At 41.0% G+C, this 144179-nt stretch overlaps 4 protein-coding genes across 7 annotated transcripts; all 4 read right to left on the bottom strand.

The window, feature by feature from the left end:
• Nucleotides 1–45866: 45866 nt before the first annotated feature.
• tcap (titin-cap (telethonin)) lies at nt 45867–48783 on the bottom strand. The gene is made up of 2 exons (XM_079564598.1): nt 48541–48783; nt 45867–47285 (listed from the first exon to the last, which is right to left on the bottom strand). Exons 1-2 carry the CDS (start codon nt 48687–48689, stop codon nt 46907–46909), a joined length of 528 nt encoding a protein of 175 aa, XP_079420724.1. The 5' UTR covers nt 48690–48783; the 3' UTR covers nt 45867–46906.
• An 11337-nt stretch (nt 48784–60120) lies between these two features.
• LOC306968989 (melanoregulin) lies at nt 60121–64334 on the bottom strand. Of its 2 annotated transcripts, none has more exons than XM_079564595.1 (6): nt 64205–64334; nt 62910–63007; nt 62593–62755; nt 62311–62401; nt 62076–62242; nt 60121–60396 (listed from the first exon to the last, which is right to left on the bottom strand). In XM_079564595.1, exons 2-6 carry the CDS (start codon nt 63005–63007, stop codon nt 60190–60192), a joined length of 726 nt encoding a protein of 241 aa, XP_079420721.1. In that variant the 5' UTR covers nt 64205–64334; the 3' UTR covers nt 60121–60189. The 2 variants fall into 2 exon arrangements, with proteins under 2 accessions (XP_079420721.1, XP_079420720.1); XM_079564594.1 differs by having other exon boundaries at nt 64221–64334.
• A 6535-nt stretch (nt 64335–70869) lies between these two features.
• stard3 (StAR related lipid transfer domain containing 3) lies at nt 70870–83705 on the bottom strand. The gene is made up of 15 exons (XM_079564505.1): nt 83541–83705; nt 80899–81130; nt 80583–80663; nt 79370–79447; nt 79211–79267; nt 76511–76628; nt 76315–76416; nt 75104–75159; nt 74921–75013; nt 74653–74715; nt 73232–73327; nt 73062–73141; nt 72250–72354; nt 72067–72160; nt 70870–71152 (listed from the first exon to the last, which is right to left on the bottom strand). The coding sequence occupies exons 2-15, from the start codon at nt 81106–81108 to the stop codon at nt 71024–71026; spliced, it is 1362 nt and encodes a 453-aa protein (XP_079420631.1). The 5' UTR covers nt 81109–81130; nt 83541–83705; the 3' UTR covers nt 70870–71023.
• A 3501-nt stretch (nt 83706–87206) lies between these two features.
• ppp1r1b (protein phosphatase 1, regulatory (inhibitor) subunit 1B) lies at nt 87207–142116 on the bottom strand. Of its 3 annotated transcripts, none has more exons than XM_079564618.1 (5): nt 141841–142116; nt 101824–101907; nt 98278–98353; nt 96462–96569; nt 87207–87438 (listed from the first exon to the last, which is right to left on the bottom strand). In XM_079564618.1, exons 1-5 carry the CDS (start codon nt 141943–141945, stop codon nt 87281–87283), a joined length of 531 nt encoding a protein of 176 aa, XP_079420744.1. In that variant the 5' UTR covers nt 141946–142116; the 3' UTR covers nt 87207–87280. The 3 variants fall into 3 exon arrangements, with proteins under 3 accessions (XP_079420744.1, XP_079420743.1, XP_079420745.1); XM_079564617.1 differs by having other exon boundaries at nt 101818–101907; nt 141841–142115; XM_079564619.1 differs by lacking the exon at nt 96462–96569 and having other exon boundaries at nt 101818–101907.
• Nucleotides 142117–144179: the final 2063 nt, after the last annotated feature.

Below are 144179 nucleotides of genomic sequence, written 5' to 3'. Positions count from 1 at the left end.
AGGCCACCGTTTTTCCATACGGAGATATGGTCTTCAAACTTCACCCACGTCTGGCCCCATAGAGGAGAGAAGGAGAGGCTAAATGCTAGCAACATCTATGGTCGTTTTGCGTGACTGAGCGCACACGTAGACCAGATAGGTACACATCAACTCGTCTAAGCTCAGGTAAGAACATATCTCAGTATGGAAAATCCGTGGCCTGTTCCTTTAACAACCGCCAACTGAACCAAGTGCATTTTCTCCAGTTCAGCTTTACCCAAATGCAAAAGCTTGTAGAATGGAGCTTACAGCCTATAGGCCAGTGTAATGCCTTATTAGAAAGCCAAGACCTACAAAACTGATTGTGACTTTTTTGTTGTGTTGTCGCTGCGTTTTTTTGTCTTTTTTTTGGTCATTTTTTCTTGCTTTCTTCATTGCTGTTTTTCTTTGCTTTTTAGTACTTTTGTGTTGCATTGTCACCACATTTTTGTTGTGTTTTCGTCTCTTTTTTGTTGCTTTCTTCATCGCCTTTTTTGCTTGCTTTTTAATGAGTTTTTCTCTAATTTTTGTCACATTTTAGTCACTTTTTAGTCGTGTTTTTGTTGTTTTTTAATTGTGTTATTGTTGCTCTTCTGCCACATTTTCTGCCACGTTGGTCTTTTGTTGTTTCTTTGTCGCTTTATTGTTACGTTTTGGGTTTTTTGTCACTTATTTGTGGCTTTTTTGCTTTTTCATCACTTTATAATCGTGTTTTTGTCACTTGTGCATTGTGTTTTTGTTTCTCTTTTGTTGCTTTTTGGGCAGTTTTTGGTTGCGTTTTCAGCCTCGTTTTCGTTGCTATTCATTTGCTTTTTTCAAGAAGCTTTTAGATTTAGGTAAAGTCAAACTGGAGAAAATGTGCTCGGTGGGGGTTAAGTGCGTAATTAAAGTGTCAAACACAAGGCCCGCGGGCCACATGCGGTCCACAAGATGATTTAATGCGTCCCCTTGTTAAGCATTCATTTCTGAATATGTAAAAAAAAAGTCTTTAGCCCATTCCTGTGGGCAGAATGCTCACTCCAGCCACTAGGGGGCAGCTCAAATTTATAAAAGGAAGGAATAACACACGTGGCCAGCAGAGGGCACTTACATAATAAGAGATCAGGATTTAAACAGCATATTATAGCCACGTGGTAGATGATCAGTCTACCCCGCCATCGAGTGTGGAGTGAATAAATTATGACTTTGTGTAGCACTTTGAGAAACGTGTGACCCTGTGGCCTAATAACAGTCCTGTATATGATATGCGGGCTGCGACCCAACATGGGGCCTGAATTTTGCCCCACGACCAAAAACGAGTTCGACACCCCTGGCCTAAGGTAACTGACTTACACAAAGCAAGTTCAACAGAGAAAGGCCCAACCGACTGAACCCAGCGTTTAAAATGATAAAACTCAAGAGATTTCAGGGCAGATCTCGTTGGACAATATAAAAAAAAAAAAGCTTTTCAAATGTAACTTGTATATCGTAGTCCATTCATGATAAAAGGGCAAGACACAAGTGCAGTTTTGTGAGCAGCTTTCTCAAACCGTGTTGACATTTCCCAGCCCCATTCAGTCAGTCTCTAATGTGACGCGTCGTATTCAAAGGACGAGGCAATAACTAAACACAGTACACCGAAGGGGGGGGGGGTGAAGGAGATATCGCATCTCTCAGACAGACTGAACGTACACAGTGGCTCAGCTGTCGCCTCGAAATATGAGTCTGCCGTGGATCTTTTTCCTCTCGCTTCATATTAAAACGTCAGGTTCAATCTACGTCTGCACTTGTCTAAAACGCCTTGTTCTGCACAGCTATGCAAAGGGAGGTAAATATTGAACAGCGGAGAGCATTTTTGGATGCCCGACGCTGTCAGTGTTGGACAGTCAACAGTGAAGGATGGGTCAAATTCAGAGAGCAAATAAAGTAGTAGTAGCTGTATTGCGAACTCATCTATTGTGACCCATTCACTCCCACACACTTCCCCCTTAACAAATTTTAACTACTTTGTTTTGGTCAATGGTCTCTCTGTTTCCAAACTCATAAAAATGTAAATCTATCTTATAAAATCTGAAAATGCTGCAGAGTTGCAAACACGTTTATGAGGAGCAGAATGTCTCTCCAATTTGCCCGTTGTTGATATTGTAATAATGCGCCTGTTCTGGCAGTTGTTGGCCCCGGGCAGTTTTGTGGTGATTTGAGTTTTTTTTCCCTATTCAGCTGTCACAGTCTTCCCTGCAAACCTCCATCCGCTCCTCCAGCAATTTACTCAGGGAGAATTGTAGCAGTGCTCACAAATGCCTCAATGACTTAAGAATATTCCTGTTGTTTAAGTCTTGAATACGTCTCATGTATACCTGGCTTACATACAGTACAAGCAAATGACTCTCCCTTACTGCGGTGATGACACAATTTCGGAATTGTATGTAAACCCAGGACTCCAATTATGCGTTTGTTAGTTAAATTTGTCGAGAATGAAGCTTGCACCAGTGGGATTTTATGTCTAAAATAGTTTCTTGATGGCAAAATCCACCAAGTTTGTTGTAAGCAGGTACTTCCCATGAAGCTACATTTGCCAAAACAAAATCAGGTAAAGGAAGAAGGGAAAGCACAGCATAACTACTCTTTACTAAACTTCTGATACACTGTTACAGAGAAGAGTATTTGATTGAATGTCATAGGGAAGGGTATCTTATTTGTATAGCGCTTTTCATTTGACAGAAGTCACACCCATAGCGCATGTGAAAGGGAAGGGGTTCATTCACTCCATACTGATGGTGGTAAGCTCCATTTGTAGCCACAGTTTCCCTTGGGGAACAGACAGAATCGAGGCTACACACATCTCTCCGAACACCACCAACCACTCACACAAAGGTATTGGGTGAGGTGTCCATAACTATCACCAAACTTGCCCAAGGACACAACAACGGTCTGCATCTGCAGGAGCCGGGATTCGAACCCCCGACATTCTGATCATGAGACGACCCTCTCTACCATCTGCGCCACTGTCGACCCTCATAAATTTAATCAGGGCACCTAAATGTCCAATCTAGTCTGATCTCAGAGATTAAGCAGGCTGGGTCTGGTTACTATACATTGATATGTTGTTATTAAAGCGTTTTTCATACACAGGTGCATCATAAAGTGCTTTACAGATTAAAATAAGTATATAAAATAACATTCTCCTCTAGGGCCAAGAACAAGAGACACAGCAACAGCTTTGTGTGGGATTTGAACAAGCTTGCCTCTGGTGAAAGTGTGATCGCTTATACCGATGACTCCACACCACCCTGAGAATGCCGGCTCGAAGGCCCAATCTCGTCTGAGGTATGCTACGAAAACTGGATTAGAAGGTGAGCAGGGTAAGGTTTTGGATTTTCAGATGAACCGTGTCTCTGCTGTGATTGGCTGCTCGGCGCTGACTCTTCCTGTTTCACATGAACACGCACACAAATTCAGAGAGAAACCCAGTTAATCGACTGATAGCGCGCTTTGTAGCACCACTGATCCGAAAGCTGTGTCAGGGTTTGTCAACCTGGATTAGAGGAACTCCAGGTTCAGTTCAACCAGCTTCGTAGCATAGCCCTCAGATCTCAGAGCTCAGCAGGATTGTGCCCGGAGCTCGAGTCAGTGGTTGGTGCTGGTTGGAAGTGCGGATGCTGCAGATTGGCAGCTTCACTTCTTCTGTCATTCCACCGCCTACAAGTGTGAGAAAAGCAAGAATAATGCAGGAAATTGTAAAGCAACTCTAAGCATCTGGAAACGTGCTTCATGAGGCCAGTGTTAATTTTGACAACATATCTTATTTTAGTTTTAGTCTTAGTCTTTTGACTAAAATGTAATTTAATTGTAGTCAAGATTTAGTCCAAAAAAAGTTTCATTTTTAGTCTAGTTTTTGTCGACTAAAATTGCATGTCAATTTAGTCTACTAAAATTAAGACTAATTTAGTCGATATTTATTTAGTCATATTTATAATATTCATTATAATCATATTAAATCGTGATCCTCGACTTCATGGAGCTGCTTCCACATGAATAAAGCTCAAACCTGTTCATTTGGTAGTGAATTTAAATGATCTGAGGCTCTTTCAGATGGTCAATAGAAGTTTGGATGATTTTAGTCTCTCCTTTTCATTTTTATTTAGTCTTATTTTAGTCGACTAAAATATCTGGACATTTTAGTCATAGTTTTAGTCTCATGAGAAAGTTTCAATTTAGTTTTAGTCCAATTTTAGTCAGCAAAAATATCACTTTGACTAAATTTAAGACTAAATATTTTAGTCAACGAAATTAACACTGCATGAGGCTAATTTATTGTTAATATACACTGAACATTATAGGCAAAATCCGCTGTTTTGTTTGTAGCCACAGCCGCCCACCACCAGCCACTAATCTGTTGTGTCATCTGCACAACCTCTATACTTGCTGCAAGCGTGAATTTTGCATTTCACAATTGGTTTATCATTGCATTTACAGGGAGTTAGATGCAATATGACGATCTCTCCAACACACTATTTTAGACACAGATTAGAGTCCTTCCGTCAGAAGAGATAAAAACAATAATATAAAGGTTAATTTCCAGAAGACTGACAGACAAAGGAGCTACAGTTATAACATTTTCAGCTTTTGTTGCGACCTTACGAAAAAATCCTGAGAACATGTCACGCTGCAGGTCTGTGTTCTCACCCCTGAAGATAAGTGGACACATCTCACCAGACTTCACAACAAAACTTTTTTCTACCGCCAAACACAATGGCTCCTGCTCCTTAGCAACAACACAATACGGTGACGTTAAAAAAACAAATCTTTTCCATTTCTAGAAATAACCTGTTGCTTTGGTAACAGCATTGTCTTATCACGTTTTTGACTCAGACGTGACATTATTCCTGTGACTTTACACAGTAAACATTTTAGAACTTGAAATGAATGGAGATTTTTCTCTTTTTAACCATGTGAGCGCACAATTAAACCGGTTAAGTGGAACAGTGGGATAAAGACGACTGTACCAAATGTTCTTTATATGCATTTTATACTGGGATGTTCAAACATTTGGAACATTCCTATCTGCTCTTTTTCCCTTGTGTCTGGGACATCTCCCTCCTGCTAGTCATATAGTGCAATAAAGTGTAATTAAATTAATTTAAACTAGTAATAAACTACTATTATAACATTTCTTAAATACTGTCTTAAAGGCCCTATGACATGATTTATTCTGGCTTTTAGAAACTTTAGACACCTTAAGGCTGGTTCACACGGCAGGATAATTAAGCCGATTTTAGCCCCGATTCTCCCATTCCAACACTCTTAACCCTTTATAGGGCACTCATTGAAAGTACTTTCAGGTCTCGGGGGTGCTGGTATTCAGGAGACGTTTTTGTGATATTGATGCTTGAATGATCACACCTGTCATATAAAGAGCTTTTGTAATGTGATTGTGCTTTACGTGCAGTGGGAGGGGTCAGTCACCACCAATATTGTTTGCCTAAAAACTTTACTAAAAATAACCTTTGGCAACATAAAAACATAGTCCTAGGGTTTATTGGTTCTTTTGTCAAGAAAATACTGTAAGTATGAATAGGTGCTACTAGGGGTGTAACGGTACGCTAAAATTGTATTCGGTTCGGTTCACGGTTTTGGAGGGCTCGGTTCGGTTAATTTTCGGTACAAATAAATAAGAACTAACAAAATTTTTCTTTTGAAAAGCTGCCAATACACAATAGAATTCTTGCATAAAATAAATAAAAGTGACCCATTTGGGTGATATTTTAAATAAATTGCACTCTTATAATGAGAGTTACTGTAACTCATGAGAACCATGTGGATTCAACTCAACAAAAAGGCCACAGTGAACGGCTTTACTCTCGTCTACTCGCCAAACTACTGTCCTGATACTCCAGACTCACCAGACACAATAAGAAGAGGGTTTAAATGAGAGTGAGGCCCAGAGTCTGCGCAGAGAAAACCTGAGAGCAGCGCCCGGGACACAGGTGTCATGATGCAACCGCGGAGGAGCCGCGCATGAGGCGAAGCACCGGGAGACAGACGGCCGAGCGGGACACGAGCGGAGAAGCACTCGCGCTTTGGAAGAGACAGGGGGAAGGCGGTCGGTCTCTCCTGCTCATTCACTTCACCAGACTACTCCGTTTTGGTGTTATATGTGGCGAAGTAGGCGGAGAGTGAATGCGCGCTGGAAGAGCCTGTCCCCGTAACAACAACGCGTTGGTTAATCAGTGAAACAACACTACGTAGTTTGCGTATAGGAAGAACCGGCTCTGAGCGCTGGTGTAACTTTTTGGCTGAAGTGCGGACGTGACGGGATATTGTAGCGAGGCTCAAGACTTTTAATCAAATACTTAAAGCCAGCGCCTGTAGTTTCTCTCGGCTACTCATGCAGCTTCAATGTACGTCACTCAATAGCGTCCGTGCGGAAACTCGCGTAGGAACTTTGTTCCGCGGCACTTAATATGACGCTAATAATAAATTTACATTATTTAATGAAAATAATACACCGAAACGGTACGCAAGTGGACCGAACCGAACAGGCCGAACCGAACGGTTCAATACATCCCCGTGAACCGTTACACCCCTAGGTGCTACAGACATTAATTAACTTTGGGTCTAAGTGATCAAATATGGTGCCTGCCTTTTTCATGCTGTAATTTCACTTATTTCACTACGTCCTCCAAAACCAACACACATATCATCACTTAGCACAATTATTCACCAAAAAAATGTCTGAGTTTCATCAACGTAAACCATGGTTAGATTTCAAGTTACATAACGAAATGTACCATGAATGTAGCCAGACTTGGGTCCTTTTCAGACCCTGACCGGTCTCTGCTGATTGGTCAAATGCCACAGTAGTGGGATCTGTGAGGTAGGGTGATCTCTTCTAATTGGCTGAGTGGGGACTACATGCTTCTTTGCCTTAATAATGTGCAGCAGGGAGGCCATATGGAAAATGCGTGGAAATAACCAAAAATAGTCACTTGAAGGGTTGAGGGTCTCTCTGGTTTGGATAATCTGCCGTCAGTTTTTAAATCTTCCCATGTGAACCAGGCTTCAGTCTCTGTATTTTGTGTTATAGCATACATTTTAATGCCTCTACATTTGTTGTTTTGGAATTTGCCCAGAATTCTTAAACTTTTCACATAAATCAAAACACTTTCGAAAGCACATTGAATACTTACTCTGGTCGTCTCTGCTTTCTCTTCTGGACAAAGGAGCTATCTCTGAGGAAAGGAAACAAGGATGGTCTACTCTCTGCCTTCTTGGTTTTTGTGCCTAAACAAAAAGCAGGAGGAACAAAAGACAGTGTGGAGAGGCGCCACAGACAGTTAGACAACAGGATTAGTCACACCTGTCCAGGTCTGTGACTGAGGTAATCCAGAGTCCATTTTGTGGGACAGGTTCATGGACGAAACATCATTAATTATTAGCGAGGTGTGTTATGCAATGAATAATGTTCATAGCACACCTAAAGCCGCAGCAAAGAGCTGACCGACTGCAAATTGGCTTAGGAATTTGATGCCACCACCGTGCATTCATGATATTTTTTCCTCTCTCAAGTTACAAATGCAAAGCTAAGAGGGAAATTGTTTTAGAAAGGGTTGGTGAGAGAGTTTCATTGAAGAATATAAGCTTTGATCATGAGTGTCGGAGAGAATACTTTAAAAAGAATACTCAATACTTGCCTCAAGTGTATTTTGTAATGTATTCCATTACTCCGGCCAATCAGAGTACTGTATTCTACTGTATTGTATATTTACCATGAATTAGACAAGACACAAGTACTTAATGCTCACCGGGAGAACAGGTTGTGTATCTGCTGTCACAAATGTGCGGCGCTCCAGTCTGCAGTTTATAACACTGGAAAACCATGGCACGCACAGGGAGCGTGTTTGAAAGCTTCATGGATAAGTTTTCATCTTTATTTTTATATTGAGAGCACAGTCTTTTTATGAACCATTGGAAAATTGCTGCATTACTTTGCATCCCACTCCACTCTGCATTATGTAGCGGCTAACCCGGTAACTTAGCTTACTGCTAATGCTAACAACAACAACAACAACAACAACCAACTTTCATTCTAAATGAGTGGAAACCCAGCAAAAAGGTTAGTAATTTATCATCCATAAATCATCATATTTTGATATAAATAAATGTCTAGATCCAAAAAATAAAGGTTGTAGTAAGTTGCTAGAATTATTTGGTAACAAGTGTAAATTTGGTGCCACTATAGTATTTCTGCATACATTTTCAAATAAAGGTCCAGACCTAAAAACGGTTGTACTAAGTTGCAAGTATAATAATTGATAACTGGTGCCAATCTAGTGCCAATACAGTAATAATTGTTACTTTTGTATTGTTTTTTTGTTTTTTTCACACAGTTTACTTTGGTGCTCCATTGGCCTGTAATAGTTTAGGGTGATGCATTCACAAGCAAAACAGTGACAACTTTTCCTGTAAGTGCACCAGGGTTTTCTTCAAGTGTGAATTATTTATTATTCCACCTTATAGTACTAAATAACTTGTTTACCTTAATAAATCCTTTTTGTTGTCCCTCTGGGGGAAATACATGTGTTGATGGGATGAGTGGGGGTCTTTCATCTCCCCCTGGTGTCTCTGGCCAGAAAACCACAATTGCATCTACGCTGCCACCGGGTAGGCGTCACCAATACACACTAATGGAGTCACGAAGAAGAAGCAAACGGGCAAAGCTAACTGCGGGCTGGCACCACCTTAAACAGTATTTACAGTCCACTTTGGGTGAAAAAAAATATTTCCATTGTGTAATTGGATGTATAATATCCCTCTCTCCCTTTATATTTTCAGTCAGCGTAGTATTTACTCTCACGGAAAATTAATGAGTAAAAAACCGGAACATGCTACGACACCTGCAGGGGCGCTTATGGCCTCTAGGGGCAAGAGTTGCTTAGTTTTGCTTTAACCAGGAAAGTCACACTGAGATTAAGAATCTCTTTTACAGGGCGGTTCTGGGATGCATGTACTGTACACAGTAGTTCACACCTGTTGCCATAGACAAACAAACATCCATTTATTCACTAACCTCAGTTCAACATAACATGCAAGTCACCAGATTGTGAGGCAGCCACGATGCTCAAATAGGACAGAATTTCACAAAACCGTGGGCAGAAGGATTGTTATCTTGTCTTTTACAATTGCTGTTGCTCACAAGTACAAACATTTATGACAACTGTTAACAGAACAGATGTTTAGACCTGTGTTTAATGAAACAACCAATGAGATCAATAGCTGCACAGATGGTTCTATAATCTGTGTACCCAAAACACATTCAGCATTACGCACAAAGCCTCTCTGTCTTTCTGACAACGGAAATCATAAAGTATCGGCAATTAGGTTATCCCTACAGCCGCCCACTGAAGGAAGCCAGATCCGGACCGAGGTTTTCAGCCGCGCTCGGAGTTAGATCTAATTCTCGTGAAGAATGGGGAGAATTACATTTCACTAAGACATTTTTTATAGATGTTTCTTTTTGTGGCAACCAGATCAATATCGTATCTGGCTAAAGGTGGTGACAGATGACACTGGGTAAGTCCAAGACAGAAACAATAAACTCAACCCTTTCTTAATTTAACCCATTAATGGTTTGTGGAGCACACTTTATGGAATCGTGTTTCTAATTCTGCCTATCTCAACCATTCTCTACCAAGTGTGTAATGCTCAAAATATCCAGTTTAGATAAGGGTTGAACTAGTTTGGACTGGTTATGCTGGTTTGGATTGGGTTAGACCTGGCTTGGATTGGTTTGGACTGGATTATGCTGGTTTGGACTGGTTTAGACCTGCCTTGGATTGGTTTGGACTGGATTATGCTGGTTTGGACTGGTTTAGACCTGCCTTGGATTGGTTTGAACTGGTTTAGATCAAGTATAGACTGTTTTAGATCAAGTTTGGACTGGTTTAGATCAAGTTTAGACTGGTTTAGATCAAGTATAGACTGGTTTAGATCAAGTATAGACTGGTTTAGATCAAGTATAGACTGGTTTAGATCAAGTATAGACTGGTTTAGATCAAGTATAGACTGGTTTATTTCAAGATTAGACTGGTTTAGATTACGTTTAGACTGGTTTAGATCAAGTTTGGACTGGTTTAGATCAAGTTTGGACTGGTTTAGATCATGTTTAGACTGGTTTAGATCACATTTAGACTTGTTTAGATCAAGTTTGGACTGGTTTAGATTACGTTTAGACTGGTTTAGATCACGTTTGGACTGGTTTATTTCAAGATTAAACTGGTTTAGATTACGTTTAGACTGGTTTAGATCAAGTTTGGACTGGTTTAGATCAAGTTTGGACTGGTTTAGATCATGTTTAGACTGGTTTAAATCACATTTAGACTTGTTTAGATCAAGTTTGGACTGGTTTAGATCAAGTTTGGACTGGTTTAGATTACGTTTAGACTGGTTTAGATCAAGTTTGGACTGGTTTAGATCAAGTTTGGACTGGTTTAGATCATGTTTAGACTGGTTTAGATCACATTTAGACTTGTTTAGATCACGTTTGGACTGGTTTAGATCACATTTAGACTTGTTTAGATCAAGTGTGGACTGGTTTAGATTACGTTTAGACTGGTTTAGATCACGTTTGGACTGGTTTAGATCAAGTTTGGACTGGTTTAGATCATGTTTAGACTGGTTTAAATCACATTTAGACTTGTTTAGATCAAGTTTGGACTGGTTTAGATCAAGTTTGGACTGGTTTAGATCATGTTTAGACTGGTTTAGATCACATTTAGACTTGTTTAGATCAAGTTTGGACTGGTTTAGATCAAGTTTGGACTGGTTTAGATCACGTTTAGACTGGTTTAGATCACATTTAGACTGGTTTAGATCATGTTTAGACTGGTTTAGATCACATTTAGACTGGTTTAGATCTAGTTTGGACTGGTTTAGATCAAGTTTGGACTGGTTTAGATCAAGTTTAGACTGTTTTATATCATGTTTAGACTGGTTTAGATCAAGTTTGGACTGGTTTAGATCAAGTTTAGACTGTTTTATATCATGTTTAGACTGGTTTAGATCAAGTTTAGACTGTTTTAGATCAAGTTTAGACTGGTTTAGATCAAGTGTAGACTTGTTTAGATCAAGTTTAGACTGGTTTAGATTACGTTTAGGCTGATTTAGATCATGTTTAGTCTGGTTTAGATCACGTTTTGACTGGTTTATTTCAAGATTAGACTGGTTTAGATCAGGTTTGGACTGGTTTGGATCAAGCTTAGACTGGTTTATGCTTCTTCTGACAACTTTTAGACTAGTTTTGAGCAGGTATAGACTGGTTTATACTGGTTTAGACCAGGTTTACACTGATTTAGATGAGGTTTGGACCTGTATAAAAAAATTAAATGTTGATTGACTCCCAAATGGTTAGAAAATGTTTTTTTTTGTCCTTTAATGGTTGTGGGAATAACATTAAAGGGTTAAAAAAAACTATGTCTATACATATGTCTCCGAGCTGGCCTGGTGTCGCCTCGGGGTCACCCCAGAACAGCTGGAGGAAGTGTGTGTGGATCGGGAAGTTTGGGCATCTCTGCTGAGACTGCTGCCCCCGCGACCCGGCCCCGGATAAAGCGGAAGAAAATGGATGGATGGATGGATGGGTTAAAAAAACAGGTGGTATGGTCGCCTAGCGCCCACAGCCACTGTGACAAATACTTCAATTCATTTAAATGTTTACCATCCCTGTGGGGCCAATCAGCTCAGGCTTTGAGCTTAACATGGCTCTACAGGTCCATTTAATAGTTTCTCACGAGAGTCGCCCTTTCAACGTCTTATTCTATTGATTTCCGATGAAAAACCCACTTGTATTGACTGTAAACTACACTGAGCAATTCGCACCCACACGTTTCGCCGCCCACTTCCAGTTAAACGGCTCGCAATCGGAGTCTATTATAGCCACTTCATGATATATTAATACACTCAGCGTGCATTGGGATGTGCTAATTGGCTCGTGTCGGTGGGTTGAACTCGGCCAAGGAAGCGAGACGGAAGAGGAAAGAGCAGTAAGGTGAATGGAAGGAGGAGGAAGGAGCCAGTGTGTGTCTCTGTGTGGATTTGATTGATAAATCAATCATCAATTGAGAAATGATTGAGAAATCACAGCCCCTGGGTGAAAACAAAATGCCTCCTTTAGCACATTTATTATAGGCCCAAGCCAGTTCAGTAAGTTATTGCCAATTCTACCATATAAAGTACACACAATATCGCTTTGCTCCATTTGTTTTCAAAAACAACATCAACAAAGCAACAATATCAAAAACGATGTATTCAATAGGGGGCAGTAGATGGAGGGAAGGGGAGAGTTCAGCTTACTGGCAGCCTGGTGGATGAAGTTGTCTTTGAGTCAGTCTGACAGGGCATAATCCCTGTTCACTCTCTCACTGGAAAGTCACTGCCCAGATCCTTGTTGTTGGGCCAAGACACAACAGTTCACACGAGGGCTGGGTACCGTTCCTTTTTTTTCCTTCTTTTTAACAATTCAATTCAAGATTTTTTTTTACCTTGATGGAACTTCATTTGTGAAAAGTTGGTCATTTTATACTCACTACTGCCACCTCAGGTCACACGTGTAACTGCAGCTTCTATATTAAGCTTTTTCGTTACTTGCTTTCAATACCAGTAGTACCTACATGTTTTTTCCTTTATACTGGTATCGTTTAACAGTACTCAGCCCTAGTCCACCCGAGAGGAGCAATGTCCAGCTTGATCTAGAGAGCTTCTACCTGTGAGAATACATATCTGAAAATACAAAAAGGAATTACAAACTTCAAATTAGCAGTTTTGCCAACTCAAGTGTTGCAAAACCAAGTGTTGTCCGGACACATTACGTGGTGAGGCACCACAAAACCAGCACAAAAATATCCAATAAAAACAATCTATGCTGCAATTTATGACATATCAATTATTACCTTTAACCTTTTACGTATGCATTCCTGTGAATCTTGACCACCAATCATCACTTCATGGGCCCTGAAACAGCACTGCCCTTAAGGCTTGGATTGTTACGCACAGCCTTGTTATCGCACAATTCCTTTTGCCTATCCAGTTCTTGCGGTTCATTTGTAGATGCCAGACAGAGAACTGAAGCAGCAGTCTTCACCCACCTCAGCGAACGGTCCGTGCTATTTCGGTTTGGTGTCAGTCTTGACTCAGGATATCGCCTCTCTTCATCTCACTTTGTTTCCTTTGGGATCACTTTGTAAAGCCAGAGATTTGGAGGAAACTTTTCCGAGAGGGTCACATTGACACTAGAAAGAAGAACTAAGAAATACCAAGGCAATGTTCAGTTAATACCTGGTGAAGCGAAGAAAGAAACAGGAAAGAACTTAGCGTCCAACATTTCATTACAAACTCTGCATAAAAATGTCTTTTGAGAAGAACCTTTAGATTGGAAAAATAGTTCTTATTTGTTTTACGAGAGACAAAAAAGGGTACTTGTGCTAAAGACACTGCACAAGTCAATTTTGACAACGTACAATGATTTTCTGGTAAAATTAATAGATTTTGGCAGATGAAAAACTCGACAATACAGTTATATTCGTACATTTACACTTACACTTCTACATACACTTTGTGAACTCTCAGAATAACATCATCAACACCCTCCTGTTCAGAGACCATTGGAGCATTCGGGAGCAAAGCCATTCATCAGATGAATATAAAGGCAATTTTCACATTTGAACAGCTTTTGAGTTTCACCACCTGGTGCTCTGGTGCCCCTCTCATCGAAAACATACACGTCAGGTTGGTCCACAGCAACTCAAGGCTAATGCTCCAACTAAAATAAGTAAAACAATAAATAAAGACTTGACAATTGTAATGTTCTGTAATTTATTGCTCTCAACATACAGAGCCAGTTTTTCCTATAGGCAAACTATGCAAGTTATATAGGGCCCCTGCAGCCACAAGGGCCCTGCATCTCAGAGTTGTTTCCCTGATTAATCAACGTGTTGTTACAGGCCTACACGGCTCTCATGCATGCAGTTACTTCCATTAACTCTGGTTCTCTGAATGTGCACAGTCTAAAAGGAGTTGGGCTACTCACAGGCTAATTCTTAGTGGTCAGACAGAAATAACCGTCAGGTGCAGGTTTTTAGTTAGTTTTACATCAGCGGTTCCCAAACTGTGGGTCACGGACCAGAGGTCAGTATGTGGTCATACCGCCTTTGCGATGCCCAATCCCGTCAGACCTTGGAAGCTAAGCAGGGAAGGGCCTGGTCGGTACTTGGATGGGAGACCATTTGGTAACACCAGCGAGCCAAGCGAATGTAGTGAGTGAGTGAGTGGTTGGTAGTGGTTGGAGGGGCCGATGGCGCAGACTGGTTGCCTCGCTTCCGTCAGTCTACCCCAGGGCAGCTGTGGCTACAATAGTAGCTTACCACCACCGGGTATGGAGTGAATGAATAATGCAATGTAAAGCGTCTTTGAGTGTCCAGAAAAGCGCTATATAAAACCGATGCATTATTATTATTAGAGGTGAGAGAATGAGACTATTTGCCATTTACCATTTTAAAAAGTTGGGAAATAGACTAGTAGTAGTCCTAAATCCCAGTCTCACAGTGGCTTAGTGGTTTGTGGTTCTCACACAGAGGGACGGGGCCTGAATTGAGGTTATTATGTTCCACTTCTGCCCTGCACTACTGCACAGTGGAACCGTCTTTGACCGTAAATGGATTCGATCTTCGTTGAATAACCATGGGATGTGTACTGTAGGACCCCGTGTGGATTTTTGGCCAGTACCGGCTCTGTCAACATAACTACGTGATCTATAGTTTAAACAGTCATAGGGATCTTGTGTTTCTAAATACAGACTATAGTGCAGACTTGGTGGATGACGAGGGGCAGCTCCAGCTCCAGACCTGGCACATCAAGTGGGCTGTACGTGGGCTGGACAGACACCCATGGCCAATGGTGATGTTATGTAAAACAACCTTTTTCTCTTTCCACGACCGGGAAGGGAAGAGTGGACCGGCAGTGCATCTCTTTCTCTTGGGACGCTGGACAGTGTTTAACTCACAGTGGGATAAATTAAGTTTTTAGTTTGACCGGATAGAGCTTATAAAAGTATATAGTGCTAAAGGCGGGACATGTGGCTGCAGCAATATAAATGAGGAAAAGATGTGAGGCGCATAGGTGCTGCTTGTAATAAACCACGCCTCGGTCGACCTATAAGCAACATCTCTTGACAATGGCGCAGCAGCTGCACACATGCAAGATGACCGTCGTGTTTGGAACGCTGTCCTTGTGCCAAGCGGAAGATTGAGTCTCTACATTATGGCCTCTTGTCAGGTCTCAAGGCTAAGCAGGTTTGGGCCTGGCTAGTACCGGGGAGACTGACTGAATACCAGGCGGCCTGCATGGTATGGACACACAACGCAGATTGTTGCAGCTGCGCGTCCTTCACAAAGCAGCTGTTACATACTGTGGCTTATCACCACCAAGTATGGAGTGACTGAGAAAGTCTGTTATGAAGCGCTTTGGGGGACTTGTGTCACGTGAAAGCCTCTGTTCAGATAACATTCCCTTTTTTAGCCACAGCACACCACACATTAAGACTGAACAGAGTAAATCTCTGTGCCATGTGTCTGGCTCATGTTCTTGGTGTAAAAGTTTAAACACAACACAATGGCACAAATCCTTGGCACCAGAATCAAGACAAAAAGGAATAAATCCTCTGACTCTGTCTTCAATGTAAATGTCATCACGCTGAGCGGAAGATTGAGCTGCCACAGACTCACACATATTAAATTAAACAATCACCGCACTTAGTTCTGTAAAGTTCCCTGTAGCACTCAGGAATCACAGTTGCATTTATCATTATCATATCGGTGTACACTGCAGAAAGAGCGATTACAAGAGCTGAGGGCAGTTTCCATAGGAACGAGGAAAGGTATTGGCCAGGATCTTGATCTGCCACAGAGGTGAAAAAGAGAGAGAGAGAGAGAAGGGAGAAAAGGAGGAGGGGGGGTTCTTATTAAATCCATTCACAAAGTCAGTGCATGGACGGTGTCGAAACTTGAATGCAGGACAGAGGCCGACTTTATGAACAGAAATATACATTTAATCCCCCTCCCAAAAAACATTGCTTTTGTGGCATAATCACCCTGAAAATGAGAATTCAGACGATCATGAAATAATTGGATCACTCGCTCTGTAGCCATTGTTTTAAAAGCAGCAAAGCGCGTGAGATGCCAGATGTTGAACGCATCCATTTATAGTAGGCTACGCGTCTTCCCACAATTATTCTAAACCTAGTCCATAATTAAACGTGTGATTCGCGTGTTGCGTAATCTGTTACTGCCGTTCCGTGTTCTGGAAAGTAAAAATGTCACGCTCAAGAGTGAGAACGACGAGTCTACAAAACAGCTTTACTTACGGTTCCTTCCATATATATATTTATAGGTTTAATCCATTTAGATGTCCGCGTGAGTCCTCCCTATGAAATATGGATAAACAATTTAGAGCGCAATAATCTCAGCCTCATATCAACCCTATTAACCACTGTGTGTGTATGTGCGTGTGTGTATGTGTGTGCGTGTGTGTGTGTGGGTGTGTATTCTTGATGAAATATTACTGAGGGGAGCTAATCATTTAATCAGACCTCAGTATCCCTGTGACGGCAGAAAACCTCCAGCGGGTTCAATTATAGCTGACATATATCAGCTATGCATTAATGCCACCAGCTTTTCCCCATAATAACTGCCTCATGCTGGCAGCTTGGCCTCCATTATTACCCCACTGAATTTCAGAAAATATAGTTATCGACGTTTACCTTTGTGAAGCGACCGACCGTTGTAACCGCAGACATGAAGAGGGGCGGGGGGGGCAGGTTAGCCAAAAGTTTAGTCAAGTAAGGAGACACTGCAGGGAAAACTTTTCTCTTGCCAAGTGCTTTCTTAACAGATACACCATCAGTCACCTGGAGTCGCTCTCTCTAAAACCAAAATATCAGATAGGAAATCTAGTAGTAATCATGGACTCAGACCTGAACTTAAACAGCCACATCAGATAAATAACATCAAGATCAGACTTATCCATGCATTTGTCTTCAGCAGGTTAGACTATTAAAACAGCTGCTCACTGGCCTCTCGCAACGAGCTCTTAGTCCAGAACGCTGCTGCTGGAGTTCTGACAAGAGCCAGGAAATACGACCATATTAGTCCAGTGCTCTGGTCTCTGCACTTGCTTCCTGTCACTCAGAGAACAGACTTAAAAACAGCTCTTCACGGCCTTGCATCAAAGTACAACTTAGAACGATATGAACCATCTCGGGCTCTGAGAACTTCAGGGAGGGGTTTCCTGGTGGTCCCAGAGTCAGGACAAAACATGGCGAGTCTACGTTGCAGTTTTATGCAGCTAAAAATCCAGAAGCTGTGACACTGGCCTCGACTCTGAAAACCGTTCTTTTTAGAAGAAAAACAAAAAACCAAGGCACTCCTCCCACATCAAAATTCATTATTTACATTTAAAAAGCCTTTATTGTGCTGGGCTGATGAATCTTAAAATCTTTAAAACAAATTGCTGGTTTCTTCCATGCGTATCGGCTCCAAACAAGCCTTTAAAGGAACAGGCCACCGTTTTTCCATACTGTGATTTGTTCTTACTTGAGCTTAGACGAGTTGATGCGTACCTGTCTGGTCTTTGTGCCCATGGAGGAGCGTGGTAGCTTCCAACTTCACCCCCGTTTGGAGCTATAGGAATATACTGGGAGAGGCCAAATGCTAACAACATCTTTGGTCGTCTTGCATAGCTGAGTGCACGCACAAAGACCAGACAGGTACGCATCAACTCATCTAAGCTCAGTTAAGAACATATCTCAGTATGGAAAAACGGTGGCCTGTTCCTTTAACACCATCTGATAAACATTGCTAAGATCAGACTTAGGGGCAACTTACTGTATCATGCATTTGTCTCCAGCAGGTTAGACTATTGAAACAGCTGCTCAACGGCCTCTCTCAATGAGCTTTTTGTCCAGAACGCTGCTGCTCGAGTCCTGACAAGAACCAAGAAATACAACCATATTAGTCCAGTGCTCCGGTCTCTTCACTGGCTTCCTGTCGATCAGAGAACAGAAGTCTCTTCACAGCCGTGCATCAAAGTACAACTTAAAACGATATGAACCATCTCGGGCTCTGAGAACTTCAGGGAGGGGTCTCCTGGTGGTCCCAGAGTCAGGACTACAAATGGTGAGTCTACGTTGCAGTTTTTTGCAGCTAAAATCTGGAACAGATTTAGATGTGACACTGGCCTCAACTCTGTTCAGATCCAAGCTGAAAACAGTTCATTTTTAGCTTTGCACATTTCACTGAAAGTATTTTAGTTGCACTCTTTGCTTTGAATGTTTTACTGATTGATTTTGTCTGTCTTCTTGTAATTGTATGTAACTGTGAAGCACTTTGAATTGCCTTGTGTATGAACTGTGATCTACAAGACAACTTGCCTTGCCTAATTCCTTGCCTAAACATCCAAAAACAAAGTGAAATTTTAAAATTCTACAGATTTATTCAGCAATACATTTATTTGAAGACTAAATAAGATATGCAAAATCCCTTCTGGAACAAAACCAACCAACAAACCAACAAACAAAGAGCTTTGCAAACATGTCAACAAAATAAACCTATAACATTTAGACCTGGCTTCAATCTATTTGTCTTTTTAATGGCAGTGAAAGTTAAATTCGAGTGACTTGTTTATTCCATGCCTTTGGTGATGTTTGCTTCTTTGTTCCTATTTAAAAAACTGTTAGATAAAGTTGTTGCGTGGGCCGCGCTGGATACCGAGATGAGAATGATATCTTTAGTGCCCGCTGCCAATTAAGCGCAGTTTATCAGCTCGCCTCATGTTCCCGCGGAGTCGGCCGTCACCTGCTGCCGCTGCTGCATGTTATTCCTGTACACAGCTCCTCCCTCCGCCTCCTGATGCTGCCTCTCCCTTTGTGTTCTTCTTGCCCACCACCATGACAGGGAGCCTTTAAAAATAGTGCGCCTAGATTATAGAGTTTTAATTACAGAGCTGGCGACGCGAGGGGTGTGTGGTGTGACAGCAGTGGGAGAACAGTGAACGCTGTGGCTGGATGTAAAGAAAAGCGATAATTAGCGTCGGCCGCTGATGAAAGAGACTCTCGTAACTGCGCATTATGGGGCAGTAGTTTGCAGAAGCGACGCTCCAACTTGCTCTTGATGCACACCTGTTGTTATATTTGAACTGTAGAAAAGGGACAAAAAGTGATCAAGTAGCATAAAAGAACATTGCTAAAATGCAGACAAAAGTTATCAAACATTGACTGAGGTAAAGGAATCAGAGAGAACTTTGGCAGAAGGTCCCGGGTTCAATCTCCGAGCCGCACGGGGCCTTTCTGTGTGGAGTTTGCATGTTCTCCTCGTGTCCAGGTGCTCCGGTTTCCCCTACCACTAAAATCACGTACAATAGGCCAGGCTGAGTGAGAGATAGGGCTGGACAATTACCGTATTACTATAAGTCGCTCCGGAGTATAAGCCGCACCAGCCAAAAAATGCATAATGAAGTAGATAAAAACATATAAGTGACTCTATTGCTGGGTTGCAGGTGACGTCACAGCATTCTAAAGGCCTACACTGTTAAAAATGGTCTTGTTTTTGAGGAAATGTTTGTCTTGTACAGAGAGATCATGGACCCACTGACTGATATTAATGATCATTTTTCGAATTCATACATTTTCTTTTCAGCTACGACTTTTGGAAGTGTAATGCTGTTAATAGGAAAAACTGGCTCCCGTTGGGTCCGGTGGTATCATCATATTCTAGAACCTGCAACCCACCAATAAGTCGCACAAGCTGTGGCTATAACCTGGGCATGGATGTGTAACTGCACCATTGCCAAGCCTCTCCCGGCAGCACATTGTTCAAGCTCTCACTTCCAAACCCGTTCCTCTAGCTGTGGCCATCTAGCTTTTAGCTCGCAATTAGCTTTTTTGTTTTCTTCATTGCAGTAAGAGTAACCTCCGCCTTTCGCCACTCCCTCACCAATTCCTCACTCACTCCAAACTTTCTTTCTGCTGCTCGATTATCGGGTTTTAAATCTTCAGTTTTACAGAAGTAGCAGATACTGGTACACAAACCTAGAGCGCCCTCTAGCAGCATATGAAATTATATATTTTGCTACATAAGTCGCACCCCCAGCCAAACTATGAAAAAAAGTGCGACTTATAGTCTGGAAGTTACGGTAATCAAAATTTAACGTTTGGTCGAGTCAGTGGGAGATTTTTGTGTTGAATGATACTGGAGAAAAGTATTTCATTTGGGCTGAGGTTTGTATAAAAGGTAAGTTCATGAATCAGCTACATGTACTGTATTATACATTATACATAATATGTTTGCCTGCATGAGTCCATGTGTGGTCATTAACACAAAATACACCAATAACAAACACTGCAAACTGGGAAAATCTGCAAAATGACTTGTAGTGAAGCATTTTTTTATATCAATGTGTTTCTACGGCAACACATGCATCTATTTTGGTACTTATAAAGGCGTGATACAAACAACAGTTGCCATATTCTGCTGTTTTTGATGATGTGATCGGAAATACCAGCAACATGACATAGCCTACATGCTGTTTTTACTTTCAAATTTAATGATGTTCTGCTTTCTGGTAATTTTATGCAACTGTGAAGCACTTTGAATTGCCTTCTGTATGAATACAAATAAACTTGCCTTGCCTTTATCTAATTCAGAATGCACAGCGCGTTACTCCTGTGGTCCAATAACTCCATAACATGTATTTTAAGAGTTCAATTACAAAAGTTCATTTCGGCCACTTGTATTCGTGATCTTGTCCTTTCGGTCAATACCCAAATCTCATGAGCAAAGGTGAGGGTGGGAATGTAGATCGATCGGTAAATCGAGAGCTTTGCCCCCAGACTCAGCTCCCTCTTCACCACGACAGACCGATACATCGACCGCATCACTGCTGATGCAATGAAATGAGTTTCCTTCGCAGGGTGGCTGGGCGCACCCTCCGAGATCGGGTGAGGAGCTCAGTTACCTGGGAGGAGCTAGGAGTACAGTCGCTGCTCCTTCACATCGAAAGGAGCCAGCTGCGGTGGCTAGGGCATCTGTTTCTTGAATTTTTTTTCTTCTAGAATAGCTTTGGATATTTGTTGCTGTACTCTACAGATGACACAAGTGAAACTAAAGTTGTGTAAACATGATTAAGATTAAGCATATGTGTTTTTTAATGTCACCTATGTTTTGCAAAGGAATTCCTCATTTGACGATCAAATGAAATGTCCACAATCTGGTCGCAAGGTTTTGACTGATTGAGAAGGTGTTCTGTAGCTATAAAGGCTTTTAGCATTAATACAGGGAAGTCTATCAGCACACCTGCCAGTGTCTGCGTCAGTGTGCTCCAACCTTTTCCCCCACTTTCACTAAATAAAGTTGCCAGCTGAAGTGTATCAAGCAACGTGTTGGTCTGACAACAGTTTCAAAGTGGTTCAGTGCTTCACGGCTTCTCAAATTCACCATCTGCCAGAGCGCTCTTCATGCTTTTGGGGATATTTCAGTAAAAATGGGACAGCTCGAACAATAATATTTCAGCACAAAGAGAGGAAATTAATTCTATTTTCAGCGTTTAGGGCACAAACACAAAATGCGTCTGCAAATGTGACTTGATAGCCATGAATTGTTTATCCAATTGCCCCTAATCAGATCCTCTACAGCGCATGCCAGAAGTGCTGAAGCGCCGGTGCCATTGTCGGCGCATGTGGTCAGGCCTGTCTGTTGTTGATTACTGCCCTGCTCAATGGTGTCTCATAGTGCCATGAATATTTAATCACTGACTGGGTCCAAAGGTAACGCGAGACACTTGTAAACAGCGCAGTGTTTAAGCGTCCTGGTATTGTTTCGATCAGATGTGAGCGATGAACCAGTGTCAGTTATGGGACTAACATCTGGAGGAAAGTCGAGAAATATTAACTTTTGTGTGTTTGTATGTTTGAAGACCTTATTGTCCCCTGTGGAAAAATGTGCCCTAAACGCTTGACCAGTTTAACCTGTCACGGATCGCTCTCCAGATTATGAGCGAGTATCTTGGTCAGGACCGAAGTCAGGGGTCTGCAACCTTATGGACACAAAGAGCTGAAAATACTGAATTCTTATCTAAGTTGTAATTAGTATGAAAGAAAAGGAACACCAAGGCACTCTTCCTGCACCAATGTTCCCTCTCTATATATAAAAAAAAAAAAAAGTCTTCATTTATTTTAAGGCACTAATTAATCTAAAATACTCCTGAATCTGAACTGCTTTGATCTGGGGTTGCTGCAGTTGGTCTGGTCAAGGTTCAGCAACACTATGAGCCCAAAGAATGAGCTCACCTGACGATCTGAACATCCTGAATGACCAGGTTATTCCATCAGTGGATTTCTTCCTCCCTGATGATTACAGGCATTTTTCAAGATGACAATGACAGGAGTCATTGGGCTCAGATCGTAAAAGACAGTCCAGATCTTGACCCCAATGAGAATCTTTGGTATGTGCTGGACCATGTTTTGCACAGTGGTCACAGTCTCCCATCATCAATACAAGATCTTGGTAAAAAAAATAAAAATAAATGTATGTAACACTGGATCTTTGGACATTGCAGAAGCTATGGAACCAATGTCACTGCGAATGTGTGCTTTCCAACAAAAATAATAGAGCGTGTGACCTTTCCTTAGTGGTTGCTTTTTCTTCTTTTTTTTCAACATTGCATGCTGGGGTAAACAGAACAGTAGAAGGGTCTGGATGAATGGGCGAGGAACGTGCTTCTCTATGGTCCTCAGGGCGGGGGGCTGATATTGCTGTAACACCAACCCCTTGTGGCCAGGGGCGACTGCAAGAGAAACTTTGGAAACTGGATTCTAATGGGACTTCAGACCTTCCTAGGAAGAAGCAGAAGACTATTTTTGAGTTTAGGCCTGGTCTCTATTCCCACTATGCTTGAAGAAAAATCTTACGCTCGTACTGTGCCTATGTGAAGCATGATCGTCTCATTGACTGTTATTTCTGGCGCACACATGTTCTTGTCCTCGTTTCACTTCGCGGCTCGGCATTTCTGCTTGTGGAACATTCGAAAATCTAATTACATTGACTTTGTTGTAGGAGTAATTGCTTTCTATAGTTGTGGATAATGCGGGCGTTTCAAATTGACTTTTTTTTCTTTTACAAATTAGAACTTTAGATTGAAACAAAGGGAAGAATTGCTTTGTGTGGGCGTAGGTGGTTCACACTTGTGTTTTTCGTGCCTTGGCAATCTGCTTTTTCTGCGCGCCTCTGCTTTCTCGCACCGGTTTAGCGTGAACTAAGCCACTTTGTCAATTAAGGATACAGTACTTACTTCAAAATGTACAACCCACATGATTTTGCATTATTTAGCATCCCAAATTCTCTGCCTTTAGCCCAACTACCAGCATATTCAACAAAGCAGCTTTTATGTGTTCATTTGTATGTTTTTAGTTTGAAACTTCAGCTAGGAATTCAGAGCAAATGTATTCTTTTGATGACAATTTCACTGCAAACTTTCTGAAGTGTTTTTTGTAAGTATAAAGAACTGACTCCAGCCAAAAGTCTTCAAGTAAAAAATAGTTTCGAAAGATAATTTTGTTTTGCCTGTTGGAGTATTTTTTGGTTGGATAGCAATGGAGAATTTACCCTTGAGACATCTAAACACCAAATGCACAGACAATACCTGTTTTTAGCATTCCAATTATTGATAGAGCAATATTGTAGCCATATAATAGATGCTTTATCTGTGTTATTCTCCATCTTTGGCTCAAGAAGATGTATGGAGCAGTCATTGGTATCAGTATTATAAAGGAATTGAGGCAATTTTAGCATTGATTGAGATGACCAGATCACGCTACAGACATCACAAGCACCACAACTTACCTGTGCGGGGTCATTTAACAAGCTTTTGCTCATGTGCTGAGTGGATCGATTAGCAGCACATTTGCACATTTTTGACTCACATTGCTTTCTCTGATTTACAGTTTGGGGCTCTAATACTGCGATACAGGCTATTTTGAACAGTGAATTTGCATCGTCTCGCTGTTTAGCTATTCGATAAATGATCCCCCTGGAGCAGTCATTTGCCTCATTCAGGAAGTTTTCTGCAGCTTAATCCAGTCAAGTCTGATAATTTCTGAACTTCTGCTTCTGAAGTTCCAAGATTTTGTTTTGCAGGATTGCCAGAATCCAGAAGTGTCCTCTGCATCATTAAAGTCCATAAATCATCACATGGGTTGTGTATTTTGTGTATCCGCACTAAGGCTCAAACAAGTGAGAACGCCCCGAAGTTCGGACATGTTTGGGACAGGTGTAAATGAGCCAGACTGTGGAAGTATTTGCGAGACAGGGGAATCACAGTCTAAAGCATCTCAAATTATCATATTGGGTCATGCTGTATGGTTATACCATCTCTTTTGCACAGTCATGATTCCATAATAAATAAATAAATAAAACTCAACACATTCAACAATAATAAAACTCAACACATTCGCTACTGCTAACGCAGCTAATGCTAACATCCACTAAATAAACTCACTGAGGCGGATCTGCACCTACTAAAACAACATTATTGTTAGGAAAGACTTACCTTTGCAGTGCTTCCATGTCTTTAGAGAAGAAAAATAGTCAGAACTTTGGCAGAATCGAGTCAAGCAGCCCCATGAACTGCTACCTTAACGTGGTGGGGTTGTTTGAGTGCCCGAATGATCCGAGGAGCTATGTTGTCTGGGGCTTTATGCCCCTGGTAGGGTCTCCCATGGCAAACAGGTCCGAGGTGACGGGTCAGACGAAGAGCAGTTCAAAAGACCCCCATGGACGTACACTATACAAGGACCGTGACGTCGCCCGGCATGGCGCAGCCGGGGCCCCACCCTGGAGCCAGACCTGGGGTTGGGGCCCGAACGCGAGCGTCTGGTGGCCGGGTCTCTGCCCACGGGGCCCGGCCGGGCCCAGCCCGAAGGGACGACGTGGGCCCGCCCTCCTGTGGACCCACCACCCGCAGAGGGATCCGTAGGGGTCGGGTGCGGAGAGGACTGGGTGGCAGTCGAGGCCGGGTGCCTCGACGACCTGGTCCGCATGCACAGCTTCTGGCGTTCGGGACATGGAACGTCACCTCGCTGGGGGGGAAGGAGCCTGAGCTTGTGCGGGAGGTGGAGAGATACCGACTAGATATAGTCGGGCTCACCTCCACGCACAGCTTGGGTTCCGGATCCCAACTCCTGGAGAGAGGCTGGACTCTCCATTTTTCTGGAGTTGCCCGCGGGGAGAGGCGGCGGGCTGGGGTGGGTTTGCTCATATCCCCCCAGCTCAGCCGCCACGTGTTGGAGTTCACCCCGGTGGACGAGAGGGTCGCGTCCCTACGCCTTCGGGTCGGGGACAGGTCTCTCACCGTTGTTTCGGCCTACGGGCCCAACATCGGTGCAGAGTACCCGGCCTTCTTGGAGTCCCTGGGAGGGGTACTAGATAGTGCTCCGACTGGGGACTCCATTGTTCTGCTGGGGGACTTCAACGCCCATGTGGGTAACGACAGTGAGACCTGGGAGGGGGTGATTGGGAAGAACGGCCTCCCCGATCTGAACCCGAGTGGTGTTCTGTTATTGGACTTCTGTGCTAGTCACAGTTTGTCCATAACGAACACCATGTTCGAGCACAAGGGTGTCCATAAGTGCACGTGGCACCAGGACACCCTAGGCAGGAGGTCGATGATCGACTTTGTAGTTGTGTCATCTGACCTCCGGCCGCGTGTCTCGGACACTCGGGTGAAGAGAGGGGCTGAGCTGTCAACCGATCACCACCTGGTGGTGAGCTGGATCCGCTGGCAGGGGAGGAAGCCGGTCAGACCTGGCAGGCCCAAGCGTGTTGTGAGGGTCTGCTGGGAACGTCTGGTGGATCCCTCTGTCAGTGGGGTCTTCAACTCCCACCTCCGGAAGAGCTTCACCCAGATTCCGGGGGAGGCGGGGGACATGGAGTCAGAGTGGACTCTGTTCTCCTCCTCCATTGTCGATGCGGCTGCTCGTAGTTGTGGCCGTAAGGTCTCTGGTGCCTGTCGCGGCGGCAATCCCCGAACCCGGTGGTGGCGCCCGGAAGTAAGGGATGCCGTCAAGCTGAAGAAGGAGTCCTACCTGGCCTTGTTGGCTTGTGGGACTCCTGAGGCAGCTGAGAGGTACCGGCAGGCCAAGCGTGCTGCGGCTCGTGCGGTTGCGGAGGCAAAAACTCGGGTCTGGGGGGAGTTCGGGGAGGCCATGGAGGAAGACTATCGGTCGGCCTCGAAGAGATTCTGGCAAACCATCCGGCGCCTCAGGAGGGGGAAGCAGTGCTTCACCAACACTGTTTACAGTGCGGGTGGGGGGCTGCTGACCTCGACTGGGGATGTCGTCGGGCGGTGGAAGGAGTACTTCGAGGACCTCCTCAATCCCGTCGTCACGTCTTCCAATGAGGAAGCAGAGGCTGGGGACTCGGAGGTGGGCTCGCCCATCACCGGGGCTGAAGTCACCAAGGTGGTGAGAAAGCTCCTTGGTGGCAAGGCTCCGGGGGTGGATGAGATTCGCCCTGAGTACCTTAAGTCTCTGGATGTTGTAGGACTGTCTTGGCTGACACGTCTCTGCAACATCGCGTGGCGGTCGGGGACAGTGCCTCTGGATTGGCAGACCGGGGTGGTGGTCCCTCTCTTTAAAAAGGGGGATCGGAGGGTGTGTTCCAATTACAGAGGAATCACCCTCCTTAGCCTCCCCGGTAAGGTCTATTCCGGGGTGCTGGAGAGGAGGATCCGGCCGATAGTTGAACCTCGGATCCAGGAGGAACAATGCGGTTTTCGTCCTGGTCGTGGCACACTGGACCAACTCTATACCCTTCATCGGGTACTCGAGGGTTCGTGGGAGTTCGCCCAACCAGTCCACATGTGTTTTGTGGATCTGGAGAAAGCGTTCGACCGCGTCCCTCGTGGTGCCCTGTGGGGGGCTCCTCCCGGGAGTATGGGGTCCGGGGCCCTCTGCTAAGGGCTGTCCGTTCCCTGTATGACCGCAGCAGGAGCTTGGTTCGCATTGCCGGCAGTAAGTCAGACCTGTTCCCGGTGCGTGTTGGTCTCCGCCAGGGCTGCCCTTTGTCACCGGTTCTGTTCATTACTTTTATGGACAGAATTTCTAGGCGCAGCCAGGGGCCGGAGGGTGTCCGGTTTGGGAGCCTCAGAGTCTCATCTCTGCTGTTTGCGGACGATGTTGTTCTGATGGCTTCAACGAACCAGGACCTTCAGCACGCACTGGGGCGGTTTGCAGCCGAGTGTGTAGCGGCCGGGATGAGGATCACCACCTCCAAATCCGAGGCCATGGTTCTCCACCGGAAAAAGGTGGCTTCCCCTCTGCAGGTCGGTGGGGAGTCCTTGCCTCAAGTGGAGGAGTTCAAGTATCTCGGGGTCTTGTTCACGAGTGAGGGACGGATGGAGCGTGAGATCGATAGACGGATCGGTGCGGCGTCAGCAGTGATGCGGTCGCTGTATCGGTCTGTCGTGGTGAAGAGGGAGCTGAGTCGGGGGGCAAAGCTCTCGATTTACCGATCGATCTACGTTCCCACCCTCACCTATGGTCATGAGATTTGGGTAATGACCGAAAGGACAAGATCGCGAATACAAGCGGCCGAAATGAGTTTCCTTCGCAGGGTGGCTGGGCGCACCCTCCGAGATCGGGTGAGGAGCTCAGTTACCCGGGAGGAGCTCAGAGTAGAGTCGCTGCTCCTTCACGTCGAAAGGAGCCAGCTGAGGTGGCTCGGGCATCTGTTTCGGATGCCTCCTGGTCGCCTCCCGCGGGAGGTGTTCCAGGCATGTCCTAGTGGGACAAGGCCTCGTGGAAGGCCCAGGACACGGTGGTGGGACTATGTCTCCGAGCTGGCCTGGTGTCGCCTCGGGGTCCCCCCAGAACACCTGGAGGAGGTGTGTGTGGATCGGGAAGTTTGGGCATCTCTGTTGAGACTGCTGCCCCCGCGACCCGGCCCCGGATAAAGCGGAAGAAAAAAATGGATGGAGTCAAGCAGCTGTAATCGGTAGCTCACATGGCTATACTTATTAATATGCGTACACAACAGGATGTAGTTCAGCCATAGACTGTAAAAAATAAAAGACTCCGTCTCCTCACTCCTCCCTGTTTGCCATAATGACCACGTTTGAAAGGGAATTCATGGCCGATTTACAGACTCCCCCTTCCTTGCTCTGTCGTAGCATGTTCCTAAAAAGGGTATAAGGGCAGGATCTTCACTGTAGACTCGGCCCTCACGCAGCGTTAGCTCTAATGCTAATCACTGTCAATCAAAGTCCGGGCCCTCATTACTATCCTATAATGTTCCTTACGAAAAAAAAAACACCTGGTCCCTTTAATTTGTATCTAACCCAGTGTTATCACATGAGCAATATCGAGCACAAGGAAGTTCACAGTTGCTAAGTGCTTGTGTAAAGTGCAGTGTCTTTTAATGGTAAACTAGCTCTTTTGCCGCCCATATATGGAGGCACTACAGCGGCCATTGAATACAGCTCTCAATTACAGCTGTTTGTCACAATTTTGCAAGAGTCTGACAATTCTGCTGCGGACGTTAGCACTAGCCACATTAGCATTAGCAAATGTGTTTTGCGATTTACCTATTTATTTATTTATTTATTATGGAATGATAACTGTACTACGACTATGGTATGGCCTTAAAGCTTGACCCAATATGAGGCTTTTAGATTCTGATTCCCCGTCACAAAAATATTTCTACAGTTCTGGCTCATTTACACCTGTCCCAAACATGTCCCAACTTCACACTTGTTTGAGGCTTACTGCATATGTGCAAAGTGACCTAACACGTATTTCAGAAATGATATAAATAAAGCATAAAGCAGTCAAGAAGTGTCTTTTCCAAACCCAGGCGTTAATACGGTGTAAATAATAAAATGTTTAATATCAATGCTTAGGGACACACAAAAATAGATTTATAAGCCACAATTGCGCATGACATATCGACTTTACTGTAGCATCACACTCCCTCTGAATTGTCCCAAAACATATCTTTAAATAGAATATGTTAAGCCACAGAGACTTCCCTCAGAGCTTTGAGCAGGCACTGCGGTACATTGTGATCCGTTGTGCCTCTGGCTGCACCTCATTACACTCTTGCTCTGTCCTCTCCCCCCACAACCCACCACCGCATGCTACACCTTCGTACCTATAACATCCCAGCTCCCAGCTTGCTTTGCACCTGCCTCTGCCTCCATTAGGCCCGATGGTCACGTCAAGTTAATGTGGCACTGCTGTCACAACAAACCAGACCTAAACCTCAGCATTTTCAGCTCCTCTCCGCTACCTGTCAGACTCCGGCAGCTCATGAGTGGACCCGTATATTATTTATGGACTTTTCAGCCTTCCTTCCCCAAAGCAGTGATATGTAAAGCCGGTGCAATGGTTCCCAAAGTGTGGTGCAGGTGCAGGGTGTTGGGCTCCTTCTGGCGGAATCTTTTTGGGATTGAGCTCAAATTGGCTCATTTAGGTTTGACAAGCTTGACAGACTTCTCAAAGCACTTTTTTACAGCAGTCTATTATTCATTCACTCCTCAATAACACTTGGAGGTATAGGATACAGGCTCCAATAGCCACTCCTGAGATGTGGCTGCCATCCTAAACCAATGTCCTCAACGACCACCTTCAATCGTGCAGTCTCATATATCCACACATGCAGGCAAGGGCGATAAAGTATTGCTCCGATAAACACAACATTTTGAGCTGCATAACCAAAATCCACACGGGGCCCTACAGTACGCATCCCATTTGACAAAGAGCGAACCCATTTACGGTTAGAACGGTTCCACTGTGCAGTAGTGCAGGGCAGAAGTAGAAAATAATGACCTCAATTCAGGCCCCGTCCCTCTGTGTGAGAATCACTAACCACCAGGCCACCGTGAGACTGGGATTTAGGACTAACACTAGTCTATTTCAAACTTTTTTAAATGGTATATAGCAAATGGTCACATTCTCTCACCTCTGGTCCCTGACCCACAGTTTGGGAACCGCTGATTTAAAACTAACAGAAACCTGTACCTGACGGTTATTTCTGTCTGACCACTGAGAATTATCCTGTGAGTTGCCCAATTCGTTTTAGACTGTGCACATTCGGAAACCCAGAGTTACTGTAAGTAACTCATTGAGACAATATAGGCCCCTAACAACGCCTTGATCAATTAGTGTAACAACACCGTAGTTTGACTGAGCTGCGGGGCCCTTGCGGCTGCGGGGGCCCTATGCAACTATAGGAAAAACCGGCTCTGTGCATAACTCCTTTTTTTAATGCTTTTTCTTAAATACCGTAGTTTTTGGACTGTTGAGGTCACCAGAATATAAGCCACATCAAAGAAAAAAGTACATTTAGAGGCCCCGCTTGTCTATAAGTCATAAGTAGGTCCACACACTGCACAGGGGATGCCCGAGAGGTGTGCGCGGTGCGGGACGTTCATTCTCGATCTCGCTGCATTATCAATACTTGTATGCACTAAATGGACACCAAACCTCTTAGCCCTCCAAGAGTTCAAAACTGATCTGAGAGAAAGAGCATGGTGAAAGAGCAAGTGATGGTCTTGGTGTAGCGCTGGTATCAAAGCACTGGCCTCTCTATGCTTCAGAAACATGACCAATGCACTCAGCACGTGCCCCGCAGCAACCCCTCAACAACGCTGCAGTCTGGACGTGGTCGAAGTAGGAAAAAGGCTGGACTACGGGACAACTCCTTTATAGGATAACTTGACCCAACCGGGGCTCTGGCATAAGATCGAAACTCTAGAGGCTGTTAGCGTGGGAAAATGTGAATTAGCCACATCACTGTAGGCTGCAAAGAGTGTGAAAAAAGGCAGTAAGGTGTATTATGCTTTCTGCAGGTAATAATCTCAAACTGATCTTTAACTTTATCTCTGTCTTACACTGTGTTGCAATATTGATCTAAAGCAACATCTAAAACAACAAATGCAGTAGTTTCACTTCCTGATTCTTACACAATCTTCCTATAAGCCCCTCCCACCACCCTCCTCTTGCCCCATGTCGCTGCGCAGCTGTTTCAATAAAGAGAAAATTTAAATTTGTTTGGCGACTGTTTTCACTTTATACTTAGCAACATATCGAGAGGTGCTGGAGATGCTCAGACTAGCCACTGGACAAGATTAAAAAATTACTCCAAGATGCGCTGTGGGCTCAAAACACAGCTCATGGAGTGTTCATGATGAGAGACAATCATTGTAACATGATAATAACAATATGGGATTTGCATGTTCTCCCGTGTCTGGTTGGGTTTCCTTCGGGTGCTCCGGTTTCCCCCATCTACCCAAAACATGCGCAATAGGATTATCCTCCTGCAAGGTGTGCCTGACCAAGAACTTTACCTTTAAGATCTGGAGATGGTTCAGTCGCCCATTACTGACAGATTGGCTCCAGGGGCAATGAAGAATGGGTTAAATGCAGAAAAACAGAGTCAACCAAGAGAGCATCCTGTCATCAGAGAGAGTAGGTACAGTATATTTTTAACCACACTGTTACAAGTGTTTTATTGTAAGAAATAGGCATGAAATGATCCCCTATGGCCAACATAGCACTCACACTGCAGTCCCCAAAATGTCACTGCAGAACTAAAACAGGGCTAATTTGGTTTGGCTTTGACACTCTACATGATGTGAGAAAACACTGCTAGACAGAAATATGCACAAAATAGTGTTAAAAGTTTAAAAATAACCCACAACACAAAGCACTTAATAACGGCGCGGTGCCAGACGAAGTCACTGTAATGAGACGTGTTCATTTATGCGGTATGTTTTCTTATACTTTTTTTAATTTATACAGAGCAGAGTGTAATAATAAAGTTAAGTGACAATGATGCAAATAAGTGTAAATTATTCATACATTTTAGGAGGGAGTCTGTTGCCATCTGTTGCATCAGTGTGTGAGAAAACAATTATTTATAAGAGGAATGCACCCTAAACTTTCACAATTATATACATATATATTTAGATAAGATTCTGGAAGAGTAAACTTGTCAGCTTATACGGTCAAAAATGGTGACAAAAATAATAAATTACGGAAAACTGATTTTAATGTGATTACTCTGCTTGCGGCCAAAGGATGCAGTTGCCAAAAGAAAAAATTGTAACCCAGCAGACGGCTTTCGAGACAGCCGCCTTGTTTGCCTATGCCCTTGCTTGTGGTAAGTGAGTGATTAGTGGTGGTCATTGCGCCCCAGGGCAGCTCGGGGAATTGAAATAATCCTTGTCTGTATAGTGCTTTGAGAAACAATGAATTAGAGATTAAATAACTGACACACACTGTGTTTGGTATAATATGATTATTGTTAACCTCTTAACCCCCATCTGAACCAAGCACATTTTCTCCAGTTCGACTTTACTCAAATCTAAAAGCTTCTTGAAAAAGAATCGAAACAGCAACAAAAACAAGGATGAAAATGCAACAAAAGTGTACAAAAAATGTGAGAAAAACGCCGTCCAAAAAGTGACAACAATGCGGCAACAACACGAGGAAAATTATCCGTTCAGATGAGTTTTGTAGGTCTTTCAAATGAGGCATTTACTCTAGATGCTATAGATTTGGGTAAAACTGAACTGGGGAAAATTCCCTTCCGAAACGAGCAGATTGGTGAGGTCTGACACCAAACCGGATGTGTGTCAGTGTCCGCCATGATAAGAAGCCTCTGAATTGGTCTGTCGGTTAGGAAGGGGTTAGGAAAAGGAGCCACAATGCTAACTATCATAGCCACTTTAGCATTGGGACCTCTGGTGCTAACTAACCGGTGATTAGGGGCTATGTGCCATCCCATAAACCACTGCGCCGCCAATCCCCCCAACCCTCGAGTGATTCATGCACAACCACTGTTGATTGACAGGTGCACATTCAATAAAAAATAATATGGAATAAGATTCTGCACAAGCCAAACTTTATAAAAGTGACAAAATACATGTTAGAGTCATGTAAGAGCCGCCTCAGGAAATGGTTTAAATGAAGGCAGTTTGCTTAATTTAGTAGAAACTTAAGCGACATGGCTAATTTGCTACTGTAGCTTTGTGAAACAGCTGTTGAGACAAAATAAGGCTAAAGGGAAATGTGATGGCTCATCTGGATTTTTCTTTTCTTTTACTCCTGTCTTAATTTGGACACTATGTTGTTGCATATGCAATACAGTAGGTGTCGGCATGCACTTTTGTTTGCCTGCAGTCTGCCAATAACCTTAAAGAAGAAGAACAACAGCTGTTGGTGATGTCACTTCCCCTTCTCCTGGGTACGGACGGTTGAATTGGGCAAATGCTGCTGAAGCAAAAGTTCACTAGCTGCGTAGCAATTTAACAGTTGAACCCATGAAAGGATAAGGATCAGGAGCTAGGGTTAGGACATACAGGCTCTTTATGTAGCTCATCATTCGTAGTTAGTACTATTCCTTTTGGGGGAACGTATGCAGTACATGAGTTTAAGTTATGTATTATCTATCTTCCTTAATGTAAAAGCCATCTTGAAAATTGACATTTCGACCGTGATCGGATGCTGTAAGTGTATATAATCCTTTTTTGCTGTTGCTTCTTTGGTGTTGTTTTGTTCCTTTTGTGCTATGTCCCTTGTACTATTGTGAAATGATAAGTTGTATTTTTTTATAGCATTGAGTTTGAGGGTAGGCGCTCATAAGCTTCTTGCTTCAGCTCACTCCTCTTGAGCAGAATGTTTACTGCTCAAATAAACACATAAACTAAACTTAATGATATGTTTCTGAATCAATATTAAAAGAAATGGCTTGCAACCCACTGAAAACAGTTCAGCAAAAATCTTTCTATCATCTCCAAATGTATGAAGGCGCAGACGACATGAGCCAGGCAAAGTGGGAGACGGCTCCACCTGCCACTTTTTCGGAAAACTTTGCATCGACAGCAAAACCACCAAACAGTGACCAAATGTGACGTTGCATCAGAACAAACACGTCGGATCCCGGACGGCTGCAGGTGGCTTTCGTTTTACACGGTGGTATGACACTGCAAAGGCGCCACAGGAGAAGGTGAGACGAGCTGGATGGAAGCGCAGGGGAGAGGAGGTGGCAGTGAGCAGGTGAGTAATCCCATTGGCTGTGAGCGTCACTCAAATCACAAGCGACAATTGTAAAAAGCAAGCATGTTTCACACTTGAACTGAAGCTGAAGCACAATTGCACTGACACAGTAGACACGTGAGAAATGCCAACTCAAATATTCGCTCAGGAAACCCTGCTTGGGTCACACCTCCCTGGCTTAATCATATAGATGTGGTGGCAGTGATTCGAGACAGGTTTGAAGTAATGGCCTGATGCCTGACACAATGAGGGTAAACGAACAGACCCCTGGAGTGAGAGCACAGAGACTGTCTGATTACAGGAACATAGGAAAAAGAAGAACTAATGATACGATGGAGGAGCAGGAGAGCAGCAACTATACACCAGAGCGAGGAGAGTCTGGGATCTAGCTTAAAACGCAAGACACGCCGTTGATTGCGGTAAAAGTTTATGCATTGAAGCTACTCTTGTTCCGATAATATTACCTACTGTCCAGCTAGTTATGTTTCTAAACCAAACTCATCCCCATTCATTATCCAAAAAGGTTGAGCATCCCTGGTGTAGACGACGGTCATGAGAAAAGGCTGAGGTGGCTAAAGTTTCTGCTGCAGCAAAGAAAAGGAGGAAGGAAGGTGGCGTCACATTGTTCAGATTCTGTTTACCGTATGTAATTTGATAAGAATGTTATTGGGAGGTGAAGTCGGCAGGATAGCAATAATAATAATGCATTGGTTTTATATAGCGCTTTTCTGGACACTCAAAGACGCTTTACATTGTACTATTCGTTCACGCCATACTCGGTGGTGGTAAGCTACTATTGTAGAGACAGCTGCCCTGGCCCCTCCGACCACCACCACTCACTCACTAACTCACTCCATTCGCTAGACTTCCTGGTGTTACCAAACGGTCTCCCATCCAAATACCAACCAGGCCCTTCCCTGCTTAGCTTCCAAGGTCTGACGGGATTGGGCAGAGCAAAGGTGATGTACTGCCAGGATGTGACTGATAGACAGAAACAGAGACAAAGCAAGGAAAAACATTTTGCACAGTGTTTTCTTTTTTAAAAAGTGGGACCGATGAGAAATACAAGATACAAACCGCAAACATGATAAAAAAATGCATGGTCAATGTGATTTATAGTTTATGGACTTTATGTAATTGCAACGGACACTTTCAGATTTTATCAAATGAAAACCAGGAAAGAACTTCATTATTATGGTAATAGTGCAAAAAAGTTGCCCTATATGGAAGCACCTCAACAGCTCTGTGAGACTGTCTGGTCATTATTCTGGAAAACAGACTATTGGGGATGGGGAGCGAGTCCACAAAAGAGTGCTCATTAAGACTGATCTGGTTTTGAATAAATTCAGTGGAAAAATCATTACTTGCTGAGGTTTCAGTGGTGCTGCCAGACAATTTTCACTGGGGGACCAGTGGGGGGGCACTGCCTAAGGCCTAGGTCACAACCGGTCGCACGGGCTCCTACGGCCGGTCCACGTGCAGAAAAAGGTATGACGTGTTTCATTTCGAGCTGTAGAGGCCACTGACCCACCGCAGAGGTTCTTTGTCATGTCAGGTGGAACAAGAAAATAAAACCCAAAATGCAGTACTGCAACAAAACCGGTAACGTTTAATGAAGGATAAAAACCAAAATAACAAAATCCAGAGATGCCAAAAACACAAACAAACCGGGGCTGACGTAGACAATGACATGACAAAGGACAAGGGAAACACAGGGGTATAAATACATAAGGAAACGGGGCACAGGTAAAACACATCAGGGCGGGGCAGATCATTAACACAAGGGAAGTAAAGCAAAATCACAAGGACAGACCACACGAAAAATAAAACACAGGACTGCACCAAAAGACAGGGGAACAGAAGACGACTCATGGCACAAACTCTGCGGGCGCTCATGTTTTTTTCAGGTTGCAAGACAAACTTGCACACATTGTACGTCTTTGTGCGTCGTCTTTACTACCAGCGTGTATCCTTTCGTACATTTTGTATGAAGCATTTTCGTATGTTCACTTGTGGACATCGTACAGTATATGTGTCGTGCGCCATTAGTGCGACCAACGCACGTTCAGATATCTCGTACGTCATCCACCCATGTCGCGTAAGTCCATCGTGAATTGCCTGTTCGGCGAGAGTGCATCAACCGCACGAAAACTCAGATACATAAAGCTTCAGAGATGCCTGTGGCCATTTGTACAAAGTTTTTGCAATTTGCCGAGGGGAAGAGGGAAGGTGAGGAGAGAACAGGAGTCAGAGAGGGAGGAGAGAGAGAGGGCATGGAGCAGTGAGGAGGAAAGACAGACCTGAAGAGAATGAAGACCACGACTTTTTCTTTCAGTGTCGGAGATATGGTATGCTGAAATATACATACCCCTTCAAATTGCCAGGAAATCTCTGCAACAAACGCACGGTGTTGGTACACAACGTACAGAACGTGTGCATTTCTTACAACTTTCATACGAAGCCTGCATGGAACCCACGGTCAGTGCGTTTGGTTGGTCTTATAACTTACGTGCGTTGTACAAATGAAGCGACAGCCGTACATCCGAGCACCTCTTTGTGACGCACGTTTCACTTAAAGGTTGTACGTAGGGTTTGTGGTGATCTTACACCACAACTAAATAAACGCAGTGATTTGGGAAATGTCAAAAATCGCGCGACCAAGAACTCGTACGTCCGGATGTGACAAGGACTGCGTCCCAAACCATCAAATTATAGCCTCTACTTACACTAGCAACAAATCCTTAACCTTTCATGGGGTCAACTGTTAGATCTCTATGCAGTTAGTAGAGCTAGAGCTTCAGAGCTATTTTGCACAATCCGTCCGTCCTTACCCAGGAGAAGGGAAGTGACATCACCAACAGCTGTTTTTCTTCTTCTTTAAAGTTATTGGTGAAGTGCAGGCCAAACAAAAGCGCATGTCGCCCCCTACTGTATAGTGTCCAACAACAACAACATAGTGTCCAAACAAAGACATTTAAGGAGAAATAAAATCCAAATGAGCCATACATTTCCCTTTAGTGTTATTTTATCTCAGCAGCTGTTTCACAAAGCTACCTTATGCAAATGATCCATGCGGCTTAAGTTTCTACTAAATGAAAACAAAAGCACAAACTGCCTTCATTTAAGCCGTTTACTGAGGCGGCTCTTTAACACACTGACATTTGACTGAGCTGTGGTGACAACAACATGTATTCTGTCACTTTTATAAAGTTTGGCTTGTGCAGAATCTTTTTTTATTTGTTATTATTATTTTTATTATTAAATGTGAACCTCAACAGTGGTTGCGCATCAGTCACTCGAGGGTGGGGGCGAGGGGGTGGGGGGATTGGCGCAGTGGCTTATGGGATGGCACATAGCTCCTAATCACCAGTTAGTTACCATCAGAGGTCCCAATGCTAAAGGGGCCATGATAGATAGCATTGAGGCTCCTTTTCCTAACTCCTTCCTAACTGACAGACCAATTCGGAAGCATCTTGTCATGACGGACGCTGACGCACATCCGGTTTGGTGTAAGAGCTCTTGCCAATCTGCTCGTTTCAGACGCAGCATTAGGTGGGGTGGCCACTTGATGACCTGGGTGGGGGCGGGCCTTTATTGATATCACGCCCATGTCAGGTTTTATTGTAAAAAGTACATTTAGAAAAAGAATACAAAATAAACGGTATTGACTGTATAACTTGAAAGGGAAAAGTAAGATCATTCTGTAGCATCCTTTATTTGGGGTCATAGGTATGGAACATATAGATGTATTTCTTTGTATATGGTTTTTCATAATCCCTTTGTAGATATTGATAATTTAAGTAGCATCCTATTGCATTTCAAAACTTGACAGAAAGTTTGACTTCTTCAATCTTGGCTGCCATTCGGTGCAAATTAAACCAGACTAAAAATAGTAAGTCACACCACTTAGAAACTCACTCATTAAAACATGTACAGCTGTCTATCCTCGTCTCGACCCATTTCAAACCCTGTAGGACTCACCACTTTTCTACCACAGGTGCGAATCCCTCACGACAGCGACGACAGCAGCCAATCCGCTCCCTGGGCTGTGGTGATGTCAAGAGGCTCCGGGCAGGTGAGAGAGACGTGTGGTTCTCAGTGATTGTACTCGCTGTGATGATGAGGCTGATGAGCCATAATTAGAGGCTGATAATTGTAAACGGAGGAGAGATCATCAAATACGTCAGTGAAATGCAATGCTCTGGAAAACAACAAAGACATCGAAAGTGGCATCGAATATTTATTGTTGTTGAGTTTTTATTTTTATTTTTTCTCAACATTTTAAAAACATCTAGATCCTAAAATGAAGGTCTCTGTGTCTGGCCAATACATTTTTTGTGATTTTCATTATGTTGCATTTATCTGAGTGTCATGGGTCTCTGGGCTGCAGGATTATCTTTGACATCTTTGTGTTTTCCTAATCCAAAATACACTTTTTCCTAGGCACATGTTTGGGTGGGGTAGGGTTAATGTATTTAATCAGGCAATCTTGCCCCCTTTCGTGGTTGACATTCAGGACTGACACATTTATTTTACCTACTTCAACTACAGCTTTGCTCCTGTCGCAGAGTTCGGTGTCTCTGGCCTCCCAGCAAGTGAGTAACACATGTAGTTATTTTAGTCAGCTGGTCATTTATACCATTACACCCATTCAAAATATGACATATTTTGTTTCTCTCTCCTGCGGCTGTTTGTGCCAAGGACACTGAGCCTTCACCAGGGAAGTCTCACATATCCCAGGAATGGGTGGACTAAAAACCAAGTTCATCTACATTATTTTATTTTTTAGGGAATTTTCCAGTAATTTTGGAGCATTTTTATATGGTCCCCTCATGATGCTTTTCTTTCATTTTATTAGACATGACACAGTTTAATATAAAAGAACAAGACTCAAATGTGTCATGTATCGTCATGTTTTGATACATTTTGATGACAAGTGTATTATCTCAGGTAAAAATCACCCGGCGTTAGTGATGGTGTTTTAAATTTGAGCGATAGTGTTCTAGGGTTAAAATCATGAGGCTAAATCTGCATTTTGAGTAGTTCTGACACCTTTAGGTTTAAAGTTTTAAACACTAAAACTAAATCTACAAAACTTTGATATTATGTCCACGAACAAGAATAATGTGAATAACTGATTTTCAACAAACATTTCAGAAATAGTTAAGAACTCTACAATTTTAAAGGTCCACTGTGTAACATTTTGGACTATGCTGTTGCCGGCAAAACAAAACATGTTCCTATTGACCAGCTCAACACATTATTGCAGAGATTAATAAACGAATGAATTTGGATGAGAAACTAACATGTTTAAATCTCAAATTCTACTGCCTTTAGTCACATCTCCATGGAGACGAGCTGGAGACGTACCCACCCCTGGTAAAGTTTACAGTCATATCTTAGGAGGGGTGAACGTCATAAAGGTTTGTTTGTATATTTATGAGGTACTTTTCAATGAGGAAAATATCTTTCATAAAATAGATGCTTGTATTGCAATTTTATTTATGGGGTAAAATTTTACACGGTGTGGCTTTAAGGGAACCTATCATGTTTTAAGGCAAGGTAAGTTTGTACAGCAAAAGTAAAGCAAAACAAAATCAATAAAATGCATTAAATATGTTGGGAAAAAATAGTGCTGATATTGATGTCATTGTTAAATAGCCTCTAATGGTAAAGAGCATCCACAGTCCACATCCACTGTTTAATGAGTGCTTATGTTGATCATCAGTTGTGTTGCCATTTTGTCCGGTCCTGTGATAAAACTGTCAAATTAATTCCGTCCGGCTGTGATATGACGTTGGAAATCCCCCTACTGTTCAGCAAATGGAGCTAATTTTGCAGCAAAGTGGAGGGTAGGCTACAATAAGGTAGGGTTCAAAGTGTTTATCAAAATGAGAACTGCATATAAACATTGAAACAGCCTTATCACTATTGCCTTTCCACTTATCAGTGCCTTGCTTATATAAGTCTAATTTAGATGTACTACCTCATTTAAAATCATGTTAGTGTGATTAAATGTAGCCAATATAATGCATAATAGTAAAAATAATAGTTAACCTCTTACCCCCGCCTTAACCGAGCACATTTTCTTCAGTTTGGCTTTACCCAAATCTTAAAGCTTCTAGAAAAAAGTGTCAAAATAGTGACAAAAATTATACGGAAACGCAACAAAAGAGCAATAGAAAAGTGACAAAAATGTGACAAAATGTGTGACGAAAACACAACAAAAAAATGTGAAAAAAAGTGACGACAGCGCTGCAACAACACGAGGAAGAAGATGTAGGGCTTAGCTTTCAAATGAGGCGCTACATTGGCCTATAGGCTTTTAGATTTGGGTAAAGCCAAACTGGAGAAGATGCACTTGGTTATAACGAGGGGTAAGGGGTTAAAGAATATGTCTCAATGAAACGTTACCTTTCATCTGTTAAGTAACTACCATCGTCGTCCAGAAGGGGGCAGCAGCACACGTAGAGGAAAGCCTTCAGTCTCGGTAAACTTGTTACTTGACTGAGATGTACAATATGTGCGCGCTGACAGCTCTAATCCCGAGTCTGTTCTTACAGCTGGTCTTCACATGGTCCAACCTTTTCTGGGAATAACCTTCTCAGTTCAGGCCGGATTATGTAAAGAGGAAAAAGTGTAGACTTACACAGATCACACAAGAGTAAAAAAAAAAGCACATGTCAGTAATATCATAAATATATCATCAATAATAGCACAATGAGAAATAGTACAGCAAAGTGTGTTTCCAGAATTTATTTTTATTTTTGTCTTTACGGAGGTGTCCTTGGGGTAGCACTTACAGATCAAAGGTTGCTCAAGGATCAGTCTAAAAGAAATATACCTAGTAATTTATTTTCTTTGGTCATTATAAAAATTTAGATCACATGTCACATGTTTTCCAAGAGCTTATGCATTATATAATAAGTAAATAAAAACATGTACCTTAAGTATTTAAGTGCTAAATGATGCCTGACCGAAAGGGGTTTAGGCTGAAGCCTTATACTGCCTCACCCCTTTTACAAGTGTGACACTATGTCCAAAGATGACACATAATACAGTTTCTCTAATTGCTGGGTTGCAGGTGACATTACAGCATTCTAAAGGCCTATAATATTATATAGAGGTAAAATTATTTTGTTTTTGAGGAAAAATGTGGTCTTGTACTGAGAGATCATGGACCCAGTGACTGATATTAATGAATTTTTTTGTAATTCACACATTTCTTTTTAGATATGACTTGTGAAAGTGTAATACAGTGAAAAACTGGCACCTGCCCCCCACTGGGTCCGGTGACATCATCACATTCTAGAACCTGCAACCCAGCAATAGCAATAGCAACGAAGGTAACATACAAGAACAAAACTTAAACTTAAACTTCATTATATTTAACTTTCCTAATTCTTTAATGGAGCCCTTTAGATGAATAGGTAAACCATTCCATAGATCAACTCCTTTAACTGTGTAACACCTCCTCTTAGTATTAGTCCTCGCCAAGTTTTTATTAGCATATCAGTTCCTCTGAGGTTGTATCTAGATACCCTTGTTTGAAACATCTCTTGGAAACACTGAGGAAGCATGAGCCTTGTACATGACAACTGCTGTGTAAACATCAACAAGATCATGCTATTTTAAGATATTTAATCTAGCGAGGTATTCTGCATGGCTGGTCACTCTAACTGCTTTCTTTTGTTATAAGAAAATAGGTTGTATATCACTTTATTAGGTATTCCCCACAGGTTTTTATTTTACACAGTATAGCAAAAAGTTTATACATTTTAGTCTTTAGTGGATTTATGTGCACTTTCCAATTTAACTTACCATCTATATTGATTCACAAAACTTTGTTACATACACCCGTTCAATTTCTACCTCCCCAATTTTGATTCGACATGGTTTGTTTACTTCCCTGTTTCAAAATATATATTACTTTTATGCAGATTAATGGAAAGTTTATTTACATCAAACTATCTTTTTAGTGTCTTACGTTCATCAGCAAATAGGACGCATTGTAGTTTGTTGAGGACTTCACTGATATCATCAATGTAGATAATAAATAGTTTAGGTCCCAAAACGGAGCCCTGAGGAACACCGTGGGTTATTTTTGCCTCCAATGAGTTTATATTATAAGTACTGATTTCAGTCACTTAGATAACCTTTTAGCCAAGCATGTGCTAAGCCCCTGACATCATAACTTTCTAGTTTATTTAAAAGCAATGAATGGCCTATTGTGTCAAAGGCCTTGCTGAGGTCAATAAAAACTCCAACAGCATATTCATTGTTTTCAATAGTTGTTGATACCTTTTCTCCTAGCTCCATGACTGCGATTGAAGTAGACCTATTGGATCTAAAACTGTACAGGTTACTAAACAGGTTATGCTTTACCTGATGATTTTTTTGGTTTGTTTGTTTGTTTTTGGTTTACAACAATGAAATGAAACTGTTAGCGGTGTCCAAATGCATTTCAAACATACTTTTTTTTTTTACAGGGATGAGTTTTTAAGCACGTTTCACAGCATTTAGTGTCACTTTTCATGGTCACTGTCATAGATGCTAATACAAACTATAGCCTGCAAGCTTTCATTGTTCAATATGCTGACTTAAAGGTGCAGTATGCAACTTTTACGTGGGAATGTGACCTTTAAGTGACCCATGTTGCCTTTATTTCACCTTAGTTTTCCATCACAATGATCTCTATAATGCACCAGGATCATTTGTTTTTAGAGTATCTGGTAGGTTGTCACTGCTGACGGACCGTCTCACCAGAAAACCTACAAAACAAATTATCCTGGAGAGTTGTTGAGGCCACCATGATGGAAAGTAATGGCGTCAAGATAACCACCCATGCAGCCATTGGGTCACTAAAAGGTCAATTACACACAAATATCTTTTTTTTCCCAACTAAAAAGTTGCATAATGCACCTTTAAATGTCAGCATTTGCATACTACCTTTTTATGCAAATTTGTGCATATTTGTAACAGTTTTGTGATAAATCATAAAGAAATTTGAATTAATGTCATCCCCTCAATGAATCAGAATCCGGGGGTGGTCCGTGCTACCAGGTCTTCATGTAATTGTCATAATTGCCATGCTATTATGCTGCTGTTAAATAAAGTGCTTACATAATTACTTGTTTTTCCACTGACCACTTAGGAATAGTAAATCTATCAATCATAATCAACTAAAGACTGTGTTGCCTTCGTCTAAGAAACACCCACCAACATGTTTGGAAACATAAGCTATAATAGACAATCCATGAGTCATCTATTGTAGTTACTTTTTCCAGAAGCCATAATGAAACATAATTCAGCCATCACTTGCTGCGGACACAGTTGCTGCCGCTGCATAGGAAAGAATCTCTACATCAATTTAGCAGATGGGCCCATGACAACACCTGCCAGCGCTGTTCCCCGCTCGCTGCATCTGCTGGAAATAGTCTGAGATCGTGGGTTTATGCGGAGTTTGCGAGCTGAGCCGAGGTTTTGACAAGGCGGCTGGTGGGGGCATTTGTGGGGCTGTTTGCATTATAGATAGGGCATGGGGGCGGGGCGTCCAGATCTCTGATAAAAGATGAGGATTAAGAGCTCATATCAGAAGAATGTGGCGCTTTAACAGGTTCGAGACCGTTTCCCGGGCAGCAGACTGTGACAGTGCATCGCGCCACACTTTCCAATAACAAAAGACAAGTGTGGCATGTGGCTTCTTATGTGGATTATAGCCTACTTCAGTTGTTTCAAAAAAATAAGAATATATACTTGGTTCACTTCATGTATCCAGGCCTCAGGGTTTTAGGGGGCCCTGTGCAAAATTCTGTTGGTTGAAGCAATTGACATTTCACAAAAGCCTCGCCCCTTTATGCTCTGACAGGAGTTTATCATGTATCATAATCTGGGAGAAGTACATTTAGTAGGTGACTCTTTATAGTGCAATACCAGCACAATATCATCCAGATTGAGGCTTATTGGATTGCAACGTGCAGTGGAGAAATATTTATAATGCAATGCAACACAACAAAGAGGACATTTCAACATAAAGCGTTGAGTGAGGGACGGATGGAGCATGAGATCGACAGAGGGATCGGTGTGGCGTCAGCAGTGATGCGGTCGCTGTATCGGTCTGTCGTGGTGAAGAGGGAGCTGAGTCGGGGGCAAAGCTCTCGATTTACTGATTGATCTACGTTCTGACTCTCACCTATGGTCATGAGATTTGGATAATGATTGAAAGGACCAGATTGCGGATACAAGCGGCCAAAATGAGTTTCCGTCGCAGGGTGGCTGGGCGCACCCTTCGAGATAGGGTGAGGAGCTCAGTTACTTGGGAGGAGCTCGGAGTAGAGTCGCTGCTCTTTCAGGTCGAAAGGAGCTAGCTGAGGTGGCTTGGGAATCTGTTCCGGATGCCTCCTGGCCGGAGGTGTTCTGGGCATGTCCTATTGGGAGGAGGCCTTAAGGAAGACTCAGGACACGCTGGTGGGACTATGTCTCCGAGCTGGCCTGGTGTCGCCTTGGGGTCCCCCCAGAACAGCTGGAGGAGGTGCGCATGGATCGGGAAGTCTGGGCACTGGATAAAGTAAAGAAAATGGATGGACACCTTAAATGCAATCGGCACCGACTATGCTCTTGGTAAGTCTGGAATATGGCCAATCTTGGATCTGCCCATGCCCAGACACATCTGGCTGCTCCTGGCTGTGGAGGAGAGAGAGGCTGCAGTGGCTTTGTCTACCCCGCTCGGCTATGGCTCAGCAAGGTAACTTAAAATTCATTATTATCCATGCATAGACATAATATATGCTGTGATGTCCCGTGTGCTATCAATGTAGTGACAATAACAAGTCCACCAGGCTGAAATATCAAGTTGAAGATCAACTAATACATTCTGTAGTTTTTATTATGGTTATTATGGTAAACGTGTATTAGCTTGGCTCTAGTTAGCGGGCGGGGTTTATTTAGCTTGCTTATCAGCTTTGAGCGGCAAGAAACAGGCTTATGAACCTGGTAATGTGTATTTCAGCAGAGATATTTTACCTTATACAAAAACCTGAAATAATATGTGTATAGACAAATCACCCATTTGTTTACATCTCAAAGTTTGGCCCTCCACTGTCAGCAGGAGGGATGTAACATGCTATAAACAATACAAGCTAGTACGTAGCAGTTTGGGAGCAGAACAGGTGATGGTTTATGGACTTTGAAATCTGGAGGAGGCTCTCGGACTCTATCTATTACGAAATGTAATCCAGGAAATACTTTATCAAGCATGATAACCAAAGAGAACAGGATTAGTTAAACCTGTGTGAAAGAATTAGCAAAATACTACTCCAGCTACTGTATGTTTTTGAGGTAGGAACATTAGGGTTAAAGCAAAAATCAATCCATAAATAAAGTGTCCAGTTTAAATCCTATTGTGAGTTCCAGAATCACATTTGTTCTTATATCCATATACAGGAATTATAATTAGAGCAGCCATCTCTTCCACAGATAGCCATAATGTTTTGGCTAATCAAAAAAAAGGAACAAGCAGACACTTTTCTACATCCTGTGCTCCACTGGGATCAATTAAAAAGTCCCTGTGCAGTGTCGGAGCGATGCGAGCGCTCGGAAACAATGTCCTGCTCCTAATAAATCGGTACAATTATTAGAACGGTATACATTAAAACTTGCGAAAAACAAATTTGCTGAAACGGTAAAAAAAAAAGATCGAAGCGTGAACACAAAAGGCTTTTATCGTTATTTTATTGAAATAAATAAATAGTCAACTATCAAAATACAACTTTATAAACGTCACAAAGTCAAACATTATTCAAAAACAAATGTGCAAGTGTACCCCGTGTCGGTCGTCACTCTGCTAAAAGCAAATAGACTCTTATCTCACACATACTTGAGTACATCAGCTGACCACATCATGTCCTCTCTGGGGATCAGGCGGGGCACACAGGGGGGGGGGGAGCCGGTCCACAAGTGTGTCCTACCCAGAGCTGTCATCATCCACCCTCCCCTCTGCCTCCCTGGTGCTGTTTCCACCGACTCTCTTTCCAATACAATCTCATGCGAGGCCATTTAATCCATTCAGTGTTTTTTTCCGTCATTACAAGCCAAGACACCCTTTAACTTAACTTTACAACTTTTTACAACTTCAAGCTCAAACTTATACTCTTGAGGACATGTCTGACATCCAATACATTCGTTTGCGTCTAAATTATGTGCCAGTTCTGAGTTGCCAGAAATCCAAGCTTAATGGACGATCTGCTTTTCCTTGGAACTGGCACAACTGGTCACTTTATCACATTAGGCCTGTGGTTACAGTCGGCGAGCTTTTTCCGGCGAACATCGGTACTTATCTGCTGAAATATTACAGAAACTCAGTTAAAATGACTTGTACTGATCAAGTTTTGATCATGATTTTAGCTTTAAGAGTTTCTTGAATGCTTAAATTAGCGATAATTTGAGGAAAGCACGGTGTTTTACATGATATAAGGCAGATTCTATTTATAGTTGCATCTCGACTTGTCATCATGAAGTCTTGACGCCATATTAGGCAATCGAAACAACACAAAACACTCACCGAACCTTCTGTCCCTTTAAGATAAATCCTACAAAACTGACAAACAAAAAGGCACTTTGGAAAGACATTCTTGTGCCGCTAACTGCCAACCAAGTTTGACATGAGTTGTGAAATTAAATATTTATATACATCTCGTCATGCTTATTTCTTGGTGCTCATCCAGTCCGTCATCTACCTCCTAACCCCCGTCTCTCTCAGCCTCTCTGCACCTCCAGGGACATGGACCTCCCCAGGATGTTGGGCACCATGAGACCGGGTTTGACCGGGGGCAGGTCTTTGGTGATCTCAACCACCTCCCTCTTGGTGGGACAGACTCCGTTCGGGGCGGGAAACGGCTCGAAGTCCTCCTCCGTGTGGGGGGCTCCGCGGCCGAGGCGGACGCCCAGCTCGGCCGGGGTGAAGATGGGCAGCGGGAGGGTGTTTCTCTTGGGAAGGAGTTGGTGCTCCCTCACCCCGGTCTCCACTGTGCCCAGCCGGAGCACTCCCGAGGGGCAGGACTGGAACAGGGTGCGGGCCTGCCACTGCGCGGACAGCGTCTCTCGGCGGGACGTGTCGTTCATGTTCATGGTCTGTCTGAAAGATAGAAGCATTTGTTAGAACACAATGAAGAAGATCCCGAGTTGTAACTAGAAGTGACGTTTTTAAGCTGTATCTATTTGTTGAAGTACTCTTGTGGGTATTGGATTTTATGAAGAAAATAAATGTGGCTGTTGAAAACCTATATGGAAAGTCCAAGAGTTTTCCATCATATTAAAATATTTCAATGTCGTCAGCTGGATTAGGTAATTTGAGTTGGATGTTTTCTTGTTTCTCAGGACTTGCATTTATATGAATCTGTTTTTGGAAAAAATAAAACCAAACCTGCTGGAAAACACACTTTTAGATCTCAATAAGGAACTGGGAAAACTTACAATGGAGATGATCAAGAAACATATTAATAAAAGCAGAACTCTCCAGATACAAGGCATTTCAACGTCCATAGTAAATTATAGGGCAGTGAATATGTCTTTCTGTATATCTTTCGATGTATGTGATGTGACTTTGGTTGGCCACAATCTAAGATATTTTCCAAAGTTTGTTATTTGAATAGGCTCCAGTGCTCTTTGATTGTGCAATATTGAAAGTTCAAACCCGATCTCATGTGTCTCATCACTTAAGTAGGTGCAAATCCATTGCTCATAGGATGTCAGTACATTTATTTTTGGAGACTACGTTGTAATCTAAAATTTTGAGCCTGTTTTGAGGCCTAAAGGGAAGCCACTTGACTCACAACAGCTACATTTATTTTATTAGTGCGTATTTTACCCTTCAGTGACCAAGCAACTGTATGGGTGTTTGGCTGGGCACCTTTGCTTTCCATCCAAGTGGCTCCTATGATGCTTCAGGATCTTTTTTTTTAGGATTTCTGGAAGGTTTTTGGAATGAAATGTATGTGTAACCATGGAGACAGGTCAATCAGCAGGGAAAACCTACCAGAAGTCCTAAAAACAATTAATCATGGGGCCACTGTGATGGTAGGTAAAGACAGGTTGATCTGATATCACCAAGTAATTAAGAATCCAGGACCAACGTAAAATGTTACAGCCAGTCAATCTGCCTAACCCTAACATTGGTCCTGGACTCTTAATTACTTGGTGATATCAGATCCACCGTAAAGACACTATGCTATGCTTTATTATGTTCTCACTTTAAATGACATTATATGAATATTTCTATCCTTTTTGTTGCCTATCTGCCAAACATTTAATCTCTTAATACTGTTCACCTTAGATGTTACTAAAATCCAATTTCGCCTTCTTCTAGTGAACTCTTTTTCCAGATCTCTTACCTTTCCTGTGGCTGCGTTTTGAGGAAGACACTCTGCCAGTCCGCGCTGTAGCTCTCCTTCAGTGCTTTGTTTTCCTCCCGGACGCTACAGGTCAACTCAGCACCCACCACGGCCCCATCGCGCTTCTGCAAGACTGTGCTCATCGACATCCTTGTAATAGCCTTCAGCTGTCTCCGAACTCTTGTGTAGTTTTTGATGCTGCTTTGCGCTGGGATCTCTTTGCCTCGTCCTTGTGCCGTCTGCCGGGGCTCGAGCCTGGCTTTTGTAGATGCCCCGTTGCTATTTTTAAGGCATGTTGTCACTCTGCAACCACTGTGTACTGACATTGGACACTCAGCCCACAAGTGTCATTGCTGGGAGCTCAGAGGCGTCACAGCGGACAGGGGTAAGAGGTAATTGAACTGAAAATCCCCCTTGATATTGATATTTCCAGTCAGCTTTAATCACTCAGCCTCATCAAACACAGCAGGTGTGTCTCACCATCAGAAATATACATATTGCCGAGGATGGATTAACAAGGCAGGTTAAGTCTGTGGAGATTAGGGGGGATTTTGCGTTGATGTGTGGACGCTAACAAGTGATAATTCGAGGCTAATGTGGAAAGATTATAACAACGCAGCTGTTTTTCCATAATGAAGGGGATTAGACGGGGAAGAGATCAAAGTTTGATGAGACAATGTTGTGCGGTGGATATTAAACTGAACAAAAATAAAACATGTCAGTCTTTAACTAAAACAAATAATTGCTTCATTCCTTCATTCCTCAAGCATCTTAAAGTGCAAGTTTCTCATATGGGATGCACGAAGCACTGCCCTAGGTGCAATTCAGACATTTCACGTTTATGTCTATGGATTCTTTGTAACTAATATAGCAATTTAGCTGCTAATTTCTTCTTTAATAACGGCTTATATTATGAACATGAAGTATTGCTGAGTTTATAACAGACTGTATGATGTTGGTGTAACTGGGCCTGTCACAACAACCAAATCTAAAGTTTGATAAATTGAAGCAGGAAACTATCGCAACAAACAATATTATTGGATCTCATAATGACAGTGATGCCAGTAACGTGTTACCCAGTAACACATTACTCTAATCAGAAACGAGTAATCTAACGCATTACTTTTTCCAGACCAGTAATCAGACTAAAGTTACTTTTCCAAGTCACTGTTAGTTACTATTCATTTTCTTGAATATAAAAAATATATACGTCTTTTTTCTTGCATCTCATGGAGTGATGTAACATCATAAACGTAGAAAACAATAGAGGAAGATGGAAATGTGTCACTATTCTGAATCTATGGCAGCATTGTTGATGTAACTGTTAAAATGCACTTCCAATAACGTGAGTTTTGGCAAAACCAGTTGGCATTTGCATTTTGAGACAGAGGAGGCGATGTCGGCAGTTAATGAATGTAACTAAAAAAGTAACTTGTAATCTAAGTTAGTTACTTTTAAAATCAAGTAAACTCTAAAGAAGCTACGTTACTTTTTAAAGAAGGAATCAGTTATCAGTGATGCTTTTTCAAGTAATCTGTGGCCACTCTAAAGATTAAGCTCTGTTAGAAAAGTCTTTAAATATCTTTAAATATCCCACAATGAACATGAAATCCAATAAGATCCATTGTTTTATGTTTTATAATTGTTGTTGCATTATACACCTTGCCCAGGGACAACAGCTGAGAACTAGCTTTACAGCTTATGCTGACACATTTACAGAAATGTTTATTAATGTGAACTGTCCCTGTCAAAAAAACGAATAAATAAATACAAATAAATAAATGAGACACAACTTACTTTGGCTAATACATGTACTGAGGATCAATATTGAGCCCAAAATGATATTGCTTATCTGTCATTGATTGAACGTAAGATGATTATCGTGACAGCCCTGTGTAGTGAAATTATGGATAACCGATTGATCTGTTGCATCATGTTTAAATATTCTTTTTGGATTCTTCTTATATACAGTTGAAGCTAAATTCAAATAAAAATGGTGACAGTTTTACCTATAAAGCTGTTCAGTATCAGTCCTTCTTACACTGAACATCAGAGCACTCTCCAAATAGAACGCTATGCTCCCAAAAGACTGGCGAAAAATGCAACACAAATAAGATAAGATAAGATAAACCTTTATTCATCTCACAAAGGAGAAATTCACTTGTTACAGTCGGCGTTACTTCACAGTCAAATCATCGACATACAGATTTCTCTCTATATTCTTACAATTGTACTACAGTATCATCTATACCTTTGCCTTCCACATCATCCATGTTTTATTTAAGCCGCCTTTAAAATGAGAGTGAACGCACAAAACAAATGTGAGGAGAAAATGTTAAACCAGCAACACAAACTATTTGCAGTTTATGTTTGCAGCTGTGAGCGCTTTTCACCTAAACATGCCCTCGCTTCACCTCTGTGCCCTGTCTCTTCACCTCTGCCCCCCTCTCTTTACCCTCAGTTAGAAGATCTTCTGTTTTCCCATAGATATTTTCAACTAGACTAACAATAAAATAAGACTCACGGTCAATACTGTAAAGTAGAACTAATTATATAATAAATGTGCTAGTTATATGTTGTCGTACACTGTAAAATCTTTTTCAAAAATTGAAATCTATGTTGTAAGAAAATTAGCATCTGTAGTGAAATCTACCATTAAAAATACAAGGTCCCCAACAAAATGACAGTGAAGCATGGTCTTCACTGAAATCTAAATATATTCTCTTCTAAAACTACATATTTGAACTGTAAAATGTTGCCTTTAAAATGTTATTTGTTCAGAAACAGAAGGTGTTTGTACTGTCTGCTTTACATAACACTATATGTTTGTAACAGTATTATTAGTTGTAGTAAAAACAGCGTAGACTCATAAGGTAAAACAACAACAAACTCCATGCCATAATTGATCTAAAAATCCCCATAGCAACCAAAAACTTTGAACTTGTCATTGACGCTCATTTGGTGGCGGTTGCTATGCCGTAGCCATGCTGTGACATCATCTGCATCTGAATAGCGCTTGTGCAGCAACTCTCCGCAGCCGGGATTTACAGACATGGGACTGTCTTGCATTATTGTGATGACTCGGGTGATAAAAAACTATGGGGAGACGGTGAGTTATGGCTAAGGGTCTTCTAACTTAAGGGGCGCAGAGGACAGAGGTGAAGGAAGAGGGCGTAAAGGTGAAGACGGGGCGCGCTTAGGCAAGTAGATAAAACGCAGCTGCTCACACTTTAAGGAGGCAGCGCATTCAGGCCAGTTTATGTGGGTAGTAATAGTTTGACATTTTCTATTGGCACTTCTGTGTTAAAGCTGTCAGTTTATATGTTTTGTGTGTGCCCTCACATATAAAAAGGCACATAGGAAAAGGTTAATGTAATGAGTGTGTTGAACTTTACAATTTCAAATTGTCTAAAACAGTGGTACTCAAACTGTTTGGAGCCATAGCTCCAGCTTTGGGTGGCGAGTCGCATACCCCCTACTTTGACGCACTTGAAAACACTGCGAATATCACATTAATATAAGTGAGAATGTCACATGTAATATAAGTAAACTCAAGCAGGTTTTCCACATTCAATATTTTTTTGCTCGCCTGGACGGGCTATTGTTTCTGGAGTGAACACATTTAGGTCCAGAACAAGGTCATCCACGTCTGAATTAAGACTCTTTTGCCTGTATAAGCATATTTCCCGATGGGTCCACGTAAGGACGGCCTCACAATTCAAACCGGGCCTGTTGGTCTCTCATAAGGGGCTTCTGAACCGCTCTTTGTCTGACCTGTCAACTAGGACCTGTTTGCCATGGGAGACCCTACCAGGGGCACGAAGCCCGCGACAACAGAGCTCCCAGGATCATTCGGGTGCTCAAACCCCTCCACCACGTTAAGGTGGCGGGTCCAGAAGGGACGCGATAAGTCTACTAAACTACATTGGATGAGTCCAGTGAACTTGTAATTGACTCTGTGCATAACTTCATCATAACAATCATAACAACGCCGCCCAAGAAGTTCTGGTTTACAGCGTAGAATAGAATTGAATACAAAACACATCAAAACACATCCACAGTCATTTATAAGTCTTTGCAAAAGGTTCATACTGTCTTCTCAGCTTAAACTGTAATATAAAATTATCGCTACATTCATTAGAGGTACAATTGCTATATTGATATAGAAACTTGTATGTTTAAAGGCTGACACCACATTTTCAGATCTGGTACTTTTTTACATTTTATTCTATTCCCACAGAGGGATTTTTTTCGATCCAAGCCTGATTACTTAAACTTATTTTATGGATAATTTGTATAGATTTTTTTTCAGCAAACACATGTTGTACTTAAAATATCTTGAGTTTAGGCAATTTTTACAATAAACGCCTGGAAATAATAAATAAACAAACACTTTTGTAAATATACAACAAAAGTCCCTTCTCTAAACACATTATTTCCCTTATTCAGCATCAGTGTCCTTTCTTCCATGAGACATTTTGACTTACGAGAGCTCCAAACTTCCCGATCATCTGCCAAATAAAACTCAGTGGCTCTGGCAAAGGTAGAGACGGATTCCTGTGTGACTGATGGATTACAGCGCCGCTCCAGTCAACACAGTCCAGTCCAGGTCCGGTTACAGACACGAACCTATGACACCCTGCGTTACTACGATCCCCCTGAGTGACTCATTCATCTGCATTGGGAGCTCCTCTCACCACGTACATAATACATCACACACATATGATCGGTCCTGCAGTCAGAGGAGTATCTGAATGAGATGGGGTCATGTCAATGACAGGCTTACATAAAACATACTGTAAAGTGTTGTATTTGCAACAGGTGGATAGTAATACTGTAAATGTCAGCCTATAGGCAAGTTAAATGTAGTGACTCCACACTTCCTGTACTTGGGCTTCTTCAGGTATTGAGAATATACTGATTTTAGAACCCATTTAATTTATATTTTTGTTGTGGATTGAGGGGCCCTATATCTGATTTTTATTTCAAACAATGAAAGAGGAAGCACCTGAATTAAAATGTAAGCTGTGGGCCAAACCCATTTCTAACTTTCGAAACATACTGTGTAGGATCCCAGTTCTTCACAGAGACAAGTTTAAAGGCACATTTCACAACTTGAACAGTCACTTTTCAGGGTCATTTAACAGAAATGCTCTAAAAAATAACTTGCAAGTTCATATGATAGAAATGCTTTGACCTCTTAACCCACGCCACACACACTTTTTATACTCTTTTTATTTCATCACTTTTCTTTTGTGTTTTTGTTGCATTTTAGACACTTTTTCATCACTTTTTCATCACGTATTTGTCACCTTTCTGTTGCTTTTTAGTTGTGTTTTTGTCACTTTTTCATTTGTTTTTTGTCGCTCTTTTGTTGCTATTTTGACGCTTTTTTCACAAAGCGTTTAGATTTGGGTAAAGCCAAACTGGAGAACATGTGCTCCAGTTTGGGGGTTAAGAGGTTAAAATTAGTGCAGTGTTTTTTCCCCACAAAGTCTGTGTTTTCAATATAGTAAAGGAAGACAAAACTATTTTTTGTTCCATTACCAGAAAAAAAAAAAATCAAGTACTGCCTTTAAGTTAGGTGTTCTTCTGGTTTAGAAATGGTTTACATAAAGTTTAGATGAACCTTCCTTTAATTCAGTCTTGATGTGATTGATTTGAATTACTTTGCTTGGTGTTGCTGGAAGAAGAAGAAGAAGAAGAAGAAGAAGAAGAAGAAGAAGAAGAAGAAGAAGAAGAAGAAGAAGAAGAAGAAGAGAAAGGAAAAAGAAAGAAAGAAGAAAGAAGAAGGAAAAAGAAAGAAGAAAGAAGGAAGAAGAACGAAGGAAGAAGGAAGAAGGAAGAAGAAGACAAAGGAAAAAGAAAGAAGAAAGAAGAAGGAAAAAGAAAGAAGAAAGAAGGAAAAAGAAAAAAGAAAAAAGAAAAAAGAAAAAAGAAAAAAGAAAAAAGAAAGAAGAAAGAAGAAAGAAGGAAGGAGGAAGAAGGAAGAAGGTAGAAAGAAGAAAGAAGAAGGAAAAAGAAAGAAGAAAGAAGAGAGAAGAAGGAAAAAGAAAGAAGAAAGGAGAAAGAAGGAAGAAGAAAGAAGAAAGAAGAAAAAAGAAAGAAGGAAGAAGGAAGAAGAAAGAAGAAAGAAGAAAGAAGAAAGAAGGAAGAAGGAAGAAGGAAGAAGGAAGAAGGAAGAAGGAAGAAGGAAGAAGGAAGAAAGAAGAAGAAAGAAGGAAGAAGGAAGAAGGAAGAAAGAAGAAAGAAGAAAGAAGAAAGAAGGAAGAAGGAAGAAGGAAGAAGGAAGAAGAAGAAGAAGAAGGAAAAAGAAAGAAGAAAGAAGAATGAAGGAAGAAGAAGAAGAAAAAGGAAAAAGAAAGAAGAAAGAAGAAGGAAAAAGAAGGAAGAAAGAAGAAAGAAGACGAAGAAGAAGAAGAAGAAGAAGGAAAAAGGAAAAAGAAAGAAGAAAGAAGGAAAAAGAAAGAAGAAAGAAGAAAGAAGGAAGAAGGAAGAAGGAAGAAGAAGAAGGAAAAAGAAAAAAGAAAGAAGAAAGAAGAAAGAAGGAAGGAGGAAGAAGGAAGAAGGTAGAAAGAAGAAAGAAGAAGGAAAAAGAAAGAAGAAAGAAGAGAGAAGAAGGAAAAAGAAAGAAGAAAGGAGAAAGAAGGAAGAAGAAAGAAGAAAGAAGAAAAAAGAAAGAAGGAAGAAGGAAGAAGAAAGAAGAAAGAAGAAAGAAGGAAGAAGGAAGAAGGAAGAAGGAAGAAGGAAGAAAGAAGAAGAAAGAAGGAAGAAGGAAGAAGGAAGAAGGAAGAAAGAAGAAAGAAGAAAGAAGAAAGAAGAAAGAAGGAAGAAGGAAGAAAGAAGAAGAAGAAGAAGAAGGAAAAAGAAAGAAGAAAGAAGAATGAAGGAAGAAGAAGAAGAAAAAGGAAAAAGAAAGAAGAAAGAAGAAGGAAAAAGAAGGAAGAAAGAAGAAAGAAGACGAAGAAGAAGAAGAAGAAGAAGGAAAAAGGAAAAAGAAAGAAGAAAGAAGGAAAAAGAAAGAAGAAAGAAGAAAGAAGGAAGAAGGAAGAAGGAAGAAGAAGAAGAAGAAGAAGAAGAAGGAAAAAGAAAGAAGAAAGAAGGAAGAAGGAAGAAGAAGAAAGAAGAAAGAAGAAAGAAGAAGAAGAAGAAAGAAGAAGAAGAAGGAAAAAGAAAGAAGAAAGAAAGAAGAAGGAAGAAGAAGAAAGAAGGAAGAAGAAAGAAGAAAGAAGAAAGAAGAAAGAAGAAAGAAGAAAGAAGAAAGAAGAAGAAGAAGAAGAAGAAGATGATTTATATAACGCCTTTCACAGACATCAAATCAATTATTTTCGACGCTAACATGGGTTTTAATCAAATCACTGTTGAAAGCCCAATCGTTACAGAATGCTGTAATGAATGCTGTACACAGTGAAGCCAGTTCATTTTAGCACTTTTTACTTTTCAGTGTGAAACTACTGCAGCTTGTGTTGATGTGCTTTACAACTTGAAATATTTATAGATTTAGTCTCACCGGGTCCGCCCAGTGACCAGAGGCGACCCCTGAGGACGTCATGCGATCACACACATTTGAAGACATTTTTAAAAGCAGAGAGTTTGAAAGGTAGTTTTTTAGTATAATTTTGAGCATAAAACAAAAGAAAATATAAGAAAACATAAGAAAATATAACAGTTTTCAATATAATGCAAACATATATTTCATCAATACATTCTGAAGTATATGACACAAAGTCTAAAGGTACAAAACAGTAATTTTATGAAGGAAATAAACAAAGACAATGTGTTTTTAATTGTGTTGCACTCATTTTTGTGGCCTCTTTGTTCCTTTTCTTTTGCTGATGCTGATGAGGTGGTGCGACGGTGACCGGTGACGAATGAAGCGCTGTTACAGTGAGACCCATGGGCAGCGTCTAAGGAACTCAGAGTTGTGCAATAACAACGTCTCAGCTGCTCGAGCGACAGTTAAATGAGCTGTCAGAGCGAGACAGAAGAGAGAGAAAGGGAGAGAGAGAGAGAGAGAGAGGGAGAGAGAGAGAGAGAGGAGAGAGAGAGAGAGAGAGAGAGAGAGCAAGACAGGAGAGAGAGAGGGAGCGAGACAGGAGAGAGAGAGAGGGAGAGAGGGGGTGGTGAGTGGGAGAGAGAGGGGGATTGTCAGGAGAGGAGATGGCATGACTTGACTTGAGTGATGAGATTCATACTGCGACTACAATTATTGATGGGAGCACATGCACATTTGAATTGCAGCATACTGTACAACATACTGGAGGACTATCATAGAGGGCTTGTAGACAGTAATGGCCTTTCATGCTATGTCTGAACATAAATACCTCTGCATTTTGACTTAACTTTTTAGCAACATCACGTTTATGTATGATCTGGGCAGTATTGTTAACCTGATTTCTGCCAGCTTAGATTTAGAGTTAGCAATTACCAAATCTCAAAGCGTATACATGGTTTTCAGTCATGTGACTTTTGTTGCTATGGTGGCCATTTTGAATGCCGTGAGTAGAATTATGCAGTACAACATGTAACAATATCCCTACTCAGGATGAAAATGAAATGCAACTGATTGACCCTGGCACTTCTATGTACTTGTATTCATTGCTCAAGAAGATAACAGTCAAAACACAGCCCCAGAGACACACATTTATGTGAAGAAACCAGCGAGTCAGAGTTCAAGCTGCTCAGACAATAGCAGGCTACCGGTTAGCATGCTCTGACCTCTCCAAGAGAAAGCCCTGAACCACACTCCAAACATCTAGCCTTGGATACAACATGTGACAGAGGTCAGAGCTGAGCTGTTACTGTAGTATTTCATATGTGTTTTCATAGATGTGAGCCACACATGTGTTTATCGTGTTGTAGGCATTGACAGATGGTTGACAGTTGCTAACCAGTAGCATGCTAACGTCTTGAGCAGCTTAAACACTGACTCAGACTGAGACTCTGTTGACATGACAAACTGAAAAGAGAAAGGTTTTCTTTTTCCTCTTTGATGGGTTAATTTAGTCTGAAGAGTGAAGCAGATCTTTAATAAATCTAACCCCAAGATGGCAGATTACTAAATGAATGAGAAATGCTTCATTTGCAAAAATATCTCCGTTTTGAATTTTTTTCAGAATCCTTTTGGATATTTGGACTGTACTCTCCAGATGACACTTGTGTAGGTAAAGCTAAATTTAATTAAGAACTAGTGACTTTATATTTTTCATGGCACTGAAACCTGATAATGGAATGCAAAGTGAAATTTTAGTTTTTTTTCAATGGCACTTATCTGATTTCGCAAATGAACTCTTCAGATATTGAATGTCCAAATGCTCATTATCAAGTGTTATCCGTGCACTTTCAGCATCTTCTGATACACTGCAGCCTTGGGGGAAAAAATGTTCTTATTACCTTTGGCAAGAGCAGGGTGTAGAGTTGGTGCCCGGGCCAGCGGACAGTCCCGGGCATGTGGCCTGACCATGCAGTATCTCTTACATAACAGCCATAACAACAACAGCTGATGACCAAAACACTGGCGTCCACCTTCACCCCTCCTCACGGTCCCGGCAGGACGTCCAGGCCAGGGACAGTTTGGACAGGACAGGACAGTGGACCACTGCCCAAGTGTGGAGCGCCGTTAGCCAACAACGTGAGGGCCATGCAGCATGAACTAAAAGAACCGCAAGTGTGCACATTCAAACTTTTACAAACAAAGGTTTCATTAGCTTTTATTTATTTACTTATTTGAATTAGTACAACAACCAAAATAGCCACGTGCAAATAAAATAATCCAAGTCCACTTTAATCCTTTCATTGTATTTCATTAACCTACTACAAAAAATCTGGTAAAGGGCCTTTAAAATCCTGTACATGAACGATTTTGATAATATTTGATTGCAAGGAGTGCTCATGCATGTTAAAAACGGCTACAGCTCCATCAGTTCAAGGATTCTGTTCATGGATCTTGATTATGGCCCAAAATGAATCCCCCAAAATTTGGGGGATTAATGTTATTATAAAGCCGGCTTCAGGTCCAGGCTCCCTCCCTCTCTCTCAGCTTCCCTTTCTTTCTCTTCCCTCCTTTCTCTCTCTCACCCTCTCTATCTCTCTCCCCTCCCCTCTCTTTGCACTCTCCCTCCCCTCTGTCTCTCGTCCTCCCTCTCTCTCTCTCCCTTCCTTCACTTCCTATCTCTCCCTTCCTTCACTCCCTCGCTCTCCCTTCCTTCCTTCCTTCCTTCCTTCCTTCCTTCCTTCCTTCCTTCCTTCCTTCCTTCCTTCCTTCCTTCCTTCCTTCCTTCCTTCCTTCCTTCCTTCCTTCCTTCCTTCCTTTCTTCCTTTCTTTCTTTCTTTCTTTCTTTCTTTCTTTCTTTCTTTCTTTCTTTCTTTTTCTTTCGCTGTCTGTCCCCCTCTCCCCTCCCCTCTTTCTACCTCCCTTACTTCCATGACCTCTCCCCCTCTACCTCTCACTCGACGACCAAGAGTTAATGGGGGGTGCGTATAAGATATAGGACTTTAATGGAGAAATTCACTTTGTACTTTGCTTCACTGTTTAATATAAATTCAAATTTTAAATCAAAGCTATAGCACTATCCATAAACACTTGCTGCCAACTTAGCTTTACTCAAACCATCATCTCCTCAAAAGAACTCTCTCTCGACATATGCTTTAGGCTGCAACTTTATTTCAGCATTGCACATACAAAGGCCACACAGTTGATTTATCGGACACTTGTTACAATACTCAGCGTAAAGACATTATTTGATTGACTTACTGTACACTACCTCTGCCTAATGCCATTACAATTCCAAAGCTTGTGCTATTTACTCGCTCCTGATCATGTGATTGGGTGACAACCAGAGCTGCTGATCATAGGACAAAACAAAAGAAAAGAAAAGGAACAGAACAACCCTGGAGGTTCATAAAGAGAGAACTGGGGGCCTGCAGGAAAAATGAAACTTTTGTTTGTAAAAAATTATGTATTGGATACCATTCTAAAATTAACCTGAATAAAAACCTTTAGCAAGCAGCAGTGAAGTTAGGGGTAAGTGCTCTTCATTGATACTTGACACAGTTAATTTAGTTTTAGTCTTGGTTTTCAGATGAAAACATAATTTCATTTAAGTCTAGATTTTAGTCGACCAAAACTCATACATTTAGGCAAGGCAACTTATTTATACTTTGCATTTCATACACATGGCAACTCATTGCGCCCTTTAGTCAGCTAAAATACATTGTGTCAACTTTACATTGATAATATTTATCCTAATCAAATTTAATTTATTATTTGGTGGGGACAGTGCATGTTAATGAACATGCAAACTGTCATTGGAAGTTTAGATTATTTTAGTTTCTCATATTTTAATCAACAAAAATATCTGGCTATTTTAGTCATAGTTTTAGTCTCATAAACAACTTTGAATTTACTTTCAGCCTGATTTTAGCCAGCAAAGAGCTCATTTCCCATCCCTCACTGTGGTCGTACACCACTCTCAACATTACATTGATAATAGTTTTTTTATTTTTTATTAATGAGCATTTTGTCAAAAGATTACAGTTTTAAATCAAAAAGGATATTTCATTTCAGTTTTATTTGCCGGTTTAAGTGAAGGTCCCTATGTTAGCTTATAGACTACTGCGCCCTGGTGTTTGTCTGGTGGTACTGCAGCTCTACGATCTGTCACTGGCATCACTCTGCTCCTCCTCCTCATCATCATCATCACCTGGGGCTCCTCCGTTCATGCGTGCCAGCAGCAGGGGCAGGTTGATGCCCAGCCCCGTGGGATCCTCGTCAGATTCGTCGCTGTCTTTGGGAGGGTAGAAACGTTTGGCCTTGGCGACAAAATCTTCAGCTATGTCTAAGTATATGAGGCGATCCTGGGGACAGGGGGGGAGAGGGGGGGAGATGCTTTAAAAACAGTGATTGAAAACACAATTTTATACAGGAATCACATTTTATACAGTAGCCTATATATGTCATATCATCATTTATAGGCCTTTTTTTGTTCAAACAATAAAAGAGAGTACGGTTTAAACTGACAGTTGTGGTCCAAATTCAACTTTCTTCATACATTTTAACATCCCAGTTCTTCAGAGTTAATGATGTTTCACAACTAATAAAAATACTGAGTTTAAAATAGGACTATTGAGCAGCCTCTTTGATTGTGTCATCTCCATTATGGCTTAGTGTTAAAACAAATTCCTGTCTTCAATGTTGATACCTAGTTGTGTAATTCTTTGTGTCACGTTTTGCTGTGTCAATGGAACATGTCACGCCCAGGAAAGGGAAAGAAACATATCACTTGTCTGACTAGAATTATACATCTATTAAGATAAAAGAAGCCAAATTAACATTATGAGTAGGCTCAGGCTGATCAGGTTGTTGAAACATTAACTTGAAGATTGGCCTTTTCATCCTTGCCAGGCGCCAAAATTGCATCTCTTTGCGCTGTTGTGTTTTTGCCTGTGGTTGGAGAGGTCATGAAAAGCAAAACAGGGGCCGTGTTTCTTTTGGTTTCCTCAGGGCAGCTGTGGCTGAGTAGCTTACCACAGGACGAGTGTGACTGATGATGGAATAAACAAATAACAGAAAGTGGTTGTAAATGGTTTCAACTTAGAAAGCGCTTTTCTACCATCATCAGGCCCAAAACGCTTTACAGCAAGGAACCAGTCAGCCATTCACACTCTCATTCATTCACCAATGTACTCAGACACTGGTAAGGTGGGGGAAGTGTCTTGCCCAAGGACACAACGACAGTGTGCATCATCAGGAGCTGGGATTCGAACCCTCAATATACCCCAGTCTGTGTTTTTTCCCTTTTTGCATGTACAGCCACTTAACCTCTTAACCCCCGCACCCCAACTAAGTGCATTTTCTCCAGTTCAGCTTTACCCAAATCCAAAAGATCACAGCCTATTGGCCAGTTTCAGGCCTCACTTGAAAGCTAAGGCCTACAAAACTCATCTAAATTGTGTTTTTTCCTCGCGTCGTCGTCATTTTTTGGCATTTTATCTACATCGCTTTTTAATCACGCTTTTGTCACTTTTTCATAGCCTTTTCGTCACGTTTTCGTCATGTTTTTGTCACTTTTTCATCACATTTTCATCGCTTTTTTGTTTCGTTTTTGTCACTCTTTTGTTGCAGTTTCATCCTTGTTTTTGTCACTTTTCCTTTGCTCTTTTTTGTTGCGTTTTCATCGTTTTCATCGTTTAGTTTTTGTTGCTATTCTGACACTTCTTTCCAGAAGCTTTAGATTTGGGAAAAGCCAAACTGGAGAAAATGTGCTTGGTTCAGGTGGGGGTAAAGAGCTTAAGATCTCCAGTACCCGGACATGGACTACCGGTCTTATAACCCCATGACTGTGATAACACAGGTAATCGAGTCAGAGTCCACCATGAGGCAAAGGTTTGTTGAGGATCCTAAAGAAATAGTAATAATCATAAATTATGGGACAATGTAGTACTGATGCCCACCACCACACTGTCATCCAACCCATTGTGTCTCACCAGGGCAAACCAGATCACTGTACTGTCAAAAACAGGTGTAGTTGTCTCACTAGAATGAACAGGTATCTCTCTGGAGGTGGGTTCTTGTTGCTGTTGAAGATGGAGGTCTCCGTGTGGAGCATATTGAGCATGGCCCGGGCCGCGGGGGCGTTCCTCATCCGGTCTTGTGATCCTCCTGCCGTAACGTTCAGCAGGGAGTCAGCCTCCGCCATAAAGCCTGGAGATAGAAAAATATACTGTTATACTGTATACTGTTTATAATCATGAAGATAAGGGATGAATCACCTAAGTTCTCCAAGATGGTCTTCCACTTGTCTCGAACTTCTCGTCTTGTGTCTCTCATGGCTTCAATGTCAACACTTAAACGTCTGTAACCCTAAAGAATGATAACAAGACCAGAATTGTAACTGTGATCGCCTAGGATTTGAAAAAATATACCCAGCTAGACTATATTCATTCTACCGACACAAGCGGTGGAAAACTACATCTGCTGGTTAAGCCTACAGTGATTTCATTTTGAACAATGACAATAGTCTTCTGTATGTCCCTATACTGTGCATGTCGTACCGTGGAGCCCATGCGCGTCTGGTTGCGGGCCTGCAGCAAAGTGTGTAGTGTCCGGTCGTCGGCTCTCTCAGAGTGGCTGGGGTCTCCGGGGGTGCTCCACAGGTTGGTCTCCTCGTCCCGCCGCTTTTGCACTTCACGGTTAAAGTACTCCAATGGATCAGGCCTATCCAGACAAGAAACCAGAAAATAAACCAACTTTACCTGCTTCTGTCTGCGCTTACAAACCTCAGTCACTTCTGTATATTTGTCATTACCACGTGTATTATCAGACTACTTTTGGGTAATCAGTTAAAGTCTGAGCGAATGTTTTTACTTACGGCAGCAGAGGCTCCTTTTCGTCGTCATCGTCCTCATCTGCGGTGCAACAGCAGCAGCAGCAGAACTTCATACAGAACCGGCCAAACGCTGACCCCATCTAAAGAGGGGTGACGGAGCTGAAGATTATGAATGTTCTCTGTAGATTTTTTATAATGATGAAAGCCTAAATCGATACAGAAGTTGACAAAAGATGATGACGCCTACGGTTATGTTTGATGTTCAGACTAACTGGAGTGTGACTTCAAAAAAGAGAGAAAGAGAGAGAGATTTGAAGAATGAAAAAATCTTGCAGGACTACACAAAACTGGTCCATTATTGAGTGTAAACTGTGCTAACAAAGTCAATCAAAATCAAATTAAAAAGATCTATTTATAAGCCCTGGTTTGCCCCGACACTTTCAAACTAAGTTAAAAATGAATGGAAGCAAACTGACTCAGAATCCCTGGAAAAGAGGCAAAAGACATCAAAACACAGACATCTAACAGAAGTATTTCAGTGAAAATAAGTGTGAGGGCATCCTAAACTAGACACTTAGCCTGAATAAGGTACAGGATTGAATATAGACTGAGACAGCATTAAGACTGGGGCTAACAGAACAAAACCACCAGGACTAATTCTAGACTCAACCAAATCTAATCACAATGCTACGATTCTAAAACCATTCTCATAAACAAAAATTAACAACAATTACTGTCCAGTCATTTTAATTAAATCACAACTGACTCACAGAGCAGGAACAGACCTTTAAAGTGCAGTCAATAGATTTTATGATACGAACACAGTTACGATACTGTTCCAATGAGCCATGAGCAAGACCCACTTCTATCTTTGGATTATGTGATTCTAACTCTCAGTTTGTGAAAGTTTTAAAACAGTGTTTCAAGTACAACCTTCTAAAATATGACCTTGCAACGTTACAAGTACAACCTCGCCTCGACCATTATCAAATCAGGACTGAACATGGTCTAAAGAAGATCAAAATTATGTCTAAAGTGGGTAAACCATGCCTAAACAAAAACAAAAGTAAACGCCTGATTGAAATGAATTACCAAAGCAGAAATTACATAATTTCTTATTAAAATGAATCAAATAAAACATTGCACTTGACCCTTGGTGCCACCTTAAGAAGTACCAGGTACCAGCTTGCTTTAGAACATACCATTGCTTCTTTTTCTTCTTACCACATTTACCACTTCACTGGTATAAAGCTCTGATTAATGCTTACCACAGGCATCAAATCAAACTAAGTAGTCATTTAGCTCACCACAAATGAAATAGTTTTAAGCCTCTTTACCTTACATCTCCATTACCTGACAATCCCCACACAAAGAAGCTCTCCGGTCGGGTCTAGCAGGTCCAGGCTAGATCCTTAACTCTGGTCCGTCTCATTGGCTTTACATGGAGGACAATGGGCCCAGTCAAAACCCGCGTCTTTCCCCCTTCTGATGCAGTATCTTCTCACACCCATAGGCTCAGGAGACAGTCACAGCCCTATCACATGAGCGGCTGCAGCGCTTGGTGTTTTGCCTCCAGGACGTCCCATCTTCGTAACAGTATCATTAGACGCGCTATTTTTCCACCATGGATGCGCCGATTTAACAGATAGTTCAGTTGTATTGTGTGCGGTTGCTCAAGAGTGAATGTGTGGAGATGAGGAGAAGGCACAGGCCAGGAATGAGCTGGGACAGGGGGAAACTAACGGGATTTGTCCACTTTTACTTGTGCCCTTGAATTTCCTTGTGTCTTACAATGACAATAAATCAAACTTAACTAAACTAGCATGGACATAGAATGGATAACAAGGGATAAATGCATTGGAGCCCTGTTTGCCATTGGCGTCTGTTTTCCTCTGGGGTGGCACCGCGTTACACAAGGGTGGCACGTGGCAAATTTACAGTGGGAGGAATTGGAATTTCGTACATTTCTGGTTAAATTGGTCATAAAATGTGGTTGGATCTCTATTAAAATCACAAGAATGAGTACAGTGTCTTCTTAAACAGTATCTGCTTAAACTAGCACCACCCAAACATTTACATTTCATCATATTTTTTTGGCCATAACATGTAAACGTTCACAGGACAGCGTGGAATAAGTCACTACACCCTCAGATTCAATAACTGGTTGACTTCATCCAGATGTTTCTTGTAGCTGCAGATTAGACGTGCAAACGATCAGGATGAATCTTGGACCTTTTGCTTCAAAAACTGTTGCAGTTCAGCGAGATTCCTGGGATGTGTGGTGTGAATGGCTTTCTTGAGGTCACGGCACAGCATCTCAATCAGGTTTAGGTCTGGACTTTGAGCCATTCCAGAATGCATGTTTTATTCTTCTGAAACCATTCTGAAGTGGATTTGCTTTTGTGCTTTGGGTCATTGTCTTGCTGCAGCGCTCATACTCTGTTGAGCTTCAGCTGCTGGACAGATGGCCTCAAGCTTTTAAGCAAAATATCTTGATAAACTTGTGAATTCCTTTTTCCATTGAGGACAACACGTTGTCCAGGCCCTGAGGCAGCAAAGCAGGTGGGTTTTAATGTTGATGTGCTGTTCCAATTTCCTCCACACATGACGTTATGTGTTCCACCCAAACGATTAAACTTTGGTTTCCTTAGCCAACAAAATATTCTGCCAGTAGTGCTGTGGAGCATCCAAGTGGTCTCTGCAAACTTCAAATGTGCAGCAATGGTTCTTTTTAGACAGTAATGGCTTCCTCCGTGGCGTTCTCCCATGAACCCCATTCTTGTTCAATGTTTTATGTATTGTATATGTGTCAACAGAGATGTCGGCATGTGCCAGTAATTTAGATAAGTCTTTAGCAGACTCTCTAGGGTTCTTTTTTTACCTCATTGAGTATTCTGTGCTGTGCGCTTGGAGTCATCTTTACAGTGAGGCCACTGCTTGGAAGTGAAGCAATAGACGGTTCTGTAACCTTTTCCAGCTTTAAACAAATCAACATTTCTTGATTGGTGGTCTTCAAGGAGCCATTTTGAGTGAGGCATGGTGCACATCACACAATGCTTCTCAACAAGAGACATTTCTTAACCAGTGTGGGTTTTTCTGTGGCATGAGAAGCTTTAAGCCACACCTCAGTGATTGGACTTCAGGTTGGCTCACACCTGACTCTAAATGTCTGCATAAAATTAGCTCCTGGAGGATCAGGGGGTGTACTCACTTATTCCTCCCTGTCCTGTGAATTTTTTCATATGATATGGCCTATAGAAACATGATAACATGTAAATGTTTGGGAGGCATTCGTTTAAGACACGCTTTACTCATTGTTGTGATTTTAATAAAGATCAGACCACATTTCATAAGCAATTTAGACAGAAATGTAAGAAATTACATTTTTCTTTTTTCACTTTTTCCTCCCACTGTATCTCTGACATTTTGGCTTTCAGGTAAACTTAAATAAATGTCTTCATTTTGACGCATAATAGATGTACAGTAGTTTGTGTTTTGTTTACATTATTCTTCATAATCATCTTCTTATATATATTATTTTTCAATTCACCACATTTTTTCATATTTTGTTTCTTTACTGAAACATGAATCAAACTTCTACGCTCAGATACTCTGTACTCACACTGCTCAAGTAAGTACTTCTTTACTCTTGAGTAAATATTCGGGCCACTACTTCTCACTTCTAGCGTAAAATGATTTTAAAGAAACGTTACCCTAACCAAGCGTATGATTGTGAAATTTTGTCGACAGAAAAAAGTTAACTGCTCATATAAACAACAATGCCTCAGCCCCGAGTCGGTGGCCTGTGCTAAACCCCAGGGAAACTCAGAGAAACACGTCGACTCTTTCCAAGAGAATATTATACATGTTTCCTGGAAAAGCACTCAATGAGGTTGGTGTGACAGGTCTGTCCCGTATGATGTCTAAAAACCATGTGATTACCATAACACCCATGTCGAACATGGTATTCCCATCCCAGTGTGTGCCATGAAGTGAATTATTATTTTTGGTCAGCTTAGCAGTGACAAAGTCTAGGTAAGCTTTAAAAAAATCAATTAAACTGTAGATATACAGGCTAAGATAACAACATTTGAAGTTTGATATATTGAGGCAGGAAACACAGGAGTGGCAATTAAAATGAAACTCAATCAAGAGTCATATTTTTTTAAATAGCGCAAGTCTATCGCTTTTGTTACATAAAAGTACCTCATGTAAAACAAGGTTGGAGCTCTTTGACTTACAATATGTAGTTCAAAGAAAAAAGTGACAAAAAAGCAACAAAGAAGCAAGAAAAGAGTGACAAAAACGTGGCGAAAAAAAGACAAAAGCAACACAAAAAGATAAAGAAGCAAAACATTACAAATAGGTTAAAAAAAAAGACAAAAATGCAGCGAAAAAGTGACAAAGGCCTTATTCAAATGAGGCATTACACTCATTTGTGGTTAAATTTGGGTAAAGCTGAACTGGAGAAAATGCAGAGGGGTAAGAGGTTAATGTGTGTAACCCATTACATTGTTGATATTGACATCCAGCGGTTGCCAGATTCCACCTACCCAGCAGTCTGGTACGACAAGCCACATGAAGCAACTATGACCAAACTGTGTGATCAAACTGTGCGGCGAGTTTAACGTGTGTGTAACGCAGTCCATTGTTGATTGTTGAAGACATGAGTTGCGAATTAGCACTAGCTACAAGCTCTTCATGCATCGTATCAGCTGCAAATATTAATTGTAACTATGTTGATTGTATCGTCCCTGATAAATAAATAAATAAATAAATATTAGGTGTGGGGCAGAATCTGGCACCTCGCAGTTTAGCTCTACAAGCAATATAAAATCGATCGTGACTGCGTGCTCAGACTGTACCAAACAAGGGATGAATGTGTTTAACCCACTCCGTTAATGACATGGGCCACTGCTGGTTTGGCAATTGATGGGTTACTGGTAGAAAATTAAACACATTGATTGACTGCTATTCCAAACCATAAAAATGTCTTGTTCAGTCGATCACAAAGAGAAAGAAAGTAAATGTCTACTGCTACTACAAAAGTATAAAAAAAAACAAAGAACAGCAGGAGAATAGTGTCAAAATTCGACCATTTTAATCAATGTTAGAAAATTTGGTCATGTGATGGCTTCCGAGTTAAGTTTGATGCGCTTACAGAGAAACAAGTACAGACAGTACTGTAGAAACTTCCTCAAAAAACATTGCAAAAAGGCAGTTCTGAAAGGCACCGTTACGTGTAGACTATACAGCAAAACATAGAAAAAAACAAAACAAGAAACAACAGATTCCAGTTCATAATTGTGTTGTGCATTACAAGTCACAACCGTGCAACTGTTCAGCTCCATGATGTGTCCATTCGATGCATTTTACAGTTGCTTTGATGTTTGATCATAGCACTTGGAAGAATGTTCACACCATTTAAGTTCATCAACCCCAGAGCCTTAGCAGCGAGCAAACCCGCCCCAGGTCATGTCATGTCAGCGGTAACGAATCTCGAAATACGGTGACTATGGTTGAGGCAACAAGATGTTCTGCTTTGCCCAAGTTTGACGATGACCAACTTCTCCGTTTGATAACAAGTTATGCTTCAAACTTCATAAACAGTGGTAGTTTTTGGGAGCCAGTGGGCATGCCAGAAATAGAAATAGAAACAAAAAGATAATGGAGTTGGTTGTTTACTGCAAAAGCCACTAAAGGTCAGTGGCTCAAAAATGGGAATAACAACGGATTTCACAAAGCTTCTGTTTGGTAATAACTTTACAGACAACTTTCTCAACTAGGGCGAGCGATAGCAGCGTTAAAATTTGTAACGTAAACCGGTTGTAGAGCTTGATGTTGGTAACCTATATATACACACACTTGTGGCGGTTAAAGAAATGTCAAATTCCCATATGTTTCAACCAAGCTTTTATGTCTTTGTTTACTAAAAATTAAACCTCTGTGATTAAACAATGCCGCCAATTCTAGATATAATTTGTGCCAAAATACTAAACGTTTGTCAATGTCCCTTTCATCTGCCAAATAATTACAGGGACATAAACCAATCAATATATCTGCTAAACTAGGGGTGTCAAACATGCGGCCCATGGGCCAGATCCGGCCCACGAGATGATTTAATCCGGCCCGTCCTGTAAAGTATGTCAAAGCAGTACTGAGTAACTCTTGCCCCTAGAGGCCATAAGCGCAACTGCAGGTGCTGTAGCAAGTTGCGATTTTTTAACTTATTAATTGTCTCAGAGTAAATATTACGCTGACAGAAAAGGCGAAGGGAGAGAGGGATATTATACATCCAATTATACAATGAAAATATTTTTTTTCACTCAAACTTGGCTGTAAATACTATTTGAGTGGCGCTAGCCCGCAGTTAGCTTTGCCCGTTAGCCTGTTAGCTTCTTCTTCATGATTCTATTAGTGTTTATTGGTTGCTCCGGTCCGGTGGCAGTCAAGTTGCAAGCAAGGTTTTCTGGCCAGAGACACCAGGGGGAGATGAAAGACCCTCCAATCATCCCATAAACACTTGTATTACCCCCACAGGGACTACGAAAAGGATTTATTAAGGTAAACAAGTTACTTAGTACTGCTTTAAAAAAAACAAAGAAATTCTCTAGCCCATTCCTGTGCGGAGTTGTGCATTTTTAAAGAATAACCAGAAAGCTCATTCCAGCCACTAGGGGGCAGCTCAAATTTAAAAAAAATGAAAGACTTGCACGTGTCCAGCAGAGAGCACTGATATAATAATAATTCAGGATATGAACAACACATTACAGCCACGTGGTAAATGGACAGTCTGGCCTGGGGCGGCTGTGGCTTCAATAACAGCTTACCACCACCACCGAGTGTGGAGTCAATGAGTAATTACTACTGTGTAGCACTTTGAAAAACTTGTGACACAGGCTTGTAACGTGCAATACAAGTATAAGATGTTGTTATTGATTAGGCAACAGTCGAGTTGGGGCTTTGAGCAAATCACAGCTCATTATTATTATTCATTTATTGGAAAAATGTTCGCTATAGTAGTATTTTCCTGTTGACATTGTATGTGCCCCGCGCTGCGCCGTGGGAGCTGAATTTTGGTCCACGACCCAAAATGAGTTTGACACCCCTGCGATAAACAAATAAAGTGACATCATATATTAGTTTGGCTTATAAACCTGCCTTTGGGCACTTCGGCATTCATATTTTACACATAAATATCTCGAGAGGAAGACTTTCACCACCGTCATCACCAAGAGCTATGTTGTTGTGTGTCTTGAAGTTTGGTTGGAGCGCCCTCTGCTGACAGCAAGGCGGAATTAAACATTCAAAAATATTATTTAAGCCTCCGTTTTTAGCCAGCAGCATGCTGATGGAGACAGGCGAAAACACACAAATGAGTACAGGGTGATGATTTCGGTACTTGAAAAAGTGCAGAGAAACGCTGCTGTAGAAGAAGAAACAACCAAGTCAAGTCAAAAGAGTGTGGTATGACTTTGATTAAGGAATAATGCTTTGGTTAATAGCCTGAAAAAAAGCTGATTTTGTGTGATATGTCCCCTTTAAAATAAGAGGCAAGTTTGACCAAAGAATCCTGACTATTGTCCCACATTATGACTGACAGTAGCAACGACAGGCTCATATGATGTTTGTTTACAGCAAATGCAGTTAGTATAATGTAAAACCTAGAGTTCTTCGTCAATCAGAGACGGTGTTGCTCTCTGGCGGTCGCTCCAGTGCCGTTACGTGAATCCAAAACAGTGTAATAATAAAAATGCACATATTGCACGTGTTGGTGAATCATTATAGGGTGAAGGACAAAATACCCCCCCAAAAAAGCAGCAAACTAGATTTACACAATATGCTGCAAGTTAAGGCTCAGAAAGACTTTTGTAAAACATTTTTCAGTCATGCGATTGCATTAGTTACTACAGAACTCCTTTTCAGAGTTCATTCTCACATAAAGTTGCTGCCTTCATTTTTAAGTTTCAAATTTTAGCTTGTTTGGTCCAAACTTAAGAGAACAAAAAGTCAAAAGTTCTTCTTAAGTTTGGGTCCAAAAGTTTGTCCTTGTCCAAGTAAAAAAAAGTCAAAAATTATAAGTTCAGGCAAAAAAAATGTAAAACTCATTCTTGTAAAGGTCCCACAGATGTCCACGAGGGGGTGCTGCTCGTGTGTTAAGGGTGATAGTGGTGGTGGGACCGTCCTGAGCCTCGGATCTCAATGATGCGCTGACGTAAATGGCTCATGAATTCAAACATAGTGGCTGCTAAACTCTGGTGGATGAGGTAGCGCGGAAGACGGCCCTGAAATACAAAGAGGAAATAGAAGTATTTATACCATGCTAAGTTTAGCATGCATTATTTTCTCATAGATACAGACGGCATCTCTGGAATTGCCCATATAGCAGTTGAAGGGGGAAAACAAAGAAGAAAAAAAATCTAAACTTTCCATAAATACTCCAAAACTACTTTAACCAAATGCTGAATGGATATAGTTTTCTACCCAATAAAGATACAAAGACATGGAGAAGAGCTAAGTGGTTCAACAACAACCCATAATTACATAAATAATGGAAAATACTAACATAATGCTTCATGTTAGCATATAGCTACATGCTAACGCTAGGTACGACTGCCGTTTTTTCACTTCTATTGAACAACCTGCTGTGAAAAAAACGTCCATATGGACCCGATTTAGATGTGATTGTGTGTGATAAATAAGTATATATTTTGACAGAAAACGAAAAGAAAAAAAAAGAGTGAAACATTTGTATGACGAGATGCTGTTGAGATGGAACAGTTATTCATGTTCACTCCACTACAGTCGTTTCCATGGTAACGACAAACAATTGAGTTGGAACTAGCTCGTCTCCTCGGGTTTTGTAAAAGGTCCGAGAAACCATGTTTCTCAGACTTATTAGGCAAAAATGCCGCACCTATTGCTAAAAAAGTAATATTTACTTTAGTCGCTACTTACGGGTTTATTGTAGCTGCTGCGCCATTAGCATTTTTCTCAGCTAACCCGGATGTAGCGATTTTGGCTAATGTGCCTGATAACTAAGTATGCTCAGTAACTCTCTGTTGAGGTTCAGAAATATTGATTGTGGTATTAAAGATGAATTATGGCTACAATGCGACTCTTTGTACTAAAATGTTATATTTTTTAGTTAACACAAAATGATATATAAGATAAAATAAAAGATACTAGTTCCTCCCACCTTCAGGTCTGTGTTGAGGACCCAGATGAAGGTACAGACGGACGGATTACTGCTTGACTTGAGGACCATGAAACCACCGGGTCCATTTTCACCTCTGAGGGACAAAAGAAAAAAGCAGACGAAGAGTGAGTTAAATCAAATGGTAAATCAACATTGTGAGTCTGAGAAACAACCGAGTCTGACCTGACGAAGCGGCCGCACGGTGGTTTGGCGTCATGCTCCGTTGCCATGCCAGCTGACAAGTAACAGTCTTTTTTCCGCTCGATTCGACGGACGTTTACAAAGTCCCTGAAGAAGAAGAAAAGAGAAACACACTAAAAACTGTTTGACATGTTGAGGAATTGTGTGATTAAGAATAAACGTGGATATTTGTTTTGGCCCTAGCACGCTGCTCCCACTTTTATTGCAAAATTAAAACTAGAAAGCACATGTTGCCTCATGTTTTGTTAGCTGTTTTAATCAATCACTCAGCTATTTCAATCCCAATCTTAAATATACTAACCTTACCTTCATTTGAGTAGTAAGTAACCCTTGCCCCAAGAGGCCATGAGCGCAACTGCAGGTGTCATAGCAAGTTGCGATTGTTTTAATTATTAATTGTCTTGGAGAGTAAATACTACGCTGACAGAAAAGGCGAAGGGAGAGAGGGATATTGTACATCCAATTATATAATGGAAATCTTTTTTTCACTCAAACTTGGCTGTAAATACTGTTTAAAGTGACGCTAGCCCGCAGTTAGCTTTGCCCGTTAGCCTGTTAGCCTCTTCTTCATGATTCTATTAGTGTGTATTGGTTGCTCCTGTCCGGTGGCAGTCAAGTTGCAAGCATGGTTTTCTGGCCGGAGCCACCAGGGGGAGATGAAAGACCCTCCAATCATCCCATAAACACTTGTATTACCCCTACAGGAACTACGAAAAGGATTTATTAAGGTAAACACGTTACTTAGTACTGCTTTAAGGTGTGGTTTAACATTTGTGTATACTGAAGTCAAGTACCTCGCGGAAACAACGCCCCCTGCTGCTCCAGCCGAGACGTCCCACGAAATGAGCGTGTTGTCGTCCACTCTTTGCAAAATCTACGATAAGATTGAAGTAAAATGATCACTCAAAAGAATAAAAGTTCTCTGTTAAATGCTGTCGTCGTGTGTGGACACAAAAGGAGATACCTGGCAGGCTGAGACTGTTTTATTCCAATGCACCATCTTTTCTGGCTGTAGGATCACCTCTTGGTACACCAGCTCTGCCGAACACTGCATGAAGGCCTAAAAAAAAAAAAAACAGTGATTTTATTATTCTAAAATGTAACACAAATATATAAATCAGACTTGACAGGCTTTTTGAACCACTTTGAACCACTTACAATAATGACTGGGACTAGAAAATACCTCCAGGGCAAAGTTGTTGTGAGTTTTACATATAAAAACAAAAGCCAGTAGAAGCACAAAAGCAGAGTCTGGTGCTTGGTGGAAGATTCATTCTACTTCCAAGGCCACTTTTGATACATACTTTGACTTGTAAGTATTTGTGAACATTTAGTTGACTTTAATGGTGACGGAATGCTTGATTATGGATAAAGACTTCATAAGTTCAATCAGGGCATAGTTTATACTGTTTTCTTGTAAATGGAAGTCTTCTTGTCACTCATTTGTGTTTGTGGAAATTCCCAGCGTAAAGTGTTGTGACTTTTGTGCTGAGCGTGTGTAACTTCTTCTGACCTACATACAGAAGTGCTCATAAATTTACATATCCTGTCTTTTATTTTTAGGGATATTAACATAAATCCTATCAAAAAATGTGAAGAGAAAAAAGAAAAGATAGAATTTAGACCGCCATCAATTACCCAACAAGTTAAATCTGTAGTTTTGGTGGCTCTTTTTACAACTCAACAGAAGGTTTTTAGATAATGAGAGGGTGTGGTCACGAGCCACTGCTTAAATAGTTATAGATAAGACTGCATATCGTATCTGAGGTGAAAAAATATTTATAGTGAGATAAACAACACTAGTTTTCTCAATTAACAACATTGCATCTTACAAGCTTCACCTTGGCCCATGTCTTTGGTTGAAATTAATGTAGAAAATAATAATGTGTTTAATCACTTTTGGAAAAGAGAACGGATAAATCTAACATTCCTCCAACAAAACAGGAAGATACAAGTGTAAACAGAGATGTGTGTCAGAGGAAGTAAATGCAAAACAGAAATCAGTGGGCACGTTGAGGCAGAGCAACATTTGATATTCACATCGGGTTACGGTAAAAAAGCAGCATCAACATCCTACTTGCTTTTGATACCTCTTTCTATTCTGGTGAACAGGATGGGAATTACTAAAAGCTGAAAGAATACATTTAGGCGACTGACTCGTATAATATAAGGTAGAAACTTGCAAGGGTCTAGTTTTTAAAGCCTTTAATTCCATTAATAAAATAAAGGAATAAAACACTGCCTTGCATCGAGACTGCCCTGTATTGTTCTCATCGCTGTGGCTAAGGCATTAAAAGAAAACACTGCTACCCTGGTGCTACCTCCAACAACCAACTTGTGGTGATTAAGTTTGTTTAAAACATTAATAACAGAGGATTGCTGTACCTTCAGGATAAAAGTCTTTCCATGGAAGGGGATCTCTAAAGTGTAAACGGAGTCACCAACGTCCTGAAAAACACAACCAATGTTAAATACTGTATTTCGACAAAGACGTTTTGTCTTGAAACTAGTCACACATGAGTGGAGATACAGTTAACATATTCAATTTGGTTACTTGTAAATATTAGATAAAAAGTCAAAATGACATAAAAATGCAATCACATCTGCTAAATCTTTGTGGGAAATGTCAGAGGGATATACACTGTAAACCTACATTGTTCTTTTCAAATTTCCAGTTTTCCTCCTGAGTGAGGATCTGCTCCACCACAGACATGGCCTCCCGCCCCTGTCGCACGTACTCCTTCTCCTACACAGAATCACACAGAATAGTTTACGTTAAACTGAAGCAAGTTGCTTTGATTTGTCATATTTGTGTGACTCTTGGCGGCTCATTTACCTGAGCTGTAACGGCTCTACGTCCTAAACCTTCCTCATCAAGGTCTTCCTCTGAGCCTGCAGGAATAAGAAGCATTTTATGAGATAACAACATGCTAAATATCCCTCATTAAATCACCATATTTTAAATCAGTGGTTGTGAACTAGTTTAGCTTTAGAGCTGACCATTGACCAAGCTCTTCATGGTTAATTTTGTGTGACAATACTTGGATCTTGTAACCATTTAAATAGAGCTTGGTCGCTTCTAACTTCACCCTTGTTTGGCCCCATAGAGGAGAGGAGGAGAGGCTAAATGCTAACAACATCTTTGGTCTTTCTGCGTGACTGAGTGCGCGCGTAAAGGCCAGACAGTTATGCATCAACTCGTCTAAGCTATTTCAGTGTTTAAAAACTGTGGCCTATTCCTTTAAGTTATAAACCAACACTTTTTGCCATTTCTTCTCGTTCCAGTTTCAAAATCAATATACGGTAATCCCTCAGAGTTGTATGACCTTCAAAAATATCAAAACAATCCACACGCTCTTTGCAAAGCCCCTCAACCCACTGAAAATGTTCCTGTGCCCTACTTTTGACTTATATGAGGTGAACACCACTGCCTTAAAAAGGTGCATTATGCAAAAAAAAGTTGATATTTGTGTGCACTTGACTTTGTAGTGACCCAGCGTCAGAATGAGTGGTCAGTATGGTGCCTTTACTTTCCATCACAGTGGTCTCTAGGAAGCTCAAGGATCAAGTGTTTTCACTGCTTACCAGAAAACTTACAAAATAATTGATGCTGGAGCCTTTTAGAGACCACTGTGATGGAAAGTAAAGACGCCATGCTGACCATTCAAACAGCCGCTGGGTCACTACAAGGTCAAATACACGCAAACTCAACTTTTTTTCCCCCCCTCAAATAAAAAGTTGTATTATGCACCTTTAAATAAAAAGAACCACCATGTAACGCTGTGGTTGATTAGCTTTTTTTCCCACTAACTGTAAGCTTCATCTTTGCATTTGCTGAAATACTTCTCCTTAAAAATACAAGGACACAAGGACAAAATAGGATAAGGATAAATTTAGGAAACTGCCTGTTTTGGTGGCGAATGAGAGGTGTGGACATGTAATCTCCAGTGTCATTAATAACTGCTGCTGCTAAAAAAAAAAAACTCTCCCGCAGACTTTTAATTACACTTCATAACTTGAACCTCGTCTGACCCGAACAGTCCTCACCTGCCAGGGACTCGGGCGGGGAGTAAAACTGCCCCTCAGAAACCGCCCTAGGGTAGATCATCGGGGCCCGCTCACACGCCGCATTCACCGCTGCCAAGTACGCTGTGGAAAAAAAAATTAATGCGCACAAGGCGTGAAGGTGAAAAGGAGAAACCGCCTTTTTGTGATTTGTTGCGCTCATGGCTCAAAGTCTCACCTCGTTCGTCGTCGGCCTCCTGAGTCAGGACCTTAAAGTCGAGGAACCAGGTCTCTAACCAGGCCAGCACGAAGGAGGCGATGGGCAGCACGTACCCGAACGCGTTTTCTGACAGGATCTGGGGAGACAAAACAAAGCAATGAAGGTATTTTAGGGAATATAGAACTGGCCACTCAAATATGAACAAAAGACACATTTGAGTCATCTTTCAAAAGCATCCCCAAGGCACTGTCTAACGTCTGGGTCATGGTCAAGACGAGGACCAGACTGAACAGGCTTATTTTGACAGCTGAAACGTGTCATTAATCAGTATATCAGTATATTTCATCAGCTGTGAGTGTTTGTATAGGCCAGGGGCAGGCAATATCAGACCCGAGGGTCAAAACCGGCCTTCATCATAGAACCTCCGGCCCTCAAGATGATTTTGAGGAATATTATTACACAAATTAGAGATCAAATGCCTTGTTTGTTTTTTGTTTGTATACTTTATTGTCCCTGTAGGGAAATTTGTCCTCTGCATTTAACCATCCTTCGATGCCACTGGGGCAACCCTTAAGGAGCTGTGGTCGATGGCCGTGACGCGCCTGGGAACCCATCTCCATGATGTGGAGCCAGGCTGGTGGTCAGAATCACCTGGCTGGAGGATTCACATATTCTCATATTGCTGGGTTGCAGGTGACATCACAGCATTCTAAAAAGGCCCTATACTATCATATAGACGAAAAATGATTTTGTCTTTGAGGAAATTTGTGGTCTTGTAGAGAGATCATGGACCCAGTGACTGATATTAATGATCATTTTTCTAATCCATACATTTTCTTTTTAGCTACGACTTGTGAAAGTCTAATGCTGTCAATAGGAAAAACTGACTCCTGCCCCGCACATGTTTTTAGTGGTAGTGGAAACCTATGCAGACACGGGGAGAACATGCAAACTCCACACAGAAAGGCCCCGTCTGGAATCGAACCCGGGACCTCTAGCTGTGAAGCGGAGGCACTAACCGCTGCGCTACTGTGCCGCCCTACTTGTAAAGTACTCTTGAAAACGTGAAATTTCTCAGCAGATACCCATTTAGGCCATATTATGTACAACACTGGCATTTGTAGAAAATGATGCTTAACTTTTGACCTCCCATTAGAGCAGGGGTCCCCAACTGGCAGACCTGGGTCCAGATCCGGACCTCCAGAGGCTTTACTCCGACCCCAAAGCCTTTTAATCCTCTCAATATACTTAATTTCTAAAGCTGAATTAAAAAGTATCTAAACAATTTGAAAAACAATGAAATCAGATGGCAACATTTTTCATTCATTAATCAGTTCTGCTTTGTAAATAGACGACCTGTGTTCATGTTTTAACATTTTCACCAGCAATGACTGTATATGTCCGGACCCTGGACATACAGTGGGGAAAAAAGTATTTGGTCAGTTCCTCATAGACTTTCTATTGGACTTCGGCCAAATCCTTTTTTTCCCCACTGTTTCCCCACAGACCTCATGCTGATTTAGAAACACCTGCATTAGAGGGTTCGACCCTTTGTTTTTTGGCAGCAGTTGTTTATCAAAACATGTCGAGGTAAATGCTAACATCCCTTACAGCTATTGACTTAGAAAGAAAAAGCTACTATTTGAATAAAGGAACTGTATTTGTTCACCTTTATAGAGGGTTATAGATGGCTTCCACAGACAGGTTTTACAGCATCAGGGCATTTTTATATTGACATAAATGTGAGTCTAATTCAGAGATACAGTGGTATGCTTAAGTATGGGGCCTCCTTTAACTTTTCAACATTTTGCCATACTATGGACCATAAACATAAATATATTTAATTTAAATTTCATGTGAAAGACACATGGAGGCTTCTGGCAAACAGAAAACGGGACATGTAATGGTTTTCTTTTAAAAAATGCCACTCTGTCATAAAGGCCAGATTTGTGCAGTGCACGACTAATAGTTGTTCTGTGGACAGTTTCCCCCACCTGAGCTGTTACTCTCTGCAGTTCATCCAGGGTTATCATAGGCTTCTTGGTAACAGCTCTGGTCAGTGCTGTCCTTGCTCGGTCAGTAAGTTCTAGTAAGCCAGTAAGGTCTTGGTAGGTTGGCACTGGGATGTGAAATTTAATTAAAATTTCAATTTAATATATTTATGCTTATGGTACATAGTATGGCAAAATGTCGACAAGTTAAAGGGGGACAGATACTTATGCAACGTCATGTATAATATACAGAACAATTATGTATTTGAAAAGTTGGAAAGCCGGTTAAATCATTTTTGTAATTCTATCCCACGTTTTCACGGCACACTTGAAAAAAATATGCAAATGCCACACCCAATTTATTTTGTTTCATACTGACGGGCAGAGACGTGATTACTCATTTAAAAACAATAACACCCTGCCTCAACTAATATCTTCATCATTTGTCTCGGTGCCAGTAATGAAAACAGAACAAACCAGTTCTTATTGAAATAAACATTTTAAGGACCAGCTGTTCTGTTAAAGGAAGTTCCTGTCGTTGAGTGTTAGATATGATTAATTATCTTTTACAGGTCATAAAGCGGTGACCAGAACTGTATTGGTGCAACATTACAGTTGCAACACTACTGCAATAATGATGATTTACTGCAACATTACACAGGGCATTGTCGTTACATAAATGAGGAACTTTAAATTTAAAGAGACCACAACATGAAGTACGACTTACATGGGAAATTTTGACCACTTTGGCGACGAGGAAGGCACTGGTCACTAGAGTGGTGATCTGTCGATGAAGCAACATTCACACATTTACAGTTCATGAGCACATTATGGGAAAATAGGGTATGTTGGGGTTTTTTTATGCCATGTGACAGTGTTTTCTCACCGCAATCATCCACCAGTGTCGGATCTTGAACGCAGCGTAGCCCATTTGCAGACACAGGAAGCGAAACAAAGCAAGGAGCTGAGAGAGAAAAAAGAAAAGAAGAAAAAAACGACACGAGACGTTAAATGTGGTCACGAGCTTCAGCGGTGTTGAATCTGCTGTTGGATTTCTGCTTTTTATCTAGGTCAATAAGTGCAGTGGATGATGACTAAATGAGTTTGAGCAACATCGTGTAAGATGATGAAAGTGTACACCGCACATCTCATCTTTGCCATTTTATTGTTCAGTTTTTTAAACAGTTTTTTGTCACTTACTTGCTGCACTTTCATCACTTTTTTTGCTGCACTTTCATCACTTTTTTGCTGCACTTTCAACACTTCTTTGATGCACTTTCAACACTTTTTTGTCACTTATTTGCTAAACTTTCAACACTTCTTTGCTGCACTTTCAACACTTTTTTGCTGCACATTGATTGCTGTGTTTTCATCCTTGTTTTCTTCTCATTTTTGTTGCCATTTCCTTTTGACGCTTTTTTCTAAGAAACTTTTAGATTTGGGTAAAGCCAAACTGGAGAAAATGTTCCCGGTTCAGGTGGGGGTTAAGAGGTGAAGTAAAACTGAGACAAGCAGAGGACCTTGCCAGTAAAAGCAGCCCACTGACCCAAGTACATTTGTTTACGTAGCTTTCGTGTCGTTTAAGTGACCACATCTAAATTGCTGTTACTATACAACAGAATACAGCACTTTATGTCCTGGAACTGAAATGTGCCATTGACTTTAATCTTTGTGTGAAAGTGCACAGAACAGATTTAGTTTTTTTCCAATTATAACTTGATGAGCATTAACTAATGTTTTACACCAGTGAAGTAGCAGGTTTACTCACAAAAGTTGAAAGAGTTCTATATATTCCAATGATAAAACTTGTTCTCAATCCTGACCCATTAGTACAGTATGATTGTTCGAAAAGGACTTTATTTGTATAGTGTATAGCGCCTTTGACAGACATGGCGCTTTGCTTTGGCACAATTTTACATTCACTCCATATTAGCCCACAGTAATGCATTGTCTTCTCTTGCCCATTTCCAGAAAGGAAGTACAATAAGCATCGCAAAAAACACAAACAGATAATTTTCTGTTGTTGCAAAAATAATAACTGTGTTCCAGTAAAATGGGTTCATTGTGTGGATAAATATTGCAAAAGTGTCACAACTTACAACTATGTCAAAGAAGGATGTTTCAAAGCGATAATGGAGGACCTCCTTGTCGAGACTCTCCCAAATGGTGTCGTTGGACAACTGCAGGAAATAAGAAAGACACATTTACCAAAGCATCAACAATGACAAGTTATTTGCTTTGACGGGTACAAAAAGAGAAAGCCACACCTATGGTCTTCTGGATTTACAAAAGAAGGTTCACTATTGGGTTTTTATTACAGAACAGAAAAGCAACAAACCACGATATCCAGTCTCCAAGGGGGTCAGGGCACCTAAATCACAAACTCGGTAAAAGATCATAGGAATGGAAACTCACATTGAGCTCAATAATCCAGAGCATCGTGATGAAGAGCAGATCAAAGGTCACGAAGAGGCAGAACGTGCGGCGGACGTCTGATATGGCCTTCCTTTCTGACGGAGGGACGAATATGTACGGGGACGGGATGGACAGAGAGGTGGAGTAGGACGCGTTCAGGGACGCGATGGCAGGGAGGCTCCCCGACTCCCGGAGCTCTCCCAGGGGCATGGCGACTCCGACACAGGACACCCTGGAGAAACAAAAATAGCACCGCTTTAGATAGATCCCAAGAGGGGGGAAAAAAACACAAATGCTGCATGTGATTGTTTTGTCAGTCCACTACAGTTGAGCTAAACCACCTTTGTTTATGTGTGAAGAAAGAGAAAACGAACCAATTGTGCCAGTTTACTACTACTACCATGCACTTTGACCCAAGCTGCTAATTCTACCACTCTAAGCAGCCCTCATTTTGATTAAAGAGGTCTTTAAGTTTGTTGAGCCCTCATGGATACTAGGGCTGGGACAAAATATGGGATCAGATTTGGATTCGTTGTGCTGCAATACCAAGTATCGATACTTTTTTAAGTATCGCAATACTTTCAATACTTGTGTTTGGAGGCATTTTTATCCGGCACTGCTTTATTTTCCAGCAACAGCACTTGGTTACATTTTGTGTTTAGTCGGGCTGGAACGATCCCCTTTTGTCACGATCCGATACGCATCTCGATTCAAGAAATAATGATCAGTAATAATCTTAAAATGTGCAAACAGTCATGTGTCCAGAGTTTAGAAACCACCAAGTCCATTTGACATTTATTGAAGTGTTAAGATCAAAAAGTGCATGAACACAAAATGTATCAAAGTGCTGCTACTGCAAAACAAAGGAGTTTATGATAAAAATGCCTCCAAACACAAGTATTGGAAGTATTGCAATACTTGATTAAGTATCATTACTTGGAATTGCAGCACAAAGCATTGCAATCCAAATCCGATCTGATATTGTATTCCAGCCCTAGTGTTTAGTATTCACTTTTTGATCTAAACACTTCAATAAATGTCAAAAGGCATTGGGTTTATAAACTTTGGACATGTGACCATTTTCTTTTTTACAAATTCTAAGGTTAACATATTACAAATCATAATTACTTACTGTATCGCAAAACGTATCGGATCGGTCCGAGCTTCGTCTTAGCTTTTCTGACCAAAAGAGCCAAGAAGAAGCTTCTGTGACTAGAAGCGAAACATCCTCAACTTTACCAAAACCCGGTCGAGTCGATGATTAAACCGTCTCTACGACATCCTAATAGAATGAAAATTGCTTAATTTCACATCTCAAAGAGACAATAAGACTAGGTCAGGAGGATATAACCTTTCTTAGTGATGTATCCCGAATCACTAACAACCACAACAAAAAATTATTCACAAATTTAAGGGGCAGGCCAAGGCCAGCAGTTCATATTTCAGTTTTCCTCTCAAATATGAAAACTATCCATCTGTTTAAAATGAGAATCTCACATTGAAAACATAAATCGCAAATCTAACCTGACGACATAACAGAAAAATAGCAATTCCCCCCAAAATCAAGCTGTTCTCTAACAAGACAGAGCATGTTTAGTGGAGGTGATCCAACTGATAAGGAATGTTTTCGTTTTTGGAGAACTACTCATATGGATTTATTCTGGTGCAAACGAAAGTCAGATTATCTCTCTACGCTTTGCAGATTTTTGTAAACACGTACAGCTCTTCATAATTGCCTTCATGTGTCTGACAAATGCATGCACACTTGACCAGGCAGGAGCTACATTTCCTGGTTAGTTTTATTCAGAGTTGGCGCTGGAGTCAACTGTGTCAACAAGTTATGTGGCACCAGCAGACAAGCGGCAGAGCAAATGTTGTAAAATCGAATGTAAATCATTGATGATAAAACTTTCATCATCTGTGGTCCCATGAGATGACCGTGGGTTGTTGCTATCATTTAGTTACAAAGAATAGATCACATTTTATTCAAAGCACAGCAAGTAAACAGTGCCCACAGTGCCCACTTCCTCTCAGTATCATATCTCTTTCTGAGTCAATTCTCATGCAAAAGGTGTAAAGCTTAAGCAGGCAATCTACAAAACCACGGCCTCATAGCCTTAGTTAGTTTGAACAGTGTAAATGCTACTCGATCGCACGACTTTCTTTGTAATTCATCGAGTTTGAGATATCGAAACGGTGACATCATGACGTTTGGGGCAGGAATCTTGCTTGCCTTGGATTATTTGCTTCAGCCCTTTTGTCAATACAATCACTGACTAGCTTAGTGTGTGTGTGTGTGTTGTGTCTAGAGCCAACGAACAACATGAGGTTTACGAGCTATGCAAATTAAACGAGACATTTCTTTTAGGAAGTATGTCAGTCAGCCTTCTTGAGTGTTGTGCTATCTTACTGAACAAGCTAACCAGCTAACGAGCATTGTTTGTCGTGTGTAAATGAAAAGATGCCTTGAAACTGTCTTTGAAATCGATCTTTTGTTTTGCACAGATCTTGCTTAACCAGCCAGCTGTTATTATTAGCAAGTTGCCCAAGGAGGGAGTTAGCTTTGGTGGTGCTAACTCTTCCGACTTGCTAACTGGGAAAATCCACAACCAAAATGACAATTACAACTTAATGCATCGTACCTCAATGGAAAAGATCCGGAATGGTGGTCCAGGGGTAGACACGAGCAGGGCTGCAAGGAAAGCACCGGGTCATTTTGTAAATGTGGAGTTTGTGTGAATGCAGTGGCTTCTTGCTTTAGGCTTTACCGCATCATCGTCGCTGTGCAGCGGGTTTTCCGGAAGACGACGGGCTTCGACCAATCAAAGATCAAACATGTGACAAGAGGATTCACAGCCTCACATCACCTGACGGGCCAAAACAAACTTGTTGTAGCCAATCGAGGAGAATGATTTTTCTTTTCCTTGTTTTGCTAATAATTAAACTATTCACACAATGAATGTATGACAACATTTAAGAAAATCTCGCTTGTATTTAAATATAAGTGACTGGCAGGAGAATACGTTTCAACCAAGAACGAGTAGACATTTTATTGAATGAAACAGCAGCGTTTCATTGTAAAAATATATTTAAAAAAAAATAAATGAAAAAATGAAAACATATATATGTATGGAAAACTACTCATATGGACTTTATCTATCTATCTATCTATCTATCTATCTATCTATCTATCTATCTATCTATCTATCTATCTATCTATCTATCTATCTATCTATAATACAGATAATCTGACTTTAGCATATCTGTCTATATATATATATATATATATATATATTCCCTTTTGCTAACTTTTGCAACAACAACAAACATTTTATATCTGACAGATATAAGACAGACATCGATGTATTACAGTCTATGGTTTGACCTGTACTGATTTGGCAGTTAGATTGTTTCAATCAATCAAAACTCCCAACTCTACAAAAACATCACGCGCTCTAAAGAACTATATCAGCACAAGAAAAGCATGTTGCCTTTACTTCCGGGTTGGTCTGATTATAGATGACCAATAGGTTCTGTGCCAAATTCATAAAATTCCCAAAATACTTTAGTAAATTGTCAAACAGCCTACATATCTGGTAGAATAGGGGATTTATGACATATATCCCAGGCTTAATCTGGTAAAAAGATACATAAACACACAAAAAGGTGAATCAGAAAAGCAGTTTATTTTTGTATTTTTTTTCTTTCTTTTTCACCATTGTCTCAAAACAACCACAAAACATTTAGAAACCATAACATGGAAAAATAAAATTAAAAATTTCATACAAGTCTTCCCATGATGGTTACCATTTTGACCAATGAGGAGTGACAGGGGCAAAGGAGCAACATGCTCGCAACATGCTCAACCGATCATTCAGTTATATTACAGGCTTTACAGGGAGCCACTGAACAGCCAAAGCTAAATATACAAATGAATTGTCAAAAAGAGAAATACTTGACTGAAATGTTGGATTTGTTTTGTTCAGAATTCAAAATTTAATGCACATATGTTAGAGTTTAGTACAGTAGAAACAGGTTAGAGCAGACCAACTCTTACAGCGACCTGCAGAGATAGAAAAATACTTCTTACATGACAATTTCATGACACATGCCACACTAAGACTAAAGAACTATAGAAAATAGTCCATTTAAAAAGGGCAAATGACAGCTTTTTGTGTATTATTTTTGTAACTTTACAATTGAGAAGTGTGTTGTAAAAAGGGTTTACAGTACTATGGGAAAAGGAGAAGAGAATTATTTCGAAATCAATGTTAAAAAAAAAAAAAGATATGTTGTAACAATAGGCTATAACAATCCCCAAAGTACACCAGAAACCAATACCATGCATTAAAGATTTTATTTGTATATCAAACCTGAGTGGCGTATAGTTTGGTCCCACTGAATTTGAAGAGGTTTCGTGTGTAAATTAAACAGGCTTGGATCATCATCATTTCGGCTATATTTCTATTGGTACAAAATGTGATGACTTTGACCTTTGGTTTGCATAAAACAAACCCCGCTTTAGTTTGAACCCTTACAATTCACATAGACACATAGCCTTGTTCAAGTCGTCATCTGCACTAGGTTGTTTAGAGTAGTGAAAGTTTTGCCTTTAAAGTGATAGTCTGGAAGTCTAAATGTATTACAAATTTGACAAAAAGTGCAAAATCTACCACCTGGTCTTGCATTTTGATGTAAAGTAAGTAATAAAAAATATATGTATTATTTTTAGTAAAGTCCCTCCCTCCCGGATCTCAGCAGCTACTCAGAGTCTTGTATCCTCCCGCGTTGACCAATGAGATGAGCTTTTCCTGTGAACCAGCCTGTCAGGCCCAATCAGGAGGGAGGGGGTGGAGCTTGATCATTTACTTTTGAAAATTCTGTTCCTGCTCTCCTCATTTTGTAAACGAAGAAGGGCTTTCTGGTTAAAGAGGGGGGAATTTGATTGTTTACTTTAAATTTCACTCTATCTCTTCTCACTTAAAAAACTTACAGCCTATAGATACAGACGGCATCTCTGGAATCGCCCAAATATGGTCATTTTTTAAAACAGTTAAGGGGGAAAACAATTGAGAAAAATGTAAACTTTCTCTAATTATTCAAAACTTTAACAAATGCAGAATTATGAATAAGGTTTTCTACTAAATAAAGATACAAAGACATGGAGGGGAGCAAAGTGGTGTAACAGCCCATAAAAACATAAATAACATGATGCTTCATGTTAGCATCGTGCAAGTGCTAACGCTAGCTAGCGCTAGCTACAACTGCTGCTTTTTTCACTTCTACTGAACAATCTGCTGTGAATAAACATCCATATGGACCTGATTTAGACTTTACTTTATTTGTATGTGATAAATATGTTTATATTTTGCCAAAAAATGTCAAACAATTGTGAAAAATTGTGCTTCCCATAAGATTATATTTTCCTCTTCGGCGAGGCCACGCCCCCTTCTATGACGAGATGCCGTCTGTAATGTACCTATCACAACCCAGTACTGATGACAACCTGGACAACCTTCGCTAAATTGGACCGATGCCAATGCAAAAAAACTAAATAAAAAATTATACAGTATATAATTTGCTGACTGTAAAGTATTGGAAGTGATTGGAAACATTTATAAATAGAATTGCAAATACAGGTTTGTGTTGTGACTCAGTTCTGCATCTAATTCTGTGGAAAAAAATAGACTATTAAACCAAACTTCAGTCAGTATAAAACTAATTTACAGTTATGTTTTGTTTAAGTATATGCATTGAGAGAACACTTAAAAATATATCTTTAAAAGAGACTTTCATATAATGTCTTAATAATATAATATTGAAGCCAATTGGTCAGCTTTGTTAGCTCTTGAGTGAAACTGACACAAAATCACTTGCAATTCCAGGCTGGAGCCACAAGATGTCAGTGCAGACACATGTATTCAAAGGTCGCAAAGTCTTGTTTCACTGCAGGGGAAAACATACAGCCATGGACTCACTGTTGAAGAGGTGTTTAGTGTCTAAGCTGCAAATGCGTGCCAACATTTTAAACATAAAAAAAAGAAAAGAAGCATAAGCTGAGTGTTTCTTTGTGCCGTAGACGGTATTCGGGCTGCTATGATGGAACATGACCTTGAGCCCTCTCCGGTTCAGACTAAAACAATGGGGACATTTAGGGCCAAAGAAGCCTACTGTGTTCAGTGCGTCACTCCACACCTCCCCATAAAGAGGACAAACATGTCTTCCTTACATGCCCAGAGGTGACTTTTCACGTTCAATTTCACTGACAGAAGTACACCTATTATTTCACTCGGACAAATTCCTTTACATTTTATATTTATTTATTTTTTGAAAACCATTTCCACACCCCTGTCCCGTTCAAACCCAGTATAAACTCCGCACTTCAGTCAGTGCCCCTGCTGTGCTCCTCTGTGGTTCCCTTCGTGTTGTTTTTGGAAATGCTCTTGTCCTCTTCGTCTTCCTCGTCTTCCTCCGTCGCGAATGTTATCTGTTTGGTCTTGGGTCTCTCCGGCTGCTCCGGGGCCGCTGTGTCTTGGTGATCTGTGCAGACAAAACATTGTGTCAACGAAGGGCACATCAAGGGCACATCTCACAAGCAATTCACTCCGCTTTAAATTATGTTTTTTAGTAATGTATGTATTGTATCTGTTAATAATATACTTTTTTGTCCCCATACAGATTTTTTTTTCTTTCTAAACAGCCTATAGATACAGATGGCATCTCGGACTCGCCCATATATGGTCATGCTTGAAAACAGTTAAGGGGAAAACAATTTGGAGAAAAATCAAAACTTTCTCTAATTATTCAAAAACGACTTTAAAAAATGCTGAATTATGAACATATTTTCTAAAAAATAAAGATGCAAAGACATGGTGAGGAGCAAAATGGTTCAAAAGCCCATAAATAACGGACTAATATCGGGCTAATGCTAACGTTAGCTAGCACTAGCTACGACTGCCTTTTTTTCACTTCTACTGAACAATCTGCTGTGAGAAAATCTCCATATGGGCCCGATTTACACCTGACTTTTTTTATGTGTGGTAAATGAGTTCATATGCCACCGGAATATGGCTTAAAAGAGTGAAAAATTGTGTTTCTCTAAAGACTCTATTTTCCCCCTCGGCGAGGCCACGCCCCCTTCTATGACGATATGCCGTCTGTATCTATAATATTCAAATTATTTTTTTACATACCTCATATCAAGGGAACATCTACAGTACTGTTTTAAGAAAATGTTCCAATTTTACAATTACATTTGCAGTGCTGACATTTGTTATATTATGATAACAAAACACAACATAAAAAAATCAATCCTGGTTAGTATAAAGATAAAAGGACAGATTTTTTGTTTTGTTTGTTTCAAACAATGAAAGAGGAAGCCACTACATAAAAATATTACTTGTGTCATTGCCCAAACTCATTCGTTACATATATGTAGCATCTCAATTCTTCACAGGGACGGGTTTATAGCTACATTTCCATCTTGCAGGGTCACTTTTCAGGGTCACTTTCACAGCAGTGCCAGAAAACTAGCCTGCAAGGACGTGAAATTACTTTATAATTAGAGTGTCATACTAAAAAAAAAAAAAGAAAAAAAAAGTGTATAGTGCCTTTAAGTGGCCAGTTATATTTGAAAAAGCAATACATGAACAGATTCAATAAAGAAAACGGTTATTGCTGCACATGTTGGCTTTGCACCTGTGTTGTAATTTGATTTGTAATAGCTCAAATGAACGCAGATGCGCTTCTATGAAGAGAGAGGCCAGTCTGGAGCGTTCGGCGCGCTGTGGTGGGCATTTTGTCTTTTTAGATGAACGAGACAATGGGATTTATGCCACGCGCGCCTGTCATCTGGCCTGACAGAGCAGTAATTCTCAATGAAATGCCACCATTCCCCAGTGATTGAGTAGAGACTAAACAAATCCTCATTTTCAGATTAAAGCAAAAGATAATAGTGGCACGTGTTGTGAGTTTTGGAGTCAGAATTGCACAGATGTTCAATTGGAAATTTGGGAATAAAAATATATAACCATGGATTTTGTCTGTCTGGTCTATCACAAAGCATCACATGAATAACAGGCTCAAAAAGACTAAAAGGAAGAGGCTTAACAAGCAAGGTTACTCTAATTGTAAATGACTAGACAGAGGCACAGAACAAAACAGATTTGAAACAAAATGATCCACAAATGTGCAGAAATATCGCGTATTCTTATCCTTATTTGAAGGCTAATCTCTTTTTTGCAGATGTTTAGTGAATTTCATATTATTGACAGTGCACTGATTGTACAACAAGTGTCAAGTGCATTTCTTGTACACTCTTGTTTTTGTTTTTGTTAATCTTATCTTTTATTTCCCTCCTATGATCGATCTTCATACACAAACAAGTGTCTGTGTGTTTGCTGGGAAATCTGGCATTTGTCTGGAAGCATCGGCTGTGCAACCAAAACCTCGGTCTGGGGTTAATGCTGCCTTCAGGTGCACTGGTAAAGATGATCCTTTGCAGTTGTGAATTGGAAATTACGAGGGCGTTCTGTTAAAGTGCTTGTGTGATTGTAGCAAAGTGGAACATTAAAGCAGAGCTAAGTAACTCATGCCCCTAGAGGCCATAAGCGCCACTGCAGGTGTCGTAGCATGTAGCGTTTTTTTACTCATTAATTGTCCGTGAGAGTAAATACTACACTGACAGAATAGACTAAGGGAGAGAGGGATATTCTACATCCCATTACACAATGGAGATTTTTTTTTTCCACTCAAACTTGGCTGTAAATACTGTTTAAGTGGGGCGCTAGCTCACAGTTAGCTTTGCCTGTTAGCTTCTTCTTCGTGATTCCATTAGTATGTATTGGTGACTCCGACCCTGTGAAGGAAAGCTGCAATTGTGGTTTTCTGGCCAGAGACACCAGGGTGAGATGAACACTTATAATACCCCCAGAGGGAATAAGAAAAGGATTTATTAAGGTAAAAAAGTTACTTAGTTCTTCTTTAAAGGAACAGGCCAACGTTTTTTCACACTGAAGCTAGGCTATAGGCTCAAGTCAGGGGTCCCTTGAAGATTTAACTGCTGTGCATGTTTCAGGTTAATGGGTTAAAATCAGCCACTATCGGGATTACAACACTGAATAATTTTTTTCACTCCAACTTAGCTGTAAATACTGTTTAAGTGGCGCTAGCCAACAGTTAGCGTTGCCCGTTAAACTTTTAGCTTCTTCTTTGTGATTCCATTAGAGTGTATTGGTGACTCCGACCCAGAGGCAGGGAAGTTGCAGGGGTGGTTTTCTGGGCAGAAACACCAGGGGGAGATGAAAGACCCCCCCCCAATCATCCCATTAACACTTGTATTACCTCTAGAGGAACTATGAAAAGGATTGATTAAACAAGTTACTTAGTTCTGCTTTAAAAACACACAAGAATACACTGACCTACTGCTACAGCATCCGCTTTGATCTGTTAAACAAATCAATTTTGGCATTAAAATTGCGTAGCTAAATGGTGTAGGCCTTATAACAATCATAGGCATATTATCGCTGCTCTCTGCCGTGTTGAAAGGTCAAAGGTTATTTCCTCTCGGGAACTCGGGCATCAAAATAATTTCCCAGTTTCCCAGTGAAAATAGGAGAACATGGCTCTCATTTGCAATTTTCTACTCGACAAGTGGTATTTATCATAATTACGAGAGAGCATGAAGGCAGCATTAGTCCCGCTCTTCCCACGGGGGTAACGGCACCTGGGAACATACTGTAAATACACACCCCATCGGATCAGTGGTGGTCAAAGTACTTGATTTTGTTATTTAAGAAAAAGTACAAATAGTGGTGAAAAGTAAAACTTGCCCAGTCAAATTATAGGGCTCTTCTAGCATCCAGTTAACTTCAGAGCATGGCAGAGCAACGCTGTCTTAATACCGCCATTGTTTTCACCGGCGCACGGTGAAAACAATGGCGGTATTAAGACAGCGTTTTTGCCTGTGAATGACAGATTGTGTACGATAAATTGAGTTTTTCTTAGTAAATAATGCCTAAAAGCTGTTGTGCGGTTGGATGTTCCATTTTGTCCGAACTGCAGCTTCAATCTTGTAAACTGAATAAGCTCATGATTGCAATCGACGTCTGCAGATCTAAACAAATTGTGTGGATTATGTTTTGAAGTTTAACGTAACGACACATCAGGCTCCAAACACTACGATTTATTTTGCTTCAAACATAAAATAAATAGTTAATCAAATGTCTAATGTCATGACACACTAAATATTGCTCTAGCTAACCCTAAAGCCGAATAAATTAGAAAGAACGTGGCTTCGAGCTTCTAAAACATTTTCTAGTCAGTATTATGTTTCATTTAGATCAGGGGTGTCCAAACTTTTTTTCACTGAGGGCCACATACAGTAAATTAGGTCAGATATAACTTGTAACTATAACTGTTGTGGGAGAGAGCGCCCCCCCTATAATTGGCTATTATGCTGCTATGAAAATAATATTTTCTGGTTAATATACACAGGGTACAGCTTTTTTTTTTTTTTTTAGTACAAACTAATGTATTAGTGGGAAACCCTGATGCTTTTTGATTAAACATACGTAAAGTAAAAAAAAAAAAACAATTATCACAGCTTTCTATTAATGGATTTTCATTTATGTCATATATATTCAACTAAAGCAAAAAAAAAAATAGATATATTTAAAAAAAAAAATCAATTATAATTTTAGAATTTGCCGCGGGCCATTTAAAAGTGGGCTGCGGGACACAGTTGGCCCGCGGGCCGTAGTTTGACCACCCTATGATTTAGATCAGGATTATTTCCTGATATGTGAACATAAATGTGTGAAATTCAGCACAAAGTTAAGATGGATTAGTGAAGCGTACTAGGCGACCTCTTGGCAGTTTGTACAAACATTAATTGAGTCCAATCAAGTCCAATTTCTGTTTCTATCAGACTTTTGCCTCAATATGCAGGTCATCGTGGTAATCAAATGACATTTCATCACAATCCGACAATTATCTACAATCCATCTTCAGCTCGTTTGAAGCTATAGAGAGGAGGAGAGGCTAAACGCTAACGCCGTCTGTGTAGTGTTTACGTAACTGAGGACACGCGTGAAGACCAGACGGGTACAAATGAACTCGTCTAAGCTAAGGTAAGAACATATCTCAGTATGTAAAAACGGTGGCCTGTTCCTTTAAAAGTAAAAATCAGTTATAAAACGTGTTGTGAATAATTACTGCGGCTTCAAAAACATGACTATGCCCAAGTTAACCCCCTGTACGGCAACAAGAGAGATAAAAAATGAAATTATGTCCCTTGAAGATTGCTTTGATTATCAGTTCAATGTTACCTCAATCTCTTTTAGTGCAAACCTTCGCTTTTACTCTGCAATGTTTTTTAAAAGTGAACAGACGTCGAGAGGACACTTGAGCCGTCAAAATCGATCACTCAAAAGGCCTGCTGAACAAATCCGCAACTTCTGCCACATTTCCGACATGTCCATCATCTTATTTGAGGAGGACGTGTGCTTCCCTTTTGTCCCGCCTGACATAACTAAAATAAATGGATACAATCTCACTGTGTTTATTCAGCTAATCCCATACCCGACTATTGCAGTGGTTTTCTGAAAGTTATAATGTAATTTTTAAAGAAGATGATTAGATAATGAGGAATGCTTTTTTTATTAGCAAAACAAAATGTAATTTAATATCGAAAGAGTAATGATATCACATCTGATAGCTTATACAAGGCTTGGATGAATCATAATGAAGGAAACTTTTTTCAAGCAAGGCAAGGCATGGTTATTTATACCGCGCATTTCATACACAAGGCAACTCAAAGCAAAACAAAGGGAAAGGGAAAGCAAAACAGGGGCAATATGGATTAAATCTCTCACTCTTTTTACACAACTTGGATGAGCACGATTAAAAGCACTATTAAAAAGCAAGTGCGCAAAAATACAATGGTGCATTCAAAATAAACCTAAAATTGTCCCAAAACTACACATTTTACTGCAAAATAATGTTCAGTTCCCCCTTTTTTCAATCTGAAACAGTTTTAAGTTCCCCCTGCTCGGTCCTCTTATCCCTGGTTGGGAAACACCGATGTAAGCGACAGTGACACAAATATATTAGAATATTATTTTGTTTATATAACGTTATGCAGCCTTCTGATTCACATTTTTTTGATTGAGAGCTGCTTAGTCATTAAAACCATTCGTCATTACCAATCATCATTAAACACGGACATGTGGCTCAGTGGTCAGCCATAGCACATGTGCAGCACAAGTCAACGGTGCACATACTGTAACCGGGAGCTTTTGTATTCTGTCGGTATAATGCAAAGATAAGGAATATCAGCAGAAAACCAACGGATTAAATAACTCAAGGCTCTGGACCATCTGTTTGCTCTTCTTTCACTTGAGGCTGTTTCTCTTTTTGAAAGTGTGTCGTCTTTCTTTGTCGTGTTTTACGAGTAACACCAACAGACTGTGCCTTTTCTAATGTGTTTTAAGTTAATATATATATATATGAATACACTTTATAATGTCACTATAATGTCTCTGTATACCTTTATACTGTTGAAATAATGCTTTGACTTTAAAAATGTCTACTTAGTGTAACAAAAGCTATTATTTATTACTGTTATGTACTGCTTGTTAGGGCTGATTATTGAAATAAATGACAACTATTTTAGTAATCAACTCATCATTTTCTGGTAAACACAGACCCAATTAGAGCAAAAATGACAAGAAAATGTTGTAGTTTTTTTTTAATGAAAAATTACTTTGTGTTTAAAATTAGGGCATGTAGTGTTTTGTACACAGACAGATATTTCCGATACCGACAGATCATAAGAACTACAGAATTTGCAGTATTAGACTTAGAGTCTTGCATAAACATAACACTTTGGGCCCGATCTTGTGCATCAAAACGGAGACGATAGCGTGACATTTTGCGCTCAGTCGGAGCGCACTTTGTGATCTTGCCACTCCAGACTTAGCGCATTTACGTGGGTGGAGACGCACACATTTTCCTCCAACCAGATAGAGTCCGCGTCCAGGAGCGTGGTTGTGTGGGAGTGGGGGGTGAACATGTGCTTTTGTTTTGCTTCGCGTTCACGCCGAGCGCGGCCGATCCGCGCCACAGCGGACACTGTAGCTCTTTTTCTCTCGAGACGTGAACATCGTTTAGCTCACGATGGGGTAAATAAAGTTTTTAGTTTGACCTGTGAGAGCCTAGGGCTTAAGAAAGAACGCAAGACAGCGCAATGTAAACGAGGAAGTGAATGTCAGCCGTGTTTCCATCAGTGCAGTCACCTCCTCTTGTGACGCCCCCTCACAGGTGGCGGAGGCGAATGGCACATATAGCGCCGCCACTCGGAAAATAATTCGCCAAGAGCCTGCACCGCCCCGTGCGCCGCCACAAGATCTGGCCCTTTAGGTTTACTCCATCGACATGTCCTAAAGCGGCGTCACTTTGCTTTAATTGTATTTTTGAAAAAAACACTATTTTCATGAACCTTACAAAGCCAAGCCATTAATCGATTAATCGTAATAATAATAATTATCGTTAGTTCCAGCCCTACTGTTTATTCATTTGTGATCCTCATTTGGGCAATTATTAGACAACTTTAATATTATTATTTACTGCAGGGAAAATATACAGTAGGCTATATTATATGAAAATGGTAAATGGTCTCAATTAATATAGCGCTTTTCCACTTATTGCTGGGTGGCAGGTTCTAGAATGTGATGATATCATCGGACCCAACGGGGGGCTGGAACCAGTTTTTCCAATTAACAACATTACTACTACAAGTCGCAGCTAAAAAGAAAATATATTATTAAAAAATATGTCATTAACATCAGGTCACTGGGTCCATGATCTCTTTGTACAAGACCACAAGAATTTCCTCAAAAACAAAATAATTTTTCCTCTATATAATAGTAGAGAATGCTGTGATGTCACCTGCGACCAGTGATGTACCTGAACGCGTTCATTGAACGAAAGTTCATGAACGCGTTCATATTTTGGGCGAACGTGAACTGAACGCACTGGATTACTGCCTGATGAACGAAACCATGAACGCGTTCATTCTGGTGTCTGTGAACGGCATTTCCCGTTCTTTTTACGTTCGTTCATTATGGTGCCAGATTTCTTATATCTGTGGTTTAAGACCGCGGATCAGTGAATATAATTATAAAACCCCGCAGCGCCGTCAGAGTTCACCAGCGGGTCTAAACTCCGGCGGATCCACGGTGTAGCTCGCGCTAGCTCCGCTCCGCCCCCACAGCCCGACTGTGTCCAGTTCTGTGGCGCTGACCTCTGCTGTTTCTGGCTCTGGCACAGGCCCTGGCACACCGGTAACCAGCGGGTCCGCACGGTGCCCGCAGCAGCCACAGTTTGAGGTTACGAAGCCAGTTTCCCTTGTGTAACGTCTGTCGCTCTAAACTCCTCTCTGCTCCGCGGTGCCACTCATTTGCATAAAGTCACAATGCGGAGTTTTTTAAACTACAAATTAGCTAAAACATTTTTTTTTTCACATGATAAATTAACAAATTAACACAAATGCAATTGAATATCTGTAGCTTCATTTTCCACTAAGAATTTAAAAATTAAACTTAAAAAAAATAAAAACCAAACAAAATATGATTAGCAAAGATTTCCAAAATCCACTCTGAAAACCGTGACAGGCTGACATGAAATAGCTTTAACACTAAGTGAGGAGGCCATGATATTTTTGACTCATGGCTAAAGTCAACTTTCTCCAGCTCTCCCAAGGTTGGCAAAAATGCATCTCAAAATACTTCAGATTGTTGCTTTGAGATATGGATTTTAAAATATTTCCCTGAGAGAGGAAATATACTTCTCACCTTTTTCATGCCTGAATAATAGCTTGCAGCAAAAAAAAAAAAAAAGAAAAAAAAAGAACTATGAACTAGTTCATTTTTGGAACCATGAACGAACTATTAAGCATGAACAATTATGAACTATGAACGAACTACTTCATTTTGAAATTTGTGAACTGAACTTTGAACTAGTTCATGTAGGAAATGAACTTTCCCAACACTGCCTGCGACCCAGCAATACAGCAAGGAACCACTCACCCATTCACTCTCATATACCAGTGTATGCAGACACTGGAGGCAAGGTGGGTGAAATGTCTTGCCCAAGGACACAACAACAGTGGGCACCTGCATGATTTGAACCCCCGACTTTCCAGTCATGAAACAACCCGTTCTACCACCTGCTGCCCCAGTCAATTTGTTTGGGACAGTGCATGTTAATAAGCAAACTCAGGACTAGTGCATGTAAACACGCCACGCCAGATTGTAGCTAGACCCACAAATGTTCTCTCATTCAATTCTGCCCCCAAAGGTGACCCTCTTGTGCATGTTTTTAGTGATGGGGGAAACTGGAACAGAAAGTGCAGTCACCTAATTAGAACCATTAAAGGAGTACACATTCATATAGTAACAGAACTTAAATAAATAATAACAAAAAAGAAAATACCAAAAATAAATAAGTGAATACAAATTGCTCATGTTCCCCCCGTTTGGGAGTCGGAACACTGTGGACCTCACCGTCTTTGCCCAGCCAGTCCTGCTCGTCCTCGTCCCCCTCACAGGGCTCCTCTAAAGCAGGGTACACGCCCAGGTTCTGCATGTGAGCCTCTGCCATCTTCTGCACGGCTACAGGAGCACACGAGAGGAGAGACACAGCACAGACAACACACAGGGAGGTCAGGAGAGGTTTGAACTGGGTTTACTACATACAGTAGGTTTCAATGAGAGGTTGACACACAGACGACACACAGACCCATATATGCACAAGAGTATCTACATCTAAAGGGAATATGCACAGAATCCAGGACAGAGCACTTTGGACTGTTGGCACAGTGAGTCATCAGCAATTCTAGTCTGGATTATTGGGTTTTAAAATGAGTCCACTGCTGAGTTTTGGAGTTTGGCTTTACCCAAATCTAAAAGCTTTTGTCAAAATAGCAACAAAAATGACACAAAAGAGCAAAAAAAATGTGACGAATATGTGGCAAAAAAGTGACAACAATGCGGGGAAATTGATCTGTTTAGATGACTTTTGTAGGTCTTAGCTGGTTGCATCAAAGCCTTTACATTGGAGACATTGGGGTTTTATCCTCAATTTAGAAAAAAATTAATCTGTATACTTAAAGGGACAACAGACACCTACACCAAGCAGGACCACAATTCACAACATGCAATGACAGACACAGACATGCGAGAAGCACAGGCAAAGTAGCAACAACTGTGTAGAGTGCACACCTTAGCGTTTTTTTAACCTGCATTTCACCGGGAAAACCATTAAAAAGCATAATAATGGAAAATAATCTAGCAATGGCTGAAGGCATCTATGACCCCTTTAACTACAGAGTAACAATAGTTATGGATTGAAAGTAAAGCTTCAAGTATAATAAGGAGGTCAGTATTAGCAATATTAGCAATCCCAATAACCTAAGTCCATGGTCTGAGAGGAGTTTGTATCATCTCGATCTATCCCTAAAACTCTCTCCTTTATGTTATTCCGCTTTAGTTTTGATGACTTGTGCTCATGTCACACTCCAGTTCTGCCTTGTCCCAGATGTGAAGCAGATCACATGACCTTCATCGGGCTTTCGCACTCTCTGGACTCTGGGTATTTGTGTCCTCAAAATGCAACACAGTCAGCTTCTGCCTGCCTGATTATAGTATGGCTACAGCAGAGTAAGTACATAAACCAGTTTAACCTTGGCTTGACAATTGTTAATACAATCAATTACCATTTAGTAATCGATAACTGGTGCATTTTTAAGGTTAAAGAGTAGTTGTTTTTTTCATAAGACTTTCATTAAGTCATTCAGTATGGAGTCCAATGCTAGAAATCACCCTTAGACCTTGCAAAGGGTGAAAGCGCACATGTAACAGACAGGAGCTGCACTGGTCATTGTGTTTCCATTGTGTGTGTCTCGATGCTTTGGGCTGTAATCCTGGATCATCCTGAGCTTCCTAGACTCACTGTCTCACAGCTGTTCTATGACCTAATCTCCTCTACATCATTTAAAACAGGACCTGCTGCTTTGAGATCCCATTGACTCAAAAATCAATGCAAACGTACTGTAAGTAAAATGCATAATTATACACAAACAGGCTATTTCTTCGAGCAAAATAATTATAAGAGAGCTGGAATCAAGAGCTTTCTCTAAACACATCAGAATGTGTCCTTAAAGTCCTAATAATGACTCTCTACCATTAGTGATATGCACGGTTTGTCAGTGTAAAGCATGGAAAGTAAGACAGCAGAATCGCAAGGTAGAACATACTGTGCAGAAGGAAACAACACAACATTCAGCAGTTTCTCCATGAAGCCTGTATACAGTCAACTGACCTTTGAGTGACGGAGGCTGGTACACGCTCTGATTAATGCGTTTTGGTTTGAGGACGCCGTTTTCTCCCACCACCCACTGGAAAAACAGAGGAAAAAACAGACAATATGCTTATTACGTAAATGTCAAGTTATTCTTATGTTGTATGATGCTTCTAAAACATTTACAAGAAGTAGATTCTGTGCAAAATAAGCACATCATGAGTTGGTAAAGGAATTGAAGCGCTTTGCTTCTGACCAAGCCTTTTTGGTTGTGATGATTTGGATCTTGTGTGGGGAATGCTATTTTGATTGAGCAACCAAAATAAACAAAATCCATCCATCCATCATCCATCCATCCATTCGTTAATCCGCCCATCCATCATCCATCCATTTGTTCATCCATCCATCCATTCGGTCGTCCATCAATCCGTTCGGTCGTCCATCAATCCGTTCGTTCGTCCATCAATCCGTTCGTTCGTCCATCAATCCGTTCGTTCGTCCATCAAGCCGTTCATTCGTCCATCAATCCGTTCGGTCGTCCATCAATCCGTTCGGTCGTCCATCAATCCGTTCATCCGTCCATCAATCCGTTCATCCGTCCATCAATCCGTTCATCCGTCCATCAATCCGTTCGTTCGTCCATCAATCCGTTCGTTAATCCGTCAATCCGTTCGTTCGTCCATCCATCCGTTCATTCGTCCATCCATCCGTTCATTCGTCCATCCATCCGTTCATTCGTCCATCCATCCGTTCATTCGTCCATCCATCCGTTCATTCGTCCATCCATCCTTTCATCCGTCCATCAATCCGTTCGGACGTCCATCAATCCGTTTGTTCGTCCATCAATCCGTTCGTTCGTCCATCAAGCCGTTCATTCGTCCATCAATCCGTTCGGTCGTCCATCAATCCGTTCGGTCGTCCATCAATCCGTTCGTTCGTCCATCAATCCGTTCGTTCGTCCATCCATCCGTTCATTCGTCCATCCATCCGTTCATTCGTCCATCAATCCGTTCGTTAATCCATCAATCCGTTCATTCGTCCATCAATCCGTTCATTCGTCCATCCATCTGTTCGTCCGTCCATAAATCCGTTCATTCGTCCATCAATCCGTTCGGTCGTCCATCAATCTGTTCTTTCGTCCATCAATCCGTTCGTTCGTCCATCAATCCGTTCGTTCGTCCATCAATCCGTTTGTTCGTCCATCAATCCGTCCGTTCGTCCATCAGTTAGTCCATCCGCTCGTCCATTTGTTCATCCATCCGTCCGTCCAATCATAAAATGACATTTTTTAACCACTTAACTGCCACCTTAGGGTTAGGGTTAAGATTAGGGTTAACAATTATTTTCATCCAAATCTCAGGCGTATTGTCTGGAGAGCTTACAGCCTACATGCCTACATGACACCTAATTAAAAAGCCAAGACCTTCTAGTTTCTAAAAAATATATGTGAGATCTGTGTGAGTGAAACACAACTTATGTTACACTTGCCGTTTTTAACCCTAATTGTATCCTGATTAGGGGGGGCGGCAGGTAACAGGTTAACATTAAAAAAATAAATAAAGTACTGCTTAATTATGGAATATAATAATGTTGATAATTATAAAATTAGACTGGCCTATAGAGCAATATAGATAAAGATATTTTTTATTCACAGAGAAATTGAACTTGGATTGCTCTCAAACATTAGGTGGAAAGAGTTAAGTGTCTAGACTCGAGGAACAGGATTAGTTTGTGATGGAGGTGGAAGCAAAGGGAGGGAGAGCCTGACAGCCTGGTGGATGAAGCTGTTAGTCAGTCAGCTGAACTGGATTAAACTATTTTTCTTGATTATAGGATTTCATATTCATTTCATATCACGAATAACTAAAAAGTTGATGAATTGCGCAGCCTTATTTTTTGTTCCATTCCTCTATGGCAGCTCCCACTTGTCCCAATGGAAGGGAATCAAACATGAAAACAATTCAAAACAATTTACTCTAAACTGCTATCGTCCAGTTTTGCAAACCTTTAGAGCTCACTGAGATCTGTTCCACTGGGCTATAATGTACAAAACATGACAGATACCAAACAAAAGCATTTGAAGCATGTCTCACCAATAAAAGAATAAAGCTTTGGTATCAAGTAAAGGGCTTTACTTTTAGCCGGGAGCAAGTTCCCGGGGAGAGAGGAAAAGGGTCTTATCTGCTGGGGATCTGTGCCGGTGCTGTACATGATGTTGTTGGAATGTGGAGAAAAACAGAGTAGTACAATGTGGCATGGTCAGAGTTCAAGCGAGTAAATCATGGTCAAAGGAGCGTTGTCTTTCTTTCCGCAAATGTGCATCATGTATATTTTAACACTACAGGAACATTTTAAAGGAAGAGAAGAATAGCAGAACAATTCAACAGAACAACAGCCAGTGGGAATGTGTATGACCAGTCTCTGCCATTAAATATTGTATGTTTCATGTTTTGAAAACAGGGCAGAAAGTCCTCTTTTATTGGCCAGTCTGCTTCCAGAATCCACTGGAGCGAATAATCTTAGAGGACAGTGAACAAGCAGCAGGAGGTTAATTTTTGTAAAGAGAGCGGGAGGTGGAACGATACAACAAAGGGTTTAATCAGTAATTGAGTCTGAAGTAAGAAATGTTGTTTGCTTCATTAGCTGTGCATTTGTTTGCCTTAAAACCGCCGTAAATCCAAGCAAACTTGAGCAACTTTGCAAACGGCTAACATTGTCATAGGTCGTAGAAGCACTAGTCGGGATTGACATTTGAAATGGACATACTGATGTTAGAGTTCCCTCTTTAAGAAGGAAAGGTCCATGCTATCAAGATTTACTTTTTTGCTAATGACATGCTAAAGAATGATGACACTAAAACATGTGAATAAAATATAACACTACATTAATTTTATTGTTTGTTTATTTATGACAAAATGTTACAACAGCTCCAAAAAGTTGTTTTTGCATGATAAACCTCCTTTCAAATCCTAACCTTTTCCCCATTTTGGCACAGAGGCTGAGTGTTTAGTGCAGGGTTCAAGTCTCGGACCGCATGGGCTTTTCTGTGTGGAGTTTGCATGTTCTCCCTGTGTCTGGATGGGTGATTCTGATCATTAGCCTGGCTCGACATCTGGAGATGGGTCCCCAGGCGTTGCATAAGGCTCCTTATGGGTTGCCCCAGTGGCAAAAGGTCAAATTTTGTAGTACAATTGAAAAATATTTATTTTACCCTAAAATCAAACATTTCTTAAGTTGTTTATAATTGAGAGCAGCATGGCTGCTATCAGTGTTGTTACTTAATGTCAAGGTCTGAGACAAAACGAGATTGAAAAGATTCATTTTGAGCAAAAACCTTGTAGAATCTCTGCTATTGCGCAAGAATAAAACGACCCATAATGATACCTTATTTCAGAAGCTTTACAAGCTGAGAAGCGTTGCTATTACAGGAGTTTAGGTGTGACAGTAATGAAGGTTTTGCACATCTATGTAAAATCTAACAATAAAGCATACTGACTTATGCCAAGCACAAATGGGGAATCAGAATAGTAGATAAAAGAAAAGAAAATGTTTTTACTTCACCTTTACCTGATGCGAGGCCGGGTCGTCGTCTGGAGAGGCGTGGTCGGCGACTCTGAACAGCGTGGCAGGTGTGGGCCTCCTGCGTCGGATCTGCGAAACACAGACGAGCACCAACTCAGAGGGCATCAATAAATGAGAACATTCTCTGCAGAGCGCTCATGCATTTTTAAACGCAGCAGCACAAAGCCTTATCAATCACCGAGAAAACTGACAGACAGAGGCAGGAGAAGGTCATTAACTGCAACAACAACAACAGGGTTTATGCCAAGAGTCAGAGCTGATCGCTGGAGGAAGCATAATCAAAAGCATAAGCTGGACAGAGTTGAGAGATGCTGTTCAAAGTGGGGCGGCACCATAAGTGTGTGCCACGGCAAAAACTATCAAGACTTTAAAAAATACAAACTCTGGACTAATACAACGGCTAGTATTGGACTAACTTGGGAAAATCCAAAGTGAACGCTTTAGTTTAAGTCAGAGATAATTTTTGGCTTCTGGATATTGCGTCACCTAATTTTGTGATAATAATCATTCTGTGATTTCATTCAAATGTTATAAATGCAGTGCCTTACTTTTTGTTTAAAATCGTTTTATTCACCTCTTAACCCCTTGCCTCAACTGAGCACATTTTCTCCAGTGTGGATTTACCCAAAAGCTAAATAGCAACAAAAACGTGAAGAAAATGAGGATGAAAATGCAACAAAAAAGCATCTAAATGAACCAATGAAAGTGTGACGGAAAAGCCACAAAATAGCAATAAAAAAGCAGCTAAAAAGTGACAAAAACGCAATAAAAAGAAGGGAAAAAAATGAGACGAAAAAGAACATGAAAAAAGTGACGACAACACGGCAACAACACAAGGAAAAAGATGAGTTTAAATCGGTTTTGCAGGTCTTAGCTTTCAAATGACGCCCTGGTCTATAGGCTGTAATCAAAATCACTTTGCAATTAATGAATCACTCTTATCTACTATAGGTGCCAGCACATCACCCCAGTTTCAGCCTCTCTTCACTGGCTTCCTGTGCGTTTTAGAATTGACTTTAAGATCTTACTTAATCTCTTTAAAAGATCAAAGCTACATTCTGAACTTTTACTGCGAGCCCTCGCGCAGCCTTAGATCCTCATGTAGGATCTGAGGCAGGTCTCTGTTGGCTGTTCCAAAGACGAATCTCCGGACGAAGGGCAATCGGGACTTTTCAGTCCGGGCCCCTCGGCTTTGGAATGAGCTGCCTGAAGAGATAAGGCTGGCACGATCAGTATCTAAATCCCTTCTTAAAATTCATTCAATTTTATTTGTTTTTTTTATTTATGTGATCTCATATGTTTTGCCCGGACTTGTCTGACTTGAAATGCTTTGTTTGCAACTGTTCAACACTTTGTCAACATCGTTTTTAAAAGTGCTCTATGGTAGGGTTGTCACGATAATTACTGTATCGACTTATTGTTCAATAAATAACAGATAAACAATATATTTTTGGGCTCGATATTTATCGTATGTACATTTATTAGCATTTCCCCCTATATTTTCTTTGTAAAACTTCAACCAAAGCAAATGAATTTATATTCTATTTTATGTTTATTGTATCTTGTGTGGTATTTTAGGATATGGTTATGCACTTATAGATCAAAGTTTTACTATCATTTTGAGCGTTGAGTATCCCGTATCGTTAGAATCAATAATATCGTTTATCGCGATACTTTCCTGCCTCAATATATCGAACTTCAAATTTGTTATCGTGACAGGCCTACTCTATGGTTAAACATGTATTATTATAGTAGTATATTCATGAGGATTTTAAATGTATTACACTATGGGTTGCTCTATCAATCACAATCGAATCCAAAACATAATTTGAAACATTGCAATTACAGCAAATCACAAAGACTGCAATTACTTTGGAAGCACAAGATGCAGTCTCCATGTTTTCTTCTTCTTATGTTGAAAACCATAATTAGGAACCCTTCGCACCCATCACATAGTCTCTTCAAGGTTATGCCTTCAGGGATTAGACTACGAAATCTATAGGTCAGTTCCAGTCGACTGAGGAACAGTTTCGTACACAGGGCCATCGGGAAGCTGAACTCCCTGCCCTCCCTCCCATCCCTCTTCCCCTTCCCCGCTCCACAATCAAGGATGAGAGAAACATAATTTCAAACCATTCACATGGTTTGACAAATAAAAAATCTTGAATCTTGAAATAATTTAGTCTTGTCTTGTTCTGAAGTCAACCTATATTTTAAAACATACATTGAATTGAAATCACAATGCTTGTAAAAACAACTGCAATTCAACAAAACCCCATTTAAAATATTCTTTTTAGGCATGTGTAGTTTTCCTATTAAGAAAATTTGATTGCACAAAGCTGGTCACATAACAATGGTAACCAAAAGTATCCAGTCCACATGAAGCCTGTACAGTACGCTCATTTTCAAAGCTAAGTCTTTGATCCCATGAGTCAAATCCACAGAGGAGAGATGAAACAGAATAGACCATAACAATGGAGGAAGTTTGACAACAGGACTGAGGGTGTTTCTATGTTCATGAATAAAGGTTAGATCCACGCTCGATTTGTCTGTTGTAGTGTTTGACAGCAGCTCGCCTCTGCTTTGGCAACAGCTGAGTGAGTGTATGACGCAGTTGTGTTTTAGTAGGACACGGAAAGGACACAAAACATGAGCCACTGTAAAAAAAAGAAAAAAACAGAAAAAATGCAACCCAGCATACAGTAAAGTTACTCTTTGATGTGAATGTTGCACGTCTGTGTATAAGAAAACTCAATACGACATTCGTAAGACCAGCCAGTTTCACTCATTCGGAAAAAGAAACAGCAATCCATTTAGCCAAGGATTTTTCCAGAGAGGTGTTTTATACATGTCAGCAGTTCACGCATCATTATTGCCAGAAACAAGGGTCCCACTGCCGTGTTTCAAATGAAAAAGTCCAGGACTTTCAAAGTGAGCTTGTGTTTAGTATAAAATGACAGCCTTTGGTCAGGAAATGTGACATTACATTTAACACATAAAGCCTTCTTTTACATCACGACTTTCAAAGCACCGGTTGTGCACTTTTACAATCTGTACGGAACAGCCCGTTTTTATAACCTCCCTACAGTTAAGGGGAGCTTTATACTGTGTTATAAGAGTCAAAGGGCAAAATGTGGTTGTGAATGAAAACAACCTGGCACACAACTTTGTTCCATGATTTAGTGCAGTGTAATGACTTGTTCCTGTCCAAAGAGTCTCAACAAACAAGCAAAGGAAGACGCAAGCTCAAGATGTGCAAAATGTTGAGACGCTGCTTTGGCTGTAAACTTTACCATTTTCTAATCTAATCATTTTCTAATCATTCTAATTGTTAATGCATTTTTTTAATGCCCAGATGCTATTTTTTTAATTCCAAAAATGCAGAAAAAAATGGGTCCATATTTCATTTCTTACTATAAGAAATTAAATGAATAAGAAATGAGCCTTCACAGACAATTTGTTTCTTAAAGGGACTATACAGAGTATAAAAATGTTAAAATTAAGTATTTTCCTCCCACTACATGTTCCAACAATGTCCTAATGTGTAGAATGAGCCCAGACCTGTTCACCACAACTGCCTCTAAAATCCTGCCCTGTCACTCAAAAATGTGCTATTTCGGGTCCGAAGTGCTGTCATGCACGAGCTTAATATAGAAGGTGCAGTTACACGTATGACCTGAGGTGGCAGTAGTGGGTATAAAATGGCAAACTTGCATCTAGTCCCTTTAAGGTTAGCAAAATTTCATCAGAGGACAGAAAATTGGACACTTTTTGAGAAAAACAAAACAAAACTTTATTTTCCGCCAAAACTACAGTGGATGGTTTACACCATAATTTTGATAAACTTGTACAGTAAAAATTGTTGAGCAATGTCATAATTTTCCAATACATTTGGATTTAAATGACTAAAGAATGAGGAAGAGCAACATAAATGCCACAAAAGTTTCAAAAATGTGAGCTCCAGTCAGGAATCTTTTATATTTGGGTAAAGCTGAACAGTAGAAAATGCACTCGGTTAAAGTGGAGGTTGAGAGGTTAAGGCTCTTTAATGACATTGAAAGCCTTGATTTGGGCAAAATTAACTTAATAACTTAATGCTTTTTAATGCCCCGTGGAAACCATGTCCAGCAATCATAGAATGAGAAACTGTCTGAATCTGTGGTGCTTTTAACAAGAACCAACAAGGAGCTGAAATGGGACGTGACTGACTGGACACAATTAACCGGTTACAGGAACCATTTTGGATTAAGTGTTAACTATTTGCTCTCGGATGATACTGGAAAAGTATATGTGTAAATTCTGCCTAATTGCCTAATATCATCATTGTGAGACACCTCTCATAACAGTTAGGGTGACCAGATGTCCCAGTTTACTCGGGACTCGCCGTTTTAACCCTCTGTCTCCGGTTCCGGTGAGGTTGTCCAAAACCATTGATTTGTCTCAGTTTTACACAAACGCCATGCCCGAAGCACCTTTTTACTTGAAATGTAGTGACTTTTGGCTACATTTGTTTATTTGGTTCATTTGGACTCAAAGGTTGTTAATAGTGACAACAATGTTCCCAAAGGGAGTAGGCAGAAGAGAACTTATAAAGGCCTACCCCCTCATACATTAACAAACATAGCTGTTGATATTCATTCCATTTCATTGATACAATTGCTTAGTTGCTAATGACAATACATTTGCATCTATTGTCTGCCTCTTCATGTTTGCCTCCTCAGCTTATTGGTCCATTTAATTTATTTGTTAGACCAGGGGTGTCAAACATACGGCCCGCGGGCTGGATCAGGCCCGCAAGATGATTTAATCCGGCCCCTGCCCTGTAGAGCATAAATTCCATCCATCCATACATTTTCTTCCGCATTATCCGGGGCCGGGTCGCGGGGGCAGCAGTCTCCTCCCGCGGGAGGCGACCAGGAGGCATCCGAAACAGATGCCCAAGCCACCTCAGCTGGCTCCTTTCGACGTGAAGGAGCAGCGACTCTACTCTAAGCTCCTCCCGGGTAACTGAGCTCCTCACCCGATCTCGAAGGGTGCGCCCAGCCACCCTGGAAAGGAAACTCATTTCGGCCGCTTGTATTCGCGATCTTGTCCTTTCGGTCATTACCCAAATCTCATGACCATAGGTGAGGGTGGGAACGTAGATCGATCGGTAAATCGAGAGCTTTGCCCCGACTCAGCTCCCTCTTCACCACGACAGACCGATACAGCGACCGCATCACTGCTGACGCCGCACCGATCCGTCTGTCGATCTCACGCTCCATCCGTCCCTCACTCGTGAACAAGACCCCGAGATACTTGAACTCCTCCACTTGAGGTAAGGACTCTCCACCGACCTGAAGAGGGGAAACCACCTTTTTCCGGTGGAGAACCATGGCCTCAGATTTGGAGGTGCTGATCCTCATCCCGGCCGCTACACACTCGGCTGCAAACAGTTGGGGCTTTGACCAAATCACAGCTCATTATTATTCCTTTATAGGAAAAAAAAATATTTATATCCGGCCCACGACCCTAAACAAAAACACACTGTAAACCCACACACTGTTTTACCGTTCAATCTTAGTCCCAGTTTGTGCTGAATGTGAAACATCTGGCCACCCTAATAACAGTAAGTTGTAAGGCAATCCGGGTTTCAACCTGGTTTAACTCATTTTCTGTCTAGTTCTTGTTTTCATACGAGTTTGAGCTTGTTCAGGCCCGAGTTTAGTTCTGGTGCAGTCCTTACACTCACACAATAACAATACAGAGGTTCGGGACTTTTGTTATGACAACTTGCCACCAAACATCATGCTAAATTTCACGACAAATCTATCAGTGCCATGATTGTAAACAACATATCCCCCGCTATGTTTGTTGCTCTTGTCAAATTGCGGGAGTAAGACTGCACGGCGGAGGTAGAGCGCAGGGTTCGGGACGGCCCCTGGGTTTTAGAGGCACAGGTGAGTGGTTGTTCCCATAGACACAGAGAGGAGACTGTGTGCATATATGAGCTGTCAGGCCTCTGTGACCTGTTTACCGCAGGGAGCAGTGTGTGGGGAGCGGCCTGGCCTCTCATTTGGTTGTTTATTCTGTGATTGCACTGCTCTACATTGTAAACAGTGCAATCCGGGGAATCACGAACACTTAAGAATCATAAGAAAAGGTATGGAAAAGCAAAAAATGTGGAAGAAGATGTAGCAATGTATAACAAATATATAAAATGACAGAATTCCAAAATCACAAAACTTGTTAGGACCTCTGATAAGGTTATGGTGAAGGGGAGACTGGGACATGCTGTCACTCTTCTGTTTTCTGTCTCATATTGGGAGCAGTATAATCAGTTAAAATGTATGAAGTACGGATGAAAAATCAACATTCAACATTAACTAACTTAGGTAAATTTTAGTCTTGTTTTGGCCCTGATGTCGTCTTTCTTTAAGTCTTCTTTTGATACAATTTGCTGACACTGGTGACGTACGATTTGTGTTTGATTACAATGGAACATATCGTATTGAAATGGTTCAGTGAAATATCGCAATAATATCGTTATCGCGATATTGCACAGGCGCATCGCATATCGCAACTAACTTCAATATCATTTAGCCCTACCCCATAGTCACACTGGACTTGATCAGTCATTTCGTAACTAAAATGAATAAAAAAGTGATCAATAACAGTATGAGAATGGAGGTGAATTTGAATATTATAGATACAGACGGCATCTCGTCATAGAAGGGGGCGTGGCTTCGCCGAGGGGGAAAATAGAATCTTCAGAGAAACACAATTTTCCACTGTTTTTTTAGCCATTTTCTGGTGGAATATGAACTTACTTATCCAACATAAATAAAGTCAAGTGTAAATCGGGCCCATATGGATATTTTCTCACAGCACATTGTTCAGTAGAAGTGAAAAAGCAGCAGTCGTAGCTAGCGCTAGCTAACCGTTAGCATTAGCCCGATGCTAACATGTAGCATCAAGTTAGCATTCTCCGTTATTTATGTATTTATGGGCTGTTGAACCACTTTGCTCCTCTCCATGTCTTTGTATCTTTATTGAGAAGAAAACTATATTCATAATTCAGCGTTTGTTAAAGTATCCTTTGAATAATTAGAGAAAGTTTAGATTTTTCTCCAAATTGTTTTCCCCTTAACTATTTTCAAACAGGACGATATATGTGCGATTCCAGAGATGCCTTCTGTATCTATAGTTCAGGGGTAAATGCTCTCTCACTTGTTACGTTTATGGACTAAAAATTGACATATCGTGCATAGTCGTGGTTTATAAACCTGCTTCTGGACAAATCTACATTTAAATTTTATGTTTAAAAAATATATACAGTATATGAAAATAACACTTTTTCACCTAGAACTGTATGTTTGCATCTCGAGTTTGGTTGGGCCGCCATTTACAAGCAGAAGAGGGAATTGTCCAAAATGAAAAATACAGATTTCATTTTTGCTAACAGCAAGCTAACAAACTGATTGCGCTGTTATAGTGTGATGACTTTAAATATCTGGAGGACACTTTCAGATTATTATCCAAAGCAAAAATGCAACAAAGAAGGAGATTTTGCATCTTATGTGCCCTTAAATCAAAGACACACTTGTTCTAAATGGGTAGAGAATGTAGAACTGAGATCAAAACCCCAACCAAACCAGGACTAAACTGGAACTAAACCTGATTCTACTCGACTTGACCGGAGCAAACTAGTTTAAACCAGAACCTCACTGTGTATAAAGTAGCACTACACTACACATTAACTCTCATCTCATACAGTTTAAGGATTGCACTTCTATTCTGTCTAAGAAAGAAAGAGCCTGTCACTGGCCGATACAAGGAAACATTGTTGTTTCTTTAATTAGAATTTCCAAATGTTCAGCATCTCCTCCTGCCAGTTTACACAACTGGCAAGTACAAGGGTGGCACTTTATTAGTGAACAAACTGGGAAAACAATGCCATACAAAGAGCAGAAAAGAAAAAAGAGAAGGATCAGTGAGAATTGATGGGTTTCTTCTGTAAAAGGTGCAAAGGTAGTTTTTCTAATTCATGCCACATTGAAGTGTCCAGTTTGAAAGTTAGGTGTGTCTTTATCTTTTTTGTTTTCACAAAGGGGTGGCGAAAAGGTGTTTTATAATGTATCATAGCTTTCGAGTTGGCCGACCTCTTGAGGTTGTTTTGAGGCTGAATGAAAAATTACCTTACATTCACATCTAGACCAGCGCATTTAAAGCCTTGTTTACTAAATAGTATGAAAGTACATTCCTGCACTTAGAAACTCCTTCAAATAAAAGGTGGCCATTCATTACAACATATCTTCGAAAAAACTATCACGGCAGCTCATTCACTCAACAAGCACGTATGTGTTCAGTGTTCTGCACTTTTCAATATCTGTCAATGAAATCTCAAGCTTACATAATGAGGGCAGAGATTCTAAATGACGCCAGTGTGGTCCCATAGGATTCATTTTTCATGGCGGTCCAGTGTCAAACATGAGTCAATATTAAATAGTGATGGTAATAGTGATATTAAACAGTGATGGCTTTGTTTGGGTTACAACAATGTACTATACTGTACCAGACTGTAGCTTTTCACCTTGAAAATATATATATATAAAAATCTGACTTTTCAGATGAATTCAAAATAAGTAATGTACACCAACAACTATGGGACAACAGCTGGCTCAGATCTCAGTTTCACCCCACAATGGCTGCATGATTAGGATTTCTTCCACCAAGATGGTTCTATGTATTTATTTAGCCTTTATTAAACCAGGAAGGTACGTACTGAGGTACAATGGCTATGCTTACATTCACTTCAGAAATCGGATTATCCAAAATTCCCAGAGCATTTTTATAGCAACTGAATTTTCTCCCCACCTCTCCCTTCAGTCATCTCCACCTGCAACACCAGGTGGAGAATGATTTATTATTATCGCATCTCCATATTTGGTTGTAGAAATCCTCAACCAGACTGGGTTTTGGTCAAGTTAAGGAAGTTTGCGTCACAGAAGCTTCTTCTTAGCATACCCAAACTGGAGTGGTCTAAATAAGACTGAGGCTCCTCCCAGGAAAAGGGAACCAAAACTGCCCAACTGGGTCGTATTTAGACCGCTCCAGTTTGGGTAATAAGTGTCTTTTATGGCCGAAAGAGCAAAGAAGAAGTTTCAGTGACTAGAAGATAAGATAAGATAAGATAAGATAAACCTTCATTAATCTCACAAAGGAGAAATTCACTTGTTACAGTCGGCGTTACTTCACAGTCTTATTGTACAGTCTGACAGCAGTGGGGATGAAGGCTTTGCGGTAGCGCTCCGTCCTGCACTGAGGGTGTCTCAGTCTTCCACTGAGAGAGTTGCTCAGCTCTTCTACAGTCCCGTGCAGTGGGTGGGAGGTGTTGTCCATGATGGAGGTGAGCTTGGCTAACACCCTCCTGTCCCTCACCTCCTCCACAGAGTCCAGGGGGCAGCCCAGGACGGAGCTGGCCCTCCTGACCAGCTTGTTCAGTCTGTTCTTGTCCCGCTCTGTGCTGCCCGGGGCCCAGCACACGGCAGCGTAGTGGAGAGCAGAGGCCACCACAGAGTCATAAAAAGTCCTGAGCAGAGGCCTGCTCACTCCGAACGACCTCAGTCTCCTCAGAAGGTGAAGGCGACTTTGGCCCTTCTTGTACAGGGCGTTGGTGTTGTGGGACCAGTCCAGTTTATTGTTGAGGTGAACACCCAGGTACTTGAAACTGTCCACCTCCTCAATGTCCTCAATGTCCTGCCCCTGGATGTTCAGCGGTGTGTGCGGTAGAAGCGAAACGTCCTCAACTTTGCCAAAACCATGTCCAGCTGAAGATTCAACCTTTTCTACGATGGATACTCCCTGGATGAATGAGAGCCTTCACCAGCATCTCCATACTTCGACTTGGAGTCAAAGGGCTCCATGAGGCATCACCCTCCTGTGCAAAACAGCCCAGTGGAGAAATCACAGAAACGATTGGCTGCACTCTCTACACTTTAAACTAATTTGGGATTTAATCATAGATCAATCTTTTTCTCAATTTTTCTAAATTCAATGTGTTTAGTCCCTTTTTGCTTAATTTTCCTGGTTAGTTTATACACAAGTGTGAAAAATCTGAAAGAAATCAGATTACACCTTTATCAGATAACGTATGTCAGATTATGCTGCTTACATGTCTCTTCAACAATCTGAGAACTTCAGAAATCAGATTATGATCAGATTTTTGGTCTCTACGCTGCCACTGTCTCTTCTTCCAGAGAGTCCTGGTCAAGACGAGCAGCACATACAATTTAAAACAAATACACAAGCCACAAAACAACAAGATACTGTAGATAGTCCATAGTGAGCCTAAAGTACAAATGTGGAAAAGGAGCTCCAGCCTTGGACAAAATGATACACCTGTCGTCTAGAGGATGACATGGAAACAGGATTCCAAAACAAACAAGGACCTTGAATAAAACTCACAATTTCCACACTCATATTTTCCTTCTCTGATTCAGTGGGCACCCCCCTCTCCCCCTCGCCTGTCCTGTTCTATGGAATGTGGCATTTGGGGCTCTGATCTTCCCAACAGGATGTCCCGGTGTGACACGAACAGAAAGCAGACACCACAACTGTCCCAGGCCAAACATCTGAGCCAAACCTGCACAATAGCGCACTGTGGAACTGTTGTGAACTTAACAATTTACATACCGCTGTCTGTTATGTCATGACATATTTGGCCAAAGTGGGATTTGATGGCATAATGCGACCTTTGTTCTTAATTCACGCAGCATGCAGGTACACTGAACAAAACAGACATAAAGTCAATGAATTGGGCTAAGAAAACACTTTAACAACTGATGTGTCTATAGGGATATTTTATGAAATACAAAGTTAGAAAATATTGTACAATCGGCAAATGGAAAATGTTTGAATTTATTTACAGAAAACATGAAGAATCAGAGGAATCTTCTTCATATGGTGAATATTGGAGTGTGTGCTTTTGAGAGTGGACGAGGAAGACTATGTGAAATGCAGGATTACTGAAACATGCACAAATCAAACCAAAAAAACAACACTCCAGGTATGTTTTAATGAAAAGCTTTTTTTGTAGAAGGTCGTTCAGTGAAATAGAAATAACGGAAATTGACTAGAGGGAAAAAATATATCTCGTACCAAGGTTTTAAATCTCTCAATTGCTAATACAGAATATACTGCATATTTTACCAACCACGACAGGGAAGAAAAAGCCTCTTTCCTAACTTGTTATACAGGTGTAGGGCTGCAACTAACGTAATCAATTAATCTACTGATGATTTTTACGATTAATCGATTAATTGCTTGGCTATGAAAACTTTTTTCCACAAAAAGCTAAAGTGAGGTGATGGAGTGAACTTCAAGTGACTGTCCGTAAGAAGCTCTTAGTGCTAATTCTGATTTCTGATTGGACGAGACACTACAGACCCCAACTTTAAAAACATGTGGTTTTTCATCAAAAATTCAAAATTGTCATGTAATTTTTGCTCTATTTGAGTTTGCGTTTAGCAGAAAACGATGAATCTATCCATCCATCCATCCATCTTCTTCCACTTTTCCGTTGCCGGGTTGTGGGGGCAGCTGTTGAAACTACCCAAATCACATAGCACCAGCCCCTTATGGCTCCTCCTGTAGGTGGTGGGTCCACAGAAGGACGGCCTCACAGTTCAAACCGGGCCTGTTGGTCTCTCATAAGGGGCTTCTGAACCGCTCCTTGTCTGACCCGTCACCCAGGACCAGTTTGCCATTTGAGACCCTACCAGGGGAACAAAGCCCCCGACAACAGAGCTCCCAGGATCATTCGGGCGCTCAAACCCCTCCACCACGTTAAGGTGGCGGTTCAAGGAGGGGAAAACGATTAATCGATTACTAAAACAGCTATTTCGATTAGTTGTTTCAGCCCTATACAGGTGGCTTGTAACTTTCAACTAGGGCAGGGCAATTAATCGAAAATTTAATTGAAGTCGCAATCTCTACTTTGGTCAATCTCAATAATCGTCATGGGACTTTAAAATCGACAGGTTTACAGCCATTTCTCAGCGCACAGTTTGGACGAGACAATGGAAGGCTTTTGTGTGCTAAATGAGACTTGGTGAAAGCATTTGTTTTTGTTTGAGCTGAGGTTTGAATAAAAGATTTATCTAATTTTATTAACTTGCAAGATGTATTTAATTTAGTATGAAAAATTATATGGGGGAAACAATGGTGATTTTTTTTTTCTTTTTCCCCAAATCACCCAGCCCTACTTTCAACGATAAAATAAAAATAATTAAAGAGTAAAGTTGTGCTAGGTTAATTTACTTGCAGCATTAGAGTGCCGATTTTTAAAAAGACCATGTCTATAATCCTGTGTATGATGCTTCCAAACTTTAAAATGTGTCGGGACATTCATGTTTAGTAGGGAGCTCTTTGAAAGACAAAAATCTGCTGTTTCCAGAACAAAAAAGTAAGCGATAAGTCTCAATCTCTTATGGTTATGAAGTTATATGCAAAAGTCTGCAACATAAAACATGATCCAAGGTGTAGAAACTTGTGACTGATTTTCACTGCAATGTTTGTCAGTTCCCCTGAGGACTAGGAAGTTTTCAATGGGCTCTGACTGTGCTCTTTCCAATGCAAAAAACAGCAAGTCTCTATTTTTGGTCTCTGCCTTTTATCGGAATGATGTTGGCTGATAAATACCCATATATTGGCCGGCTGATGTATCGGTCGACCTCTAACTTTAAGTACTCACTACTATAACAATGCATCCGATTTTATAGACATTTGTGAATTAAAACTCATTGTCAATAAAAGGACAATTTGTGGAATATTTCAATTCTCAAAATATCATAATCCTTTGAAAATAATATTCAAATATTGGGTTGGGAAACACAGATCTACAATAACACAAAGCGTTGACCTGTCCAGCCAGAGAAAGGCCTCCTCCTGTGTCACTATATTGTTCCTCTCAACACAGAGATGACGGCGGTGACATCAGTCAGAAAAGCAAAACACGCAAAGTCACTCGAGTAATTTTCCAGCCTCAAATCCGCGCCCGTGTGCTCTGTCGCGTTACGTAATGTTGTGGCCTCATCCTCAGTGGAGCAGAGCAGCGAGATTATCCGCACTCCCCCCGTACGTCAACGCTCTGTAAAGCTCCTCGCCTGCTCTCAATGTCCCACACCGCGAGCCTCTGCTTTTGTATTGGGTTGTTGCCGGTCGATGGGTCGCACTGCTGCCTGACACGACGGTCTTTCAGGTAAAATGGCAACAGGAGTGGGACAAATATTCAGCCATTTCACAAAGAAACACACAGGCTCTGGTTCACACGTAGAGAACCAGTCGATGTGGTGGTCAATTGTCCACATTGTGGGAGTCAATTTTGTATTTTCTATAGCAAATGTTTGAGTTTTTATTATGTAGCCGACTTTTAAATGAGTCATAAAAGCAATATATTCTTGTTAGATAGATGTAATACAGTCTAAAGTCCTGATACAACAGGCCCACTGCGATGCTGCCCTTTCTATGTGCGTGTGTGGTGTGGAAGTGCGTAGCACTTGTTGGAGTTTAAAAGCTCTCCAAACAACCACCTGCTGAGCTTGAATCAATGCAATGTTCCCCAGTGAAAATAAACCACAATGAAGCTCCAGGCCACGAAATCAAGCAAAGGACAAGCTAAAAGTCAAATGTCCATCAGGACGAGTAGAGAGGAGCAGCTTTAGCAGGAGAAATGTCGGTATGCGTTTGCACAGCTGGAAAATATTTTAGCCATTTGTGAAGTCGCATTAGTTAAGGAGCGAAATGAAGGAAGGAAGGAAGGAAGGAAGGAAATGGTCACCTACGCTTTGCATTGGACTATTTTACATTCACTCCACACAGAGCTGTGGTAAGCTCGCAATGGGTAGACCAATAGAAGCGTGGCGGCTCACATCTGCGCCAACTTACAACTATCAACATTAATTCTGACCTATTGAACTAGAAAGACATATTCCCCTTACATGATTGTGTAGCTGATAGACATCTGCGACTGATGTATAAATTCGATCTGGCAGCAGTGTCACCCGCCCACTTCAGCCTGTCACCTATTTTAGTATCGTACAATAAGGCCCAATTACAACCCAGTATTGGAGTGTTTCCACTGGCAGGCCATACCCAGCCCAGTGCCTGGTCAACCCTGTTGGGCAATCGCCTCCACTGCCCTGGCCATTGCCAAAACAGTCTGACCAGGCACAAGTTTTGGGTCCAGCCTCTAGCCGTGGCCAAAGCGCCAAACCGAGACTACCATGACGTGAACAGACTGCTGGGCTCTGATTGGCAAACGAGTGGAGACAGCCTTCACTATGCAGGTCATATAAATTTAATATTTCACAACATCATACCGCTGTTGAAAATAAAAATAATAATAATGCATTGGCTTTATATAGCGCTTTTCTGGACACTCAAAGACGCTTTACATTGCACTATTCACTCACTCGGTCTCTCATCCAAGTCCTGCCAGGCCCTTCCCTGCTTAGCTTCCAAGGTTTGACGGGATCGGGCAGAGCAAAGGCGGTATGGCCACAAAAAAAGCAGCACAACTTTAGCTGGTGTTAGCATAACTTTAGAATGTTGCTCATCTTCATCGTAGTCCTTTAGCTGCTTCTTTCCTCCAGAATTTGCCTTGGCACCTCTGAATAATTCCCCATAACCCCACCAATAGGCAGTATTTGTCCACACTGTTCTTATCACGGCTTAAAAAAACTTTTCAGGCCGTTCTGTTATTACTTCAGTAATGTGCGTATCTGTGGGAGCGCTTCCCACAACAACTGCGATCCTCGCGTGTCGTGGAAACCCTCGCCTGTACTAGGTAGATACATGACAAGGCGGGATACAAGCGTGTTATGTGGAACCGCGGCTTATAATTTATGAACTCATTTCCCCACATACCATCCCTGAATGGAACGGTCGCCCGAAGTAGTTTTGAGTCTGACTCTAAACACCGTCAAAGGTGCCACTCTACAGGCATTTCATCTGCTGTAGCTCTTCTTTCCTATTGATGACACATAAATGATCATCATGCTAATTTAGTTGCTACAAATCGTTGTCCTTAAATGTTAAATGATGCTGCGCTCATCGTGGATCTCCAAATGCAATTCCTTATTTCATTAGCATTGAATGATTAATCGCCTAAATGTCAATGTCGCTCATTTCATTTCGGCAGCAAAATGTCAAGCGCCCACTCGATCAAACCTTATTCACTTATAAAGCTGCAGTTGGATTGATTGGAGTGAGATCTTGCATTTATATCTTGGTCTCAGCTGTCTGTCCAAAAGTCAGTTTGAATGTTGACTCGGTGTGTGGACGGTCACGTTCTACACGAGAAAGATCAGGTTGTGGGTCATTGGGGACAAAATCTGAACTGACTCGGAAGTAGCATAACTTGACTTAATCTAGAATATATTATTATTTGTGGACTTTTATTGTCTCTTTATGCATTTATTTGGGTGACTGCACACTATTTATACCATATGCCACTTCATAAAATATTTGACTTTCAAAGTACCATCAGGTCTAGATCATGATCAAATCAGGAGTAAGGCAGGTCTAATAAGGGTCTAAAATACACTGTCTGAACAAAACAAAAGTCTCCATTTAAAAAAAAGGGTCACACACTCACACACTATTTAGCATTCGCGTTGTTTTGATAAGCTTCTGCAACAGCAAAAGATCCAGTTTTGTATCAGTTCATCACCAAGACCTTGTATTGATCCCAAAGATTCTCAAAGGGGGTTAACATCTTGATCGTGTTGTTGACTACATATTGTACAAATGTGTTTGAACCAGGGAGGAGCTCGGAGTAGAGTCGCTGCTCCTTCACGTCAAGAGGAGCCAGCTGAGTTGGCTCGGGCATCTGTTTCAGATGCTTCATGGTCGCCTCTCTCAGGAGGTGTTCCAGGCATGTCCTATTGGGAGGAGGCCTCGTGGAAGACCCAGGACACGCTGGTGGGACTATGTCTCTGAGCTGGGCTGGTGTTGTCTCGGGGACGGGGAAGTCTGGGTATCTCTGCTCAGACTTCTACCACTGCAACCCAGCCCCGGAGAAAATAGATGGATGGTTTTATGCAAGACAGACAGTTCTCTTGTCCAGTGGTTTAATCCTGGCTTATTATTACCTTCATCTTGTACTTTCCAACCCTGCTACTTAGCGGAGGTTAACTACTTCCCTGACACGGTTTTTCATTGCCACACTGATGTTGACACCTTTGGCAGTGGTAAGTGGTCACCAGTCACCGAATTTAGTCCCAGGACAGGGTGTAATGCTGCACTCATTGTGGGTGGGCTTCCTCCTGGTGCTCTGGTTTCACCCCCCTCCCATCAGCCCAAAACCCAACATAATTTTAGTCAAAGTAATAATGTTTTGCAGATTATCATTAGACTAAAACTAAACAAAAGTAGGTAATGAGACTATAGAAAATAGCACAGTTTGAAAAAGCCTCAAATCATTTAAATCAAATGTCAAAGGAGCAGGTTTGTGCTTTGTCCATGTGGCAGAAGTTCTATGAAGCTGTGGAGATTAATTAAATACGTTTGAATACAATAATATAAATGTAAAGTCGGCTAATACAGTTTAGATTAAGTCCACTAAATTTACTTGAAATATTTGTTGATTCAAACAAGACTAAAACTCCAAACTTTGGTGTAGATTTAGTGAAATCCCGGCTCGCATTCACCCAGCTGAAAGTTGACGCTGCATGTAATGTGCGCAGTTACTGGTTGATGGGTGAAATGGGTCTGCTCTCAGAGGCCCTGCTGTGAGCCGGTGCTGGAGGGCCCTATAAAAAGCTGCAGTAGGACAGTAAACTAGATCACGGTGGTCTCTGGGGCAAGGCTCAAAACTCTGGCGTCAATTAACAGCGCTGTTTCCTCCAGGACATCAGCTGTGTGGAGGGACTTGGCTCGAACACAATCACAAAAAAAAAAACATGTTAGAAGTTTGTCTACGGACCCTCAAGTAAAAAAAAAGAAGAAATGTCTATAAACAAGGCTGAAACGGGACTAAACCTGGCCATATGACGTTGCTCTGGTGGATTGAACTCTGTTTTACAGCTATAACCCAGGGACAGATGGATGTGGAGATATGGATTCTATAAGATTGATCTCAGATAAGGCAGATGGCCTCAGCTGCAGCAGTGGAAAAACGCACATGATTGGCACACATAACACATGGGACCGAATGACCTGGTGGGAGGAGTCATCTGTTTCGCCATTCATGCAATTTCAACAGCTGGACAAGGAAAGAAAGCCTGTTTTTACCCTATCCTTTTACTATAGATGCTTTTATGAGTTACAGTTTCAGGCTGACCAACATGGTTTTCAGTAGTGCTGTGATCTTTTCCCCCATAAATAGTTTCTAGATTCATGTGCACATTTTGTACATGTCCAGGAGCGTTAACATTTGCAGGTATTTTTGAATGTTTTGCATGTATTTTTTAACTTGGAGATCTCTAAACTACCAGGTCATAGGTAGTTTTTCAGGTTGTATACATAATATAATCCCCAATGGGGACAGATCTCTAACAGATCAAATGTAATACAGCATATTTAAACCTATATTTTAATTCCTATATTGAAAACAATAGGAGGAATATTAGCTCAATCGGCTAAACTGGGCATATTATTTTATCAGCTTCATTTTTGATAAATATACAAGAGAATCTCAGTAATGTCATGTGTTATAATTCATTTTGCACAGTCGCTGCAGCACTGGAACTATCAGCAGTTTTATGAAGAGGAAGCAAAGTCAAACAGAGCGGTCGTTGTGTGGCTAAAAAACAAGATGCATACAGTTATGAGAAGTGTATTACTGATGTAAAAAAGTCTGAGATTCTGTTATTTTCAGCTGTTCCCTCTTGTCACAGTGGATAACATGCCCTGATCCACAGCATCTACTGGCACAAACCAGCACTGTGTCTTCTTTCCCTTCATCCATTCACTCCTCTGGGCCTCTTTAATTATTATTTATTATTTATTTATTTATCAGGGATGATACAATCAACATAGCTACAATTAATATTTGCAGCTGATGTGATGCATGAAGAGCTTTTAGCTAGAGCTAATTCGCAAGATGAAAGATGTCTGATAACCTCAGAATCCATCATCTCAGCCTCTTCACCCTCTTTCATCTTGCAATTACAATTGGAATGGCTGCAATTGCCACAAAGACTGCAGCTGCTATATCATTTGCAAACTTCCGTACAGCGACGATGGCCAAGCCACAGATCACCAGTGAATTGATAACGGTTGGTTAAAGCCACACTTTAATTGATTAACAAATTGATCAGAACGTGCCTTCGTAGCCTGTGTGTGTGTTGCTGCTTGTTTGTTTGTTTTGTGGCGGTAATCTGCTGTGGATTAAAGGGAATGACAACCAAAAGCAGGTCAGAGCTGGTGGTCCCTGCAGCGGACTCCGACTGGGGCAGAGGCCAGCAGTGTCATGTGACACAGACTGCACTCACTGCTCCAAGCGCCGTCAACACAGAGGAGAGAGATTCATCTATGCTGTGCCATGAATTCCGAAAAGTATATCGGAGCGTGTTCAATTGCAAGAAGGTTTTATCCATTGCCTGACCAAAAAGAGGTTCAGCAATTCTATGTGCCCAAAGAATGAGATCAGCTGAACCTGAACATCCCGAATAACCAGGTTTTTCCATCCATGGATGACCATGTGAGGTGGCCTTCAGACGGACCACCTCTGGCCAGTTAGGGGTTGTAGCATCTGGAATAGCATCCCTCTTACTATAAGAGAATGCCCCACGTTTAATTAGGGCTTTTTTGAGCTCTCTGCCTCTTATACACGGCACAGTGACTTTTCAGTTAGAGAAAGGGTTCGCCTTTAGTTTATGTTGGTGCATTTTAATTAAATACAAAAAATATATATTTTGTGCTCATTACACCCCACAGCTCTCCTGGTGCATGGCTTGGCCAGGATCCTCTGCACAGGTGTTGCTTTGTAAATAATAACTGTACATATTTATCCAAATAATGTCCTCTGTTTGAACTGTTGCACCACAATCTATTTCTATTGTGCAAGTCACAGAGCGAACATTCAGATGTTATCAATGTATGAATTGTATGAACAAATGCCATGTTATGTAAGTATGTAGCCTGAACTTTAAACAATTCTATATGTTTAATAATTGTTGGCATTAAACACCTTGCCAAGGGTCAACAGTTGAAAACTAGATTTTCAGCTAATACTGACACATTTACAGAAATGTTAAAGAGGGGGTATTATGCTTTTTTCAATCACATAGCACCAGTCTATAGCACACTACAATGATGACCAAACCTTCTGTTGGTCTGTAAATGCAGTAATAACTGCCTTGTATAAAATTGCACTCTCAAAATGGCTGTAGCGAATGTCTTGAAATAGGCCTCTGTCTCTTTAAGAACCTCTGACACTTTCCGAAACGCCCCCTCCAACACTTCAGGCATATTTTTAATGAGGGAATGACATAATAACATGATGTAAAGCTTGAAAAAGCCCATTTTGCATAATCTCCCCCCTTTAATCAATGTGTACTGTCCTTTCAAAAAAACTACTAAAGAAATAAATTCCAGGATTCTTCGGACGCACAGGATTCTTGTGAAAGAGTGGTTCAGGGAGCATGGGACATCATTTTCACGTCGAGATCTTAATGCCATTGAGAATCTTTTGGGATGTGCTGGAGAAGGCTTTGCACAGTGGTCATACTCTCCTATCATCAAGACAAGATCTTGGTGGAAAATGAATGTAACACTGGGACTTTGCAGAAGTTTATTGAAATAATGCAACAGCGAATGTATGTGATAATCAAAGCTTTGGCGATCCAACAATCATTAGAGGGGTCTCCAACTACTTTTACACAACGTCGAAGAGCTACTTATGATTCAAAGACACTGTAAAATACGATTTATGTGGAGTCCACCAAGGAGAATTAGTAGCCAAGATGATATTTTTATGACTTGAAATTTGTCCCTATCCTTTAGTATATTGTCCCAACTGTTTACAGATAAAAGAAAATGTATCTAAAATGTGAGCCATTAAGAATATGCAGAAAGTTAGGAAGCCTTTGGCGAGCTATAGAAAGGTCTGGACAGCTACTGGTAGGAGATCCCTGAATTTGAATTAGCAAGTGGTCTTCTTTTGTGGGGACTATTTTGGGGTCGCCACAGTGTATGATATTGAGTTGACAAGCTTCTCAAAGCGCTACACTGTTGTCATTGTTCTTTAATGTTGCCCTGGGGACGGAGGCTCCCATCTGCCCCTCTGACCACCAACCAGTCACTCACATACTACATTCACACGCGTGGTTGAACTGTCTTGACCAGCGACACAATGACAGTATGGAGCAGTTGCAACATTATTCAAACCGCACTGACCATTAGATCTGTGGACGAAGGCTCAAACCGAGTGAGCCACTGTCGCCCACAACATTAACTGCAGTCATTATTTGCCAAATGCAGTCTAAATTCGGTAGCAATTAATTTTGACACGAGTACATCTTTGGTCTTCTCTATAATAAAGGAATTTTTGCCCATAGATACAGTAGGAGGAAAATGTATGTGAACGTTTTGGAATTTCTCACATTTCAGCCTATAGATTTTGATCATCAAAATCATAAGAATGAGTAAACAGTGTCTGCTTACACTAATAACACTCAAACATTTGCATTTTGACCAAATTCTTATTGGCCATAACATGTAAACAAAAGGAACAGTTTTGTTAAGAGGAATGGTCCAAGATTCACCCTGATCGTTGTGAGCATCTCATCTGCAACTACAGGAAAGCACTTATTGCTGCAAAAGAAGAGTCAGCCAGCTGTTTAATACAAGGGTTCACTTCCTGCCACACTGTTGTGAATAAGTAAGGTTTTTTGTCTAATGATGATCGCACATTGTCCAGGCAACAAAACAGCCCCACACCATGATTCTCCTGCACCATACTTCACAGTGGGAATAGATACAGACGGCATCTCTGGAATCACCCATATATGGTCATGTTTGAAAACAGTTAAGGGGGAAAACAATTTGGAGAAAAATCTAAACTCTCTCTAATTATTCAAAAACTACTTTAACAAATGCTAAATTATGAATATAGTTTTCTACTAAATAAAGAGACATGGAGAGGAGCAAAGTGGTTCAACGGCCCATAAAAACATAAACATGTTAGCATCAGGCTAATGCTAGCAGTTAGCTAGCTCTAGGAACTAGAAGCTAGCAGCTAGCATGTAGCACAAAGCTAATGTTAGAGTTATGGTTAACGTTCCCTGTTATATGTACAAATTTGGACCGGTGAACTAGGGCTGTCACGATAATTACTATATCGACTTATCGTTCAATAAATAACAGAGAAACGATACCTTTTAGGGCCTGATATTTATTAGCATTCCACACTTATTTTTTCTTTATAAAACTTTGATTTCTAACTGAAGTAAATTGCGTTACATTATATTTCATGTTTATTGCAGCTTGTATGGTATTTTAGGATATGACGATGCACTTTTAGAACAAAGATTTACTGTCATTTTTATGCCCGAGAACTGACCGTATCTAGTATCGTTAGAGTCAATAACATCGTTTATCGCGATACTTTCCTGCTTCAATATATCGAACTTCAAATTTGTTATCGTGACAGGCTTACATTGAACCACTTTGCACTTCTCCGTGTCTCTGCATCTTCATTTGATAGAAAATACATCCATAATTCAGCGTTTGTTAAAGTAACAGTGGAGTAATTGATTTTTTTTTTTCCCCTTGTTCCCCCCTGGCAGCTTCGAAAGTGACCTTTTGTGGCCGTTCCCAAAGATGCCGTCTGTATCTATGGTCCGTAGTCCAAACAGGTTCAAGGACATTGAGGGAACAATGTCAAACCTCCAGGTCACATACCACAACACGCTCATTTATATTCCAACCAAGTCTAACGTCGGTGAAGCACATTGGAGGTGACCTATGAACCAACCACTGAACAAGAGGGGAGGGGAGACACATCTGCAGGGGATTTCCAATAATATAAAATGTAATTAACACTGCGGAGCTTCAGGCAAATTGATTTCATAATGTGACAACCAGCCCTCTCTTCCCGCGCTGTGCCTCAAAGCAACGCAGGATGTTAATAGTATAAGTGGCATTTTATGGGTTAATGTGTGTGGTTTGTTGACACTGGCGGTGTATTTTAAGAGATACTATTGATTTTTCTATAGGGGAAGTACTAAGTGCATTTCACAGACTATAAAAAGAAAAATAGCAATTGTAGCCGAGCAATTTCAGAAAAATACTTGATACTTGAGAAAAGTGCAGACTTTTGTGATGACAATAGAGTATTATCACGCTATTTTACGAAAACATTTCAACACAGTATTCTCTTTTAAATATAAAAAAGAAACTAGCATTTTGATTTTTCATCATATTGTGTCAAGACAAGAAGGACATGTTACCGTGCATTTTCATTTCAGACAAATATCAGATGAAGACCTTGAACATGCTGATTTTGAACATGCTGTGGCTATTTTTGAGATTTCAGAGTATTACAGGTGACGACTTCTATTTGACTTGTGTAGCGTTGGGGGACACGATGACGTTGGTCGTGTTGAAATAGTGTCCAAAGGACCATGAAAGTGGGACAAAAGGTCATCTCTGAACAATCGGTCCAAACAAAGAGTGGGTTAGTCATCGTCAGCGTCACATCGTAAACCCACTGGTGGAAAAATTAATTCAGACATACTATTCATGGTAACAAAGGACAGAGTGGCCACTGTGCTTTGACGCAAATGTATTTAAAAGTACTTGTTTACCTTAATAAATCCTTTCCGTAGTCCCTCGGGGGTAATACAAGTGTTAATGGGATCATTGGGGGGTCTTTCATCTCCCCCTGGTGTCTCTGGCCTGAAAACCACCCTTGCAACTTTGCTGTCACCGGGTCGGAGGCGCAATACTCTCCCGGACAAGAGAGAGGGATATTGTACATCCAATAACACAATGGAGATGATTTTTTTCACTTAAACTCTGCTGTAAATTTGTTTAATTTGCGCTACCCTGCAGTTAGCATTGTCCGTTAGCCTGTGGGCTTCTTCGTGATATCATTAGTGTGTATTGGTGCTCCGACCCGGAGGCAGGAAAGTTGCAAGTGTGGTTTTCTGGCCAGAGACACTAGGGGAGATTAAAGACCCTCCAATCATCCCAATAACATTTGTATTACCCCATAGGGACTACGGAAAGGATTTATTAAGGTAAACAAGTTACTTAGTACTGATTTAAGAGTTTAGGTTGTGGCCGTGTCCCAGATCTGGAGTAGGGCAGCAGGTTGCCTCAGCTGCACTGAAAGAGGGGTCAGAGAAAGCAAATTCCTGTGATGCCTGACTGCACCTATAGGTACAGCTGCATTTGCCGTCACTGTCCAGCACATGAGGCGAAGAACCACTTCTTTCTGTTTCCACAGCTGCCCCCAGCAGACGAACGGAGCGCCGCTGGAGGTGGAAAAACACATGCATTTCTGAACTCATGATACAACAAAAGGCATGTGAAGTATGTCCTTGCAAAGCACCCATATATGAAAAGAACTGGCAGTGAGAGTATTCATAGCTTACTAAGATGTTGATGCGCGCCAGCTGCCCAAACAAAGCACATCTTCCCAGAAAATGCGCAAGGATTCGCTTTGAGTGGAGAACGTGTGAACACAAGTCGCCTCCTCATTTCCCAAATCATTCAGTTCCGGATATTTTTCTGCGGCGACTCCGTGAACTCTCGTCTGAGCTCTTTGAGTCTGTGTCCGGGAATCGCAAAAACTCATCTGTGACGACAGCAGCAAGACCATAATCCTTTTCTCTCTGTTGATAAAACAAGTATCCACACACCAAACTCATACAACCCAGAGACCCTTTAGAAATGATAAGAGTGTGATACTTAATAATAAGGAGATTGGGGAGATCTTGTTCCACAATTGAATGGAAATGGTTATCCACCTCTTGCCATTAGATTTGCAATCCCAAATAAAAAAGGGAGCATGCCCAGAAGCTTTAACATTAAGAGAAGATTGAAATTAAGAACTGCTAAACTCATCTAAGACGCAAGACCCAAATGAGTTGTTTGTGCTTCCTGCTACTCGCTGCTTTAGTCATTCCAATTAAGATTGCGATTAATCCTATACAAATGCAAAAGAGTTTGAATTTGCCCTCGTGTTTTCAGTATCTTTCGTTCTAAATGCCTCCGGATCAGCTCCCTGTGTTTACACTGTCATCACTGCAGGCGGCTCAGTGTTGATGCTTGTGACTTGTTTTTACAAGACACATTTAACCTCATGCATGACACAGACAACGGGGACACGAGCCTTTGGTGAAAAAAAAAATACTGGTACTTTATCTCATCAGCCTAAAACTTCAGGTGTAGATTTATTTATTTAAATCTAGGTTAAAAAACGTATTACTGTGGGATCATTCATTGAAATCAAGAGAAGTCTGAATGAATCCTCTCTCCTTTGGGTTTTATTATGTTTAAAACCTGCTAATCCTGTAGTTTAGACCTCTATGTTCTGAAAAGATTGATTGGTGTATTAGACGAGCAGTTCACATTTCAGTCTTCTCTCAATGCCAATGCTCCTCGACGTGTTTAAGTTTGGCACAGTGGACTGGATGTGGTTTTTCATTAACCTCTTAACCCCCACCTGAACCGAGCACATTTTCTCTAGTTTGGCCTTACACAAATTGAAAAGCGTCTTGAAAAAAGCGCCAAAATAACAAGAAGCAGAAAAGCAACGAAAAAGTGATGAAAAAGCCACAAATATGTGACAAAAAAACAACGTCAATGTGACAAAAACGTACAATTCGTTTTGAAGGCCCTAGTTTTCAAATGAGACATTACACTGTTGCTGCTGGGAGAGGCTTGTCAACGGTGCAGTTACGCCTCCATGCCCAGGTAGTTGCCGTGGCGATTGTTCGCGTTCCAGGTGATTGAACGCACTGAAGTCGTTCAATAAACAAAACTGCTAATGCTACGACAGGTAGCTCATACGATGCTAACATTATATGAAAGTTTCTTCAAACCAGATCTAATTACAAACATGCGACATAACGTTATGTTGAAAGCTGTGACCAAAAGTAACGTTCACATCACTGATGAAGTGGTTTTGTTCCAGTTTTAACATTAGCAGCACTGCTCCACTGGGGGGCGCCATTACTGTCTTCATCTCGTATATGAACTCGTAGCAGTCTTGAGGTTTCCGAGTTATCATGTTGTAATTACCAGTTTGAGCGGCGTTCCAAGGCATTTTTCCAAGTGGGAATTGGTAAATTTACCAGTTACCATTTGCCTGGAACGCACCATTATAATCCGGAGCGACTTACAGTCCGGAAAATTCTGTAGATATTTTTTGATAAAGGAAGGAATGGAATATGCACCTTAATGGGGATACAACATAATATTACATTCAAATATGCGCGTTGATGTGTAGCTAAAATGGCCCAAATATTATCAAAATGTATCAAAGAACATTGCCTCATGCATAGTAATCCACCCTAAAAGTTTTTTCTCCTCCAAAAGCACTTCGCATTCACCGTTAAAAAAAAGAGTAAGCGAGGACATGAAGGAGCTTTTTGAGTGTAACCGCTGATGGCAGCTGGTGACGTTGCTAATTATGAAGTCATTAACTCGTCAAAATGCTGGACAGTCAACAGGAAGACCAAACAAAAATAGACTCTTAATAAACAGCCCCCAAACTTAATTTACAAGTTAGAGTGCGGTGTCCGAACGTTTTCCAATTACGGCCACTTGAAACGGGCGGCTGAATGCTTTGTTGACGCCACGGCTTTAAATCAAATATTGATTTAAAAGAAATGACGGCTTACATCACTATAGGGAGAAGTGAGTCAGACTCTGTTAAAAGGGGCATTAGTGTTACAAAAAAGAAAAACCCAGCATGCTTTGGGGCGGTCAGAGAGTGACGTTCTTTGGGTGGGTCGAGTTGACATTCCCCCAGACGCTCGGTGTTTACCCACAAACAGAGCACGCATCAAAGGTCGCTGTTTAACGTTTAACACAGAGCTGCAGGATGATGACATAGACAGAGGGACGAGAGGGGCCGGGGCGGAGAGGGCACTGGGGGATCCTCTTTACGGGATGTAAGGCATTAGGACGTAATTGTCACACTTAATGCAACAGCACAGCCTCTATAGAGTGAAATGTGCCCTGGACTGCGCAATGTGAGGAAAATATATGCATTTTAAGAAGCACCGTGTTCAATACTGCAACACAGAGCAGCATTATCCAGCTTTTATGCTTCCGATACTGGACTGGTTTATACTGATATATCATATATAGTATGTGTGAGATCAATAAAGTCTTGTCTTATCTTTCAAATGAGATGTTACAGATCAAGGTTGTGTTTAATTAATAAATGGATGCAAAAACATCAGGAATCATTTGTGCATTACAAATATATATAAGTAAATTTTGACTACCATTTCATAACCTAAATCACAAACACACCTTCAATAGAGGCCAGTATTATTTATTTTATTACTTTAGGTGAACCAGTCAGAGTTCCTGTCCCAGCCTTGATTAAGCTGCTGCTGTTAGCGGAGGAGGTTGATCAAAAATAAGTTTGCGGAGGGTTAGGGTTGCAATCAATGGGCGAGGAAAGCCCTTCTTTATGGTCCTGATGGCGGGGAGCTGACATTGCTCTAATACCACCCCCTGGTGGCCAGGGGCGACTCCAAAAGACAGTTGATAAACAGCGTTTCTATGCCTGGCTCCAAAATGTTTTTCTTATTATAAAAATTGCTATGACCCATGTGACAACGCGTGGGGTAGGTATCATATTGTTAACCACGCTGGGTTTTGTACATCAGCAATCAAAAGCTGAAGTCTAAATCTATGACTGACAGGCTCTGGAGCTCTGTGGAGGCTTGTAGCCTGTACGCCCGCCCTGCGAGGGTGGGGCTTTCAGCCCTTTTGCTCTTTCAAGGAACAGGCTTGGAAGGATGAGACGGGGCGACCATGTTAAGTTGTCAGACCACTCGGGATCATTACTATGAATGGGGCTGAATGGAACACTGTTTATCTCTTCTATCTTCTATCTATGGTTACAATTGTCCAGGTCAGAGCTCCAAAATGACATACAGTATATCCATATTCACTTAGTTTCTGAAAGCTGTATTATCAAAACGGTGAGAGCCAAAACGGTTTACAGTATCGACTCCGATAACCAGTATCAGTTCGACGCATCCCTAATTATCACCAAAAATATATATTACTGTTCTGTACTGTATTACTGTAATATTGCAAAATAGGCTATAATAATTATTGCAGTATTTTACTAAACCAAAAATGTATGTTTCATTTAATGTAAACAAGGAAGCCTTTAAGGAAAACCCAGTATTTTTGCAATATATTATGGACATTAACATTAACAATTCAATTTCATGTGTAGTTACAAGCCAAATGGTGTCAAATATATAAGTTAACAAAGGCTAAACAGGACCACTACAAGACATTTATTTTAGTCTTTATTGCAGTAATAAAACAATACCAGTGATGTATTTTTTCGGTATATTGTTCAGCACTTCTAATCAGAACCTGCATTATTTTATTCTTACAGCAAACACATCGGCTTTGAGGACAAATATTGACTTGACGTCCACTAATGCATTCCTCTTCCCAAATAAATAAATGCTGACATGTGTAACTACGTGTGCACCACATCAAAGCTTTTCTATTGAAAGAACCATAAACTTTTCCATGTAGTTTCAATATGACCTTCGTCTGTATCTGACCATCAGTGCTGGTTATTTGCCTGAAGCGGTGCCTGATCATTGTCTCCATTGCTCAAATCTATAGTGCATCACAGTGGATATCTGACTGTCCTACAGTGTCAAAGCAGCATCCGATGGCATAATGGAAACAGCTGACCTTGAATCTTATTACTATTCTGTGCCGTCTTATCTTTTATGTGAAGGCTGCGAAGAAATGAACTAAAATGAACTGACGGAAATTTGAAAGGTCACAAAGGGCAAGGCAGCACTTATTTTGTTAATGTGATGTTCTCTGCATTATAAAAGGTTTATTTGCATCAAATTAGTTTGACTTTTCTGCAGCTTACATTTTATACTGTGGCATGATTTTGGTCCAAATGCCAGTTTTTACATCCCGATCAAATGGAAAACACACTGGTTTAACGCCTGCCATTATCAATTGCAAGGACTGTTATCGTTTAGGTCACATGGTTTTCAGCTGGTGGGTCTGGACTCAAAAGTGGGTCACAGAACCATTTTCTGTGGGTCACAAGAACATCTTTCAAAGGCTAAATACTGAAAAAGTGGCAAAACACTTCTCCACTGATTGCTAATGGATGTCACTGTGCTCTTTGAGACCTTCAATGCAGCATTTTTCAAAGTCCAATCCATTTGATTTACCACAGGTGGACTCCAGTCAAGTTATAGAAACATCCACAACTGAACGAAAGAGTCAAACATTTTAGTATGAAATCTAATTCAGATATCAGTATCGTGAACCAAGAATCGCTAAAGTACCGGTATCGAAAAGCCCGAGGTGTGATTACTCATGTACATGCAAAAGTTGTATTTTTTAAGGGACTAGATGGATGTTGACCTTTTTATACTCACTGCTGCCACCTCAGGTCATACGTGTAACTGCACCTTCTATATTAAGCTCGTGCATGACGGCAATTCGGACCCGAAGTAACAACTTTTTCTGTGACAGTGAAGGATTGTAGAGGCAGTTGTGGTAAAAAGGTCTGGGCTCATTCTAAATCTTAGGACATTATTGGAACATGTAGGTGGAGGAAAACACTTAATTTTTACATTTTTAAACTCCGTATGGAAGTTGACCTTTTTATACTCACTGCTGCCACCTCAGGTCTAATGCGTAACTGCAGCTTCTATATTAAGCTCGTGCATGACGGTACTTCGGACCCGAATAGGTTGCGTTCACGTGAGATCACAACATTCTAAAGAACCTATAGATTAGGGCTGCCAACTTTGGTCGTTCAGTCGACTAGTCGATGTAGTTATGGTCGACCAAGAGTTTCATTGGTCGACTAAATGCACACACTTTTGCGATGACCAAGATGCTCTCAATTTATGCAACACAAGAGATTTGTGGCAGGTCTATCTTTTACCTTGGGCTAATGTTTCATTATAATAACCGATATATCAAAGTGAAATAGCCGATATGTCAGTCTGACGCCTGTCCTCTGTTAGTGCTCTACGGGAGAAACACAACCGAAAGTATCTATAACGTCAGGCTTTCTTTCGTGTCTGTCCCCGCTTCATTCTGGCTTTTTCCGAGATAAACAAGACGAGGGGCTCCGCGTAACGTGTACCGATTCATCACTTCACCGTGAAGCGCAAAAGTCGAAGAAATGCAACAGCCTGAGAGGACGTCTGAAACGAACCATGCGCATTTCACAATAAAGCACATGGATCGTGTTTACATTATGGCAAAACAGAGACAAGGACATTTGAGAACATGGACTATGGAGGAAGAGAACTAACGCTTTATTTGGATTATATGGATGTATGAACAGCACATGTACAGCAACAGATGCCGGATGAGGCAGGGAGCTGGAGTCTGAGATTCAAGGCAAAGGTGAGATTAATGTGACTTTTTGACACATAAATGCACCGTTTACGTTGCTTCTATGTATAAATAGTAGGTACAGCATGAGCTCCAAAGGTTTTATATCTTATGAGTGCAGTTTGGAATATAATTCTATGAGTTTGGGTCACAAAAGTTGCAGTTTTGTCAGAGCCGTGTCACACCCCCTTTTAGTTGACTAATCGTTGGTCAGAGAATGTTTTTGATCAACCAAAGAAATCTTGGTTGTGTGGCCCTACTATAGATACAGACGGCATCTCTGGAATCGCTCATGTGTGGTCATGTTTGAAAACAGTTGGGGAAAACAATTTGGAGAAAAATCTAAACTTTCTCTAATTATTCAAAAACTACATTAACAAACGCTAAATTATGAATATAGTTTTTCACAAGATAAATATATAAAGACATGGGGAGGAGCAAAGTGGTTCAACAGCCCATAAATAACACAAATAACGGAGAATGCTAACACGATGCCTTATGTTAGCATCGTGCTAATGCTAACCGTTAGCTAGCGCTAGCTACGACTGCTGTTTTTCCACTTCTACTGAACAATGTGCCATCAGAAAATATCCATATGGGCCTGATTTACATTTGACTTTATTTATGTATGGTAAATAACCCGGAAGTAGCGACTTCAGTAAATATTACTTTTTTAGCAGTAGGTACGGCATTCTTGGCTAATGAGTCTAAGAAATAAGTAGGTTCGGTAACTCTCCATTGAGTTTCGGACATATCGATTGTTGTTTTAAGAGTTTTTTATGTTTTTTTTCCCGCATATTTGCCGGTCTGCTAGGACCCGGAAGCGGAAGTCGTGACATCACACTCAACATAGTTTAAAATTGAGGCGTAGGGCAACTGAAAATTCCATTACGATAAATGCAGATTACTAGTCTTAATTTAGTGCTAATTTCTCAGTAATTCCTGGGCCAAATCACATGAAACAAAAAAAGTTCAAAGTCATCTCTTCCAGCTCATCTGAACTATGGTCTAATTATTTCCACATAAAGGCGTCCAAAAGTGGAAATAATATTCAAAAAAATGAGCGTGATGTTCGTCAGTAGAAAGGACTTTCAGCCAAAAAAATAATGTGGCAGGTTTGTGGCCATATGTCCATTCTGGAAGAGCACAGAAGGGCCACTGGCTCTAGGGCCACCCGTCCCGCCTCAACCGAGCTTTACCCAAATCTAAAAGCTAAGAAGAAAAGCATCAAAATAGTGAGAAAAAGAGGATGAAAAGTCTGTTTAAAAAAACAACAAAAATATGACAAAAATGACGTGACGAAAAGTTTCCATCACTTTTGTAGGTCTTAGCTTTCAAATGAGGCGCTACATTGTTGCTCTCAAGTCGAGAAGCTTTTAGATTTGGGTAAAGCCCAGTATAAAAAAAACATGAATCTAAAAGGAATTCCGTGGAGTATGGTGTGCCACAAGGTTCAATTTTGGGACCATTATTATTTATTATTTATATTAACGATTTTGCTTCTGTTTGTACGACCACCTTTCCCGTTCTTTTTGCTGATGATGCCAATCAAAAAAATAATAATAAAAAGCTGAACTGGGGAAAATGCACTCGTTAATGTTAAGGCGGGTGGCAAAAGGTTAAAATATGTATTTGTGGAAGTGCACAATTACGCTAATTTGGGCCAGGCTAGTCAGAGTCCAGGGCTGTTTTTCAGTCCCAGTCCGCCCCTGTGTGAATCCAATCACTGTCAATTAATGATCAGGGAAAACATTTGGTTATAGTTTTGGAAATTTCTTTCAAAAACGTGAAACGCAACCTATTAACAACTTTTTGAGTGACAGTGCAGGATTTTAGCAGCAGTTGTGGTGAATAGGTCTGGGCTCGTTCTACACATTAGGACATTGCTGGAGCAAGTAGGAGGTGGGAAATACATACTTTCAACATTTTTACACTCCGTATAGTTCCTTTAATACATTTTAAACACATTCTAAAAAGCAGTTTTCACTTTGTCATTATGTGTAGATTGATGAGGGGGGAAAAAAACAATATAGTAGCGGGGCCCGAAGTCATTCCTGTTGAGAGCCACTGAAATCATGCAACACCTGTTAACCCTAGACCTCGACAATCACCTTCTCTCTCTGCACCTTCTCTACATATTCCGTAAATGCTTCTCAAAAATCGTTTTTGTACATCTTATATGCACATGTAAAGTTGACATCCCTATTAAATACAATGCATGACGCTGTAAACAAAGACCTCCAGATTGAGACATTTTCACAGCATGACATTAACACCATGCCTATGTACAGTGCAGTAAATAGCCTGGTAAGCGTAGCATAAACACGGAATTCATACTGAGGCATCCGTTAAGCTTTCCATTAAAACTGACCTTTTGGAAGCTAAACGCTAGGGAGTGTCAGGCGACAAAGCGGCACGATTTGTTTCCATAGTTTCCCCAAGCCGCAAATTACAATCGTTCAAATCAATGGGAGTTTCAAAATGCCATTAGCGTCAACACAATAGCGGATAGAGTGAGTAAACATTTGGTCAGTGGTAAACTCATTAGTGGACAGAGTTGGTTTAGGGAGGAGACGAGCGAAATAATGCAGGAAAATCTCTAGAGGCTTCTGACGAGTTATCAGATTTTGAAACACAAACACACGCATCCTCTCCTGAATGGGCCCTTGGTTTAAACAAACTTCCTCCGAGCGCAAGTTGTTTCCTCGGGTCACGCGTGGAGAGTCATATGCACAGAAGCATCTCATTTGTTCTCTTTGCTTTGAGGGTTAATGCCAACACTTGAATCATCTACAGTAGAAAACGGTAAACATGGTTGAACTGGATATGAGAGAACAGTGTGATGCTTGACAGGGCTGCACAATACAACACAATCAAATCCAAATTGCAATGTGAAGAGTCAATTAGCTAAACACAAATACTGCATTAAATCTGGCAGTGATTATACTGTACATGTCAATTTTTTGTATTAGCATAACTGTACATATTTCAGTCTTCCCTCAAATGATAATGTTAAAAATGCGCAGAGTGAACTGATTTTTGAGTTTCAAACAGATTGTAAATCAAATGTGGTGTTTTTTTTCTCATAAATAGTGAATCCTCATTACAAAATGTTATGGCATATTTTAAAAAGAGCAAAGGGATAAGAAACCCTCTACTTTTGATTTCTTAAGCTGCATTTTCGAAAATATGTTACATTAAACTGGACATTGCATGCTTAGTTTAGACTTAAAGGCATTATTTCTAGTGCCTCAGCGTAGAAATGTTATGATTTGCAATTTGGTATAATGTGATTGTGAAAAAAAAGACAGTAAAGAGAGTAAGGAGACAGGGCTGGTCTGGATTTCAAATTGGCCTGGGGCGCCCACTGCAGGCAGCAGTGGGAACAACATATTATAAAACAGTGAAAACAAGCATTCAGGTCACGGCATGCCAGGAAAACGAGGGACACACTTTGAGAGCAGAACTGTTTCCATGATGGATTATTTTCTATAAAAATGCGAACGACAGTTTGACACAACAAAATCCAAGAACTAAATCGTTTCAGCAGCTGAAGAACAGCCAAAGTGAACAGGATTACACCAAACAGCATGACTTAAGCAAAAAAAATTTACATGTTTTTGAGGAGGGGACTTTACATTATGGTTGATGTTAAGGATGATGTCCACTTTAAAGTAAGATATTAACTGTAGCAAATCAAAATAAATTGTTTTCATGTAGCTGCACAAAGGAATCTTAATGGCAGAGGCTCCATTAGTTTATTAAACAAGGATTTACAGCCTTGTGCTCTGAGTGAGTATTGACAAACTAAACTTACGGTAATACCTGCCCACCATAATAAATGAGTTGATTGAATTTCAAGGCACTATCTATTAGCTTGTTTAGAGTGGCATTAGCATTTTCATATGCCCAGATTTTGATTTTTTTTGTTGTTGCTGTTGCTCCTAAAAAAAAATCACATTGTACTGATCAAAAGCAAGAGGTTTACATCATATTAAAAGAAATATGCAGCACATAGAAAGGACTATATACAGTCTGGTGCATTTGCTTTCATGAGGTTGTGCCTTGACTAAAAAAAAATGGCAGTGCGGTTTGAGAACTGAAAGCCAGAGAAAGACCTCTAAACCAAGGCTGGCTGAACCCTTTGAAATGCACCAAGGTGAGCAGAACAAGCAAATATAGCTGTTATAACCGGCCCACAGAGAAATACGCCTCCCACACAGTCAAATAAACATATGGTAGATTGATATCCTGCGGTTTCTTGGAAGAGCGATGGGGATCACAACAAGGGGGTGGGCTTATGCTTTTGTGAACATGTTAGCAGGAAGCATCATAACAAACATGTAAACACAAATGACCAGCAGTAACATAGAATCGGCTGCACACTGGCTTTACTCAAACATATTTTCTACAGACCATCTCGAAGGACGCGCACTAGGGACAGCAGCCAGCCCTGAACAATAAGTTTGTTAATTGAAGCGCTGAGCGTGAGACACAGTGAAAGTACATCAATGATGGCAATTGGCAATTTGCGTCCTCTATAATTTCGTATTGCACTTCAGACAATGGGCAGAAAAGTAAAAAGGAAAGTAAAACTATCTGCACTAAGTTATCAATGTCTTAAGTTGCATTTCAACAAAGACTGAAAGAGTATATACTTTGCTGTCATTTCATACAACCAACATACATGTCCATTGTCAAAATGAATGCACCATTAATCTTCGATGGACAATGCTCCATTAGCCATTAGCTTGTTAAAAAAGGGGATTCACTGTCCCTTGCTTGTGTATGGACCAACAACTGTCTTCAGCAAATTATTTGAATTAAGTGAATTTAGTGATTTAAATATTGTTAGTGCTCGTGTACCCCCTGGGATCCCCGTACCCCTGGTTGGGAAACATTGATAAGGTAATTGCAGAGCTGAGCCCAAGACAACAGAAAACAAGTCGATAGGAAACTTGGATTTACCCATTTCAACCATCATTGGCAATGACATGGGAAGATTATCTTCTTCTATCTTCTTTCACGAGTCATTAAACACTTGTTAAAGGGATATTTCAGGATTTCTGACATTTTCATTCATGCAGTCCATTTATTTGAAGAGTTTAGTGGTGCTAGGCTAGTGCATGTCTATGGTAACTAGTAGCCTGCATTAAAACCCTCTTCAAAATCATGGGGTCGTCCTCCAAACGTTGCCATATCTTATTTGTTTAGAAAGCAGGTGTAGTAATACTGATCGCAGGTAAACAAACTACGGCAGATCCGGCAACCGAGCAGATCACTCCACTGCAGTGTAGCTTACAACCAGGAGGCTGATGCTGCTCAAATACAAGTTCTTTTCAATGCAAAATGATAATATTTAACAAAAAAAAAAAAAAATTAAAAATCAGTCAACACAGCCATTTATATGGGTAGTCTGGTGTTATAAGTGATTTGCCTCAGGTGCACTGTGCTCAGGTCAGACTGTTTTAAATGCAGGCTACCAGTTACCATAGACATGCATTAGCCTAGCACTAGTTTAGCACCACTAAACTCTTCAAATATAATGACTGCATGATTAAAAAATATTAAGGATGCACCGATACCACTTTTTCTAAAACCGATACGAGTACGAGTACTTGGATTTAAGTACTCGCCAATACCGAATACCGATACGAGTACAAGGCATTTTCTTCAACATTCTTACTTTTTTCACAGCAGATTGGTTTGTAATTAGTTCATTTACTCATTTACATTTCCTTAAGTAAAGTAGGCGACACATTTAAGAGCAGTTATATTAGAATAGTGCTGATGCCATTTATTTATTTATTTTATTCTCATTCAATATGATTTTTAATTTTTATTGCACTGTCCATCATAGACAGAAAAGCCCATGTCCAAAAGCTCCCCAATGCCTGTGCTTTATTCATTTATGTATTTTTATTTAACAATAGTATTGAGATGTTACTTAAATGGTCTCTTTTCGTCTTTACTTCAGCTCCGTGTAGACTTTCTCGTGTGTTTTGTAGCAACTAGGCGAGTAGCTACAGTGTTTTTATTGTTCTGCTGCAGCTCATATCGCTCAATATGGACATGCTGTATGTCTTTATTTTGGATTTTCTGAGGACTTTTTAGTCGCTGGATTAGTTTTTCAGATGAATAAACCCCTGGGCATAAAACGGCGTCAGAATGGCCAAAATTGCTAGAGGCGAGTTAGCAACGTTAGCCTGTATGTTGTAAACACTGCAGACGCTGCAGCTCTAACAACATTTAGCTCTGGTTAAATCCAGCACAGACTCTGGTTTAGAGAGCGCAGTCTGTAATAAAGTCAGCTCTATGTGGATTATTGTATTTACACTAAACAATTCTCCAGTTTGTTGCTATTTTCTCTCCTCAGCTGAGAGCTGCGCCTCGTAGGTCCGCTGGCCGCACGTCAAATGGTATCGGTTTCTGGTATCGGGACCTCATGAATGAGTACGAGTATTACAAGCATGTGGTATCGGCCCGATACCCGATACTAGTATCGGTATCGGTGCATCCCTAAAAAATATAGTGTATGTCTCCAGAAATGAACAACACTCTGGATAACAAGGAAATGAGGCCCAATGTAAACAATCCTCAAACATCCCTTTAACAGCGTCAGGACACTCCTAATATCAGCAAATTGTATCTTTCTCTCTTCTGCTATTCTTCCCAGCTGTGTGGCTCAAGGCATCTCCACTGCACCCCATACCTTTGCAGCAGGTGATTCTGACCAAGATCTGGAGATAGGTCACTGCTCCTAATAAGTTTCCCCAGCGATATGGGACGATGGGTAACATCCAGAGGACACATTCCCCCAGGGACAATAAAGTGCATCTTAACCTTCACCAGTGTCTAGCCTCCAACAAGTCATTCATTTCCTCCACTCGCTGCTTTACTCACACTAGTTTATCCGATCAATAAACTATTTAGCACCCGATTTTTCTTTGTCATGTGTTTGATATTCAGACATTCTGCAAATCAGACAAACCAAGCATCATTTATTTAGAATAACAACGGTCATCAAGTATAGGCTTTTCCTGCAAAATTTTGCAAATATGCAATTCTTTTTAAGTGATTCATCATGATTCATCTTTTAAAGCAGTACTAAGTAACTCATGCCCCTAGAGGCCATAAGTGCAAATGCAGGTGTCGTAGCATGTTGCGTATTTTTACTCATATATTGTGCGTGAGAGTAAATACTACACTGACAGAAAAGACAAAGGGAGACAGGGATACTGTACATCATATTGCACAATGGATATACAGTGGGGAAAAAAGTATTTGGTCAGTTTCACATAGACATTCTATTGGATTTTGGCCAAATACTTTTTTTCCCCACTGTAATTCAGTCAAACTTGGTTGTAAATACTGTTTAAGTGACGCTAGCCCGAAGTTAGCTTTGCCTGTTAGCTTCTTCTTATCCATTAGTGTGTATTGTGCCTCTGACCCAGTGGAAGCAAAGTTGCAATTGTGGTTTTCTGGCCAGAGACACCAGGGGGAGATGAAAGACCCCCAATCATCCCATCAACACTTGTAATACTACGGACTACGGAAAGGATTTATAATAATATAATAATAATTTGTATCTTATTAAGGTAAACAAGTTACATAGGTCTGCTTTAAATTTAAGATTTACTGGAGTTACCTGTGCACATTAGGAGCACAAACATATGAGAGAAGGCTAGGGCTGGGTACCGTTAAACGGTACCTACTTGGTACCGACCGAAAAGCTCCGGTAGGGGGCGGTATCGAAAAACTTTTTTTTTTCGGTGCTAATTTTCGGTACTTTTTCTCTCCAAACGTCAATAAATTATCCGCAGTGAGTCTAAAAAAGCCTGAACTCATGAGCAGCTTCAGTGCAAATGCAGAAGCAAAGCTGTAACTTACTCACACTTCAGTCATTATCAGAGATGGCAGAGCCGCGGTCTGAGCCGGCCGGGACTAAACAGGGACTAAACCAGGACTTACAGTAAACTGGTTAAAAACCAGGACTAAACCAGGACTGAATCAGAATCTAGAGCTCTCAGACAAATAGAAAAGCAGTGACAACACGTTAGTGACAACACGCTATGACAACGAGAAACACATTGGCTTTACCTTTAGCGAAAGCCCCGCAGAAGTTACGCGCTGTTGTTTACAACTCCAGCTGCACCAAATGGCTGCACCGGAGCATTTGGGATCAAAGATTGTTTTTTGGAAAAGGTGAGCGCTCACTCTGCATTAGCCATTTTTGGAACAGTTATGGTGCATTGTCAGTGACAGAGTGAGCGCTCCCACTATGTAACAGATCTTTGACGTGTGAGGAGCTTTCACTTTGTCGAACAGCGCAGTGTGTTTAGAAAAGTTTATCTGAAAGAAAACGGTGCCTGATGTGGATCTGTCTCTGCACCGCAGAAGGTAATAACGTCCTTTCTCTCTTTTTATCACTGCTTTAGTGGGAATTCTGCTCAAAAAATGAAGTTACAGGTGACGCTGCTGCGGCCTGTTTTCTGATGTGACGTGTTTGTGCCGGTGTGCTGTTTGTTCTCCTGAATTATACTTTTTATATACATTATTTTAACTCAATTAAAATAACAAAGGTATCGAAAAAAGTACCTTTAAGGCACCGGTACCGAAAAGCAGGTATCGTTAAAGTAGTGGTATCGAAAAAAAACGAACGGTACCCAGCCCTAGAGAAGGCTGAACTAATAATAAACAAACATAGAAATCACAAGCAAGTTTAAATACGTACAAAGACCCCATGGAGCGACAGGACATTTTGCTGTTTGCCTGTCCAGAGATAAGGGCTAAAATGCAAAGGGGAGTCAGGGGACATTTTAACACACCTTCTGAAGATTATATGGCATAGACTCCAGGGAAATGAGCGGGGCTTGCTATTTAAAGCCTGTTTCAAAGTACAAAGCGAAATGGGGACAGTCGAAATGAGTGTTAACCTGCGACAAGGGTGATGCCAAAGTTCACGTCATTTCATCTTTTTAATTCATTTCGAATAATACATGCACTGCACCTTCCTCAACCCCGGTCCCTATGGGAGCTACAAAACAATCCTCAGCTTCAGCCACGGCCCACTCCCGCCCCACTTTCTAAAATAAGATCCGCAGGAATTAGGGTCAAATAGGAAAGATGACTTAAATGCCGTTTTTTTTTGTTTTTTTTTCACAGCGTCACACAAGTTTGCTGAGTCAGGCGTCAGAGTTACAAAGACGTTGCTAAATAGAAATCGCGTTGGTCACTCATGTGCAAAGGGAGTGACTAAAATCATGTCAGCAGCAGCAGCCGGGTCACGCAGGTCGTGTTAGCAACTATAGTGTAGATGACTAAGCTGCAGAGGTGGGAAGAAACAAAACACTGAAAAGAAGCTTACTCTGATACATTTTCTCAAGATTTCTGACTGGGTATGCGATAACACTGGCCCCAGTTGTGCCAGAGTAGCAATTGTAGCCAGAGTAGCAGTAGGAGTATTGTTGAAACAGTATAATTTGGGTGACTTGGTCCTACACTTTTACTTGCAGTGCAACAGTTCTACAAGCCCTTTCCAAGAAGCTTTTCAAATGTGTTCTATCATACTCACATACAGATGCATTTTCTCTTTGTGTGTCAAATGATTGAGATATGGAGCTGACAAGAGGAACATCAATTCATTTTCTTTGCTTGTGTCGAAACACCATCTCGGTGACTAATGTCCAGGGTGTGCGCCGCCAAAATCTCGAAATACCCTGTGAGAAAATTGCAGCTTTCTGCCATTTTTATATGACAAAATCAACTCAAAAGGAAGTAAGCTTGGAGACACCTGCTCTAGAGGTTGTGACAGCTGTGGGAGTGCTTATATAAATGCAGCGATTGTATCACTATTGAAGGAAGAGATAGAGAAACCTCAAAACAGGTCAACTTGAAGGTCAAAATTTTGTTTGTTGTTTTTCCCAGTGACATTTGGCCCCAATTTTACTCACTTCTTGTATTGGGTCTGACTAAGAGCAAACACACGTGCACAAACAGCTGTCCATTGCAGGTCATTTCTTCTATCATGGACGAAATAAAGCAGAAATAAAAGGGACATATCCTTCAACTTACTGTTATGATTATGATGAGGCTTCAGACACAGCTATTGCATTGCCTTTAAGGAGGAGCTTGCGTAACTAACTTCTTGTGCCACTTATTGCATTCTTGGAAAGTATAGTCCAAAATATCTACACTTCCGAAAAGCCTCATTGTTACGTGGACAAACAGTGTAGTAAAGTTATAAAGCAGGCTAAGTAACTTTCTGTGCATTCTTGAAAGCTTGCTACAATTGCCTTGGAAACATTTGAATAGTGGTACAAAGGGGCAACAAAACTAACGTGCTATTTGAGGAGATTAAAAAAACAACACTTTATCCATGCAATATGTAACAAACCAATGGTCATTTCTACTCACCATCTCGACTTGCCGGGGGTCCAGGTTGGGGGGCCCAGACGCCGGCACCGCGAACTGGATCTTTTTCCGCTCCTTGGTCTCGTCTGTGGACACGGAGGGCTCCATGGTGGCTCCTTGTGCAGCGATGTGCGACTCAACCCCGCGCAGAGGAGAGAAGACGGTCCTCGCTCGGGTAAAACTCTCCTAGAAGTAAGTGTCCTTCAAAGTAAAAGCATGCAAGAGGCAACGACCGTCACCACCTCCTCGCAACGTGCAGAGTGGAGCGCGTCTGTTGATCCAGCGGCGAGGCAGATGAGTGGGAGGGGATTGCGCACAAATAGGCGGGGCTAAACAAATTAGAGATGTGAGGGGGGGGGGAGGATGGGTATTTTCCACATTGGAGGGGGCCAGGCTGTATCTCTACATAAGCTCTGCTTGATTTGTAATAGAAAAAAAATCATAATCTTATCACGTCAGCTGAGCCTCTTTTGGCCCCTATTTGTGAATGACAGATTTGCGCAGAGGGAGAAACAAATGAAGAAACGCAAAGAGAAACCCTCATTGTGAAAATATAAATGCAGATGTAGCCTATTCAATCAACTTTTATATGTTTCCAAAGCCAGTGTTTCCCAACTACTCAAGGACGTATTAGGGGTACTTGGAATTCTTTCAAAATTGTGAAAAAGGTGACTTTGAAAGTTTTTTAAAGCAGTACTAAATAACCCTAATGAATGCTTTCCATAGTCCCTCTGGGGACAATACAAGTGTTAATGGGATGATTGCAACTTTGCTGCCAACGGGTCAGAGTCACCAATACACACTAATAGAATCACAAAGAAGAAGCTAACCGGCAAAGCTAACTGCGGGCTAGCCCCACGTAAACAGTATTTACAGTCAAGTTTGAGTGGAAAAATCTCCATTGTGTTGTTGGATGTACAACATCTCTCTCTCCCTTTGTCTTTTCTGTCAGCGTAGTATTTACTCTCACGAACAATGAATGAGTAAAAAATCGTAACATGCTACAACACCTGCAGTGGCGCTTATGGCCTCTAGGGGCATGAGTTACTTAGTTCTGCATTTGGGTAAAGGCAAACTGGAGAAAAGTTGGTCACGTGGGGGTTAAGGGGTTAAAACTAAAAACATGTGCAATAGGTGAATCCTCCAGCCAGGTGATTCTGACCATCAGCCTGGCTCCGAATCTGGACATGAGTCCCCGGGGACTGCCGTCGGCCACTGCTCCTTACAGGGTCGTCCCAGCGGCGTCGAAGGATGGGTTAAAACAAATTTCGTTGCACAAAAATAAACTACCTTATATTTTACAATGAAATTTTGCAATAGCAGGACAAACAACCCAAGTGCACGACCAAAACTCAATGCAAAGGTTTAACACTAACATTTATTTTCCAGATTGGGGTAAGGGGGCTGGGGCCAGTGGAGCAGGAGGAGGTTGGAGGCTGGAGTCTTCTGAAAAAGAGATGAAAAAAAAGGTAAAAAAATAAAAAGGAAAAAAAAGAAAAATCTCATTTCAAGAGCCGTAGTCTTGTTACTGCATAGATATAGGTATGACGAACTGACGAAGAGTGAACCCGGTATGTCAACACTGTCTTGATCGTAAATTGAGAGCAGGTGAGAGGCAACCAGGTAAGTCCCACACTCACACATACACAGAAGGGAAGGGGGGAGAGGAGAACAGACAGGCATTATGAAAATGTATGTATTTAGGACATTTCCTTTATTTTGAACACTAAACCTTGACAATTTTATAGTTAATCGTCAGAACAAATCAGAACAAATAGAAGATCCAAGTGCGTGTCAATCAAATTTCATACTCTTTACTACTACTACTTTACAAAAGCATCATATCGTGGGGGAAAATGAAAGTCTGGTCTTATCTTTCTATAGTGGTCAGACCTTAATTCAAATAGGTTAGTTCTGGAGTAAATCCTCTATCAAAGTCATTAAAAACATTGTACAGCTCTTTGAGGAGTAACAGTATCTTTTGTCACATCCCCCAGCGCTGTTGTTTCTGTCCTCGGCCCATTCAAATCATTTCCTGAAAACATTTACATAGCATTGTAATAAAAAAAAAAAGAAAGGAAAATGTATTTATCACTTCCATGTGTAAGTTCAGAATCAATCTGTCCATAAGCTGAGGCATTATCCAGCTTTATGGAAATGAGGACATGACCGAAGAAAAAAAGCAACAGTGTCAACCTGCTGCCCTGATGTCTGTGTGATATAATCTCATCTTCATACACGTTAAAGAGAGATACAGTGGGTGTACTCTGTGTAAGTCAGTGGCGTGTTCTGCAGCAGCCAAATTCATACAAAAAGTCATGATTAAGAAGAGAGAATTCGTA

Source organism: Gobius niger (assembly GCF_951799975.1).
Source record: "Gobius niger genome assembly, chromosome: 10".
Taxonomy (NCBI): domain Eukaryota; kingdom Metazoa; phylum Chordata; class Actinopteri; order Gobiiformes; family Gobiidae; genus Gobius; species Gobius niger.
The sequence above is the reverse complement of the archived record's forward strand: the minus strand, read 5'-3'. Positions and strand labels throughout refer to the sequence as shown.

Coding starts and splice junctions, on each gene's coding strand:
- tcap (XM_079564598.1), bottom strand. CDS start 48,689: ATGTCGATGAGCACAGTCTTGCAGAAGCGCGATGGGGCCGTGGTGGGT. Junction 47,286..48,540: donor AAAACGCAGCCACAGGAAAG/GTAAGAGATCTG, acceptor TCTATCTTTCAG/ACAGACCATGAACATGAACG.
- ppp1r1b (XM_079564617.1), bottom strand. CDS start 141,945: ATGGAGCCCTCCGTGTCCACAGACGAGACCAAGGAGCGGAAAAAGATC. Junction 101,908..141,840: donor ACCCCCGGCAAGTCGAGATG/GTGAGTAGAAAT, acceptor TGTGTTTCGCAG/ATCCGACGCAGGAGGCCCAC. Junction 98,354..101,817: donor CGGCCTCGCATCAGGTAAAG/GTGAAGTAAAAA, acceptor CTGTTTTTCCAG/TGGGTGGTGGGAGAAAACGG.
- stard3 (XM_079564505.1), bottom strand. CDS start 81,108: ATGCCCCTGGGAGAGCTCCGGGAGTCGGGGAGCCTCCCTGCCATCGCG. Junction 74,716..74,920: donor GGAAATTTGAAAAGAACAAT/GTAGGTTTACAG, acceptor TGTGTTTTTCAG/GACGTTGGTGACTCCGTTTA. Junction 71,153..72,066: donor TCCTCAACACAGACCTGAAG/GTGGGAGGAACT, acceptor TTTGTATTTCAG/GGCCGTCTTCCGCGCTACCT.
- LOC306968989 (XM_079564595.1), bottom strand. CDS start 63,007: ATGGGGTCAGCGTTTGGCCGGTTCTGTATGAAGTTCTGCTGCTGCTGC. Junction 62,402..62,592: donor AGACGCGCATGGGCTCCACG/GTACGACATGCA, acceptor ATCATTCTTTAG/GGTTACAGACGTTTAAGTGT. Junction 62,243..62,310: donor GACCATCTTGGAGAACTTAG/GTGATTCATCCC, acceptor TTCTATCTCCAG/GCTTTATGGCGGAGGCTGAC.